The sequence below is a fragment of the Zootoca vivipara genome, chromosome 10 (genome assembly GCF_963506605.1).
Source record: "Zootoca vivipara chromosome 10, rZooViv1.1, whole genome shotgun sequence".
NCBI classification, from domain to species: domain Eukaryota; kingdom Metazoa; phylum Chordata; class Lepidosauria; order Squamata; family Lacertidae; genus Zootoca; species Zootoca vivipara.
Window position 1 is genome coordinate 22728397 of NC_083285.1, and position 137560 is coordinate 22865956.

Sequence of the window (137560 nt, forward strand, 5' to 3'; positions counted from 1 at the left end):
TAAAAGACAAAAGATGTACACAACAGAGTAATCACCAAGATTATTCACTGCGTTCTTCAAGGATGCAATGGTTATGAATTCCATCCATAAGTCATTCTCATGTCCCTGTTGGAAACAACACTGAAATCTTGAAATGTCATTGCATTGTTTTATTTGCCTTCTGGCTTTTAAAACTTAGGGCCAATTAGCATGAACAACAAGTGCAGGAACAGGTAGCCTACTTGTGTGAGTCGCATGATATGGAAGAAGATTTCATGTGGAAAACGTAATGGCAGCAGGAATATCTGCATACCCAGGGCCAGGGGATCAGGGAGGAAGTTTGCTAGCTGGACACCATTTCAGATTGAGCAAGCATGGAGGTCATTATCTGCCATGATTAGGAAGTGCCAGTGAATGTAGGGGCCGCTTTAGTCAGCATCACACAAGCAATACCTTGCTGGATCATTCCATAACAAGTGATCCATTTTTTTTTACCTCATGCCATCAAATTCTCTTAATATTTTGTATACTTACTGAATGAGCAAAACGAAGTTTAAATCTAAAATTGTAATTTATTTGTCCCATCCTGTTTTTTAGTTATGCGGGTTTGAAATTTCAAAAAAGACAATTTGGGCCTTAAAACCTAATCTTTTTCTTTGTCTGCATAGACCTGGCTTGATGTGGAGTAGCATTTTCTGCACATTTGTGGAAATCTTTGCCCGCAGCCAACTATTCGTAGCTTGCAGAACTATTCAAACCCCTGTCATTTCCCATCTTCAAATCGGTGCTTTCCCCTGTTAGATTTGTGAACTCTTTGCTAACCGTTAACAAGACTTCCACATTTTGTGTGTGTCTTAATTAGAGTGTGTATTTCCACATGCCTCCCCCCCTACCCTTCTATGAATAGCTTCTCAAGACCCCAAAACACTTGTTCACACAGATGCCTGGATGCCTACTGTCATTTCCTTGCTCCTTCTCTGCTTGGGGGGCACTTCCTTCCAGCAACAGCTCCAGCAGCAGCAGCAGCAAAGAGCATTGCTATGTTTCAGGGATAAAAGCGAGCAGACGTTTGTGAAGCGCAAATTGAAAATAGCAGCTCACACCGGAGCCGTATCGCTAATTGTTGCTCTGTTGCAAAATACAGTGCATGGAAATGGCAGAGAGACCCTGAAAGGACATTTCTGCAAACTAGGGAAACTAGGGTGCGGGTGGAGATGTGTGAGATCCTCTTTAATGCACAGATGTTAAGAGAAAACAAAAGCAGGAGAGGGCAAGGTGCCCAGGCTGTGTCAGAAATCTTCTATCTGAACTTCCCCTTGACCTTACAGGGAAAGCGTGGTGATAAGGTGCCAAATATCTTCTTTTAATCATACGCGTTATTGTGGGGAATTACCTACAGTGCAAAGGTGTAGAAAGAAGCAAACAGCAAAGGCATAATTCTGTAAAGAAAATAACAGTCTTTTAAATAAAAGGAAACGCATATTTTGCAGGCTGGAAAAGAGAAAGGTCAATTCATAATAAGACTACAGCAGAGAGGGGTCAGATGCCTCAAAGGCATTGAAACTGCACAAAGGGACCAAAAGCATGTAAAATTGGGGCCTGCAATTTCAGTCATATTCACACTGCTAAACAAGAGAGGATAAGAGTGAGGAAGAAATTCAGTTTGGTCTGTGCTGTAATGTAAACACATTTCATCTGCACTTCCTGAAGCAGAATGAAGCCATCCTTCAAAAATCTGCACTGCCCCCAATTTTGCAAGTTATCCAAGGAAAAAATATATATATTTAAAAATGCATATATTGGCGGGAAGTGTTCATTAGAATGCACTTATTGGTAAAACAATTTACCAAAACACACTGTATTATGGAAGCTTAACCTGCATTCAAAAATGGGCGTATCGGGCAAAATTACACACACACAATGTGTCTGTTAGAAGAAATGTCCAGTAAAATGCTGATAAAATTTCAGAACTTTTTAAAAACGTAAAATAGTGAACTGACAAGGACATAAGTTAAACTGAACATAAGCCTTAGAAATATTAGAAACTGGGAGAATCCAAAATTGACACATTCACCCATCCCTAATAGAAAATGAGGCAAGGATATCTCATCATAAAGGTTTGGGGGGGACGACAAATCTTGGGTCCTTCTGCTAATACTGTATCAACCTTAATTGAAGCTCAAGGCTTTGCTTCTAAGTCGATATATCTGGGGCTTCCAGGAACAATAAATTCTGATGTTAACCACAGTGGAGGTCAATCTCTGTCTAATATATTCTTTGTAATACATTTAAAATAGAGATATAGCATGTAGATGGTGAATTATTCATGCAAACAAACTATTAACAACTAAGTCAATAAAGCTTCTTCTTGAGAGAACAATGCTAATTTTTTCGGGCTCAATTTGGTGCTCTGCATTAATGAAAAATAGACACTATCCCTGCACAAAAGAAAGTGTAGCTATAATACTCTAATTCTAATAGGGTGACTGTCCCATTATTTATCTGCTTGCTAAATGATTGAACCCACTTCCAAGTAGACACTTTAACTGTTTATTCAAACTCTTTGCACATGAGAGAGGAAAACAGCCATTTTTTATGTCAGGACAATATATTTCCCTAAAGTTATATTCTCTGGTAAATGCAATCGAGTAACAACCATTTAAAATATGTGACACTGGATAGCATTTACCAGAAATGGATAGTCACATCTTTGAAATGTCTGTCCAATAAAAAAAATTGAAAGCTGTGAGTTAGGAACGCACCACACAGAAAGGAAGGAAGAAAATCTAATGGAAAGCTGTCCTTCCAAAACTTTTCAATACAGTCCATCAGTCCAGGCCTCTGGAGAGAGCTCTGGCCTATCAATAATAGCCAGAGCCAAAAACCATATATGTTTAACCTTAAGACTTCCAATTCAAGTAAATGTTCTTTTTGTACGTGATTACTGTATTCACAGTTTGTCATCTATATACTGATGTTTATACCATGTATGTGGCAGAGATGTGCCAGGGAGTTATAAATGCCTGTGGGTGGAATTCTATGCTTGGCAAGAACATTTTGGAATTTTCCCTTTCTCTCCTGCTCCCACATCCACCACTGCATATGCTCCAGAGGGTATCCCAACCCTCTGGAGCAGACTTTGGGGGGGACACAAAGGCAAGAAGAGGAAGCTGAAATCACATTGCACACACAGAAGTCCATTCTGTTTGTACAGGGACACTGGTTGGATTTCACCCTGTAAATCCCATAGGAGACAAGCAGGGCAGTGGCATAGTGTGGGTTGCAGGGGCGGAGCAGGTGGGGGCGGGGGGGTGGTCTGCCCCGGGCACCGCCCTGGAGGGGGTGTCACACGGGGCCGCGCCCCCGCCCCTCGCCTCTGCACAACAGCCTCGGGGGGGGGACAAGAAAAAACTGCAGGCGCGCCGGCTGAGCAATTAATTGGGCACCGCGCGGGTGCCTACTGGAGGGGGGTGGCACGCGCGGGCCGCACCCCCACCCTGCGATCGGCGCCTGAGCCTGGATGCTCCGTTTAGAAGTCACGGGGGCGCGATCCCCCTCTACCTAGCACGCATGTGCAGCGGGATGCTGCGCATACGTACAACGTAGAGGGAATCTCACAACCCCCCCCCCCCGCGCGCGACTAAACGGCTCCAGGCAGATAGCCCACTCCATGGCAATTTGCCTCCCCGGGTGTCGCGGCGCCTCACTACACCCCTGCTGGGTTGCCAGCACTCAGGGCTGTGCGGAAGCGGGGTGGGTGGGAAACAGACAGTATTCATGCACATTCAACTGCCTAATAGCATTCGTCTCACCCAGGAGATCGCAGCCACCGAGATAAGAAGAGAAGAGTCGTTCTGCTGTCTGGAGAGGAGAAGCGAAACGGAGCCCAGCGACAGAAGCTCACAGCTGTATTGAGACAGAACCAGATGTTGACATTTTGCACCCCTGTTTTCTGCCCCGGAGCAGCCACCCCTGTGGCTCCCGCATGCTACGCCACTGAAGCAGTGCACTTATGGTGTGTATGTTCAAGATACGACTGGCATAACCGCTCTCACAGAACTGTTATGGTAACCAGAGTGTGATAAGAAAAGGGGACTCATTAACTTTCATTAACGAGAGAACCTTTAGCACAGCAGAAGCCCACAAATAGAAGTGTGGGGAGGCGGGAAGCAAGTTTCACCAATTTCGCCCTTACTGCTTTGGCACCCCTCTATGACCCCCCCCAAATGTTTGCAGCAGATTTTCAGGAGTTGTAGGGTGTCACAGTGGCAGCATTTCCATTGAAAAAGGCTTTTTCCCCCCCTATTCTTTGTAGAGGCTTCACTGAGCTGAAGGTCTATGCAGAAAATGGAAGTGGGCCATGGGATGCACCTCAATATCTGTAAGCAGATTAATGGCAACAGCCAAATGTACTCCGCCAGCACAAGTGCCTTGCAGGGTGGACAGCAAATATCTATAATATCTCTTCAGATATTCTGAAATCACACATTTATATTAAAATGCCAGTTCCTCTCTTCTTTTTTGTCCTTAGTAACAACATTTCTTTCCTCAAAATCAAGGCTGGCTTACTCCATGAAGGCCCTATCAATAATCCTTGACAAATTCGTCCTTTCTATCAGTCAAGTGAATTTCTTTGAGCTCTTTGCCTAGGGCTGCTTTTTACAAACCTACCACTAACCATGCTAATGACTGGTTTCAAGGTTAACATCATTACTGAAATGGAAACCTATATTTTAAGCTGTTTCCTCAGGTTAATCTTATAAGCTATGGATTTTGAAAAATTAGACAGAACACAGCATTGTGTGCGTTGTTATTCAAGTGAGGCTCTGAACTACGTACTATTCATTTATGATAGCCTTCTCAGCCTGGTACCCTTCATACGTTTTGGGTTAAAGCTCCCATAATTTCGGACCATTTGCCATTCTGGCCGAGGCTGATGGGAATTGGAGTTCAATAGCATCCAACGAATGCTTGGATATTGATTCTCTCGATATAGTCAATTGTTTTGTTTTAAAATTGTTGTTGTTGAGCATTGTATCAATGGAATACTGCAATGGAATTGCTAATCTGTTGTCCCTTCATTAAAGAAATTTGTACCCCACTCTTTTCCCCCAAGCTCTTGAGGCTATTCTATCAAGTAAATAAATTATCAGACTTTAAGCAGATTGATGGGTTTCTAATGGCCTTTAATTGTCATGGCTATTAGATACTAGAGGTGGAAACGAGGTGCAAAGAAAGGGGCATGCATTACATCAGATACCAAAGGAAATGTCTGTGGGAAAAAGACAGTTGGGAACAGAAAATAAGAGGGAGATGTGCAGTCATCAACCCATTCAGCTATAGCCCATGGACTTTTTGAGCATCTTTCTAGTGGGTAACTCCATACTTAAAGGAGAAATAAACTGTCTTTAAATAGTGCTCCTGAACTTAACATGCTCAAGAGAGGGATTTGAGGGTAGATATTTTGATGTTGTGAACTCTTACAAAATCCATACAGGATAGTCCTTTGAAATAGTGTCTGTTCCTATTTCATTTTGATGCTTGTAAGAAAATGTAAAGCTGTAGAATCGTTTCTGATTGTACAGATGGACAGCTAAGGATTGTGAAGAAGAAGACTATATCTCTCCTACGAGTTATAAGCCACATTTTATATTATAGTGGTGGTTGCCTCATACCCAGTGTTTCTTGGGAATTCTCAGAACCCCCCCCCCAAAAAAAATCAATGCAGTTTGGAGTCAGTCTGCCACTTTGATTCAAAATGGCGCCCAACTGTTCCAACCGTAGATGAAAATCTGCTCCTTGATCTCAGGAACCATCGTGAAAAATTGGGTCACAATATCAGGGTTCTTGGTTCTTATCTGTCTAATAGCTCCATACTGTAGCACTAGGGAAATGAAGGGTAATAAACTAGCACTGATGGATGGTCCTTGATTGGGGGGGGGTGCAGCGCTACCCTAACCCCTAAGCAGAGTGGGGGGACTGCCTCAGACAGGTGATTTCAGGGTTTGAAAGCACAGCTAGTTATTCATTATTTAATTATTCACTATTGTTGCCCTTTTAGTATGAGGGAGGGCAAGAGGCACTTGTGGATTTTCTGCCACAGGTGCCCAAATAATTGTCTGGTCTTGATTACTATGCTTCTTCAGTGTCTGGCCCTAAGATATCTCTTCTCCTTACAGTCATTACCCACAAAACATATGTACTTTTTAAAGATTTTTAGAAGACATCTGAAGGCAGCCCTGTTTAGGGAGGCTTCTAATGTTTAATAGATTATTGTTTTATTTTATTTTTCTGTTGGAAGCCGCCCAGAGTGACTGGGGAAACCCAGCCAGATGGGCGGGTATAAATAATATATCCAGTATACCTGAAGGAGCGTCTCCACCTCCATCATTCTGCCCGGACACTGAGGTCCAGCACCGAGGGCCTTCTGGTGGCTCCCTCGTTGCGAGAAGCCAAGTTGCAGGGAACTAGGCAGAGGGCCTTCTCTGTGGTGGCGCCTGCCCTGTGGAACGCCCTCCCAACAGATGTCAAAGAGGAAAACAACTACCAGACTTTTAGAAGACATCTGAAGGGAGGCTTTTAATGTTTAAAAGATTACTGTGTTTTATTTTTCTGTTGGAAGCCGCCCAGAGTGACTGGGGAAACCCAGCCAGATGGGCAGGGTATAAATAATATATTATTATTATTATTATTATTATTATTATTATTATTATTATTATTTTGTTCACCATCTACTCCCCTTCAAACTCCCCCTTAGCTCACGTTTCCTCCATCCCCTATCTTTTAAAAAATGTCTGCTAAAAGAATCTTAAGATCTCTTCTTTTGCTGTAACACAAAGAGATTCCCCACTGCATATACATTACAGGGCAGAGGTGGCAGGATGCTCCCAAGATGGAGGGAGCCTGCCACGCAGAGGAGGAGGCAGAGCCGGACACTGAAGCTGCGACATGCAATGCATGATGAGCACAATACACACCGGGGCCCCTCCACATCGAGGAGGCCGGGCCCCCTTCAAATAAATATCAAGGAGGCCAAAGACACCTCGGCCCCCTAGAGTTGGCGAGCCTGTTCAGGGGGGTGCAAGTTGAGTGGTTCATGTGCCTAGGAACCAACCATTGCAAATTCACCTGGTCACATTGAGAATGTGCTCATTAATCCATCCACAGAGAGGAAAGGTGCACATTTCCCAGTCAATAGACATCATCCCCTTGATGAATGTGAATATTCTTAAACCAAATCTTGCCTTATTATTTGTACGATCCTGCGTCTTTGGAAAGGGTCATATCCAGTGCTATTTTTCTAGAAAAAGAGGTGCCGGAACTCACTATGAACTCTTGTTCTCTTATAGCCAGTGTGGTGTAGTGGTTAAGAGCGGTAGACTTGTAATCTGGGGAACCAGGTTCGCGTCTCCGCTCCTCCACATGCAGCTGCTGGGTGACCTTGGGCTAGTCACACTTCTTTGAAGTCTCTCAGCCCCACCCACCTCACAGGGTGTCTGTTGTGTGGGAGGAGGGGAAAGGAGATTGTTAGCCGCTTTGAGACTCCTTAGGGTAGTGATAAAGTGGGATATCAAATCCAAACTACTCTTCTTCTTCTTATAATGGCAATGGTGCCCACCTAAGAGGTGCTGCAATGGAGTTCTGGTGAGTTCCAGCTGGGGGGTCGGATTCCTGGTCATAGCTCAGGGGTAGAGTATCTGTTTTGCATGCAAGAGTCCAAGATGGGAGTGTCTGAGGGACACAAGGTCTGAGGGACAGTGGACCAGCCCCCTGCTGAAAAAGTTTGCTGACCCCTGTCTTAAATCCAAAAGAGCTTCAGTCCATCCGTGTCAACAGTATTGAGCTAGATTTATCAATGGACTTATTTGGCATAAGCAGATTCCTATGGCAGTACATTTCCGAGCACAATTCAAAGTGTTGGTGCTGACTTTTAAAGCCCTAAACAGCCCCAGCCCAGTATATCTGAAGGAGCATATCCACCCCCATCTTTCAGCCCAAACACTGAGTTCCAGCTCCAAGGGCCTTCTGGCAGTTCCCTCCCTGTGAGAAGTGAGGTTAGTGAGGGCCTTCTTGGTAGTGGCACCTGCCCTGTGGAATGCCTTACCATCAGATGTCAAAGAAATAAACAGCTATCTGACTTTTAGAAGACATCTGAAAGCAGCCCTGTATAGGGAAGTTTTTAATGTTTGATGTTTTATCGTGTTTTTAATATTTTGTTGGGAGCTGTCCAGAGTGCCTGCGGAAACCTAGCCAGATGGGCAGGGTATAAATATCACTACTGCTACTACTCCTCTATGTTCTTGCTAGGGTGATGATACATTGATGGGAATGTTCAGTTGCTTGTTACCATGACCCCTTGTTCAATCTGTTATACCAGAAAGAGCCTCAGTAATGGAGAATGCCGGTGAATTCTGGGAGCTGTGATTGGCCTGATTGCCTTAGGTGAAGCTTTCAGATGCCAGAACTTTTGCTATTTCTCTGGGGCATGTTTTACTTTATTTCGAGAAACAGAGTTATCGTGCTTGCAAGGCTATTGTAAAGCTCTCATAATCATCAGCCATTATGTCAATAAACTATGGCTGACGTTGTAATGGCTCACATTACCATATCATTACAGATGGGAAAGTCAGGCCCATATACTTTCTCCAGCAGCGGTCCTGTTACTGCACCCATTAAGATGTCAGTGGCAGTACAAAGAATCTCCATTACCAACATTGTCAAGATCATAAAATGCGAGGAAAAGGAGATTTTGAACCATGCTCGGCAGCTGTTTCCAAATATAAACCACTCAGCAGTTTAAAAGATATATTTCAATTTAGCTAAATGCACTTAATGTGCATAAAAACCCAACAGTTAATGACAAGAGGGATTCATCTATCCCTTCAATTATTTTAAAAGATCCAAAGTAAACACTGGTAACCTCACAAAGATGAAATTCTAAACAGAATGGCCTGTTCAAAAATTAAATTGAATTTCAATGATTTTCAAACTTAGTGACAAATTCTTTTCTTAGGATGTTCCAGGAGCTCGTTTTCAATTTTGCAGACCAGAGATACCAGAGCTTGCCTCAGATTATCCTGGCCCTTCAGGCTGACAGGGAACTGTCAACAAGCCAGTAGAGAAATGTTCAGTCTGCAGGCCTTGTAACAAGGGGATCCTGGGAAGAAAAATGTATGCTTTTTCCTCGGACACCCATGTATAAGAAGGAGGTGTCAGCATGCTTGGGATAACAGCAAGCTATGCAAAAATAGGAAATATATTTAGAAAATAAACCTCTCCAAAACAGCCCAGTTAGGATTGTGCATGCTTAGGTGGTATGGAATGATGACTGAGTAGCAGCGCTGCTGGAGCGCTGCTGGAGAAGCTGTTGTGGCTTCCAGCAAGCTCTTGTAAGAGCTTTGTGAGATCTCACTGAAAGCCAGCGCTGGGGTGGGCACTGCCCGCCCCTGGCCCCCACTACCACCAACAAAGTGAGAAGCAGCTGGTTCCAACAAGGCTGTTGCAAGAATGTTGCATATGTACCACAAGGGGTGAGACATGAAGACAGTCATTAGCTCAATGCAACGCAAGAAAGAATGGTTCATAAACTTGGGCCATTAAGAGTGCAATTCTAGACCCATTTACTTAGGTATAAGACCTGTTGGTCTCAGTGGGTCTTATTTCTGAAGAGCTTGGATTTGATATCCCACTTTATCACTACCGAAGGAGTCTCAAAGTGGCTAACATTCTCCTTTCCCTTCCTCACCCACAACAAACACTCTGTGAGGTGAGTGGGGCTGAGAGACTTCAGAGAAGTGTGACTAGCCCAAGGTCACCCAGCAGCTGCATGTGGAGGAGCGGAAAAGTGAACCCAATTCCCCAGATTACGAGTCTACTGGTCTTAACCACTACACCACACTGGCTCTTATGTTGTTGTTGTTGTTGTTTAGTCGTTTAGTCGTGTCCAACTCTTCGTGACCCCATGGACCATAGCACGCCAGGCACTCCTGTCTTCCACTGCCTCCCGCAGTTTGGTCAAACTCATGTTCATAGCTTCGAGAACACTGTCCAACTGTATATAACAGCCATATAAGACTCATATAAGAGTCTTATATGAGTATGCTGCAAGGCTGTCAACCTATGCAAACTTATCAGGGAGCATTTCCCATTGATATATGTGGGACATCATTCCAAGAAGATATGCAGAGTTATGTTGTAAAACTTCAGTTCTGTCTCCAAGCATTTATGCGGTAATGTCTCAGAGGCGCAAGCACTCGCTCTGCAGAGTCAGTGATCTGATTGGTCTAGCCAAAGTCTCTCTCACTTGTTCTCCTTGTCCTTAATACACTTTTCAGATTCATCTTTTGCATCAAAGCTGTGAAAGCCATGGAACACCTCAGAGACTCATAAAGATCAGTTAATAGAGTTGCTGGCAAGGGAAGGATTTGCTTTAATTTGAAAAAAATACAGGGGGTTTGACACCACCTTTCACAAATGGAAGCTTCTCAGGAAGCTATAATACACACAGCACCCAAAGTACCCTAAAATAAAACCTCTGGCTGCAATAATATAGTCTATATTTATGGGCACAACACTCAGGACCATTTCTGAAAGTACATGGGGCAACTGTAATTGCACCGCACATCAAGGTTAGATTTTTGACATGGAACAAAAGGTGATATATGGTGTATTTTCAACTAAGCATAACTCCCCTCTATGAAACACAGATCTGCATCATAGCTGCCAAGTTTTCCCTTTTCTCGCGAGGAAGCCTATTCAGCATAAGGGAAAATCCCTTAAAAAAAGGGATAACTTGGCAGCTATGATCTGCATCCCTGATGGAAATTGCACTGTTCATAATATCTCTGATCAATTAAGTCTTTCTTACTTCTTTGGATTTACGCTGCAAATTCCATGTGTGCTCTGATACATGAACATAGGTCCTGTAAGAATAAATACATACATGCCTCATTTATATTCGTGTGCTGCCTTTCCATAGTTGAAACCATGTCCGAGGCGGCTTGCAACATGGGGGGGGGGAGGGGGGACATAACAAAAACAGTCATAAACAATACATAAAACGTCAAACATGTGAAAAGGATCTAGGAGTCTTGGTAGACCACAAACTTGACATGAGTCAACAGTGTGATGCAGCAGCTAAAAAAGCCAATGCAATTCTGGGCTGCATCAACAGGAGTATAGCATCTAGATCAAGGGAAGTAATAGTACCACTGTATTCTGCTCTGGTCAGACCTCACCTGGAGTACTGTGTCCAGTTCTGGGCACCACAGTTCAAGAAGGATACTGACAAGCTGGAACGTGTCCAGAGGAGGGCAACCAAAATGGTCAAAGGCCTGGAAACAATGCCTTATGAGGAACGGCTTAGGGAGCTGGGTATGTTTAGCCTGCAGGAAAGAAGGTTAAGGGGTGATATGATAGCCATGTTCAAATATATAAAAGGATGTCATATAGAGGAGGGAGAAAGGTTGTTTTCTGCTGCTCCAGAGGAGCGGACACGGAGCAATGGATTCAAGCTACAAGAAAGAAGATTCCACCTAAACATTAGGAAGAACTTCCTGACAGTAAGAGCTGTTCGACAGTGGGATTTGCTGCCAAGAAGTGTGTTGGAGTCTCCTCCTTTGGATGTCTTTAAGCAGAGGCTTGACAGCCATATGTCAAGAATGTTTTGATGGTGTTTCCTGCTTGGCAGGGGGTTGGACTGGATGGCCCTTGTGGTCTCTTCCAACTCTATGATTCTATGATTCTATGAAACAGCATATAACCAAATGGAACCATTTCCACATACAGAGCCATCTTTCCTATTGGGTTTACTGGCACATTGCGCCAGGGCGCTGACCTCTTGGGGGGCACCCCAGCGAGTGGGGGAGGTGCGCGGCTTTGCCAGCGGCCTCCCCTTTCCCTGCACGCCTTCCAGCTTTGCCCTGTCAACCATATGGCTGGTGGGCGTGCAGCTTGCCTCCCAAGCCTCTGTGGGGATCGCTCTCCTCCTGCGGAGGCTTAGGATGGAAGCTGTGCCCTGCCAACTATATCGCTGGCAGGCATGCAGCTTCCTTCCCAAGCCTCCGCAGGAGGAGAGTGATCCCCGCAAAGGCTTAGGAAAAGGTCAACAACTCTGAGAAACCGGGGGTGGGGGGAGGCACCGGAGGGATCTTTGCACAGTGGCGCCCGATATGCATAAGACAGCACTGTCCACATACATCATAAGATCTAAAATATTCAAAAATAATAATACCAATAGTAGCAACACCCTTCCCCCCCACAACCCCCTAAACAGCACCCCAGCCCAAGAGTTTGCTCAGCCTCCTCAGAGAGATTAAAGGGGGTGTCCCCAACTTTGGTCCCAGCCCTGCCTACTTTTGGTTCCAATGCTTCCCACTTTTTCTTTCAGCCTGTCACTACTGACAGATTACTCCTGAGAAAACGTGGTCCTGCCAAGATGAAAGGAAGTCATACATACATACATACATACATACATACATACATACATACATTGAAAGAAAATGTTATAAGTCTGACCAACTCTGTTATTCCACCAATGACCAACCTGTATAACAATTGTCTCACATAATTGTCATAGCCATATCTACGGTAGTACATAACAGATTAAGCAGTCAGCAAGACTTATATATACCGTAAGTGCCTGCTTAAAGCAGTGGTTCCCAACAGGTGGTCCGCGGACCCCCAGGGGTCCGCGAGCTATGCCAGAGGGGTCCGCAAGATGCTATTAGAATAAAAAATATAAAAATAGAATAAAAAATATATTAAATATATTTCGTATGGTAACAGATTTTTTGTTTTGGCTGCTTCCTGCATGAGCAGAGTCTAGCGCAAAACTAGAATTAGATAGAGGCAGTAGTTCTGCTGTATGCCGTTAGGTGGCGCTTTACAAACACTACTGTTTTGCAAAGAGGCAGCGCACGCATTCTACTAAGGATTAGGAATTAATGGGGGTCCTTGTCACAATAGCGGCTCGATAAGGGGTCCTCGAGAAAATTTTGTTGGGAACCCCTGGCTTAAAGTATCTGAAGAAGTGTGCATGCACACGAAAGCTCATACCTATGACAAACTTAGTTGGTCTCTAAGGTGCTACTGGAAGGAATTTTTTTATTTTTTGTTTTGCCTGCTTAAAGGTTGGCCATTGGTTGATTTAAATTTATTACGCAAGTAGCATATAGTAACAGGTCTTTATGTGGGCACTGAAAACATGGTTTGCTGCCTCTTTTTCATAATTTCAAGGGTTTTAATTGGGCTGTTATTGTGTTGCTGTTTTATTGGGCTGAGTGCAAATTCAATGTTTTGATGGTATTGCTGCCACCTGCCATGGTTCACTTTTATCACGGCTGCGTGTTTTTAGTTTTTATCTGTATATCTTTATAAATTGGTTTCAGCTATATATTATTGGAAGCTGCCTTATAAGAACGTTCCCTCCACCACCACCACCACCACCATAAAAGGTGCCAACAAGGTAGGGTGATAGCAAGGTTGGGACGGTACAGGCACACCACCAGGAGTGCTCTATTGGGACCACTGGGGCGCAGCTCTGACTGCACTCCTGCCCTGCCCCACTCAATCCAGGTAAGCAACAGTGACACCAGTGTTGGGGGTGATGAGGAACTCTGCGGTAACCATGCCAGCCACTTCCAACTGCTAACTACAAACAGAGATAAACTTCACTTTGTTTTTCAGTTTCCCAATAATGATAAAAATAACCCTTTAGAATTTAAACACCCCAGTCTGAGTAAACCCCAAGACTTATAGAGCCACTGTCTCTGGACCAATCTGTTTGTGGTATCTTGTTCTGCTAGAATGGAGGATGATGTATTTTTTATTTCTTCTTTCCAGGCTGCCATGCCCTGATGAAAGCAGAGGTACAGCAGACAGCAAAGGGTATGGTGTCGCAGGGCAAGCAAACTCATACCCTCCAACATTTCTCTGATGAAAATACGGATGTTGTTGTTGTTGTTGTTGTTGTTGTTGTTGTTGTTAGAATCATAGAGTTGGAAGAGACCACAAGGGCCATCCAGTCCAACCCCCTGCCAAGCAAGAAACACCATCAAAGCATTCTTGGCATATGGCTGTCAAACCTCTGCTTAAAGCCCTCCAAAGAAGGAGACTCCACCACACTTCTTGGCAGCAAATTCCACTGTCGAACAGCTCTTACTGTCAGGAAGTTCTTCCTAATGTTTAGGTGGAATCTTCTTTCTTGTAGTTTGAATCCATTGCTCCGTGTCCGCTTCTCTGGATGTTGTTGTTGTTGTTGTTGTTGTTGTTGTTATTCCCTTCCATCTGACTCAGTGGCCCCAGCCACTCTTGGTGGCTTCCAACATACATAGAAACATAATAAAATCTTAAACCTTTTTTTAAAAAATCCCTATATAGGGCGGCCTTCAGATGTCCTCTAAAGGTTGTATAGTTACTTATCTCCTTGGCTCAGGGGTTGCATAACTCCATACCCTCCAACATTTGTCCGATGGAAATAGGGACATCCTAAGGAAAAGCGGGACATTCCGAGATCAAATCAGAAACCGGGACTACTTATATATTTCCGGTACTGTCCCTGGAAAATAGGGACATTTGGAGGGCCTGCAACTCTAAGAGTTGGCTGGATATGAGCAATATTGATTGGAGTCCTTGTGATAGTTCTTGTTACATCACAGCTTTCTGCTTGGCTTCTACCCCTCTATATTAGTCATTCCCTCCTATTTCCCCGACATAACTTGCCTGCCTCCATCAGAATTAAATAAATTACATTTTCAGCCAGTGCCATCATTTGCATAGTCAGATTTCTTCATTTAGAGAAGCCACGTTACAACCCGCTTGCTGCTTAATAAAGCTCTTCATTTCTTAGGCTAAGCACATGCGTGCACCAGCTCTCCTCTCTGAATAAAAAGCTTCATGTGTGACTAAGAGGTCTGAAATTTTATTATTCAATGTTCTAACTTTTGGGCTGAATCAATGGAAGGTCAGTAATCTTCTTGACAGTAGATTAAAAAAATAAGAAGCTTAGCAAGATAGTCTAGAAATTTAACCTCTAATTTCCCATTAATATGCTTTGCATTTAAAAAGGTGATCAGAATGGACTAACCTCTCTTTTATTACAAACACTTTTATTCTCTCTCTTTCGCTTTTTTTTGGGGGGGGGTAAAATAATGAATAGTGCTTTGTGCCAGGCAGTGAGACCTTGTCCTGGTCTTTAAAGGATAATAGGAAATTTCAACGGTACCATTTGCTTAAGTACAATTTCAGCCAGTTACCAAATAAAACTAAACAGAATTAATCTCTTATGCAATGAAGTGTATTACAAAAATAAATAGGAAATGACTGCATTGTGACTCTCACAGTTTCACAAAGGAAGAAACAGATATGTTTCATAAACTGTTAAAGGCATGTACATAAAGTTTGTTGTAATATATATACATTTTTAGCACTATGTGCAAAGTGGGACAATGTGTGTGGAAAGAGTAATAGCCATCTGAACCCTTCTACAAAGATCAAGCAGCAGCAGCACAGCCAATGAGTTTGAAGACTTGCAAACACTGTACAGTATTAGACAATAATATGTAGATTTATTACCACCTTCCTGTTTGTGATATTTTTCTAAGCTACTCTTTGAACTGAGCAGTTTAACCAGTCTGGATGTTTCCAATACATCAGTGAGTTCAATAGCAAAGAGGAAAAAAAATTAATGTCACAACATTTCATTTAAAAAAAAACTTCATAGCATATTGTGGTGAGCATTTATTTCTAAAATATCCTAGTGTCTTCTTCAAGAGAAAAGCCTTTTATTTAAGAAAATTGATGGATTCCTATGGCTCTGTCTAATCTGACAGGGGTGCCAGTGAACCCATGAATGCAGCCTGGACCCCCTCAAACCAACTGAGAAATGTGGAAAGCATTTTTCAATGCAAGTAATTAACCACCGGAAAAAGTCCGGAGGGGATTCTCAATGCAGGGCCTTGAACTTTTCAGCTCAAAATTAGATAGCTTTGTTCTGTAAGCATTAGTCAATTAGGATGCACATTGTGTAATGAATGGAAGAAACTCTGGAGAAGCAAATAGGGAACCTGCACAGATCTTCCATTCCTTCCAATGTCTCCTTATGCTCCTGTGTACATGGCTATACACTCCTGTCAGCACAGACTATATGGGACTCTGCACTCTCACTGACTAGCTCAAGCCCAACATATGCAATGTCCATTTAAGAGTTTCAAAGAGGATCAAAGAAAAAGCATACAATTCTGATCGGCACTGAAAAGGATATTTAATATGAGCTCTGTATATAGGCAGCCTTCAAAACACTGCTGGTTAAGTTATTCTCCTGCTCAGCAGGTTATTCCTCTTCTGCAGGCATGCCTTTGATATATCTTCTATAGATCATGGCTGACACATACCATTTTCTACTGACCCTTAGCCTGGTGGGAATTTGGCGCACATCAAGAGAAATGTGGATTACAGGTGTTTTCTTCACTGAGGGAGATGAAAACATCAAGGTAGCTTAACATCAAGACTGTTCACTTTGGGTATCTTTCCATTAGACTTCCATTTCCCATGAAGGAAGGTTAGACTAAACCTTAACCCATTCTCCTTTGGAAAAGACTGAAGCAGTCATGTCTGAATGTTTCTGCCATCAGCACAATGGCCAATGGAAGGTTGCATTTGTGCCTTTTAGGCCTCCTAAATTCAACCAGTTGTCGCAGCAGGAGTTTTTGCCTTTCTTGAAATATATCTGAATTCCAACATGCAAGCAAACAGTTGAATGGACATGTCTGGCCTTCTGCCTTCAGCTCAGTGTTGTGATCAAGAAAAACCACAATCATTAAATCAACAGGCCCTGCAATGAATGCCCATCTATAAGGGGAACCTATGGGACAGGCTGGAATAAATGCAAAATCAAGGACTACATATACCCCGGGGATGTAAGACTCAAACCAGGAAGTGGTGGGGATAGGGGGAAGAGGGTAGTCACAAAATATACACCGGATGTGAAATCAAGTGCATTTTTGGTGTTGTGGGCACCCATGGAACATTGTTCCCCCAAGAAATTGAAAGATTGCCCCATCCCTTTTATACACAACTAACCTTGGATTTTGCAACTCATGGTTGCTACTAGTGAAAGGTTACACATTTTGACAGACTCCCACCACTACCTGTGAGATTCTATATTCCCTGGTGCCCAGCAGGTAAGTGGCAATTTCCAGCAAGATGGCTGCTTTGCTAGAAAACATAGGATAATTTTGCAGCCATCCTCCACTGCATTTTTCAACCCTTTTTGGGGGTTAACTTTCTTTTGTCACCCTCCTCCCCATTTTGTGACTGAGGACGTGCTTTTTGTTTTTGTTTTTAATGAATTTCTTCAACTCTGCCATGGCATTTTTCACTCTGCAGCAGTCTTAGAGTTGTTTTACAAATACTGTGCCTTGTTTTCTGACTGTAAACATTTTTTAGCCTCGGGTTGCAATTCTAAATTGCAAACTACTGAAGCTTTGAGCATGCTTGGTAGCAACAGAGCATTCGTCTCAGGTGTTTAGTTTGGGCTTGGATGGCACAGGTTTGTTTAGCCTGCAGAAGAGAAGGTTAAGGAGCTCCTTTCTAATGACTGTAGTTGTCCTCTTTCTACTGAGGGAGAGAAGAGTTGTGGTCCTTCCATTTGGATGGCGGCCAATATGACAAAGGGTCTGGAAAACAAGACTTCTGAGGAATGCTTGAAGGAGCATGTTTAGCCTGGAGAAGACTGAGAGGTAATATGATAGCCATCTTCAAATATCTGAAGGGCTTTGACATGGAAGATAATGCAAGTACGTTTTCTTCTGCTCCAGATGTTAGGACCCAAACTTCTCCAGGCTCAAACACACCCAACTCCCTCACATGTTCTTCGTAAAGTGTAGTATGCTTAAGGGTGCTCACGTTGTGCCCTAATATCAGGAAGCAGCAGAAGTCAGGAAAACCTCAATAGCTTTATTAATTTGTGGACAACAGATCAACAACTCAACACAGTAGCTAGAGCTTTCCGTAGGTAAGAACAAGGTTCCAGCTAGTTCTCATTGAACCGTAGAGGGAGCCACACCCAAGAAGAGGAGGAGAGCATTTCTATTACAGACCAGGCACATCTCATAAAAAGACAAGCCGTATTTACTACACTGCAAGGCAGCCATAACCTCCATCCTCAGCTGAAGGGAAGGGGCTATGTGTTTCCACATGTAAAAGGATGGAGGCAAGGTGGTTACATCTGCCACAGGCAAGCAGCTTCTGCAGGGTAAATGCAGTCCTTGGGCCAAAAAAAAAGAGGTTGGCCACCTCTGCTTGAAATTAATTTGGCCTGCAATTATTTATTATTAACTGCAGCTCAACTTTCTTTTTAGTTCCAGGGTTTCTCCCCCCCCCCAATTTTTGTACAGTTATATACCATTAAGATGAAACACAAGTTTCTAAAATAAAATAAAAGCCCTCTGCAGATTATCCGTGCTGAAGTAGTGTTATCCTATTTGAAATTCAACAATATATTTCCTCCCAACAGCTTTATGGTACAATTAAATTTCATTCTTTCTTTTCAGCATATTCTGAATATGCATTAGAAGATCAACCATCATAATTCTAAGCCAATTGGCTTGATTTGCTTGCTTAAATTCAAATCTAGCTTCTTTCATCCTTGCCCTGGAGACTCCATGGCAGTAGCAGTCATGTGGAAAAGGACATCATTTTTAGGCTGCTGTGGATGTTTTACAAGCAGGTTTGATTTACTAAAGCACTAACTTTCGAGTTGTACTTCACACCAAAATTAGTTCTTACAACTTGATTTTGAGACAGTTGTTGGGGAAGAGGGAGGCAGTAAATTTGTCCCAGGCACTCAGAATATGCCTTGAAATAAGCAACTTTTCTTTGGTAGGGTTAGTCTGTATGTTCACCACTTAATAATATTAATAAAAGTATCTGAGCAGTTTGCATAATAGCAGAAAGTATTCATTACTTTAAAAGATAAATATACATAATAAAATTACATGCCTGGGTATTCATCCTCAGGGATCCCCAGAGAATAGGTGCTGCCACACTAAGAGATCTATTGTAACAGTGCCTGTATCACAGGTTCAACTGCTGAAATGTGCACATATAGGGCAAGAGAACCTGTTTAAAATGGTGCTGTAAGCCGAGCTTTGGCTAAAAAGTGATCTACGATTGATACAACTGAAACCAAAATACTCCTTGCTGGAATTTTGCATTTAAATCAGTTTTATACCAGTTAGTATTCACTTCAGCACTTGCTAATCTATGTTAATTTGTATTTTTATATACACTTTTTTTGTAATCAGACAAGGTTTGATTATACCTTAAATATTTTAATTGCCATGCCATTGCCAAATTAATATTTACTGTATTGCATTTGTGGCGGTGAAGCCTTAGATACTGATTGCCTGAGCAGGTGTGGTGGCTTAGAACGTTTCGTTCCTCTGAGGTTGGGGGGGGGAACATAGATGTGCCCATCACTGGGGCATACATTAGCAAACCGTACGAACATCTATGCCAGAGAGTTGCTTGAGGTTGCAATCAAGTCAGCAAAGTGAGCCTTCTTTTCTGCTCTCACCACTACACATGAGGCATGGTATTATTTAAAATGTTAGGGACGCGGGTGGTGCTGTGGTCTAAACCACTGAGCCTCTTGGGCTTGCTGATTGGAAGGTCAGTGGTTCAAATCCCCATGACGGGGTGAGCTCCCATTGCTCTGTCCCAGCTCCTGCCAACCTAGCAGTTCGAAAGCACGTCAAAGTGCAAGCAGATAAATAGGTACCGCTGCGGTGGGAAGGTAAACGGCATTTCCATGTGCTCTGGCACTCATCACGGTCCTCCGTGTGCCAGTAGTGGTTTAGTCATGCTGGCCACATGACCCAGAAAACTGTCTGTGGACAAACGCCAGCTCCCTCAGCCTGAAAGCGAGATGAGCACTGCAACCCCATAGTTGCCTTTGACTGCACTTAACCTTCCAGGCAGACCTTTTAACATCACGGTAATCCAAGTTTATGCACCAACTACCGGTGCTGAAGAAAGTGAAATTGACCAATTCTATGAAGACCTACAACACCTTCTAGAAATGACACCAAAGAAGGATGTTCTTCTCATTACAGGGGATTGGAATGCTAAAGTAGGGAATCAAGAGATAAAAGGAACAACTGGCAAGTTTGGCCTTGGAGTTCAAAATGAAGCAGGGCAAAGGCTAATAGAGTTCTGTCAAGAGAACAAGCTGGTCATCACAAACACTCTCTTCCAACAACACAAGAGACGACTCTACACATGGATATCGCCAAATGAGCAGCATCGAAATCAGATTGATTATATTCTCTGCAGCCAAAGATGGAGAAGCTCTATACAGTCAGCAAAAACAAGACCTGGAGCTGACTGTAACTCAGATCATCAGCTTCTTATAGCAAAATTCCAGCTTAAACTGAAGAAAGTAGGAAAAACCACTGGGCCAGTAAGATACAATCTGAATCAAATCCCTTATGAATACACAGTGGAAGTGAGGAACAGGTTTAAGGATTTAGATTTGGTGGACAGAGTGCCTGAAGAACTATGGATGGAGGCTCGTAACATTATACAGGGGGCAGCAACGAAAACCATCCCAAGGAAAAGGAAATGCAAGAAAGCAAAATGGCTGTCCAACGAGGCCTTACAAATAGCGGAGGAGAGGAGGCAAGCAAAATGCAAGGGAGATAGGGAAAGATACAGGAAACTGAATGCAGATTTCCAAAAAACAGCAAGGAGAGACAAGAGGGTCTTCTTAAATGAGCAATGCAAAGAAATAGAGGAAAAGAATAGAAGGGGGAAAACCAGAGATCTGTTCAAGAAAATTGGAGATATGAAAGGAACATTTCATACAAAGATTACCATAATCAAGGACAAAAGTGGTAAGGACCTAACAGAAGCAGAAGACATCAAGAAGAGGTGGCAGGAATACACAGAGGAATTATACCAGAAAGATATGGAGGTCTCATACACCCCAGGTAGTGTGGTTGCTGACCTTGAGCCAGACATCTTGGAGAGTGAAGTCAAATGGGCCTTAGAAAGCACTGCTAATAACAAGGCCAGTGGAAGTGATGATATTCCAGCTGAACTATTTAAAATTTTAAAAGATGATGCTGTTAAGGTGCTACACCCAATATGCCAGCAAGTTTGGAAAACTCAGCAATGGCCAGAGGATTGGAGAAGATCAGTCTACATCCCAATTCCAAAGAAGGGAAGTGCCAAAGAATGCTCCAACTACCGCACAATTGCGCTCATTTCACACGCTAGCAAGGTTATGCTTAAAATTCTACAAGGCAGGCTTAGGCAGTATGTGGACCGAGAACTCCCAGAAGTGCAAGCTGGATTTCGAAAGGGCAGAGGAACCAGAGACCAAATAGCAAACATGCGCTGGATTATGGAGAAAGCTAGAGAGTTCCAGAAAAACGTCTACTTCTGCTTCATTGACTATGCAAAAGCCTTTGACTGTGTCGACCACAGCAAACTTTGGCAAGTTCTTAAAGAAATGGGAGTGCCTGATCACCTCATCTGTCTCCTGAGAAATCTCTATGTGGGACAAGAAGCTACAGTTAGAACTGGATATGGAACAACTGATTGGTTCAAAATTGGGAAAGGAGTACAACAAGGTTATATATTGTCTCCCTGCTTATTTAACTTATATGCAGAATTCATCATGCGAAAGGCTGGACTAGATGAATCCCAAGCCGGAATTAAGATTGCCGGAAGAAATATCAACAACCTCAGATATGCAGATGACACAACCTTGATGGCAGAAAGCGAGGAGGAATTAAAGAACCTTTTAATGAGGGTGAAAGAGGAGAGCGCAAAATATGGTCTGAAGCTCAACATCAAAAAAACCAAGATCATGGCCACTGGTCCCATCACCTCCTGGCAAATAGAAGGGGAAGAAATGGAGGCAGTGAGAGATTTTACTTTCTTGGGCTCCTTGATCACTGTAGATGGTGACAGCAGTCACGAAATTAAAAGACGCCTGCTTCTTGGGAAAATAAAAAAATTCCTTCAGTAGCACCTTAAAGACCAACTAAATTTATATTTTGGTATGAGCTTTCGTGTGCATGCACACTTCCTCAGATACACTAGAAACACTTCTGTTTCTAGTGTATCTGAGGAAGTGTGCATGCACACGAAAGCTCATACCAAAATATAAACTTAGTTGGTCTTTAAGGTGCTACTGAAGGAATTTTTTTATTTTGCTTCGACTCAGACCAACACGGCTACCTACCTGTAACTGCTTCTTGGGAGAAAAGCAATGACAAACCTAGACAGCATCTTAAAAAGCAGAGACATCACCTTGCCGACAAAGGTCCGTATAGTTAAAGCTATGGTTTTCCCAGTAGTGATGTATGGAAGTGAGAGCTGGACCATAAAGAAGGCTGATCGCCGAAGAATTGATGCTTTTGAATTATGGTGCTGGAGGAGACTCTTGAGAGTCCCATGGACTGCAAGAAGATCAAACCTATCCATTCTTAAGGAAATCAGCCCTGAGTGCTCCCTGGAAGGACAGATCGTGAAGCTGAGGCTCCAATACTTTGGCCACCTCATGAGAAGAGAAGAATCCTTGGAAAAGACCCTGATGTTGGGAAAGATGGAGGGCACTAGGAGAAGGGGACGACAGAGGACAAGATGGTTGGACAGTGTTCTCGAAGCTACGAACATGAGTTTGACCAAACTGCGGGAGGCAGTGCAAGACAGGAGTGCCTGGCGTGCTATGGTCCATGGGGTCACGAAGAGTCGGACACGACTAAACGACTAAACAACAACAACAACCTTCCAGGGGTCCTTTACCTTTTACCTTATTAGAAATGTATACAGTGGTACCATGGTTTCAAAAACGTTTGAAAACCAATGTGTGGCCTCCAATTGGCTGCAGGAGTTTCCAATGTTTGGCTTCTGAAAAACGTTGGCAAACCAGAACACTTAATTCTGGGTTTGCAGCATTTGGGAGATGATTTGTTCAACAACTAAGCCATTTGAGAACCAAGGTACCACTGTATTTGGTCAGGTTCATGATAAACTTCCATAGGTGCTCTGGTCACCTGCCCAGACTGTTTCATTGCCCCTACTTCCCCTGAATACCAGGGGACATCCTGAGGTCTACAACACTGGTGAGGACACTCAGAAGGGGTGGTGTCAATGACTTTCAAAACCATCTAAGCTAGTGATCCTTGCCACATGACTGTGATTCATTCATTCCATTTGTGCAAACTTTTCTTTGACTCTTTTCTTCAGTCATTAATTGACCTTTCTGATATGGTCAGAGGTGGCTGTCAAGACTTGGAAATATCTTTCAAGTGATTAAATTGTTTCCAATTAGTGTCATGACTTGTGTTCTTAAACAGACCTTAGCAGGTTATTCTTCTAATTTTTTACTGTTGACTGCTGTTCTTATAATCAATATGTCTAACCAATACCTACATTTCACATGTCGGATTCCCTCCAGGGCAATTATTTCTCAACACATATAAAACAAAAGACGGTATGCCCAAGCATGCCAAATAGATAGCCCTTTATATCCTTCCAGGAGATAAGCACTTTCTTTGCTTAATTTATACTTCAAAGTTCAACTTTATTTCATTTCTTTTATCATGTTTTGAGAATTGAAATCGTAAATTCCTCCTGTCAACTCTGTACAGATAGCTTTTAAAGGGCTCATAATTCAGATCTCTTTTAAGAAACAGACAAAATCTTTTAGCTTCGATGACCTTGGGCTTCATCAAGCGGTGTGAAGATAGAAGTCTAATTGTGAGACACATTACAGAGATAACCTTGCAGCACCCATGTTCTGATTTCAACCCGATCTGTTCCTGTGACAAGTCTTAGCTGGGCAAGAGTCAACTGCTGCATGATAAACTGATTTGATTTGGATCTAAGTGATCCAAGTTCAAATCCCAGCTCAATCTGCAACACTCTGGTAAGTCACTGTCCCTCATCTGCAAAATGTAAAGTTCTGAAGCAGAGATGAAACTAGGACATAAATGGTAATGTGTGTGAAACCTGCTCTATTTAAGTTATAATGCATGAGATCTTACCCTTTTAAGAATTATATTAATTCTGAGTGCTATTTTCCCCTCCTGTGTTTTGAACATTAGATTTAGAACCTAAGATTTGGTGACTAAAACCCAATAAGAGTATTTTAAAAAGAGTATTTTAAAAAAAACCTGGTCATTAAGGATCAAATTCTGATTTCCCCGCTTCATTCAGCAGGGGGAAATCCTGCAGGCTGAGTTTAGGTTCAGCCAGATCTTAATCAATCAGCCAATATTACGGTAAGCCAGTTTCTGGTAAACTACATGTGTTTTCTATTTACAGATCCAATTCATGTATCTGGAAGAAAGAGGGAGCGTGGTTTCATATCCCCTGCAAGCCATTCATGACCTACTTGCCCATTCAGATTCTTGTTGTAGTTGTGTACAAGGTGTATGTACCAGTATATGCAAACTTATTGTCTAGTTATTTGCCTCTGTTGGTCATTAGCTATGGTTCCAGTTGGGATCACTGTGAATATTTATATCCAAATGCTAAAAAATTTACAGACACATTCTAGTATTACCGGATGATATTTCCCTGCATTATTCCTTGCGGTGGCTGTTTGGAAGAGAAGGTTTCGAGTGTACAACATTATGCTTCTTTTATCTACATAATATTGAATGCCTGAGGGAGTTGAAAAAGACCAGTACATTTTTTCTATGGCAATTAACCTTTTGTATGTGGGAATATTACCCGTTTTTATTATTCCTCATTGTTATTACACCTCCGTCTTCATTGGTTCTTATCCTTCAGGGCTTGCTTTAAGGATTATTTATTCCAAAGACATTTGCTTTATTTACTTTCCATTTGCTTTCATGAAAGCATTAACGACATATGCAGAAGAACAAAACAAGGGTTTTTCATTCCTTTGATGCACCATGGGGAAGCAACCCAGAATGCGCAGGACCATTCACGCAATTGCACACACATCCCCATACTGGTTCACAACAGATTAAAGCGTCTCCCATAATAGCTGCTTGGTACTTACAATGCTACTTACTTTCTTGTAATTATGTTATTCAGAAATAATTGGATTTCTGGATTTAATTGGGCTCTAAATTAGCCATAGCTTTCATAAAAGCTATTACAGTGATTTCTAATAGCCCTTTCCCCTGCTCTCTAAGTACAGAGTATTTCAAAGAGAGTGATTCGCCAGTATGAAAAAGTCTTGGCTGCCTTGAACTCTTAAGAGAGGTTCATGTTAATAAGGACAATTTAGGCCCCATCCCATTGTAATTAAACATTTGCAGGAAACATTGCCCATTGCAGAATTGTTTCTGACAACTAGCTGCCTCCTGCTTGGAAAGGTGGGATACAGTTTTCTACCTCCTTGAAAGATCAAGAAGCTTTGCAGCATGGATGTTTGTTGTTGCTGTTCACTTAGCCAGCAAAGATTGTGGCTCCGTGTTTCTCACCACCTCTTGATCCTAATTGGATTCAGGTGTGCCACATACAAAGCATGCAGAGTAATTCCATTATGGTCCTTAGTTTGTCCTAAGCTATCTCTTCCACGTCCTATTCAATTCTTACAGGTCACCTTGTAACTTGGATCACTTGTGACAGATAAAATGAGGTGGGAGAGAATGCGCTTGGACTCCGAGGGGTAAAAAGGAAAGAAAGCCATAACACAAATTTGATTGATGGGGCCTTAGAGAATTTACGTTGTTTATGCTCTTGTATAATCTGAAGAGCATTAAGGTTGCTTTCACAAACTTGATTATTTTTGGATAACAAGAAAATGATTATTGAAAATAACTGTAATTTCTTTCAAATTTCTAGACCATCCTTCCCCCATCCCCATAGTACAGTATAGCATTAAATTCATATTCAAAACCAAGGGAACTGAATCTCTCCAAAAGGGAGGTTTTATAGCCTACATCTTTGCTAACCCAAAGACTGCATGTTCCTTTTTGTAAAGAAACAAAGTAATTTTCTTTTTAAGTAATTTGGAACCTTTTTTTCCTTCTTTGTTTTACTGTCAGTGGATGGAGACTTGATTGCTGTAACATCTGTCAAAACTGTGAGTAAAATATTCACTTATTTGCAAAGCTAAGTATCTGTGATTTATTCTAGCCTAAGTATTTTCAAGGGGAATGTTTGTTTAAGGTGGGTGAGGGTAGGTGTAAATCTAACCAAGTTTAAATGTGCTTGGAGCAATCTCCTTTGTGATAACTTTGCTAAGAGAGAGTAAGAATCTCTCTTCCAAACATCTCTCTCCAATAGTTACCCGTTCCTCAGAATTACTCCAACCATTCATCACACTATGGACTCAGAGCATAGCTTTGACTGGAAATGGAAAGGATGGTTGGAATTTTTAGTACACTATGTTAATTCTGCTGACCATACCAGTAAGTCAGATATAACAACAGGACTTTTAGAACCATGACTTTCTGTTCACTTGCCATATTCCAGAAAGTCTTGAAAGAGTACTTCATTGAAATGGTAGTCCAAACCATGCTGCCATGTGAGTGTGAATAGGATTTCAGCCAGACAGTGTTATCAATCAAGTTAGCATGTTTACTCAAAACAAGCCCCTACTGTGTTCAGTTGGGCATGCTTCCATGTATGTTTTATTAAAATCACAGCCTAGGGGCTTTAGGAAAACCACTGTCTTTCAGACCACCCTCTGCAATGCAGACACACTTTACAATGTGTTACCATAATGATTACTGATTTATTATAATGATGCATTGTACTAAATTGTATGTGAAATTATCTGAGCACTAAAAAACTCTCTGTGGGTGTGGTGATGATTCCCTAGCTGAAATGGCTACCCAGCGACCATAGGTAAATTTGAAAGTTATAGTTTTAAACCATGTTTAAAACATTCTGAGCTGAATATACTTACGTTACCATGACACCATTCCAAACCTATGCTCTTTTCTTGACTAGTCTCTTCTTCAGAAAAGATTATGGCTAATTTATTCGCTTTTGTAAATAAATTCCTACAAAATATGTGTGGCTATTCCCAGGGAGAAACTTTAAAATCGTGTTCCAGTTCAACTCCCAATCCCATCCTTAGAGACCCAACTCAAGCAGATGATTGCAAACTTACATTTCTCTTCTCCTGTTAATCAGGACATTCATGGATACCCTTTGAGGAGTGTTTTTCCCCCTAGGATGGCTCAAAGTGCCTTGATCTTTAAAGAGATATCTATAATGAAACATTCTGATATATTCTAAAATGACAATAAATAAAGCGTAGTGTTTTCCAGCTGATTTATAAAATACTTAAATACTTTAAGATCAGTCTACATCCCAATCCCAAAGAAGGGCAGTGCCAAAGAATGCTCCAACTATCGCACAACTGCACTCATTTCACATGCTAGCAAGGTTATGCTTAAAATTCTACAAGGCAGGCTTAAGCAGTATGTAGACCGAGAACTCCCAGAAGTGCAAGCTGGTTTTCAAAGGGGCAGAGGAACCAGAGACCAAATTGCAAACATGCACTGGATTATGGAGAAAGCTAGAGAGTTCCAGAAAAAGATCTACTTCTGCTTCATTGGCTATGCAAAAGCATTTGACTATGTCAACCACAGCAAACTATGGCAAGTTCTTAAAGAAATGGGAGTGCCTGATCACCTCAACTGTCTCCTGAGAAATCTCTATGTGGGACAAGAAGCTACAGTTAGAACTGGATATGGAATAACTGATTGGTTCAAAATTGGGAAAGGAGTACGACAAGGCTGTATATTGTCTCCCTGCTTATTTAACTTATATGCATAATTCATCATGCGAAAGGCTGGACTGGATGAATCCCAAGTTGGAATTAAGATTGCCGGAAGAAATAAAAACAACCTCAGAGATGCTGATGACACAACCTTGATGGCAGAAAGTGAGGAGGAATTAAAGAACCTTTTAATGAGGGTGAAAGAGGAGAGCGCAAAATATGGTCTGAAGCTCAACATCAAAAAAACTAAGATCATGGCCACTGGTCCCATCACCTCCTGGCAAATAGAAGGGGAAGAAATGGAGGCAGTGAGAGATTTTACTTTCTTGGGTTCCATGATCACTGTAGATGGTGACATTAGTCGCAAAATTAAAAGACACCTGCTTCTTGGGAGAAAAGCAATGACAAACCTAGACAGCATCTTAAAAAGCAGAGACATTGCCTTGCTGACAAAGATTCGTATAAAGCTATGGTTTCCCCAGTAGTCTTGTATGGAAGTGAGAGCTGGACCATAAAGAAGGCTGATCGCCGAAGAATTGGTGCTTTTGAGTTACGGTGCTGGAGGAGACTCTTGAGAGTCCCATGGACTGCAAAAAGATCAAACCTCTCCATTTTGAAGAAAATCAGCCCTGAGTGCTCACTGGAAGGACAGATCCTGAAGCTGAGGCTCCAATACTTTGGCCACCTCATGAGAAGAGATGACTCCCTGGAAAAGACCCTGATGTTGGGAAAGATGGAGAGCACAAGGAGAAGGGGACGACAGAGGATGAGATGGTTGGGCAGTGTTCTCGAAGCTATGAACATGAGTTTGACCAAACTGTGGGAGGCAGTGGAAGACAGGAGTGCCTGGCATGCTATGGTCCATGGGGTCACGAAGAGTTGAACACGACTAAACGACTAACAACAACAACACCTCTGCTTTACAAGAACATTTCTTCTCCCTGTTGCAAATTTCCAGTTTGTGATTTCTGATTACAGATCGCACTAACAAAGAGAATATTGGGGTGGGGAGTGGTCAACATCCGACAAGAGTAGGGGTAGGAGAGAAATTTGATTCAGTTGGTATTTAAAGTCGAATCGAATACAAGAACCTAAAAATAGCCATCCTTTGAAATTCAGACTTCTCTGAACTTTGTGATGCAGTTCTCCAACCAATATCTGCAAAATACATATATTAGGGGAAGTGTATATAAAAAATTAATAGTGAAAATAACCAGGGCTTTTTTTTTCAGCCAGAACTCACCAGAACTCAGTTTCCGGCACCTATCAGGTAGGCACCATTGCAATTATAAGAGAACAAGGAAGGCATTAATGGTGTGTCCTGGCACCTCTTTTTCTAGAAAAATGGCTGTGAAAATAAGCTATTAAAATGCATTGAATTTGGGGAAATTGCTTGAAAAAGGTGTGTATTAGCCAAAACTGCATGCCAAAAAAAGTTTTTATAAGGAGAAATTTGAAGTAAAATGCTGGTGGATTTTCATGAGGTTTCTTATTAATGATAGTTACAACATGGTGTGGAGGCTGCTGTTCAAGAAACTCAAACCCCAAATCACCTAGGTACATGGGTCTTGTTGCAGAGTCATTTGGCTCCTGACTATAGTGCTTGCAGTGATACAATATTCAAAAGTGTTTTTAAAATTCTACCTATCCTAGTTCATTCACACATTCAGGTCATCACTTGATTCTGCAGTGATCTGAAGAAGAGGCATTGTCAGCTCGGTAAGCGCATCGTTCCCATTTCCCACATTGTGAAATCTGAGAAATAGTGATCTTTCTTTCAAAATGATTGGTCAGATGACCAGACGAAATGCTGCAAATCTCTCATCACATTGTTTAGCTGTGCTTCAGACATTTTCAGTATGTGTAAAGTGACTGGGAGGGGGGAAAGTACATTGGGCAATAGCCTTTAAAGAACTGCATCTTTCTGGTGCTGGTGGAGACTGCTGGTGGAGACTGCATCTTTATGGTGCTGGAGGAGACTCTTGAGAGTCCCATGGACTGCAAGAAGATCAAACCTATCCATTCTGAAGAAAATCAGCCCTGAGTGCTCACTGGAAGGACAGATCGTGAAGCTGAGGCTCCAATACTTTGGCCATCTCATGAGAAGAGAAGACTACCTGGAAAAGACCCTGATTTGGTAAAGATGGAGGGCACTAGGAGAAGGGGACGACAGAGGACGAGATGGTTGGACAGTGTTCTCGAAGCTACAAACACGAGTTTGACCAAACTGCGGGAGGCAGTGCAAGACAGGAGTGCCTGGCGTGCTATGGTCCATGGGGTCACGAAGAGTCGGACACGACTAAACGACTAAACAACAAAGCATCCAACGAATGCTTGGATATTGATGCTATCGATATAGTCATTTGTTTTGTTTTAAAACAACAACAACAATCTTTCTGGTGCTTTCCCAACAAAGGATTTTGAAGTGAGGTTTTTTTTTCATATTGATTGCCTTTGTGTTCATTGACATTGCTCTTAGTGCACTTATTTTCCAAATATTTTTGTACTCGATTACATTAATGGTTCTCTATATAACATTTGAATATCTGTACTCCGTATATATAAAGTATAATGGTTTTCATCCAATGCTTGTCATGCTCAAAAGCAGACCCGCTGAAATAAATGTACATGAGTAACTTAAGTCCATTGATTTCAATGGGTGGTACTCAGAAATTACCCCCATCATTTTCTTTTTAAGTCTACGGAGAGTAAATTCTTTTGGCATTCACTTTTAACAGCAAAAGACGTAATCAGTGTATCAGCCACTGCATAGGGGGGAAATGAAAAACAGCACGACCAATACTCCCTGAAACCCTAGATAATCCTCTGTGAGCGTTGTCGTAATAGTGTTCATCTGAACTTTTCTCAATGAAGTAATAGAATATACCAGTGCTGTTTCCCATTTTGACATTTCAGATTGCACCAGGACATATTAATCAGTCAACGATGGGTTTGTCATCTGGAGGCGGTCAGTTATTTCCCAGAAATCAGTGACAGTTTTCTACCATGTCATCCAAGTGCAGACACTGGTTTGACAGGTACATTTTTTGTTTGCCAGTTTTCCTCTTTAGGTCCTAAGCTGTTGTTAAGGAGCATTTAAAAATGAATTAAAGGGAGATCTGATATTTTAAAACTCCAATTTTGTTTTTGTTTTTTTTAAACTTTCCAAAGCAAAGCATTAGCTGGGATGTATTGACAATAAGCTATGAAAAATAGGCAGAATACACTTTCTTCTGTCTAACAATCACCAACAAGGGGGGGAAATGAGTATTTTGATTGCAAAATTGCTATTATAGCTCTTTGCGTTAATGAAGTCATAAGCCAGTTAAGCTTTTTCCCCCTGGTTTATTACATCATAAGATCAGACAGTTAAAATTCTAATTGCATAAACCATGGGTATGAATAATATTGAAGGAAGATGTAATAACAATACCATTTCCTAGTTGAATCAAAATTTACACCCCATCATGATTATTGTTGCTGCCAATAGAGACTATATTCTTCATGGGCTTTGTGGAGAAGTTAAAAACATTCAGAGGAGGTAAACACTCTGTAACTGAACAGCAGCACTCACTTCAAAATGTTAGGGAGTAACCACAACTCCTGTGAGAAGAGATTAACTGCCCACTGCCTGGTGGCAAATCCCACGTTTGCATGCAGAAGTCCCTGGTTAAAAGAACCAGGCAGCAGAGTTACCCCTGGAGAGCCATGGCTACTTGGTGTATATACCATGGGTTGAGAACCTCAAGTCTTCCAGAAGTTGTTCAGCTACTCCCATCATCTCCAGCTAGCCTTGTCAATGGACAGTGATTACAGAAACGGCAGTCTAGGAATATCCGAAAGGTCCCACTCAAAAATGTCCAGCTAACATGTGAAAATAAAGTGGAAACAACAACCGCAAATAATTTTACCCAGGCTAAGCAAAGTACATTTTACACACTGTGGAAAATGCTCCCAAACTGTTTTAGGGCTTCGGTTCACATTACACACAAATGCAGGTAAGTAAACAGTCCTCTTTTTTCCACTAAGAAAAGTTGATTTTGGAGAGAGCAATTTTAAGCGAAGACAGGACTAAAGGAGGTGTAAATACACTAAATAGGAGTCACTGTGACAAGAAGATGTGCTCTGGTGTAAGGGTCATTCTGGGTATCTGAGGGCTCCCCTTGGAGTAGAGATTTTGACATTTTCTAATATATTTCTACTGTATTTCAGTTTTCATCAGACTGCACATTCTCCCACTCAAGTAAAATTTGAAGCCATTGCTGCAAATAGTTGCTGACAGGTAAAATTGTAATGTTTGTCACATCAGACAGGGGTCTGATTAGCAATTTTTACAGAGTAGCATAATAATTTATAAGAAAACAGAGAGACTGACAAGATACAGTATTGGCAACAGTATATTTCATATCGTATTATCACTACCAGAAGAGTAAAAAAGTGATAGAAGGATTCTACCGAGTTTAACTTATTAGAATGACATTCTTGGCATGTTTTCCCTCACTGCTCATAATTCTGACATTCAATGAATACGCATATTCATTCACACCTAAGATTAGATTCGCTATAGTCAGGCTTACTTTTTTAATGGGAGTTTTCCCCCAGTGTTACATTTTTCTGCTCAGACTTTGAAAATTCGTATAGGCAGAAAACCCGTCTTACAATACCAGTTGAGGCATCTATGGGCATATTGTACTGCTTAGAAGGAGAATATGATGAAAATGATGTAGATGGGATTTAATACCGGTAAAATTAGCAAAAATGTATCATACATCTGATATTAAGTGTTGGAAATGCAAAGAGAAAGAAGGGACCTTTTTCCATATGTGGTGGATGTGCCCCAAAGCAAAAGACTTCTGGGGAAAGATTTATAATGAGCTGAAAAAAAGAGTTGAAAAACACTTTCATTAAAAAACCAGAAGCCTTTCTACTTGGAATAGTAGGGGAGGAAATCCCCAAAAAGGATATAACATTCTTTCTGTATGCCACAACAGCTGCAAGACTTGCCAATAATTAGAAGACAGAAGAAATACCAACTATAGATGAATGGCAAATGAAAATGGTGGACTTTATGGAACTTGCTGAACTGACAGGGAGACTCTGCAACCAAGAAGAAGAGACAGTGGAAAAAGAATGGAAGAAATTTAAAGTATATCTGAAAAAATACAATATTTTATAAACTTAAGGAAGTTGATATAGGTTTTCAGGTTAGAATTAGGAGTTATATTTTGTGTTTTAGATTATGTATATAAGTAAGGGTGATTTTTTTAAATATAGATATTCTTTTGATTCTGATTAATTTTTAAACATGCAAAACTACTAAGGATGATTAAAATTGAAATTCAGATGGGGGGGGGACTCGGGGAAGTCACCAAAAAGAGTTTATGAAAAATTATGAAATGTAAGAATCATTATGTCTTGTTTATTGTCTTTTTTGTTTTGTTTGTTTGTATTCTTATAAAATGAATAAAAAATATATTTTTAAATAAGAAAGAAAACCCGCCTTAAACTACCAGTTGAGGCATCTATGGGCATATTGGGGCCTATGGCCCTAGCCAGGTTTTCAAACCCAAGGATAGGGAAATGTAATAACCAAAGGAGTCCACAGTACATCCAGTAGTTTCTGATTTTGCTTACATCATCAACTCTAGCTATGAGAAGGTGCCAGCCAATCTGGAATGCAGGCAATGAAACACAGCAGTCAGTCAGCTCAGGTTTATAAAAAGATAATGGTTAAAATACACAAGAGTGGTTGTATGTAGCCAGCGAGGCAGCACATATGGGGACAGTGATGCTTATTGAGAAGCGGTCCTCAGCACTTGTTTCAGGGGACCCTGCCTGATGCTTAAGGTTTGCCACATGTGGGGTGTCTGGTTCATCCCCTTGCAGCTGCGTAGTGAGCTGCCACGACACCTGGGGCAGCAAGTTGCCATGCACCCGGGGGGTGCGGCGTCACTACGTAATGATGCATGTGTGTTACGTAGAGGGGGATCACACCCCCTGCGACTTCTAAAAGGAGCCTAAACAGAGTGCCCAGGCTCCAGGTAGTTAGCCCATGCCGAGCAGGCTTTTTACCGGGAGGCTGGAGGGGCTCGCCTTGGGAGTCTCTGGGTGGGGCGCTGACTGTCAACCCCCCCCCATAGTGGAACACAGGGCGGCCCGCCCCCTATGCCCCCTAGCCCCGCCCCTGTCCCCTGGTACCTGTTCAGAGGTAGGCATGACATATATCTGCTGAATGTCACAGGGCAAACTGTGCTGACATAAAGAAGCACCACAATCATGGAAAGTTTTAAAGTGAATTTGAAAAGTACAAGCTTGCTAAATTTCCTAACCCCAGTTTTGATACAGGGGTCTGTGTCTGTTTACCATGTTATCATTTCATATTAGGGAAATCAACTTTGCTGGTGCAGAATAAAACCATTGGTACGAACAAAAAATCCTATTATCAAGTCATCCCCTAATCATATTAGTATCGTTTGTATCCTATTACCAACCCTCTCACAAAATACAATTTTCTAATGACAGGGGTTTTGCTAATACAGTGTGAATGCTGCAGATATAATTTAAAAGTTGCTATCAAGCATGTGTGTTCCTAGATTACAAAACCATCCCTTTTATGCTTATGATAAGGGAAGGGAACGCTTGCTTGCGCTTTGATTTCCAAAATGAACATTCATTCTGACATTGTGCGGGGGAAACTCCCAAATCAGTAGAAAGGGGAGAAACCTGGGGATGGAGCTGACAGGAAGAGCAATGATGCTAAGGCCAAGCAGCAGGGGGTTGGGGACACTTTGCAGCTCAAGAGCCCCCTACCCCCATGGGCAGCCTGCCGGCAGTGGACAAGGCCAAAGGCAAAAGTAGGCAGGGTAATGGGTGTAACCCTTACCTTTGTAGTTGCATTCTAGCCATGCAAAAGTCAGAGCCTTTTACAGACACATTCTAATCAGGTAAAGGTGCTTGAGGAGAGCATGGAGAATGGCTGGTGAGGATCATAGCCAACAAAACATTGTGAGGCTTTAGGAGGTGTGACCTTGGGAAAGTTCCAAGGTCCAGCTAGAGAGGGCTGGAGGGTTGCTACCGGAATAATTCCCATTAGTCTTCCTTCCAGTCTCCTATATTCTGCTGGCGTTCTCTTTGCAACTTTATCGGTCCCTGGCTCCAGTATCTATTGCCTCCTCTTTGTTATTGGCTCCCTCCTGCCTGCTTTATATGTTTTGTTAAATGACATCTGTTGCTTGAAATACAATGAATTCAGCAAGAAAGTCTGTTTCAGAATATTCCGTTGCCTTCAGAACCATGTCTTCGCAATATAAAAGGCCGTGCCTCCTCTTCGTATAAGTGAATTCAAAAAGAGCTGGACTGTGCTTTTGATTCCATAGATTCCACTTCATTATTTTATTTTTTAGATGTTTTATGCCTTGCTGATAATGGAATATGAATTTTTGGAAAGCTCACACTGTTTACAAATACCACATCCTTCTTCCCCTGCAGCCCCAATTCACTAGAAAAGCTGTACCATGGGGCTGTTATTGGCTGCTTAGGTTTATTGGCTTAGCAAATTATTCTTAGGTTTGTTAATCAAAAGTAAGAATTGGCGAGCTTTCGTCATGCGTGAAGTGACAAGTTCCAACACAATATTTGACCTTATTCACTGTTTACAATTAATGAATCTAATGAATATTAATAAATAATTGGCAACTTAGCTTGATGTTGTAGATCAAAGGGATTATAATGGATGGTGATATTATGTAGTTCTTGCTTCTTTACTTATTTATTTTTTCCTGGGAAATATTCACAAGATGTGTATTACATATGCATGTAACGTATTATATATTTATGTATGCTATTTTGTAGCTTTGTGTATTAATTTTAAAAAATGGTGAAGATCTTCAGAAATGCCGTGCTACCTTCTCACTTTCTTATCTAAGTCAGAAAACCAAAAAGAGGATTCCAGACACTCCGTGACCAAGAAAATTATGGTAAGACCTGCTGTCATCAAAAACTTTAGGCAGACATCTATAAAAAAAACTTTTGACTGTACACGTTTCATTTCGCAACACTATTGGCACTCAGTACAAAGAAATCATGAAGCACCACTTATATCTGTGAAAATTCTATTGTTTATAAAATGTATACTGATTTGTTATCCCAGTATGGAGACACTCTTAGAAGATGAACACAAGTTAGCCCAATTTCGGTGTGCGTCATACCTGTTTATAATTTGAAGGGAGATGTAAGGTTTTCCTTGTCATTCTGTGAAGTTTTTCTGTTTAAACCTATTGTTCTGAAAGTGTATGTCTTCTTCTTTTTAAAGCGAATTTGCAAATGAGGGGTGCTTTTGAATCGGTTTGCATACCCCTTGTCATGAACCACAACCTGGAGAGGGTGCATGATGGAGGAATCCAAGGGGAATGAGAGCCAAGGTACTTTCTTGTGGGGAGAACTGCTAGTGTCTTTTATGGGGCCCTTCCAGACAGAGGACTCAGCTCCATCACCATCCTCTGACTCAGAGGACCTGCCAGCCACACAGGAGCAGAGCACTGCAAAATAAAATGAGGGCCTTTCACTACACATTCAGCTTCTCCAGAAGGGTGACATCTACTACACACTAAGTCTGGCCAGCCTACATAACGTTGCAATTGGGTCTAGCTTCCTGCAGAGAAGACATTTTTTTGAAGCTGCCTTCAGAGGAGATGGCTTTAGCCAGCAGAGCCTCCTTGGAGCTGTCCTTTGTCCCCTTCTTTTCTACTCTCTTATGTTGACTTGGACTGGAGCCTCAGGCTCCCGCAGAACTGGACTCCTTTAATGTCATAGTGGGGACAAATGGAGATAGAATGTCTTGGTACTGACCTTTAAAGCACTAAACGGCCTCGGCCCAGAATACCTGAAGGAGCGTCTCCACCCCCATCATTCAGCCCGGACACTGAGGGCCTTCTGGCAGTTCCCTGCCTGTGAGAAGTGAGATTACAGGGAACCAGGCAGAGTCCCTTCTCAGTAGTGGTGCCCGCCCTATGTTCCGCCCTCCCACCACATGTCAAGGAAATAAACAACTATCTGACTTTTAGAAGACATTTGAAGGCAGCCCTGTTTAGGGAAATTTTAAATGTTTGATGTTTTATCGCGTTTTTAATAATCTGTTGGGAGCCGCCCAGAGTGGCTGGGGAAACCCAGCCAGATGGGTGGGGTATAAATTATTATTATTCATTCAGCTGCCCTTCATTGCTAGGTCATCCGATTGTAGACACAATTTTTAAAAAATGAAGAGCACTTCAGACAGCAGGAATAAAACATACAGCTAATAATCAAGACAATCCTGCAATAGCTATATCCAAACCAGGCACTAATAACAAGCAAAGATCTGGGCAAGGACGTGAAGGCAGGCACCACAAACCTGTAAGAATCAGCACTTGCCACAACTTACGTCACACCCCACATATTCAGTGGCAGCTGTGTGGTAGATGTAACTGAGTTTGTTGGTGGAATGGCATTAATCTGATAAAAAGAGGCTGCCCAGTAGAGCAAGGATGCAATGCACAGTGAAACAGAAATGCAGCGACAGGCAGCAGATGCAGGAATCCCAGTGCTCACCCTGTTTCTAGCACTCTCCTCGAAGTCTACCCCTACTCCCTTCATCCAAAAACTGGTCATTATACCAATTAGTTGTGGGTTTTATCTTTTCATTCAATCCAGTTCCTAACTGCTGTATTCCCTGAATTATTATTCATTCTGCCGCCTCAGTGTTTCACAATTTCTTGCCCCTTCGCCAATCTCAAAGAAGCAACTCCATCATGTTGATACAGCCGCTTAATATTGGAGTCACTGAATTGCAATGAGGGGGTCGCATCTGCACTGCTCTTGCATTCTTTCCTCCAATGAGCAAGCCATGCCACTGCAGGCAAGTTTTATTAAAGAAATATGTGCAAAATATTAAGAGCCAACCCAAACCAATTTGGAATCTGAGACAAAGGATAAGATGATGTCCACGCCATTTTCATATCCTGAAGTCAACAGGACTGACAGATGAATTTTACAACAATAACAATAGTATTTAATGGGTGTGCATCCCCCGCTGCATCTGGGAACAGGAAGCTAGATTGGAGGGTAGTTGTATTATTATTATTATTATTATTATTATTATTATTATTATTATTATTATTATTTTATAGCATCTACAGACTTCCTGTTACAATTAATTACAAATCAGTGGGCATGTTAAAATAGTAAAGCAATGAAACCACAGTAATATGAATAAGATGCAGCTGCTAACCCATTCATTCCTGCTATTAAATGCCAGAAAAGACACACACAGCTCTCTCCTCCAGTACTTTCCTGCCACTCCCTGACCTGGATCATCTGCCGCCTGAGGCAGCTGCCTCTCTCTGCTTAATAGTAGGAACTTCACTGTCACCCTCATCTTGCAGAAGAAAATGGAGGCTGGAAGTCCAAGGCAAAATTGGATATACAAAGCCGAAGGTTGTAAGTGAGCACAGCATAAGGGTGTTTTCACATTGCTGGCTTAAAATGCAGCTAGGTCATTCTTTTTCTCAATTCAGATGGAAACTAGCTTAGGGGAAAACACATCAAAATGCAGAATTTCACAAGAAATAACAGAATAGATACAGGATTGTGCCTAATGTCCCAAACCAGTGTGCAGGAGCGGGAGCGCACTGGATGCAAAACAAACAGGGGTGTGTGCATAGCCTTAGAGAGTGTACAGACACCTTTGCTCATAATGGTATGCAGGCTATGGCTGGAACATTACTGCACAATTTCTACATTTGGAGTACAGGAGAATATGTAACATCCTTGACTCTACTCTTAAACCAAAGGTGGTTGTTACATCCCAGAATTATTACCGAAACTACAGGAGTAAATTTGTAAATCCATAAAATCAAATATTCAATTGATGGGAGATTCTGGCTGCATTGAAAAAGTCACCTTCATTTGCAGAAGGATTGTGCAGATTTTATGTCCCATAAAGCAAACGAGAACAGTTAACAAAGTATTATTCCAAATGTGTGACTTCAATTGTTCCACTAGCTTAGGAAGCACTATTGAAAGGTCTGTAGTGTTGGTTTGAAAAGCTCTGCTAATACAATATGGATTTATTCTCAGCCCTGAAGGACAGGGAGGAATGGTGCCACCTGCTGCCCATGTTCAGCAAGTGACGTGGAAAGTGCACGGTACATTTATGGTGGGATGAAGGAATCTCTATTGTGCTGTTGGCTGTACAGAACTAACTGCATAAATTTCATTTTGATATGGAAGCAAGCCAATTGATGCATACAGTGAGGTTTCCGTGCCAGCATGTAGCAGCAAATACCAAAAGCCAAGTTTCTAATCCGTTTGGAATCAGGGCGTCAATTTTTATATGGTTCAAGAAATAGAGACCATTTCGGGACATCAAATTGCATATTACATTATTGGTCAGCCATTTTCAAGAAGACTGCATCATAATTGCACTGTGCTTCACCGCCTTTCTCTAATTTAGAAGCATTTTGATGCATGTTTCTGCAGTAGTTATGTGGTCCCCAAAAACAATAGCTGAAGTATCGACGAAGCTTTGTTGCATCCTATGCTCCCATGTGGTTTGGGCACTAACAGTAGCTTCTAATTAAAGGGCAATCAATGGTGCAGGTGATTTCAGGGAATCTATCACAGGCGATCTTAAAACTTCACAAAATGAAAGCAGCTGAGATCATTTACACTTATGACACAGTAGAAATTGGCAATTGCTTCAATTTGCAAAGGGGGGGGATAAACAAAGAAAAACAACGGTGGTACAAGGTACATATATTATGCCCTCCCTGTGAGCTATCATGGTCAAGGGCCACCCACACATATGATATAAATTAGGAGTAAAGTGAGTTGGGTGGCCAGCTCTACCATTAGGAAGCTATCTCAGGCATATGAGAGTCATGAAAAGGCAGAAAATTGTTAGATTATCTATATTTTTACTACCAGGAAGTGAGAAAAGTGCTTGGGGTTTGTTTGTTTGTTGCCGCCTCAGGTGTCAAAGTATCTTAGCCTTGAGTACTAAGCAGGGTGGGGTGAGAGAGACTCCTTCTTTCCAGACATAGGTGTTTTCACAGTGTGTTTTTTCTGACACGGGGATGTCCAATCATTTCCAACAATACTGAAGACGCAACCTTATTGCATCATAGCTGCCCCGAAAACAACAGTTAGAGAATATCTAATTCTCTGCCTCTCCGAGTTTCTGCAAAGTTCACAAACATAGCCTATTGATTTTCAGTCCTGAGTGTTTTGCTTTCCAGCCCAAAGTATGCAGAGCGCAAGGGGAACAATAACTGTGTATATACAAAATATTGATTGAGAGCCATTGATTCAAATCCCCAGGCTATCAAAACATTAGTTACTTTAAAGGAAAATACTTTCTTTTCTCTTCTTTTCTTTCTGACAAACACAGACAAGATAAATCTGTTTTTAATCTTTCTTTCAAGCTGAATAATGATCAATACGAACTATTGTGCAGAGAGGAAGGAAATATTTATTTACGTACCTGCTGCTGCTGTTGTGAGTATCGGAAGGAAGGCTGCTCCCTGATGCAAGGCCCAATTGCACCTGGCCTTGGGGGCGGGGCCCAGACTCACCCGGAACAGCTGAAAGAGGCTCCTTGGAGGCCGGAGGGACATTGCTGGAACAACTCTTGGGTTGGGGCAACTGGCTAAAATATTTTACAATGTTTTAAACGGTTCTAATTTTGTTTCCTCTGTTTTGTTTTTCTTGAGTTGGGGTTGGTTAAATGTTTAGTTGGGGTTGGCGGTTATTTTAATTTGGGTATAACTGTAAACTGATTCTGATTCTCATAGTTTTCTATTGGTTTATTTATTGTCTGTATGAGATATTGTTTTTTGATGTTTGATTATGTTTTATATATGCTTCAAGCTGCCCAGGGTGGCTGGGGAAACCCAGTCGGATGGGTGATATATAAATAATAATATTTTATTTTATTAAGGGACCCAGGAGTATTAAGTACCAACTGTGTTTTTTTTTTATTTCTAAAAGAACTCCACTCCACTCACACAGTTGAACCGACGAATTGGATGAGAAGAGATCCTTCTGCTCAATATCCTAAGAGCCTGTCTGTCCCTTAAGAGAAAGCTGTCATATTAAGAGACATCAGCTATGCATTTTTATCACTTTGACAGTCATCGTTTCCCCACAAAGAATCCTGGGAACTGTAGTTTGTTAAGGGTTCTGGGAGATGCCTGTTTCCCTTGCTGAACTACAATTCCCAGGGTTCCCTAAGAAGAGAGACTGCTTTAACCAGTAAAAGTCTGTGGTGTGGATGTTTTGATAGTAGTGGTTGTTAGTAAGGAAGACAGGAGTGTTATGGAACGCCATTTTGAATGTGAAGTCAGGGGTTCAATTACTTGTTCGAGTCAGATCAAAACTCCTGAAATGATGGGCTGATGGGACAGGATATCCATTCAAAAAGACCAAATGCTGATCAGAGTCTAAGATAGTAGATCTAGCACATAGCAAGCATGATTCAATGTAGACATTCCTAAGCACACAGATGAAATTGGAACACAGGGAAGTGAGCTTCGAAGCAAATGTGCCTAGGGTTGAGCTGTATCTTTTTAGTCAGAAAAGGGAAAGAAATGTTTTTATCGTTAAACAGTAACTCATCGTTATATAAAGCTGCTTTGTTTTGATCTACAGGCTCAGTGGATGAGTTGAAGAACTACATCGATATATCGGGATTTTCTTTATGACAAGCTATCATATATGCCACGCTGTACAGGGATTTTATGAGGTGTGTGCATATATCTAGTAGGGGTCTTTCTGTGTGTGTAACTTCGCATTTGCTGAAACCTATAAAGTATATATTTTTAAAAAATAAATTACAAGCAGACCTGCAATCATAAACAGAAGTGTTTGCACCTGTTGATCTATGACACCATCATATTCTTGGGATGGGGTGAAAATCTAACCTGTCCTTCAATCAGCTGCGATTCAGAGCCCAAACTTGCAGTTAAGACCCCTGTCCATCCTGCCTGACCCTGACCTGGTGGCAGACATCAGGTCATTAGTGGATGAACCAGATATGCCACAGGTCGAGGACCTTGGAGATCGGGCAGGCTCTCATGGAACTAGGGCTGAAGATCTTGTGGGAGACCTGCTGAGGAACCCATGGAACTGTTGAAGGGGGAAAGTGGAACCACCAGTCCTGGAAAAGGCTGGTACCGAAAAGGTCCAGGTGAAGGCTGAAGAGAGGTGACATAGCATGTGTCTACAGATCCATAGTTGTAGGTGGCTCTTGAGTAAGCAATACCTGAAAGTCCTTTACTAGCAGTGGCTGTGATTAGAGTGTGTTCCAGGGGCTGCAGAGTATATAAGGACCCCCACTTGCACCTTCCAATTGGCTGGAAACAACGCAGGTCTCCTTGTAGCTTCACACCCGAGTCTTACGTCCTGCTCCTTGCTGTACCTTGCCTGAACTCCCTGTGATATTGGCCTTGGACTGTTCCCAACCTGGGCCTCTGGATCATGCTTTGGGCCTAAACTGGTTCTCCCTGCTCTCCTTGGTGACTGTTTTGTTAAGAAACTTGGAGGAAAGGCAGGATACTGTTAAAATGGGAAATAAGGCAAAAGTGCCAATGCCATTTTAGAAACTTTGTGAGCTCCCAAGAATGTGAAGCAGCTGTCATCTCCGTTTCATTTTGGCAATCCTTTTGATATGTTACCGGTAGCCCACAGAGGCTATCCTCTAAATCTTTTAAAGGATCCTTGTTAAACAAAAACGTGTGATCCTTGGTCATTTTATTTCCTCCCCAAACAGGTTTCTACCCCTAGGAAAATGACATATTGAAGTTACTGTGTTTAATTTAAAGTTGTGTGTATGCATTGCTCAGTAAACCTAATATCTTGCTTCGTGTGGCTTTTTTCTTCCCACTCTTGGGGGGAAAGCGAAGGAATAGAGGGAGGGACTTTCCTTTGACTCCAAAGAGCTGGATTTCTTTGGAGTACTTTGTAAGCATTTCTTACCTGGGCTATTAATTCCCACTCTGAAAGCTTGCTTGTTTGATGGCAACTGTAGTATTTCTAGCTTTAAAAAAAGAAAGAAAACAGGATGACACAGAAGCTTAAAGACAAAAAGGATTTGCTTGGCAGTTGTTTAGTGCAACTGCTTTCTCTGAAATTGGTAGATATAAATCCATGCTATGTGAGAGCCACACAACTGCATTCAAATCTGCACCGTTTGATGTGAATATATAAGCCACAATTTATCACATCTACAGTCCAATAATATGCATGATGACACTGCTTTCCATACCTGGGCTTACTCCCAGTTCCTCACAGCACCATCTGGGACCATGTTTTGAAGCCCTATTACCCAATGCTTTCCAAAGCCCAGGGCCAGCCCAACCAGGAGGTTGACTGAAGCAGCTCCCTTGGGCGGTATAATGCCACCAGCCCTCACTTTAGTAGTTTTGAGGAAAGGAAAGAATCAGTGGAAAGGGTTGGCTGCTGCTGGGGGAGAATGGGGAAAGAGCCAGTACAACACTACTAAAGTGCCCTTCCTTACTTACACTATTAATGGAATCGTCAGGAAAACAGCAGGGTCAATTCAAATTTCAGCTTGAATTGCCAGCAGATGCCTTCCAGATCTCCCCTATTTAAAGGTAAAGGTAAAGGTACCCCTGACCATTAGGTCCAGTCGCGGACAACTCTGGGGTTGCGGCGCTCGTCTCGCTTTACTGGCCAAGGGAGCCAGCGTACAGCTTCTGGGTCATGTGGCCAGCATGACTAAGCCGCTTCTGGCAAACCAGAGCAGCGCACGGAAACGCCGTTTACCTTCCCTATTTATCTACTTACACTTTGACGTGCTTTCGAACTACTAGGTGGGCAGGAGCGGGGACCGAGCAACGGGAGCTCACCCTGTCGCAGGGATTCGAACCGCTGACCTGCTGATCGGCAAGCCCTAGACTCTGTGGTTTAGACCACCGCGTCACCCACGTCCCTAATTTAAATGTAAGGTAAAGGTAAAGGGACCCCTGACCATTAGGTCCAGTCGTGACCGACTCTGGGGTTGCGCGCTCATCTCGCATTATTGGCCGAGGGAGCCGGCGTATAGCTTCCAGGTCATGTGGCCAGCATGACAAAGCCGCTTCTGGCAGACCAGAGCAGCACATGGAAACGCCGTTTACCTTCCCGCTGTAGCGGTTCCTATTTATCTACTTGCATTTTGACGTGCTTTCGAACTGCTAGGTTGGCAGGAGCTGGGACCAAGCAACGGGAGCTCACCCCGTCACAGGGATTCGAACCACTGACCTTCTGATCAGCAAGCCCTAGGCTCAGTGGTTTAACCACAGCGCCACCTGGGTCCCATTTAAATGTATTCCATCCTAAATCAGAGGTGACCTACACAGAGCCACCAGTTTTCAGAAACAACACATTTTCAGGAGTGATGTTCTGAGGAGCATCCTCACATTGGGGCTATGACTCGGCTAGTCATTGAAACTTTTTAAGGTCTCTACCAACATATTGTTACAAAAGTTGGGTGCCATCCACACACTTTGCTGTGTAGTATCAGGTGGTTCCAGGCACTCAGCCAGGGTCTGTGTTCCTTTGGAGAATTGAGACACAGCAGAGACTGTTGTAGATTTAAGAAAATGGCTTACTCATCTATTTACGGCTTCAGTCTGCAGGGAGGGAGTCTCGAACTTGCAGCATAGTCATTTCAAGGGTGTCTTGTTGTCCCCCACAGCACTGCAACCAGCTTTCAGCCAGTCTGCCTAAAACAGATCTTCTTCCTCCTCCTTCCCAGAAGCCTCTATTTTCCTGTCGCCTCACACTCGGTTACCCTGGCAACCTTCCAAACCCCCAACTTCTGTTCACACCTCAGGTCAGGAGCAAAGGACAGTTCTGACCTGTGCTTCAATCAGCAAAGGACAGCTCTCTTACATTGCCAATGGCTCTCAATGGCCCTGTATTGTTTCTTAAGGGGCCTAACTTGGCCAGGTCATTTTGTATAGGCTTGTTCAGGAATTCCTCCGCAGCTTGTCCATCCCAAATAATCAAAATCCCACCATTTATTAATTTCCAGTGTGCAGGGGATCCCCTCCAAATCTATAACACCATGTAGAAAGGGCAGGCTAGGAAACTAAGCGCTGTTTGGTTTGGATGCACAAAAAGTTTTAAAAAAACAACACAACCCATATATTTGATTTAACTAGTTCCATCATTAATACGGAAATATTTCCACCTCTTCAAAACATTCTACCTTGCAATATCTCTAGCTAATGATATATATCCTTGTGAAAAAGCTCTCATGCCCCAAGCTGTGATGTAATTTTTAAAGTCATTCCCCATGTTAGTATGTTGAGAGCAGATATGCAATTCTACAGTACTTTTTCCCAGCTAAATGCATTATTCATTGACGAAGAAACTTTGCTTAATGCATGCTAAGGTTGAAAGTATTCACAGGCTCTTTTATCAGACAGCAACAAGAATAAATTATCCAGTTAGAAGCTATCCTAAGCTACCTGTCCGGCAGTCACAGATTTATGGCTGCTTTCACAAACAGCGTAACTATGTAGCATAAATCTTATCATCAAAGCCACAAATACATACATGAGCAAATGCTAGCCTAAAGCCCTGGAAGTTGTCAAGCAGATCATGTATCCTACAGATCATGCACCATTCCCTCCTAGAGATGGGGGGAAAATCTCTCAGTTTCCATTCTCCAAGTTTCTGATTTCCCTAATTTTAAATGCAGTTTTCCATATTTATGCAACAATTTGCAATTTCGAAAAAAGAGCCTCATGAAAATTCATCAGGATATTAGTGCAAATTTATCCTAATAAACATTTTTTTATTTCCCTTTTGACTAATGCACATATTATTGCAAGCAGTTTCCCCTAGGATAATGCATTATTGTATGTTATTTTCACTAATATGTGCATTTGTTTGTTTATTATTTTGCTAACCTTACCTCAGTATGCATTTTTGTAGGTACTACTTGCTGGAGAACTGCACTGCAAAATTCTGAGACGTGTGAATTTCAATGGTTGGCTGTTCCTTAGATTGTGAATTGTTTCAGAAAGTGCAGGATTTGTGTGTGTTCACCTTTAAATGTAAACTTAATCACATTTCTTGCCCCCTCCCTATTCCCTCTTGATGCCTGCAGACCTTTCCACACAGTCTTTCTTATGACTGGGTGCACATTTTGTTTCTTTAGGATTATAGAGTGTTCCCAAGACTTTTCTCCAGACTATACATATTTTAAAATACCGTAGGTTTCCCTAACATTTGCAAAGCTGAGTGACTAAAGCAAACTAATGTATTAAATGCATTAAAAAACACATTTAGTAATGCTTGTGGGATTCCTAGTTCAGTAACTTTTGTGTGTTGTGACACATTGTCTGAAAAAGAATAATGCGGGCACATGTATCAAGTGGTACCTTAAGTTATAGTCAGCGTTTACCCAAAATACTTTAGATACTTCTAGTAAATCATTTGGCCTGCTAGTAATGGTCTCAAGCTTGTTCAATGATTGTTTCAGGTAAGCGCCACTGTGTCATAATAGATGTTATGGTTTTCTATAACTCTACCACATTCAGAAATGTGCTGCATAAGGATTATTGCATCTTCGGTGTATTGTGGGGACAGTATAATGGGCCTCACACAAATTCTCTATAAAGGGCACCAACAGTTAAGAAAGGAATCACCTACTAATGTGCAATTACTGAAAATCGTGCCAGATGAATCAGTAGTAACCAGGTTTGGATTTTATTCCATTTCAGTTTTTCATAATGTACATAAAGATCAGGATAATAAAGAAGAGACACGGCAAAATCTCCCCCCCCCCATGCGTCCTCTAGCCATTTGCACCATTCCTGTCAGCTGCAACAAAAGGACATGGAACAGAATGTCAATGTTAAGTGAAATACTTAGTCCCACTTTGTTTCTTGCAGTGTTCCACTTGAGAAACCTCAAAAGAGTGAATAACTGATGTCCAGTAAAGGTAAAGGGACCCCTGACCATTAGGTCCAGTGGTGACCGACTCTGGGGTTGCGGCGCTCATCTCGCATTAATGGCCGAGGGAGCCGGCGTATAGCTTCCAGGTCATGTGGCCAGCATGACAAAGCCGCTTCTGGTGAACCAGAGCAGCACACGGAAACGCCGTTTACCTTCCCGCTGGAGCGGTACCTATTTATCTACTTGTACTTTGACATGCTTTCAAACTGCTAGGTTGGCAGGAGCTGGGACCGAGCAACGGGAGCTCACCCCATCGTGGGGATTCGAACCGCCGACCTTCTGATCGGCAAGCCCTAGGCTCAGTGGTTTAACCCACAGTGCCACCCGCATCCCGGTGCTGTCCAGTAGATGTTTGCAAAAAAAAAAGAAGCAGCCCGAAATAAAAGGAAGGGGATAACTATTTTCCAATGCATTATCAGGGTGGCCTGTCCCATTTTGCCACGTAGGGTGAAACGGGAATTGCCACCTCCTGTCTCCCTCCCACTGCCATGCTCCGGACCCCACCACTTCCACACCCCAGCTCTTGCCAAACTCAGTGAGAGCTAGGCATTACAAAGCCACTCGCCTTCTCTGTCTGGGGTGGGGATGCTGAGCAGCAACATAGCACACACGAACCCCGTGGTTCTCACTGGTTGGATGGAGGCAATCTGGTGTTGGCAGCAGCGGAGGGGGGTGGAGCACCACCTCTTGCACTTCCACTGCCTGAGGTGGGTGCTTCACCCTACCTCATGAGTGGGCTGGCTCAGCTAATATTATCATTTATGTGTTGCCGATTATTTCATTGGAATATTCATCAGCCATTATCTCATCAAGCGGCATCTTCAATGTGTGAGTAAACTATTATAGACAATGCGCTATAGCAAAATAAGCAGGGCTTTTACTGATTAGACCAGGCTTCCTCAAACTCGTCCCTCCAGATGTTTTTTGGCCTACAACTCCCATGATCCCTAGCTAGCAGGACCAGTGGTCAGGGATGATGGGAATTGTAGTCTCAAAACATCTGGATGGCCGAACACATCTGGATTAAACTGTGTCCTTAAATTTAAGAGAGAAAAGTAGGAACTGGTTTGTTTATTGATTTGTTTATATTGTGTCCTTAGACCAGTGTTTCCCAAACATGCACCTCCAACTGTTTTTTAGACTACAGTTCCCGTAATGCCTGCTAACGGTGGATGATGGGAGTTGTAGTCCAAAAACAGCTGGAGATCCAAGTTTGGGGAACGCTGCATTAGACGCATCACAAAACAAAAGTTTAGCACTGTGAAAGCCACAAGGTAACACCAACAGATGTTCACTCAGAGTACAACATAAACAAACTGAAAAGTCTGAATAATCCTGACAAGACACAACATTCTCTCTTCAGAATGTTCTTCTTTTATCTGCTTTCATTTAGTTCTCTGCTCATCAGTCAATGTTGGTCCATCATGTCCAATCTGAAAGGTAGCATCTCTCCAGAGACCTGGGTAGATATTTCGCACCAACTGCTACGTGATCCTTCCATCTGGAGATGTCAGGGGTTCAACTTGTAACTGCTTCTGCTCTGTTACAAAGTTCCGACACCCTTTCTTTTTCTCTTTAGAAAAATAGCACTGCAAATAGTAAGTGTGATTCTTCTGAAGCCACACAAACTGTGCTTTCTAATTTCAGAATTATTGCCTTCCTTGGAAATGCCTAATTAAAATTTTGACACATACCTTGCCATACCCAAAAGCCGACTGAACTCTTTATGCAAGAATACCACCAAGTTCTGCTTTCTGCTCTATGTGCAATCTGCTCTCATTCAACATACCGCTAACCTTGGCAGGGGGGATGGGGGGACTCAGATGGGAAATATTTTAAATATGCAAAAGAAATATGAAGACAAGGGAGCAGCTCTGGTGTCTTTTACACAGTAGTTCTAAAGTTTTTCAAGATTACAACATTCAAGCAGCATGGGTCTCTAGACACAGCAGCTCAGTGAAGCATAGTAGGATAGCAATATAAAGATAAAACATCCAGCTTAATTAATTTTTAATTTCCTACATTCCCAAATTAGGAGTAAAAACTGATTAAATATCTTCCATTTTCTTGAAAGCTTTTTTTTAAAAAGTGCTCTAAAGACCTACGAATTCAACCGCGTTTTTTGTAATTTAGGGGAACTTCTACATCCACGTTCCTTTTTTCTTACAAAAAAATTAACAGGAGTAAAATAAATGGATTTAACATGAATTGCTCTGTTAAGATGTGTACACGAATGGCTGACTGAACATTAAGATTCATAAGAGATGAACGTAAACGCAAAAATGAATCCTTTGTCGCCAAGTCTGTAATTATGTGAATGGGGATGATGTTAATGAAGCAAAGGAAAAAATGAGACACAAATTGACCTTTCCAGAACGTAAGGGAGGGAAAATGCAATAGGTCTCCTTCATAAACTGCATGTTTCTGCTGGTTTTATAATTTCACTAATATGAGTAAAATCTCTCTCTCTCTCTCTCTCTCTCTGAACCACTATATGGGGGGTGGAAGTAGTTGATCTTTTTATTTTCTACTGTAGGGTTGCCATATTTCAAAAAGTAAAACCAGGACACCCCCAAAATGCCAAAAAACTGAGATTTTTTTATTGACTTATCTAAGATCCAAGACAATTTGCCACATTTCGGAAATTCTCCCTGGACATCAATTCTGCCTTTGAAATCCCATTAACGCCTGGGATTCTCCAGACGTATGGCAGCCCTCCTCTACTGTAATGGCAGAATGACCTAGTAGTAATCCTTTGCTGGCAGAGGAAAGCTGAACTACAATTATGGAAAAGATAAGACTATTGATCCAAGCTGTAACTAAGTTCTAATCATTGTGGACCAGATGTTCCTTATTCCTCACCCAGAAATTAACCTAGTATACATAGCACCTGGCCAATCTGTGTGTACATCACACATGAACGCACACACTGGCTGTCATATATTACAACATCCTTCCAAAACCTGGTCCCCTCCGGTTGTTTTGAACTACATTCCCATTTGTCCCAGGCAGCATGGCCAACGGACAGGGATGACGTGAGCTCCCACCGAGTATTTCCAGGGGACATGTCCATTACAATACTTTCTTCCATATTGGGCCCCAAGTAAGTGCCCACCCTTCTCTAACTGTAAGTAATTGGCCATGATGGGCAAGGAACGAGCCCGCTAGTGCTTTGTAACCCCTTTCTAGTCATCCTGTCCACATTTTGCATCTCTCCTTGCCTTAATTACTTATGGGGTTTCCATTTGGGAGGGGGTTTCCATTGCCCAAACGGAAATCCCTGCGCTATTTTGCTGTCCCTGGCCTCTCTCATCAGCTTAATACTCAACAGAGGGCATGGGGCAAATGACCTAATGGAAGTAGCAGAAACTGAATGATGGCAACATGTATTACATCTGTGGTTGTCTAAGACTACAATTCCCATCATCCCTGACCACTGCTCCTGCTAGCTAGGGATCATGGGAGTTGTAGGCCAAAAACATCTGGAGGCCCAAGGTTGAGGACCACTGGTCTAACATACAGAACTAGCGGGAATATTTTGGCACGAGGGTGAGGCTGGTTAGACATTTAGACCCAGAGGAATGCAAGATACCCACCCCGTTTGACACCCTAATGTTATAGTCTGAGCGTCAAGATATACCACCCACTGGCAACTTCCCAAAAGAAAAAACAAGAAGCAGAGTAATACAAAACGCAGTTTATGTAAAAATAATTGTTGCAATGCTTTGCATAGGAGCCAACTGGCCTCCAGTTGTGTCCATTTTCTAAGAGAACATGTACACTATTAAAGTAAAATTACAGCATGACTTCATAGAACTTAATTCTTATCTATAGCCATGTTTCAGTATTAAAGCGAGCTTTTTCACCATTTAGAAATTTGAACAACTGAGTAGTCTATAAATGTACATAAATAAATTTAGCAAGACATCAAAACACCTTAATACTCGAGCTATAGTTATGAACAGTGAGACACAAAAAAGGATAAGGTGATTCCTTTCAATGAGCCAAATGCTAGTTTCCAAAATATGAAAGTGTGGCATTCACTGAGACAAACATGCTAACAGCATTCCAAAAGACTGGATAAGAAAGGTGACCCATTGCCAAATTATTTTTTGAAATAATTCTCCCTTGCTTTTTCTGCAAACTGAAGTAAACTTGGGGTACACCAGCTTTTGTCAACTGAAATTAACAACTAAAAATGAGATGTGGCATTAATTTTCACCAGTCAATTATCTTCCCTCTAACAGTGAACTCAGCTGGTGAGTGCTAACAGGTCTGAAGCTGAAACAGAGCCACTGGGAAACAAAAGGAGGCACCAGCATGCTCAGGAAAGTGGGGGAAATCCCAAGGTTTGCAGAGGTACAAAAAATGTTTTTAAAACCTAAGGGTCAAATCCCTACCCCGCCACAAAAAAGAAGACTCATCAGTCCATAGATGACTTAGCATGCCCAGTAGGCATGGAATATTCTGTGTCTATTGGAAAGGGAAAGTGGTAAAGGGGAGAGTCAAATTATCATGGCTGGCTGGCACCGAGAACTGTTAGAGAAAATCCACTGCAAGATTTTGCTGCAGGTCCCACCTGTCATTTAATAACAGCAGAGGTTATTAATGCACTGCTTCTGCCCCTTTCTCTGTGCTATATAGTAGGAGCTGCAGTGAGGAGAGTGAAAGGATGCATTACATTTTTAGAGTTCACTCTTTTAGCAGCTGTGGATGCTAAGTTCTGAGATGTCAGCCTATGCCAAAACAGAAGGGGAGGGATGAGGAAACCGGGGCCCTCTAGATGTTATTGAACTCCAGCTCTGATCTGCTCCAGACATGAGGGTTGTTGGGTGTTGTACTCCAGTAAAATCTGAAAGGTCCCAGGTGTCTCAGCCCTGCAAGAAAGCTAGATCCAGTTAGACAAGGAGGGATAACTTCCGTGTTCCGATATGACCAACTTCATCCTCTCTATATGTATAATATTATAATAATTAAGTACTGTAATGAAAATAGCATTTTACGCAGTAAAATATTTTGCAGTCATTAATTACTATTGTTATAGCAAACATATTAATTCCAAACCAACATTATAACGAGAGCGCCATATTATGGTTCCACTGAAATCAGACATTTGTAACAGCACAGATTCTGGCCGATCATTTTAAAGCTTTGTTGCAAAATACACAGTAACTATTTGGTAAGCAAACAACTGTCAAATCAGGACGTCATCATTATTTCATGACTAAGTCTACTGTACGTGGAGCTGAGTGAATAAAATAGCTTCATAATAAACTATAATATATTTCACAACATGGTTTTTTCCTCCTTCCAGAAGGGCCAGTAGGATTATATAAAAAATACTATTCAAATGTAATAAAAACTATATAAAATCTATATCATATTTTGCCTTAGTAAATCTAGTCATATTATTTTAGCGTTTAGTTCAACCATGTTAAAATGTTGGTCGGGACCCAAAGAATCACACTAGTTCTGGACTTGTAAAGGGCCTCTGGGAATGGACTTCTCAACCCACAGCCTTCATGCCATGTTGCAAATTGCGTCTGATGCTGTTAAGGCTTCCCAAACTGGTTTGGGATATGGAAACGAGGTCCACTGTTCAAGGGGTTGAGGAGAAAGAAGTATGACTGGGCCAAAGCTCTTTAGCATGCCTATGTAGATCTTTGGATCCCAGCTTTTGTTTATAGCAGGAGTGGGGAACCTGTTGCCTTCCAGATTTTGCTGGATCCCAGTTGTCATTAGCCCCAGCCAGCATAGCCAATGCCCATGGACAGTGGTCACAGATTCCCCAATCCTGGTTTACGCCAATATATTATTAACTACATATGATACTAGCTTTGCTTCCACTAGGTATTTATTTCTAGAGTGGAAGTCCTGTTATTAGGTGCAGCTTACATCTAAAAAAAAGTAAAACATGATTGTCAAAAAAATTGTAAAATACAAGAGATGAAGACAAAGGCACATACAGATTGTCATCAGTCACAACACATTCCTCTGAAAACGGAATAACTTCTGAGATTTGTAAACAATTTGTTCTCACACTTTTAAAGTGAGGTTAGTGCTGACTCCGTTACCGCAATGTTCACAGTTTTATCAGAATTTGAGATTAGGAATGACAAAGCGTACAGTCATTTATACAGTATAGAGACCTTCATTTGTATCTGACGCATTTGAGGTTATAAAGAAACTGAATTATATTATATAGAAGAAAAAAACCTGAATACAAAACTCTGCAACACTTGACTCAGTTGCAATTCAGCGCTGTGAAAATGCGTACTAACTGAACTTCAAACAGTTCTCTGCAGTATGCTTTTCTTCCTGCAGAGAATTCTTCAAGAAGAACAGCATCTTCATTTTGTCCACACTGGGAGATAGTTCCTGGCATACTTCTCGACATAACAACTGATTAGAGCAATGTGCTGTTTCTTTCATGAATATCCTTCAGGCATCATATATTCTCTCTCATCTGTGTTGTTTAATTCAAAAGTTTGGGGAGCCTATGATGATCACCTTCCTTTAGATCTTTTATCGCAAATGTCCCTTATGCTTTTGGTTAGCTGCTTTGTGAATACTTTGTATATTCTTCCGCAGTAAGTGTGCTGTGTCTTTTGTAGCTCCAGTTCAAGGGGAAGCAACAAGGCATGTACCAAGTCGTCGCCAAATGAATACTGGGGAAGAGGAAATTAGAAATGCTGTATTAACAAGTCACAGTTAGCAACCCAACCCAAACAGTACTGCTTTGGCCAAAACAATTCTGAAACTGCTTTTCATTGTTGCACTAAATATTCAGTTTTACAAAAGTCTCCCTAAATACAAGTCATACTTAAGACAAGAACTAGTGAAAAGGTGGCAATATTCTTAACACAGTGTAATACGTAAAGACCTCTGGCAAGTTCGCAATATATTTTGATTACTCAAAACATCCAATTACTGTCAGCTTAAATGAATGCAAAATGGTTTTTGCACAGGAAACAAGCCTAAAAAAAAAAAAATCAACGTAACTATTCAGGCAAACAAATCTGAAAATGAATGTCAGGCACCTAAATTAATGGGTTAATTTACATGATCACATGCCTGCCACGTTGTAGCTTTGGCCTGAAATGTGTATAATTATCTCAGTATGACATTCTTTAAAATAATATATGGCTCTTATTGAGTTGAAACAGTAGAAAAAGAGTAATCTATAGTACCATTAAAGATGGGGCAGCTTCATTAAACTGAATTATGTACAAGCATACACAGTATTTAATGGAAACCTGAAGTAAAAACAGTCATTAATCCAGAGTTACAGGTTATTTTACTACATTAGAAACCAAGTAATATGCTAACTTAACATTTCAAAATAAAATAATTTTGCTAATCTTGCTGGCATCAGGTCAGTATTGATCTACATCTTTTCTATGTGTTATGCATAAACAAAAACTGATCATAAATAAAGCTGAGACATTTTCTTTTCTTAATATTTTTCTGGCAATACTCAAAGGAACAAAGAAATTGTATTTTTATGAGACCACATTTTCTTTCGGTGTAGTGCATTCTAAGGCCCCCAATAGTACTTTTCTTCATTTTTATACCTATATGACAACACGCAGCAAAGCACCATTAAAATATACTATTGATCTTTGAAGGTTATATGCAAGATAGGATGAACATTAAAATAAGCAACATTGCTACATTTTACAGCTCTTCAGTGAGTATGCTGATATACTGATAAATAGTTTATTAGAAACCTTATTTGCAGAACAAGGAAGCTGAACAGTTATGCCAAGCATGAAAGACTTGCACGTGCATTTATATATTACAAACTGCACAAATTAAAGTAACTAAATTATACAGATATGAGACAGGAATAAGAGTTTGGAGAGAGAATAAAATGGAGCTTTCCAGTATCGAAGCACCGCTTACTAATTTCAACAATAAAATGGGAACAGAAGAATTGTCTAAGGCACTTCTGGTAACGCTTCCATTGTGGTTTGTCAGTGAACTTCTGGTAACTACCAGCATTTACTAAAGCAACATACCACACTGAACTTCTGTTTATTTTTTAATGCAGTTAACAACATTTACATATCGCTTGACTGAGGTAAAACCTCTAAGCGGTTTACAAGAAATACTAAAATTATCAATAAAGAACATTTGAGAACAATTAGAAACATTCTTTTTTTAAAAAAAATAACATATCTGTCTAGACAGGCTTGCCTTAGCAAAAATGGTTTAACCAGGCACCAAACAAAGTACAGTCGTACCTTGGAAGTTGAATGGAATCCGTTTCAGAAGTCCATTTGACTTCCAAAACGTTCGGAAACCAAAGCGCGGCTTCTGGTTGGCTGCAGGAGCCAAGCGGAATCCCTGCCGGACATTCCAAAAGTAGTTCGCAAACCGGAACAGTCACTTCCGGGTTTGCGGCGTTCAGGAGCCAAAATGTTCAAGAACTAAACTGTTCGAAAACCAAGGTACGGCTGTACAGCAAAGAGGCCTGTGTGTGATGTTACTGGACAGAGACTTCCAAATCATAGGTGACACCACACTAAAAGACTGATTTCTTATAACCGCAGAATGAGAATTATGAGCCACCTGAAGCAGCGCAAGTCCCTTAGATCAAAGTGGTCAAGCAGGCATATATGGGGAAAGGAGACGCTGCCAAGTTCTAGAGCCCAATGTTGTGCTTCATCATGCTGAAGTTTAAATTTAAGCTTAGCACCATTCAGGATTGCAGCCAAAGGTTGCAACCAACCTTTAAGACCACAGGGGGTCTCTATCCTCTTTTGCAGAAACTGGAAGCCCATACGTTCAAAACCTAAATCAATAGACTCCGAACTTCAAGAAGCCCACAATACCGTGTTTCCCCCTTTTTAAGACGTAGTCATAATATAAGCCATGGCAGGATTTGAAAGCTTTTGTAAAATTTAAGCCATACCCTGAAAATAAGCCATGCCGCCGCCTGCCAGCGCTGGGCATGGGAGAGAGCAGGAGACTGATCAGCCACTGCGGCATCGCGCTGCCAGAGACTCGCAGCCACTGAGGAGCTCGCGGCACTGGGGCTTGAGGGCGGCTCTCGCCTTGCCGCCCTTTCTCCCGCTCCCGGGGGAGACGCGGCTTCCATCCCCCGTTGCCAAGGAAATGGCCCAGGGGAGAGACGCCAGAGCGGAGGTGCCGCCCGGCTGTTGCCACCGCCGAAAACGGCAATGCTTAGGGCCGCCTCCTCCTCGCGCGAGATGAAGTAAGGCCCCTCGAGCGGTCCAGGGCTCGCTTCCGAATGCGCAGGGATAGGGCTGCGCCATTAAACTGCTTGCAAACTCCTTGGAAAAAAGAAACGTGTCCTGCAGAGCCCAGATCAAGGAGGTGGCCTGCGGGGTTGTCGCCGCTCAGCACCGCGCAGAGCGCCGGATTAAGGAGCCGGTCTGCAGAGTCGGCGCCCAGCAGCGCGGCGCTGGATTGGGGAGGCGGTGCTTCGTGCGGAGCTGCTGGGCACCGACCCTGCAGACCGGCTCCTCGATCCGGTGCTCTGGGCGGTGCTTCTGGGCGCCGACCCGGCAGGCCACCGGATCGAGGAGCCGGTCTGCAGGGTCGGCGCTCAGCAGCTCCGCACGAAGCACCGCCTCCCCAATCCAGCGCCGCGCTGCTGGGCACCGACTCTGCAGACCAGCTCCTTAATCCGGCGCTCTGCGCGGTGCTGAGCGGCGACAACCCCGCAGGCCACCTCCTTGATCTGGGCTCTGCAGGACACGTTTCTTTTTTCCAAGGAGTTTGCAAGCAGTTTAATGGCGCAGCCCTATCCCTGCGCATTCGGAAGCGAGCCCTGGACCGCTCGAGGGGCCTTACTTCATCTCGCGCGAGGAGGAGGCGGCCCTAAGCATTGCCGTTTTCGGCGGTGGCAACAGCCGGGCGGCCCCTCCGCTCTGGCGTCTCTCCCCTGGGCCATTTCCTTGGCAACGGGGGATGGAAGCCGTGTCTCCCCCTGGAGCGGGAGAAAGGGCGGCAAGGCGAGAGCCGCCCTCAAGCCCCAGTGCCGCGAGCTCCTCAGTGGCTGCGAGTCTCTGGCAGCGCGATGCCGCAGTGGCTGATCAGTCTCCTGCTCTCTCCGATGCCCAGTGCCAGCGCAGCTGGGCGCCAACCCGGCAGGCCGCCTCCAGCAGCAGCAACGTGGCAGAAGGAGAAGGAGGCTTGCTGCACGTCCTGAGCCCTGAGTCCGTGGGACCCAGCAGCAGCAACGTGTACAGTATTTTTTTTTTAAAAAAAAAGACACCCCCCGAAAATAAGCCATAGGCTTGTTTTCTTGGGTAAAATAAATATAAGACGGTGTCTTAAAATGTGGGAAACACGGTATCTCTTTCTTTAAAAACTTAGATCTAACGTTATGTACTTATGCTACTCTTAGATATTAAGATCTTTTACAGAAAGCGTTCCTGTAACTTCAGTATAAAGTTCTCAAAATGTGCACTTCGCAGGTTAATTAATAATTATTGGTCAAATGCAGTTTGAGGACCCGGTTGCGTTCATATCAACTGGAAAGTTTAAAAGGGAGATGCATAAAAAAGGACAGAGTCAGATTTCAAACGATTTTTCTTAATTCTAGAAGTTAACAATAGTAGAGATGTCAATTCATATACCAGATTGGAGATTTAAAAAGCTTACATTTCTTATTGCATCGTACACAGCTCGAAAAGCTGGCTGTTTATCGTCATGGTAAACCCCTCTGTTTCCGTGGAGGATGAATATTCCTTCTTGATCAACCTGCTGACAGTTGCTTCCATAAATACAGTGGTCAGGCCGATAGTTCCATTGGCAAGGAAAAACAAAAAGGCTTTCTGTGCAAAAACGACAACATTGCAGTGATTACAGGTAAACCATTAATTAGTTTCAAGTTCTTTTTTTTAACTCTTGGTGGCTTATACAACAGAAGACAATACTAATCATACAATGATGTCTACCTGCTTGCACAATGGAAATCTGTTTGTGCAATGAAACGTCTGGTTTCTTTTCTCCCTTCCCCTCCCCTTCCAACCCTCAACACTCCAGAAATTGGGGTATATGGGGGGCTGTGAGGGTGGAAGAGAGGAGAGGCCCACTCATACTATGATGGATCTCTCCCAATATTTTAATTAAATATACAATGGTACCTCGACTTACGAATGCCTTGACTTCCGAAGGTTTCGACTTCCAAAGTCCGCAAACCTGGAAGTATTTTCACCGCGCACGCGTTCTGCACATGCACAGAAGCGGCGTGCCGGTCTTGGATGCTTCGACTTCCGAAGGATTCGACTTCCGAAGAGCTCCGTGGAACAGATCGCCTTCGTAAATTGAGGTACCACTGTATGCTATAAAACACTAAGAAACCAGCATGCATACAGTCACTTTACCCTTATTAATCTGATTTCTACTAGCCAATTGTAATTACACTAAAGGTATTCAGTCTTATTCAAAAGATGGGAGATCTTACTTTAGAGATCAAGCCATCCCAACTATTCATGTACTGCATCTGTACGTCACCTTTCTGCCAAGACACCAAATTTCAATACACTGGTATAAAATACTCTCAGACCTACTTCAGAAGCTGATGCCAGGGTCCACAGCTCTTACACAACCCCAGGAAAAGTGGGGCTGCCCCAACAGTCACCTCAGGCTGTTGATGTTCATTTTCAGAAGGTGTTGGTTATGTGTTCTTTTGGCCTGGATTTCTTGGCTTCTGACTTCCCTTGGGGCACATAGGTCTTAAGTAGCCCCAGGGAAGATGTGATTTTAACACATCTTTAGGTAGTGGGCAAGTCAACAAAAAATGGCAGAGTTGCTATTACATCCATGTCACTGGAGTCCCAAAATGAAATTGTCTGTACAATGTTTCAAGAACTACCATATTAACCAAAGCCTAACCCATGTTGAAAGCTCTTTGGAGCTCAACAAGCGCTATTTATCAAATAGTTTCCCAGCCCTTTTTTCACTCAGTCACATGAAAGAAAGCGAATTAGAATTAAGTGAAATCCTGGTTTATATCATGAACCAGAAACGATCGGGATTCCAATTAGCCCCACTCCAATTCAAATGAGATCTCAAACACACAAGCAAAACCACACCAAATCAGTTTCTTGGGTAGAATTTGATCAGCCATTCTACAGCAGCTGTAGTACAAAGTCAAACTGAAACTTGATTAGTGTGGAAGTGCTCTTACAGAAAAATCTCATAGGAGATTAATTTCAAATAAAGATGTTCTGTGATAGAGATGTGAAGGCATAGGGAAAATAACCAGACACATTTTGGGGAGGGAACCATACCCATCTCTATTGCGTGTTAGCAGTAGCATGTGGACAGGCAAGATTCGAATGGCATTCTCAAAAAAGCAGCTTACCTGGATTATGAAAAAACATAATGTTCAGAAGATCCTGATCGCCCCATGTTATGTTCAACTTATATTTTTTCAGCAACGGCATCAGAATTTCTTCCCACCGTAACCGTGCTGTGGTCATGTCATTCTTCAACATCAAACACAAATGACCAATATTAGAGCCAGGACTGGAATATATTAGGTTTTGACATCTATCTTTTGGAACTCTGTTTTAATTAAGAGCCACTTTACCCAATCTCTCCAATCCGTTTTAGGATTGAACTTATGGTTTGAAGGCAAAGCAGGCTGCCACCTTGCTAAAGCTAAGCAGATCTGGGTCTGGTCGGTGCCTGGATGAGTGACAGCCTGGGAACCGTGTATATAGTGCCTTGGGTTCCGGGATGAAATAAATAAGGAAATAAATAAGGAAATAAATAAGGAAATAAATTTAGGCAGACTTTGAGGCTTGGGTTGATCACTCACCTGCCTTTGTGTGTTTCATTTCACTATACATGATGATGATGATAATAATAATAATAATAATAATAATAACAATAATAATAATAGATTCAGCTTTACAACGTGTTCCTGGACTATTGCAATGCACTTTATATGTTCTGCCCCAGAAGAAGTTGCAACCAGTGCAGAATGTGGCAGCCACAGTACTGACAGGTGCCACAGACCAGATGCACATTACATCAGTCTAAAAAAGGGTAGATACAGCGCTTGCCAATTTGCTCCTGGGTCCAATTCAAGGTGCTCTTATTAATGTATAAAAATCTGAGCTGGTGTTGGCCCCAAATATCTGAAGGAATGCCTCCACCAATATTGACTTGATGGAGTGTTAAGATAGGCTCGGAAAGCCCTGCTTTCAGCACCAGCACCAGTTGTGGTTGAAGGGAAGGGCCTTTTCAGCATGGAAGGGCCTTTTCAGCAGTAGCCACTAGATTCCCTCCAAGGTGCATCCTGCCCTGGCTTATAGCTTTAATCAGCAGGTCAAGATGCACCTTTTTGTCCAGGTTTTTGGAAGTGTGGGGCGAGGTGGCATTTTAGTTTACTCCATGCCTACTATTATGCACTGCTGCTGATTTTACTGTGATTTTGAAGTTCTGTTTTTTTAATAATACTAATAATAATACATCACACAAATCGCGCTAGGACCTTTGGTTCAAGGGCAGGTAATAAGCACACTAAATACATGAGTAAATGAATAAATGTGACATGCATACCATGACTAGCTAAATTCAATTTTAAAACTGTGATATATATTTTTTTAAGTCAATAAGCCTCAGCTACTACAGTACATATTTGTGGCTAATCATACAAAACAGGAACAAATTCATTCAGCTGCTGCAAGAAGCCCAAAGATTACTAGAGTTAATGAATAATAATAATAATAATTTTTAATTTATACCCCGCCCTCCCCCATCAAACCGGGCTCAGGGCGGCTGACACCAGTAAAATTACAGCAAGACGTAAAAGAAAGAGAAACAATTAATTAAAATACGGGTTAAAATACAATTTAAATTTAAAATTTTAAAATGCAGCCTCATTTTAAAGTAACCCAAAAGAAAAACATAAGGGAGGAAAACATAGGGTTCAGACTGAATCCAGCCCAAAGGCCAGGCGGGACAGCTCCGTCTTGCAGGCCCTGCGGATTGAAGTCAAATCCCGCAGGGCCCTGGTCTCCTGTGAGAGAGCGTTCCACCAAGTCGGAGCCCGTACTGAAAAAGCCCTGGCCCTAGTTGAGACCAGTCTAACCACCTTATGGCTCGGGATCTCCAAAATGTTGTTATTTGTGGACCTTAAGGTCCTCCGCGGGGCATACCAGGAGAGGCGGTCCCGTAGGTACGAGGGTCCTAAGCTGCATAGGGCTTTAAAGGTGAAAACCAGCACCTTAAATCCCATCCTGTACTCCACTGGGAGCCAGTGCAGCTGGTAGAGCACTGGATGAATGTGGTCCCGCTGCAGGGACCCTGTAAGGAACCTTGCCGCAGCATTCTGCACCCGCTGGAGTTTCTAGGTCAGCTTCAAGGGCAGCCCTGTGTAAAGTGAGTTACAATAATCAAGCCTGGAGGTGACCGTCGCATGGATCACTGGCCAGATCAGGGCGAGAAAGGTAAGGGGCCAACTGCTTAATACGGCGGAACAGAAAGACAAGAAGGGTAAGGAATATAAATAGTGAAATAGCAAGAAATAAGAATGTAGTACTCTCTCTTGTGGCATTCAAAAATTTTTTTAGTAAAGACTATTCTTCAAATAAAAGTGAATACCATTTGTGGTTGTTAGTCACTAACAGACCTCTTTGCTTTGGGTATGATGTGTAAACAAAATAGTGCTTAGTTTCTATTCTGATAAAATAAAATATTTTTAGGTGAAATATTCAGAATTAATGTCTCCTTTCAGTTCTCACAGGTATTCCCTGTGCTTCTTAATCAGGCAGGTGTAAAGGAGCAGATGACAGCACATAGTTGGAAAGCATATTTTTCTCCCCTCCAGGAACCCTTCTCTGGCAACATATGAAATGTGTCTGAACACGCTGAGCCGTGTTTTTCTTGTTTTAAAATCAAGGAATTCTTGTTTGGGGTTTCCTTTTTCAAACGAGCCAACTCTAAGCCCAGCAGGAAAACACAGCCTCTCCCTGGAAGGAAGAGTGAAACTAAATGTAACTGCATTTAGTTTCACACCCAATTACATGGGTGGGTTTTTAGAGGTAAATGCCTAGTGTAGAAGGCCAGATCAGACCTTGGCTTGTAGGGTAAGAAGTTCTTGGCTCTTTGTACCCACAATACAGACTGTGACCTCACACTTGCTGTTTGTATTGGAAGAAAAGTTTCAAATGGTGTGAATGGGAGTTCTGCCCCTGATCTTGACTGGGGTGCGAAGGGAGCAAATTAGGCGTCTTCTTACCCTATTTACCAGGGTCACGACCCACAATGGGTCACCTGTGCCTGCTATTTCCTTTTTTAAATGGTTCCACATCTAGTTCAGCCATATTTGGTTCTCCTCTAGGGCTACATAACTAGCACTTCCTATTTGAGACAGTTCTCCTGCGCACTAATAAAATGAAGCCAAATCTTAGGGTGGGATTCAACGAAGCTTTACTCAGCGTAGGCCCATTGAAATTAACAAACATGACTAAGTTAGGTGCGTTAACTTCAGTGGATCTACTCTGAGTGAAACATAGTTGAATACCATCCTTAAAGTTTTAAAGCTTGCACTGTGAACACCAAAGCAGCTCTGAGCAAACCACAAAAGCATTTTAAGAGCACTTTTCAAGCACACCAAACGAGCAAATACAATGGCTATCAATTCGCCATGGTTGAAAACAATGGAAAGGCAAAACCCATGACATTTTCAAGGGTGACCATTTCAGTCAGAGCTTCCCGAACTTGGGGGTCTCCAGCTGTTTTGGGACTGTAATTCCCACCATCCCTGACTAGCTAGGGATGATGGGAGTTGTAGTGCAAAAAGCAGCTGGAGACACAAGTTTGGGAAACCCTGAGTGGAGTGGAGTGATAATGATGAGGCTGGGGGGCTATGCTAAATTTTCTGCAAATGTGGCAACCCATTTCAGAAAAAGTCTGTCAAATAAGAACAGAGTGCCCCATAACAGCCATTTACCATCAGTGCATTGCATCCCATAAGCAAAAAATCCCTGCAAAACTGTTAGGTACACCACCAATTTTAATACTTATCCAAGCTTCTCTGAGTATTCTTTTAATAATGTCAAGAGCTGCAGTAGAGCAGCAGTTAATATAATTTTTCTAATTTAAACATCTGCTTGTGTGCAGGTTATATGAACTGATCAAGCAAGAGGCTTTGAGAACAAAATGCACTAAAGCAAGCAGTGTTTTTACAGAAGTGGGAAGGTTGTAGTAAGCAGTGTAGCAGCGCCACCTTCTGGTTAGGTCAGCATCTACACTATAACCGGCTGTTCCCATTATTTCTTTAGCAGGATAGTAATTCACAGTAAGAAGACAGATACCATATTCTATTTGAGTGGCATGTGAAGAAATGCCATAAGGAAGAAGCTGCAGGAAAGATCCTATCTTGAAAACCAGGAATAAACCAAAAGGCTTCCATTAGGAAAAATTAAGCAGGATGATCTTCCTTGCAGGATGGGGGGGGGGGGACATATGGGAAAATTGGGAGGTCAGTGAAACTGCATACATTCAGTGGAGAGAGTAAGCTTACCCTGGAAATGAGAGGACCAAAAGACGTACCTTGAAATGTTTTCTTCTTATGCGGGTCATATTCATTAGCATTACTCCAGAATTGATTCCAGTCTTTCCATAATACGGGTGCCTGGCAAAACGGTTATACCACCCGATGCGAGGTTCCTCGTGTTCAGGCGCCATTGCAGCAATTTGAGTGGAATTGAATTTTTTCAAGAAGGACCAAATGTCATCAACAGGTCTTAGGAACAAGATGTCCGTGTCAACATAGAGCAGAGAGTCCACATCTTTGAGGATTAACTGTGAAGGGAAAGTTTTTAGAAAGAGGGTTTAAGTCAAACCCTAAGCATGCTACTTAGGAACCCAGGTGGCGCTGTGGGTTAAACCACAGAGTCTAGGGCTTGCTGATCAGGTCGGCGGTTCAAATCCCTGCAACGGGGTGAGCTCCCGTTGCTCAGTCCCAGCTCCTGCCCACCTAGCAGTTCGAAAGCACATCAAAGTGCAAGTAGATAAATAGGGACCGCTCCGGCGGGAAGGTAAACGGCGTTTCCGTGTGCTGCTCTGGTTCGCCAGAAGCAGCTTTGTCATGCTGGCCACATGACCCGGAAGCTGTCTGTGGACAAACGCCGGCTCCCTCGGCCTATAGAGCGAGATGAGCGCCGCAACCCCAGAGTCGGACACGACTGGACCTGATGGTCAGGGGCCCCTTTACCTTTAAGCATGCTACTACTCATCTTGACCAATAAGCGACTGAGGAAGTTCAGTATCAATATCAGTATCGATTCCTCACCAATAGATAGCTTCTCTCTAGGCTGCAGCTAGACTGTTGGTGGGGACATTTTATCACCCACATAACTCTAGTGCTCAAAAGCTTGAACTGGCTGTTCATACACTACAAGGCCAGGTATTAATTTATAAGGCCCTTGACAATTTGCATCCAGGATACCTGAAGAACTACTCGATCCCTTATATTCCTGCCTCATCGCTGAGGTCTTTGGGGGAGTCACTGTTGTGGCTCCCCATGACACCGAGGCATGTCTTCTGGAGATGTGCAATCAGGATTATAGACCAGTTTTAAGGAATTCCCTTCCACCTGAGGTCAGACAGGACCCCTTCCCTGCTGAATTATTTTATTCTGAAGTCTATTTTATTCCAGCAGGCATTTTAATTGAATTCCGATTTAACAGTTTCAACTGGTTTTTATTTTCCTTGTGTTGAATCCCTTGTACGCCACTTGGAGAGACAATAGTAATTAAATGACACGTTGGGTTTTAATTTATATCCCACCCAAGGCTTTTCTTCAGCTGGAACTCCACGGAACTCAGTACCTGCACCTCTCAGGTGGGCGCCATTGCTATTCTAAGAGAATGGTGAGTTACGGCAACTCTTTTTTCTAGAAAACTAGCACTGATCCTGCCCAGAGAAGCAGGCACAGCAATAATAAAACATTATAAGTCATCTACAACTAAAAACAGCTTTAAAACATTCTTTTAAAAAAGTTTAAAACTTTCTAATAAACATTCTAAAAAATCAGATCCCAGGGCTTCCAGGAACAGTATCTTTCAGCATTAAATGCAACTTCGGCAGCCAAGGCTACTTGGGTGCCAAAAATAGACTGAAATTAATCTAGATCAGGGCGGTCCAACTTTCCCTACCAATTGGGATGCAAGAGTAATTCAACATGGAATCTGCCGACCACATAATGCCTTATCACATGAAGCGGGGGACAAGGCCAAAATTTGATGCCTGGCCCTCACATCACCTTCCCAAAGCTGGATAAGCAAAGTGCTGGGCTTTGGGAAGGAAGCATAAGGGCCAGGATGAAGACATCAAATGTTGCCGAGCGACCACCCTGTTCTAATCTAGACCATCTACTTCCTCTAGTTGTGGCTGTAGCTGGCTTGGCCACAACCTTCTCCACCACCTTGCCCAGGAAAGGAAGAGACCGGATGGTAATTTCTAAAACCTCTGTACTCAGGGAGCAGCTATTTCAAGTCACTGGGGGATACCTCCCTCCCCATGTGAGGTACTGACCACTCCCTGAACCCATCCAGTCAATCCCCTTCTATTAAGATTTTAGGTAAAGGTAAAGGACCTTTAGGTTAAGTCCAGTCAAAGGTGACTATGGGGTTGCGGCACTCATCTTGCTTTCAGGCCGAGGGAGCCGGGTTTTGTCCGCAGACAGCTTTCTGGGTCATGTGGGCAGGGGGATGCGGGTGGCGCTGTGGTCTAAGCCACTGAGCCTCTTGGACTTGCTGATCGGAAGGTCGGCAGTTCAAATCCCCGCGACGGAGTGAGCTCCTGTTCCTCTGTCCCAGCTCCTGCCAACCTAGCAGTCCAAAAGCAAGCCAGTGCAAGTAGACAAATGGCGGTCCCGCTGTGGTGGGAAGGTAAATGGCGTTTCTGTGCACTCTGGCTTCCATCATGGTGTTCTGTTGCGCCAGAAGTGGTTTAGTCATGCTGGCCACATGACCCGGAAAGCTGTCTGTGGACAAATACTGGCTCCCTCGGCCTGAAAGCGAGATGAGTGCCATATCCCATAGTTGCCTTTGACCGGACTTAACTGTCCAGGGGTCCTTTACCTTTACCTCTTTTTTATTAAGATTTTATTAGCTATGATGTATAGTGTAAATAAATACATACAAACAAACAGCCTATAATTATTTTTTCACATCTGTGAATTGACTACACAACAGAAAATAAGAGTATAATAATGTAAGCCGGTTCAGCTGGTGATTCACCACAGGCTAAAATTTAGTGCTACCCATGGGCTAAAAACATGGATTTTTTTTTAATATGTTGTTAAATTAAATGGCGACGTTTTAATGATATTTTCTCATTTTAGGGTATTTTATACTGCTAGAGATTTTAGAGATTTTTTGTGTTTTATTGCTTTTAATTTTGGAAGCTGCTAGGAGCTCCTAGCATAAATAGAGAATTGCACTTTTCTGAAGTCCTATTCAGGCTTTCTAAAGTGCTGTCAGTGGAGGGGCTGCATACGTTAGTCCCAAGGGAATTGCAAGCATGTACAGCCAAATGCATTTACAGCAGCCCAAGCAAAACTGAACAATGGCAATAGGAATCGCCGAGAGGGATTAGCAATATGTAATTAAAGTCTCCGTCCCCCAAGGTGGCTTGAAAAGGAATAAAATGTTTTCATAGCTTGGGGTGTCAATGTAGATGTATAAAAGAGTTAAAATGTTTAGTGGGTATGTACCACACATGCTACCCACCCCCATAACGCCTGGACCATATGTTCGGTTACTATTTCAGAGATACAGGGAAGAGCCTTGAGGCAGGGTACAAGCTTATATGGAGATACAAAGCACACCCGCCTTGCCTATGGAGAAAAACACCATGTGTTCTAACCTAGTGAGAGAGCAAGAAGTAGGCGGGATTGGGGGAATACTAAAGATACAGTTGAAAACACTGGGGTTAGAGAAATGAACAGCTGAATTTCCATTACAGCATGGGCTACACGGTCACCAGTGGGTTCTGGGTCTCCAGCAGCGCTGGGATCATTGATCTGGGTGCAGAGAAAATTTAAGACAAACAGAACCAGATCAATCTGCTTCCTGCTGCAGACAGGGAATCTGCAGCAGATTCCAATCAGGCTCCATGTTCCCTCTGCTCTGATAAAGTTCAGGTTCAGCTATATCCAGGGATGCTAGGAGTCCTCCAATACAGTTTTTAAAAGGCATGCAGGAAAACCTTCCCTCTTGTGAGGATGCCTGAAAATATTAAACATGGCATGCAGGCTAGGGAACCGGACAGGTGGTAAGCAAAGGAGAAGCTAGGGACCCACAGCCATCTGAGAGGTTGGTGCATTTTGGAAAAGAGCAGCGTTCTGGAGGCGTCTCCGAAAGCTGAAAAACTCAAGGGCTCAACATGCATCCAGTTATAAGGAAAGCTTATCCAGAGTCACCTAAATTGTTATGTAATGATACACGAGTGTCATTGCATAACACAATGTCACAGGTAATGAATTTTCACGTGCAGTAATTGAGTCCTATTACTTAACCTCTGGGCATAGCTGTCAAGTTTTCCCTTTTCTCGCGAGGAAGCCTATTCAGCATAAGGGAATTTCCCTTAAAAAAGGGAGAACTTGACAGCTATGCCTCTGGGGTAGGTTCGTGGGAATGGCAGAAGGAGATAGGATCTGCCCATGTGATGCACACCTGGTGGAAACTCTAGCTCACATGGTCCTCATTTGTAAAATGTATGATGATCTCCGCCAACAATTTCTAGACCAACTACGTAATATGGAAACCGGAGACAGAGGTTATACGCTTCCTATTACAGGGGAGAAATCAGGAGCTCACCAAGACAGTAGCGAAATTCCTCTACTTGATCTTTTGCTGCCAAAGTACATTACAGGACCCTGCCCTTGTTGGAGACCCACAGAGGTGAAATAGATTGTTGGCCCCTCATCCCTTTGGCAAATGACTGTACTGATGATATGGCGACGACATCGTACTGGCCTATTTACTTTGAATGTTTGTAAGTGATGCCAATAAAGGTTTTGATACTGATACTTAAGGTCTCTGCCACTTGGTTTTAACCTAATAGTGATTGGGCCAATCAGATCCAGTTCTTAATAGGACAACTTCCTGACAGAGAATGCTTAGATTTCTCAAGCAATGCAAAAGAGTGGATGTGTTTTTTTACTATAGGAGGATAGTCTGCTGAAAGGGATTCATTGGCTCATAAGGGACTATAAATGGTTGACTAATAGATGTATTAGTCAATACATCTATTGCTTTAGATGTAGTACCAGGTTCAAGGAATTTATTTAGACACATGCACCTGATTGTGGTACCATGTACTGGTATCAGCACTGGCTTCCATACCAGGACTCTCCTCCTCTCCGTTTACTCCAATGGCTATGCTCTGGCTATGCCATGTCACTCATACACCATCTTGGGACGCATACAGAATTCCAGTTGAACTGAGCTTCTCAGTGACATTACACGCAGCCGAATGAGCTCAGAGTTTTCCCTTCAGACCTTCCCACTCAACATGAAGATGTTGGGGTGGAGCTGGCACATGTGGATATAATTTCGGAACACCTAACTATCGTTTTTTAAAAAATCTGTAATAAACATTTGTTTTTGATTTTATACGGAACATTTATACAATGTTTGGTTTCTTGCAGAATGTAATGAGGAAGGATAAATACGAAGTGGGAAACACATAATCCTGTTTCCCTGTCAGTGTTCCTGTTTGTTCAGCTCCCTGTATCTGCTCCTTCAGCCTATAAAATAAGTAACATTTGCTTGTGCAGTAAAGGTAAAGGACTCCTGGACTGGTTAAGTCCAGTCAAAGGCAACTATGGCATTGTGGCACTCATCTCACTTTCAGGCCGAGGGAGCCGGTGTTTGTCCCCAGACAGCTTTCCAGGTCATGTGGCCAGCATGACTAAACCGTTTCTGGCACAACGGAACACCGTGACATAAACCAGAGTACACAGAAACACCATTTACCTTTCCGCCGCAGCAGTACCTATTTATCTACTTTCACTGTGTGCCTTTGAACTGCTAGGTTGGCAGGAGCTGGGACAGAGCAATGGGAGCTCACCCCATCGTAGGGATTTGAACCACTGACCTTCGAATTGGCAAGCCCAAGAGGCTCAGTGGTTTAGACCACAGCACCACCTGCAGTGTGTGTGTGTGTGTGTGTGTGTGTGTGAGAGAGAGAGAGAGAGAGAGAGAGAGAGAGAGAGAGAGAGAGAGAGAGACAGAGTGCACACATATATTCTCTGCTTCTAGCATTCAAATTGCCTTCTCTTCCTCAAAAGGCTCTCATACAAGCTCAACCTATCCCTTCCAAATGGCATAAAGAGAAGGGGCAGCATTCTGCTTAAGACCCAGATTGATCAGGCTTCCTCAAACTCGGCCCTCCAGATGTTTTTGGCCTACAACTCCCACGATCCCTAGCTAGCAGGAGCAGTAGTCAGGGATGAGGGGAATTGTATTATCAAAACATCTGGAGGACCGAGTTTGAGGAAGCCTGCACTAGACGCTCCTTTGTGACAGATTTAGACAAGCAGCAAAATATATCCCTGCACTCCAAATCTGAGAGACCCAAATAAGCCAGATTACTGTGTTTGGAAGATCATCTGCATTTGATAAAGTAAGCTAATTTTTAAAAGATACATATTTTGCCTTGGCCACCATCACTTACTGGCAAGAAAAGCCTCTGAGATGCACAGGGCTTGAACAGTTTCTTCCATTCAGCTGCATTCCCAGCTGGAAACGAGATGGGGTATAAAGTATAATTAAATTTTCCTTGATATGCCAAACCATCAAGCTGGGGAAAAGAAATTACAAAATTTTATTAAAGGCATACAACAAGAATATTTTTGTTTTTTAAAAAAACACAAGCAACTCTCCAGCTTGAGAGGCACCCTAAGTTTCAGAGTGGTCTCAGCACAGAGTAAAGTAAATCAAATCGTTGGATAAAGCAAGGATGGGCCTTCCTTATACAGTGGTACCTCTACTTACAAATAACTCTACTTACGAATGTTTCTACTTACGAATGGAGCTCCGTCCGCCACCTTGGATGCGGTTTAGATAGGATTTTTTCTACTTACGAATTTTTTCTCCCAATGCATTCCTATGGGATTCGACTTACAATTTTTTCCGACTTACGAATGTGCGTTCGGAACACATTAAATTCGTAAGTAGAGGTACCACTGTATTATTAGATTCCCAGGAGACATAGCAGCCTCTCCCTCTACGCAGGTGGACAGAGAGGTCCTCCCTTGCATTCCATCCCACATAGGACCACCACCATTGCCCAACCTCTATCTGTGCTCAGATGGCAGATGGCAGAAAGGCAGTCCCTACATCCAACAGAGACAAAACCTTTCCCTTCTCCCAACATAGGGGGCAGGGATATGCCTGTCAGTTTGCATTTCTTAGTACAGAAAGTATTGATCATTCTGATGTGTAGAGATCTTTCCTATTCTAATTAATTCAAGAGGGTTCTGGAAGCTTCTCTGCGTGAAAGAAACAAACAGAAGGTTCGTGATGCTTGGGTTATTCCTTCAGAGAAGCTAAGTACAGCTGGCTTAAACTGGTCCTGTTATTTCTTTCTGTTAAGGTCATGCTAATTATAATAAGAGGACAGAAGGAGCCTGGGTTTCACTTTTCTCTTTCTATCTTTTTTCCTTCTAGTGTTGTGTTCTGTACATACCATACTTTTCCGTGTATAACACGCCCCCATGTATAAGACGCCCCTATTTTGGGGGGCTCAAATTTAAGAAAATGGGGGGAGATGGCACAAACTTGCTGAGCTTTTTTTGCGGAGGATTGCCCAGAGTTGTTGAGCTTCTTTTGTGGGGGAATGCCGACAATCATTGGCGATATATCCGCCTCTCATCTGTCACATCACCGGCAGAAGCTGCCAATCGCCCACCCAATTGCCACAGCATCAGCCAATCAACACCACCCATTGACACAGCAACCAATAGCACGCACAATAGCTGCTGATAGCCACAGCAACAACCAATCAAACGTCCACCCTATGCACTACAACCCACTTTTTAGCATGAATTTTTAATTTAATTTAATTAATTTAATTTAATTAGTATGCTTAGTGTTAAGGTTTAGATTTATTATAAGTCATTGTAAGTTTAAGTTAAGTCTGCTGCAACTGGATTTCTTATGGACAGTGTCAATCCTGAATGTATTGGCTTTGTGACCATTATGCTCCTTTGCCTTCAGTAGCAGTAAAGCTCTGCTGGGTGAAATCCAATTGCCTCTGGTCTATTTTTTGGGAATCCTACAACGTGTTTAAGTTTTTGCTCTGCTAATTATACGTTGGGAGTTCTACTCTGGATCAGTATTGAGTAGAATTTCATGACAATGCCTGCCCTTGAAGTGGCATACATTTCTTTCTTCTCCAGCTGCCCCAGATTCTCCCACTCCTGCCCTCACTTGAACTGTTGCAAGGTATAGCAACAGTACGATGCCCAATCAAAACCCTGGAAATGGGTGGTAAGGAATACTTACTATTTCTCTGAACTCAGTGTGTAATGGGTCCTCTGCAAAAATATGAAAGTGCAGGGGTTTGATGCTGAAAATAATGGCTGATTTCAACATGGTAACTGTCTCTTCCAACCTTTCGCCACAGGCTACTACGGCCAGGTGCATCTTCTCCAAAGGTTGCTTTTTCACAAAATCATATCTAAGGAAAAACGACAAGAAGAATAAATAGTTGCCGGAGAAACCAATGTAAACATGTTTACACTGTAGCATTTTAATGGGAAGATTTATGTGTGCAGGTGGCACACGTTTTATGTTGCACATGCTTAAAAATCTAATATATTGTTTATTATCTGAGTGGAATATATCTCCAGGGATAGGGTTGTATACAAATTCAATGAATAAATAATAAAATAAAAATTGGGGGAATTGGAATCATGACCATGGAGGCAAATGGTACAGAGAAATGAGATGTTTCCAACTTTCAAACCAGTTCTTGTAAGATATTATATAATATATATAATCATAATATATTTTAATTCCTGGATTACATGCTTTTATACTATTTATAGAAGGGTACTTTTCATTTTCCTTAAAGGACCTGAACTTTTGGATAATCTTGTTTTGCTTAGAATACAGCCCATTTTTACACTGCCACGTTACAACAACTCCTATCCTCTGACCCCAAATTATACTTCAGCAGACCTTATTGGTAAGCAGCTAGGCACTCTTTTGTTGTAAGGTTAATACCACTGGCCACTGACTCTGGTTCAATAAAATGGTGCTGCAACAGTAATATGGACAGGTGGCCTATATAAAATGAGCATTAACACTAGGTCAGGTTACTGGGTGCAAACAGAATCCAGGTGTGGCAGCTTCTTTGAAATTTCAGAGACAGTGTCAACTGCTAGGCCCATACGATGTAAATGAAATGAAGTTATATTATATTAACAGAGGGTAAAATGCATTTATCTGTCCCAAGGTTAGTCAGACTCCAGACCTATCAACTCACTAATATTTGAGCACTAGACGTTAGTACAGAACTCAGTGCAAGAGTTTCGGTAGCAGATATCGCTCAATCACAAAATGAAGAAAGTCACCCTTCAGACTTTCGTTACTGTTTTGCCGCATATTTTATTTTGTGAATTTTTGAGTCCTTTTCCTTCTGTTAATCAGTCCCCCTTCCAAACATCGTATCCTCTACCAATGGCAGATGGTAGATCACTTGGACCCATTACAGTTGTGTTGGAGCCCATCCAAACACAAATGATGATCTCGCATAGCAAAAAAAAAAAAGTTGTGCTAGTTTTTGCTCTATTGTTCAAACTTTTGTTATCTTCCCTGTTTAGATAACGGAAGTCTTAGGAATGGCTGAACAGTGGAAATCCTGCAGGTAAAGGATGTAACGCACTGGCAACAAAAAGATCACACGTGAACAGGAGCGAGTGCAGTTTGCTCTCATTTTACACATAAAAGAGCAGTTAAGATAAGTAGTGCCTTGATCCGGTCCATTTCCTTGCTACTCACATCCCAACCCTGCTTGCGTTGCATGCCAGACTCCTTCCTGTTTAAGATGCTACTGCCCAAAATAAAAAGGAAACCTGTTAAGTTCACTGGAGTGGCAAGGACAGGACTAACAGGATATCTTAGGCTGGATCTAGACACATCAGAGAAGCAATTCAGCTAAATGTGTTGCAAACTCATACAGGGAAATCCGGCAGGGAAAGACTAGACTTCACAGCGCCATCTGGTGTCACAGTGTTATATCACATATACAACGCTTATAAAAAGCGCTTTTTCTTTACCAATTTAGCTGAGTTCCAAGATGCAACATAGAATAAAAATTATATGGTTTTGTCTTCTGATCCACTCCTTTTGCGGTATCTGCTACACTCCAGTTAAGTCAAATATATGACATACAACAAAGGCTTGGTCTATTTCATCTTGCAGCACCACCTGCACTTTGAAGGAAACAGTATCCATAGGAAGCCATAATTCTCAAAGCTGCCTTTCAAAAAGCTATTCTACTTATTCCCTACCCCTGCATACTGCTACTTCCAGGGAGAAGCATATTTTAACCTTTAAAACAGAGTAAACAACTGAAATCAATGAAACAGTTCATAATATAACACAATGAGACAGCAGGACCAAACAACAGTGTTTTATAGATTAGAGTTGTATTCACGGGTTGCCCCCCCCCCAATGTTCATCTGCAAATAAGCAGGTATAACAACACCCCTATGGTGATATCCAACCCAGTCATACTAAGAATAGACCCACTGCAAGTTAATGGGCTTACACTTGATCTTAGCCAAAAGGCCAAGAAGAATATTCTAAATGAAGTAATTCATGAAAACCAAGCAGGTTTTCTTCCAGGCAGACAGATGAAGGACAATATAAGAAATGTCGTAAATATAATTGAATATCTGACAGCCAGGAATGAAAAGCATGCAGCATTGATTTTTGTGGATGCAGAAAAGGCCTTTGATAACATATCTTGGGAATTTATGATTAAAAATTTGGAGTTAATGGACTTAGGACAATGGTTTATAAGAAGTATAAAAGTGATATACTCTGATAAAATGGTGAAACTTATAGTGAATAACGTTTTAACTGAAAATATTGAAATTACCAAAGGTACAAGACAAGGGTTCCATTGTCACCACTACTATTCATATCAGTACTCGAAGTCCTCCTGATGACGATAAGGAAAACAGAAGAAGTTAAAGGAATTGCAGTCGGAAGAAAGGAACATAAAGTTAAAGTCTTTGCCGATGACTTGGTACTAACAATAGAAGAATCGTTAGTGCTAAGAAAGCATTAGAGGAAATTGAAGAATTTAGACAAGTAGCAGGTTTTAAATTAAATAGAAAAAAGACAAAAATGTTAATTAAAAATATGGATAAAGAAATGGTAAATAAGATGCAACAACAAACGAGCATAGAAGTGGTTAAAACAAATTAATATTTGAGAATTTGGTTAACCTCAAAGAATATAAACTTGTTTCAAGACAATTATACATTGGTGAAATAAGGAGAGACTTGGAAGTGTGGGGAAGAATGAAACTATCACTCCTTGGAAGGATATTGGTAATTAAAATGAATGTGCTACCAAAGATGTTGTTTTTGTTTCAATCAATTCCAATAATCAAGGGGGCAGGTATATTCAAAGATTGGCAAAAAATAATTTCAAGATATATCTGGCAGAGGAAGAAACCCTGCCAGACTTGAAGTTATATTATCGTATGAAGCAGCCTGCCTCTGTTGGTTAAAGGAATGGATGTTACTGGGGGGGAAACAGATTTATTAGATATAGAAGGTCATGATAACAGATTTGGGTGGCACACGTATTTATGGTATGATAAAACGAAGGTACATAAAGGATTTGGAAACCACATATTCCGAAAGTCTCTCTATGAAGTATGGGATAGGTACCGGTATAAAAACCTATTAGAAAGGAAAACACCTTGGTGGTTATCACCTTTAGAAGCTATGAGTGTTAAGAAAATAAATATGAGCAAAAACTGGGTAACATATGAAAAGATACTCAAAAATGATGGTAACAAATGGAAATTAAAACCATATGATGAGGTGAAAGGATTTGTTTATGACTGGCTGCATTACTACCAAATTAATGAGATGCTTAAGGATGATCTGAAGAAAAATGGATTTGGAAATATCAAATCAAAATTTGAAAATGAAATATTGAATAAGTATAAAATATTGTCAAAAATGTATAAAATATTGTTGGAATGGCATTTGAAGGATGAAGAGGTAAAGTCGTAATGATTCATTGGGCTAAAGATTTTGGTTATTATATACAGTTAGAAGATTGGGGGAAATTATGGAAAGAAGGAATAAAATTTACAGCATGTAATGCTTTAAGAGAAAATGTCATGAAAATGATGTATAGATGGTATATTACACCGGTGAAGCTAGCCAAACTTTATAAGGTAAATAATAAATGTTGGAAATGCAAAGAAAAAGAAGGTACCATTTATCATATGTGGTGGGAATGCAAGAAAGTGAAAGGCTTCTGGGATATGATATATATTGAGATTAAGAAAATGTTGAAATATACATATGTTAAAAAACCAGAAGCATTTTTACTGGGAATTATAGGTACAGAAATTAACAGACAAGATATTAAGCTTTTCCTATACACAACAACGCCAGCAAGAATTTTATTAGCGCAGAAGTGGAAACGAGGAATTACCGACAAAGGAAGAATGGCAATTGAAGCTAAAGGAGTATGCGGAACTGGCCAAAATGACGGGAAGAATCTGAGGACAGCGGGATCAAAAGTTCATCAAGGACTGGACCAAATTAGTGAATTATTTGAAAGACAATTGTATTGAATCAAATACATTGGTAGGACTGCAAGAAGCTTCGTAAGGAAAGGTACAAAAACCACTGCAGGTAACAATAAGAATGTATGATGTTTTAATGTTTTTTATTTTAAAGCAATGGTAAAATAGTGAAAAGGCAGAATTTTGAAATGAAAGATAGAAAATCATAAGGAAGGTTTGACGGAAGTCAGGGCCCTAAAAAGCCAAAATGTGTAATATAAGAGGAGACATTGCAATGGAAAGTATTACAGTACATTGTAAAACTTAATAAAAATGATATGAAAAAGGAAGTTAATGGGCTTAAGTTACTTAAGCCTATGATATCAGTGATTTTGCTCTAAGTATGGATAGTAGGCTATCCCTAAGTCTGAAGTGTGCACTTCTCACAAGGAAACAAGCACTGTAGTGGGCTGCCTTTGAAATTTCCAACCATTTGGGGAAGTCATTGAGACTCAGCTATTTCTTGTGTGTGTGTGTGTGTGTGTGTGTGTGTGTGTGTGTAAATACACATACAAACTTATGTATTATTTATGTACACCTCAATTAAGAGTCCCTGTGCACATCAGGTTTACCTTCTGCCGTAAAAGAAAACACTCATAAAACACGCAACTCTTCATTGAATGGGCCATGTATTCCTTTCTTTAAAAACAGATAGAATTCTATCTCAAAAGTGACTAGCACATACTTCAGTATATTGAAGACAGAATTATTGTTTTATACAGTTAAAAATCAATTTTTGTATTAAAAAAACACAATTAAAAAAGAAAGACTACCTGAGCTGTAAACTATAGATCTTAACTATGATTTACCGAAACAGCAGAAGAGAGGTGGGAATGAAAAAGCAAGCACAAAGCTCAGGTACACCGAATAACAGTTTAGTGCTGTGTGTCCAAACAGGCCTATTAGTCAAGAATTGTATTTATTACTCCAATGCATTATATGTAGGGCTGCCTCTGAAGATGGTTGGGAAACTTCAGCTGGTGCAGAATTCAGCAGCCAGGTTGCTCACTGGAGCAAGACGGTTTGAGCATATTACACTGATCCTGGTCCAACTGCACTGGCTACCAATTGGTTTCTGGGCCCAATTCAAAGTGCTGGCTTTGACCTATACATCCTTAAACAGCTCAGGACCACAATACCTCAAGGACCACTTCTTTCCATATGAACCTACCCCGACCCTGAGATCATCTTCTGAGGCCCTCCTTCATGTGCCCCCTTCCTCAAGAGGTCTGGAGGGTGGCAATATGAGAATGGGCCTTCTCTGCAGTGGCACCCTGTCTGTGGAATGCTCTCCCCAGGGAAGTTTGCCTGGCGCCTTCATTATACACCTTTAGGCACCAGACAAAAACATTCCTCTTTAACCAAGCATTTGGTTGATCTGATTTACATCCTATGCCCTTGAAAAAAATATTTTTTTGGAGGGCGGGTATTGGGCTGCTGTTTTTATTTTTATTAGGTATTTTGTGGTTTTACATTAAGTGGTTGTTTATGTAAAGTTCTGGACATTTACAGTATATTCCAATCTTGTGTGTGTTCCCTTGCAAGTAAATCCCCCTTTGTTCAATGAAGCATGCACACAGGATTACAACCTTTGAACCAGACTGCACACTACACATAGTTTTGTGAATCTTCCTTCACCTGACCCACAATTCTGTTTAGGCAAGGTTACAAGACTGCATGAATGTAGGGTTCACAAACAGCAACTTAGCTTACTTGCCAAGACTTTTAAATTCCTCCCTACCAATTCTTCAGGCCCACTAGCACACAGAGGGCTTCAGATACATAGGATATTGCCTTGTGTGGAAATATCAGGGGAACAGATGTTTGCTTGCTCAAAGTCACTCCTCTCCCACTGGGGACGGGGGAAGAGTTCTTGTACCCTTTTCTCACAAACAGACCCTTCTCCACAAGATTTCCCACAGCGTCACCTACAGCACCTTTCCATTTAAAAAAAGTTAGGGAAAGCAAACATCAAAGTAAAGGCAAGCTTCAGTTTGACTCTTCACTCTCAAGTCATCTTGCTTAGTATTCATGGGTGTAGCTAGGATTTATGTTACGTTAGGTGGGAAGAAAACCCACATGTCATCAACCTCTGTCTGGCTCTGTCTATCGCTGAGTCGGGTTGCCAGTTGCATCACTAGAATGGGCCACAACATCATCCAAGTGACCTCAGTGAGTATTTCAATTTCAAATACAGTGGTACCTTGGTTGTCGAATTTAATCAGTTCCGGGAGTCCATTCAACACCTGGAATAGTTCAAAAACCAAGGCTTGGCTTCTGACTGGCTGCAAGAGCTTCCTGCACTCAATCGGAAGCTGGAGAAGCAGTGTCAGACGTTCAGCTTCCAAAAAACGTTCACAAACTGGAACACTCACTTCCGGGTTTGTGGCGTTTGAGAGCCAAAACGTGCGAGTGCCAAGCCATTCGACAACCAAGGTATGACTGTATTCTGATTATTTCTACTTTTGCTAAGTATTTTTATTTATTTACTTGATTTGATGGGGGAGGTAGCTGCCTCCCTCGGCTACAACCTGGTTAGTATCTCTGTACAGTTGCACCTTGGTTGTCAAACACCTTTGGACTTGGACATTTTGGTTCCTGAACGCCGCAAACCTGGAAGTGAGTGTTCCGGTTTGCGAATGTTTTTCAGAAGCCAAACATCCAACGTGGCTTCTGTGGCTTCTGATTGAGTGCAGGAAGCTCCTGCAGCCAATTGGAAACCATGCCTTGCTTTTTGAACCATTTTGAGAGTCGAATTGATTAAATTTGACAACCAAGGTACGACTCTACATGTAAAGAGAAGACCAGCAGAAATCTACCTCTATGACTCTGGTGCAAGACCAAAAGGTTTGGGATCATAATCCTAGGTTGCATAAAGGTTCAATTTAGTTGCAAACCAACATGTTTCAACGTCCATGCTTGTTCAAGAAGTGTTTATGAATTTCAAAACGAGAAACATGTTTTATTTAATGAGTTATTAGATCATGATTGAAATCTAGTAAGACTAATGTATAGAGAGTGCCAGAAAGTGAGGGGGGGAACCAAACTTTTTATAACGGCTACAACACTTTTTAATATATTCAAATATGTATGATTATACCTAAAATTAGCTAATTGAGCAATCAAATCTCCGCCAAAGCCTACCTACGAGCAGCTTCCCAAAAGCAGTTCCTTCCACAAACATCAGAGGGCAGCATCCAATAGGAATTCCAATAGGATACAGACACATTCTTACACCTAACAGGATAAGACAGAAACAATCCTGTATGAATGTTACTTGTTTTATTTAGCAGTTGCAATGGAGCATTCCTGCTTGCGCATTTAAACCAAAAAAACAACAACAACAGCTACTAATTACAGATAAACGGCTGAATGTAGAGCTTCATGTGTTGTGAGTGATATTAGTTTATATCATATAAGGATATATGTAGCCAGGATCCTGAGCATAAAGCCCAAGAGCAATTCTACTGACAATGTAAAGTAATCTTTTGTAGGAAGCAAATACCACCCTGTTCAATGGGTTGTGCTGGCATTATTACATTTCTGAAACACACCTGGTGACATTCCTGAAACACATCTGATGATTTCATGGTACCAAAGGCATATTTTAAAACAATTTAATGTTTATTTGCACAAGGCAGGCACTTCTGGGCTACAAGTAAACATGTGAAAGCATTGGCGGGGGGGGGGGAGTGGGCCAGTTTCCTTCCTTTTCCCTCCATTTTATGCTGAAACAAAAATAGTAAAAAGAGGGTGGATGCAAAAATCCGAGTTTCGGTCAGGGATTCAAATTTCTAGCTAGAAATTTCTACTAACGATTGTTTTCTGCTTGCTCTACTGCATGTTTCCCTGTTATAAACCATTAGATCTATTCACAAAGCGGAGTACGGTTCCTTGTTTAGCAAAGGTGGGGCAATCGACACACAAGGCGGAGGTCTTCTACAGGCTGATGTGAAGCCCAAGTTTGCAGAAGCAGAACAATTATTTGCAGGGTGAACCTTAAGTGGCTGCATAATTGCTGGATGACCATTGGTGAAAAAGATGGGGAACAGTGAGAAGAGCCATGGAATGGAATATCATGAGCGTAGCCAGGGGGGCACCTGCCCCCCATCAAGTAAATAAATAAAATTACAGTCATACCTTGGAAGTCAAACGGAATCCATTCCAGAAGTCCGTTCGACTTGCAAAAACCAACCCAAGCGTGGCTTCCGATTGGCTGCAGGAAGCTCTTGCAGCCAATTGGAAGCCACGCAAGCCCGGTCGGACGTTCGGATTCCAAAAGAACGTTCGAAAACCAGAACACTCATTTCTGGGTTTCGATCGTTCAGGAGCCAATTTGTTCAGGAGCCAAGGCGTTTGAGATCCAAGGTACGACTGTACTTAACTAACTGACCAATTGTGTCACAGATAAATGGGTTCTGCCCCCCTGCCCACGGGGGGGGGGGGGGAGGAATCCTGGCTACGCCCATGAAAGGTATAGCTAACTGTCTGGAACACTGAAGAACAGCAGTGCACAGTGTTACAGGCCTGCAGACAATATATTTTAAATGAAGCAGAAACTTGTATGCACAACTTACTAAAAAATACAGTGATGAATATTCTAATACTTAATTTGAAACAGGAAAATATGCAATGAGGAGTGTGAAGATGCTCAGCAAAAGCTAACTAATAATCTGCTTTAGCCCCAATGACGCTGGCCCTTGCGAACGCAATCCATCAGGCATGATAAGTTCCTATGTTCCCTGGCAGCTGGTTACCATATTGGCTTGCTGAAGTCCACTTTAGTCGCTTAGCATTTTCAAGTGAAGATGCTGTCACAATGGTTCAGAATATCAAGTCTCAGAAGTGACACAGAATGCCAATGTGAACCCAGGCAACAAAAGAGAAAGATAAAACTAAGATCCATATTGTGACGGTATTGTTAACCAGCTTTTAAGATTCAGCCCTACAAATTGAAAGCTGCAGCAATATAGTTGATCTGATACAGCAGCATCACTAATGCTGAACTGCGTGCTTTCACAAGCTAGCTAATTTCAAAGCTGCGATCTCCACACAAAATACTGCTGAGAGGTCAAAAAAGGATCTAATCCCTTCTCCTCCCTTCTGCAATTTAACTACACTAATATAAAGAGACCAGACAGCATTTGCACATATCATCCAATTAAGATGTGTGTGTCATAAGACAATTAATGTATATTAAACTGAAACTCCCTTTAATAATAAAAATAGCTGCTGCAACACTTGCACTAGAGCCAGGGAACCACCTGTGCCACTGTATCGGAGTTGAGACTTCATATCCAGTCTTAGGAGCTGCCATGCCCAAGGAGCATCTCCTGAAATCAAGCTGTTGGTTTAAAAGCAACAACAGCTTTCCTATTTAGAGCAAACTCTCCATCCCTTTTTAATTACACAGCTCCAACAAGTCAATACGAGGCTGGTTTAAAATAGACAACTGTGGAGGCGGTGCAACTGCAGAAGTGTGTTTTATATCTTTTGCACAGCACACCATGTAGCGTCCCAACCACCTCGGGCAAGAATCCTACTCTCATTTGAATGTTTCTGGTTTACTCCTTTCCGCTAAAAGAACTGGAACAGCAATTAGATAGTTCATTGCATCATAGCTTTCATCTAGTAAGAAGCAACTAGATGGATATGTACAGGCATGACCAGTGACCTTAGAAAGTAAGTCAAATTATCAATCCTTGCTTTACATATGGATATTTAAACGATCAATTATTTTAAAGATACGGATTCACTTTGATGTACTGGGTGATTCGCTCTTTAAAGTGCATCAACAGGTAAGCACAACCTGATTCATGACCAGCAGTACTGGAAAGAAGTGGTTCCTCCTTTACATAATTAACCACCACCCGCTCCCACATGTTCAGCTTTGATGTAGCAGTTAAGTACAAAAGCAGGGGAGTACCCAGGGGTTGGCTAGGTTGGCCCCCGCCAAAGATGCAGGTGCAGGCGGGAGAGAGAAGTGCAAAAACCACACCTTTCTATTCTGGCTTAAGAGTGGCTAGGAGCCAGTTGCTACCTAGTGTGGGCCATCGCAGCAGCCCTGCGGGGTCCCCCTTCCCCAGTTGGCGCTATTAGAAGTTTGACTTGAATGCCCCATAAGGTTCAGAGAGAAAAAAGACAGAGAAACCTGGGGAGAGTTGCAGGAGGAGGAAAAGGGAAGGGATGGAGAAAGGAGGCAGAAGGGAAAGCGGTGAGCAGAGGCGGGAGAGAAAGGCAGGAAAGCAGGTAGATGGACCAACTGAGGAGGAGAAGGAGGAGGAGGAGAGGGAGTGGAGCGGAGTGGAGCAGACTCAACCTTGATGGCCCCAGAGAGGCAGAGTGTAAAAGCCAACGAAAAGCAAACTTTTTGAGTTTTTTTTGGTCCATAGTCTTCCCGACTTTGGAGGCACTGATACAGCTCCTTGCCATGGGCACAAAGAAATCTAGGTACGCCTCTGTACATATGTCTTTGATTTTGATCTTTTTTATAACAAGGAATCAATAGGGATACCTCCAGACTGGTTTGTATCACGGACCCAATGATATTCCGTTAGCGGCAGGTTTATACTGGACTGTTACCACATCATTCCACTTCTGTGATATGAAAAGTTAAGAGAATTTCAGCAGGAAGCTACAGGACACACACATGGCAATTGGAAATGAAGTACGGCCACCCTAAAATGTCTGCAGGCATAAACAATGCTGAAACCAGCATCACGTATAACCACCCCAATACCATCACAAGCACATTAATATCCTTTAGGAGAAAACATTCCTCTTTACCCAGGCATTTTGATGGTGGAAAGATACTGTTCCTGGTAGCACTGATAATATTTGTTGTGGGAGTACATATGTGATTGTTTCACATATTTTTAGAAGCTTTAATTGTTTTTACATACGGTATGTTCTTTTGTTTTTAATTGTATTGTTTTGTTACAGTTGTGCTTGCCACCCTCAGCTACTTTGGGAAGAAGGGCAGGATATAAATGTGACGAAGAAGTAAAATCATCATGAATGCACAATTGGAGGAGTCCTAAGCATCTGAAATCATAGTGCTTAGTTAGTACATCACAGTGCTAAGTCTAGCATGAACTGGAAAAGCACTACATTCAAATTGGTATTTACAAATGCATTGGCTTTTACCCACTAGCACAACTATTTAGACGTTTGTGAAATTTAACAGCTTGCCACTGAACTAATCTCAATAGGAATTCTCAAAGTCTCAATAAAATACAAGGGCGAGAAGCCAGACTGGCACAAACTATAAGCAGTGTCTTCCAAGAACCTCTAAAAGTCCAAGGCTACCAACCATTCCACATTCTCACTCCCAGAATGGAAGAGCAGATGGAGGGGAAACTGGTATCCCAGAGTTATTTATTTAACAAGCACAGGAAAGCTGTCTGGCATACCACTGGGTGAAGTATTGACAGTATTAGCAGGCCATGGTGCTTACTTCGGCTGCTGGTCTAAGATGGGGAGAGATCCAAACAGCAGCTTATCACCTTTATTCCTGGTCAATATCAATTGCAACCTACGTGTGAAAACCCGACAAGGTAAGCCTCCCATATCCTGAAGCTGAGAGAGCTGTCTGTCTATAAGAAAAGGTGCCTGAAGAATACAAACCATGAAGCTGCCCAAATCATTTCAAGAACAAATAACTTCTCCATTCTGCTTTCCTGTACTCCTGCTACAGGAAATGGGAAGAGAATGTAACAATACCAGGGAGACCTAGACTCTTTTTCCGGGAGCCAATGCCTTCCATACTAACCACTGTCCTCCATGCAAGCCCTAGACACAGAGGTAGGGAAAGGAAAACTGAATAATGCACAGAAATGGGGGCAAATGATCACTGCCCTGATAACGCAGCTATCTCCTACTCTCCAAGCCACAAATTCCTACTTGGAGGGGCTCAAAATAACCTTGTTTCTGAAGAGCAGCAAAGTGACGTTTATCAGATGCATATAATGTTAGATTGATAAATATTTTAAGTCAGGAATAATATGAAACACATTTTTTTAAAGGTCCCGGATTCCATTTTTATGACAGAATTCATCCAGGCAAAAACAGAATCATTTCTTGGGCAGAGACAGTGTATTAGCTGTCAGGAAAAAAATATCAAGGGACAGTTTACAAAACAACTAATAACACAATTTTACATGTGCATGCATTTGTCTGTAGTGGTTCCCAAAAAATATAACCCTAACCAATCATCTGAGAGAGCCTGAATGAAATGCCTGCAGAGGCTTTTCTGTTCTGCCAGGTCATTACGGTAGTTTCATTGTTAGGATACAAAGGGATGTGAAAATTGCATTTGATTAAATTCTCTCCCCCCCCCCCAACTTTTCCAAATAAATAATTTTTAGATAAAGCCTATTATATAATTCTGGTCCAACCCCCTACAATGCAGGAACATGCAGCTGTCCCATATGGGCATCAAACTTGCAACCTTGACATTATCAGCACCAAGCTCTAACCAACTGAGGTATCCTTCCCCATCGTTCTGCCCGGACACTGAGGTCCAGTGCCGAGGGCCTTCTGGCGGTTCCCTCGCTACGAGAAGCTAAGTTACAGGGAACCAGGCAGAGGACCTTCTCGGTAGTGGCACCCACCCTGTGGAATGCCCTCCCACCAGAGGTCAAAGAGAACAACAATTATCAGACCTTTAGAAGGCATCTTAAGGCAGCCCTGTTTAGGGAAGCTTTTAATGTTTGATGGATTTCTGTATTTTAATGTTTTGTTGGAAGCCGCCCAGAGTGGCTGGGGGAACCCGGCCAGATGGGCGGGGTATAAATAATAAATTATTATTATTATATTATATAAATACTTCTCTTGTAACACATGGTCCTCTATTCACGTCTTCTTCTTCTTCTTTGGTGATCACTCATAGCTCAGTAAGATTATCTTCCATGAACACGGTCTTAACAGTGAGTCCGTAAGTGACTGTGGAGGCCAATTCTGGATCCACACGTCCTTCCACAGTGAGGACATAGGTTTCCAGGCGGGAGTTGAGCAGGGTGAAGGTTTGCCAAAAGTGCCTTCCTCTTAGCACGTTTCTCCCTTTCGTCCTGAGTTTAAGCGTCTTCAAAGTCCATGACACCTTTGGTAAAGGCTGTTCTCCAATTGGAGTGCTCACAGTCCAGTGTTTCCCAGTTGTCAGTGTTTATACTATATATTTTTTAGATTTGCCTTGAGAGAGTGTTTAAACCTCTTTTGCTGACCCCCAGCATTGCGCTTTCCATTTTTAAGTTCAGAATAGAGTACCATAGTTGCTTTGCAAGATGACAATCAGGCATCTGAACATGACCAGTCCTATGAAGTTGATGTTGAAGAATCATTGCTTCAACACTGGTGAACTTTGCTTATTCCAGCATTAGTTCGCCTGTTTTCCCAAGTGATATGTCTATTCACTATGATATGCCAAAGGAAGTGTCTTAGCTGTGCGTGTGCACCCAAACAATTCAGATGAAGATTCTTTGTTTAGAAACAATGTTATCAATAGTACAGTAATGTGTGATCAGTTTTTTGTGATCAGTTTTTTAAAATGTTCAATAAAAGAATCACTGGAGAGTACACCAATTTCTCAGCAGTTTATAGAGAAATTTGTCACCTCTCATTTGCACTGCCAAAATTAAAAAGGTAAAGGTAAAGGACCCCTGACAGTTAAGTCCAGTTGCTAACCACTCTGGGGTTGTGGCGCTCATCTCGCTTTACTGGCCAAGGGAGCTGACATTTGTCCGCCGACAGTTTATCTGGGTCATGTGACCAGCATGACTAAGCTGCTTCTGGCGAAACCAGAGCAGCGCACGGAAATGCTGTTTACCCAAAATTACATTCAGGCAAATTCATGCATAACCTAGTCAGGTTCTGCATTACTGTAACAGCATGTGCAAGAACTCGTTTATGGCATTGCCTCAGTCCAAATATGTTATTAAAATGAGGTTCTCAATCTGTGGCTGCTCCTACATCTCACAAGAGGCGAAAGTAGCCTCTGTGGCATAAGGTGATTTCAGTTGTTGCTGGTGCTCCAACTGCAGCATCTGGACAGATATAGCCCAGCCACTGTATTCTATCCTCTGATAAGCATTCACAACTGTTATGTGCAATGGCCAAAGGCTCTTTCCTGAATTCCCCCTGCCCTCTACCCTCATGGAAAGCAAGGTCTGAGTAATCGTACCCCATTTGTGTCATTCCTTTGCTTGGCCTTGATATCCTTCTGATCTGGAGCAAAAATGTTTTGTTCTCCCAGGCTTCTTAAATTTTTACTATAATCTGCTATTTTAATCACTGGTCTTATTGCTTTTTGTGTATGTTTCATACTGATTTTATTATGGCAGGCACCCCCAAACTTGGCCCTCCAGCTGTTTTGGGACTACAATTCCCATCATCCCTGACCACTGGTCCTGTTAGCTAGGGATGATGGGAGTTGTAGTCCCAAAACAGCTGGAGGGCCAAGTTTGGGGATGCCTGTATTACAGTATTTTCTTTTCTTATAAACCCACTGTAGAACAGTTTGGCTGAAGGTCAACAAATAAATAACAACAACAATAATAAACAATATAAGCAATAAAATAAAAAGCCCAATTATGGTCACGCTTTTACCAAATGTGAATTTGCTTCCAGACCAGTCCTACCGTGTTTCTCACATTTTAAGGCGTCCCTATAAAATAAGACATGGCACGATTTTCTGGAGGCAATAAAATATAAGGCATCCCCCAAAAATAAGACATGCTGAGTGGGAGCAGTGGTGGGAGCAGGTCTGCATGGCGCTTTTGCAACGTGCGCCTCGCCGAGCGCTGCTGTTTCTCCCGGGTCCCGCTCAGTCGGGACTCTGCGCGGTGCGCGCTACTGTCCTTGCCGGCTCCCGCTGAGTCGGGGCTCGGCACAGCGCACGCAGCTGTCTTTGCCGGCTCTTTCTTGAATGAATCCCCCACCCCGAATTCAACCAAGCCCAGAACAGCCTGCCAATCACACCGACGAGCAACCGACGTCGCTTGCTCCCAGCGGCCGTGAAGGGGCGGGGCTCCGCTCGTGAGCAGGCCGGGGGGAGGGTGAGAGCAGAAGCGGCCATTGGGTGAGAGGCGTTTCGCGCCTGAAATGGCTGCCGCCGCCGAACAATGGACGAGCCTATGGCGGAAGCAGGGCCCACTGCGGCCGGTCCTGTCGCCATGGGTGGGGAAAACGAGGCTGAAAGCCGGCAAGGCCCCGCGGACCGGGCCGACGGAGAGTCGCGGCTCAACCTGTTGGACACTTGCGGGGTGTGCGGCCAGAACATCCAGAGCCGGCGGCCCAAGCTGCTGCCGTGCCTCCACTCATTCTGTGTGCGCTGCCTACCCCCTCCGCATCGCTACCTCATGCTGCCGCCTTCCGCTGCACCTTCGCCGGGCGCTGGTGGCCCCAAAGACCCGCCGCTGCCTCCGCCGTCGCCTTTGCTTCAGCCTTCCCCGGCCCCCTCGTCGCCCGTCGCCACGCCGCCCTCGCCGCTGCACTGCAACCCGGGTAAGGAAGCCCGCGCGGTGGCCGTGTAACGACTGGGGGGTGAGGAGGAGAAGAGCTCGTAGTTGTCTCAGAGAGGGAAAGCCCCGACCCAGTGGGAGCCGGCAAGGGCAGCAGCGCGCGCCGCACCAAGCCCGACCCAGCAAAACTCTGAAAGCTTAATACCGGTAAAAAATTAAAAAGCCTAACAAAAAAAAATAAGACATCCCCTGAAAATAAGCCATGGCGGGTTTTTTTGGAGTAAAAATAAATATAAGACATGACTTAAAATGTGAGAAACACGGGTATGCTTTTCCTATGTTTGCGCTACTGCTTGCACGGCACTTCTGCTTGTAGGCTACGTTCCAATCTTGCTATCCTGTTCTACACTTGGTGTGTGTTCCTTTTGCACCATTATTGTGATAGGGGCAATTCTGGGAACAGGAAAAAGTAGTGGCATTCTAGGACCCAAACATACTGTACTAGCATCACATGACAATAGCCCGGCAATTGCCCTGCCCTGTTAATCTCTGCCAGGCAGCAGCCCAAGTTTGGATTAAGTCATAAATTTCTTACACAGATAAGGGAAGGAGGAACTTCTGTTTGCACAAGTGGAAATCTGCCTTGCACTAGGGAATAAGGTCAAAACCACTGTATCGGTTAATCCTTTTAATAAAATAAACAAACTGGATATTGAGTGTACAGATGCACAGGATGCAGCCAGGAAGAAGCAGGATTTGCTTCTACTTAATAAGAGTAATTCCCCCTTGCAGAAACTTTCACCCAAGCCATGGAAATATGGCTGTGCTGTTGACCATCACCTACTGCCAGGAAACCTTGACAGTATATAAATCAATATGCAGGCACAAGCATTCAAGTGTCACTACTGACTAGCCTGAATATTTTTTTTTTTACAGTCTGAAAGCAGAGGACGGGGAAAGGATGGGAAGAAATTTTTAGAGGAAATGTCTCAAGCCCAGTCTCCCCAATTTGGTTCCTTTAAGCTAAGAATACAACTGCCTGTCATGGCTTATGAGCAGGTAGGAAAAGGGGCAACTGCCCCATTTGTGTTGCCAAAATCCCATTTCTCCACTTTAGGCTCCTGTAATATATATATACATATATATGTATACAAATACTGGTTTTCAACAGCAACACCAAAAGCGTAACATAAAAAGAAAAAGAACACAGGAAGTACATATTATTGGGCAGCCAGTTACAAAAAAGTAACAGTAATAGGTTCTCTGGTTAATTACCAGTAGTTCTTTCCATAGAGATACAGTACATGGATTATAGGGGGTTGCAATAACTGCACAGGCTTATTTATGTGATCAATAAACAAAGAAGCACGTGCCTAAAATTCTCCCTCCCCACCTGTCCATTCTTAACTCCCCTGTGTTGGGCCAAGCGTACAGAAAGCGCTATTTTTCCCATACACGCGCATACCAGGAATGGATGACCGCAAAGTTAAGATTGATCTCCTGTTTCCCACCTGGAGAGAAAAGCGACCAGCTAGAGGTCCTTTTAAGCTGCACGGTGGCAGCCCTCCTCACAGCTTTAAGGAACAGGGGAAGCGGGGTGACCGGCGGGGGCACCAAAAACGCAGTGAGGATTACGCATGCTTCGTAGCCACGGAATGCTTGACCGGCAGGATGGGGAGGGCGGAAATCTGGGGAAAAGATCTGGAGTAAACTCAGTCTGAACACCCGGCCCTCTGCACTGGAAGTGCCTCTTTGCAAATCCAACTTTGTCACAATATATCTCTTGCGATTGTGAGCCTAGAACTACCTGAGGTGCGGACGCTCCTGGCTTCCCTCACCCTCGCGCTTGGAGCAAAGGCACGGGCACCCCACCCCACCCCCACCCGCCGCCCCTTGCGCTACTAATACTCAGGCGCTCCTTCCTCGCAGGAAACGCAGGCCCCGGCGTCCCCAGACGGTACCTTTCCGGCGGCTCTCGCTGGCTGCAGCCTGCGCTTCCCGCCGCGGCCCTCCAGGCGCCGCCGCCGCCGCCACCCCTGAGCTGCCTGCGCACGGGCAAGGCAGAGTCCCCCTGGCGCCGGGCCGCCTCCTGCTCCAGCGACAGAGCCAGTTGGCTGAAGGCGTAGAGCAAGGAGCACAAGCCGCAGCCCAGGCACAGCAAGACCACCTGCACCAGCCGGCGGCTCATCCTCCGGCGGCCCCGGCTGCACCGCGCAGCAGCCGGGGCCTAACCGGGAGCGGGAGCGCCAGCAACAAAAGCAACGCGCGCTCGGCGCCGGCGACCGCAAGGAGCAAGTCCGCCACGGCGGCAACGACGCCGCTGAGGTAGTTAGCAGGAGAGCTGCCTCGAGAGCAGGAGGAGGAGGAAGAAGGCGGAGGCGACGAGGCCCGGGCTCTCAGGGCGGAGCCAGGAGGCGGGGAGGGGTGGGGTGAGTGGCGCATTGTGAGCGCTTGGCGTTGGTGGAGGGACAGCAGCGGCTGGAGGCCTGTCCTGGCGGCGGCTGGGAGCGCTGCACCGTCGAGCGAGGGAGGCGAAGGCGGGCGGCTGAAGTCGGTTGCCGGTCCTGGCCCCCGTTCCACCTTTGCTAGGACAGAGCTCTCCAGACGGTGTATCTCCACACGTTAGTGTGTCGGCTGCAGTTTGTAGGTGTTTCGTGTGAACGCTTCACCACGGGTTGGAAATAATACAACAACAACAACAAACAACAACAACAACATGTTATTTATACCCCGCCCACCTGGCTGTATGAATGCATGCATGCATGCATGCATGAATAATAACATTAAGAAGAAGACTTGTGCTGACCCAAGTCATGTTGTGGAGTGGCCAACCCCCAGTTACTTGCCTTCTATGGTCTTTATAGTGTCAGCAAGTACTGTATAATAATTTTGGTTAACACTACAGTATTCTAGAGCTCAAGAGTGGGAGTCTCCTGATCATAGCAGTAGATGGTATGGGGTATTTGCCAAAGCTTATTTGGGAGTTCAGGATATATCAACTTTATTTTGGTGTCCGGGGACATTAAAACTTTCCTCCTATTTTTGTTGTTCTGAACTTTAAAAGCAAATAAGGTACAGGGAACTAGTAACAAACTTTTGCACTGGGGTGAATATGTACTGGTGGTATGTAACAGCCACAATTCTTGGGACCCTTAACAGACTACAATTCCCAGAATTCTTGGTTGGGGAAGGAGATGGGCTTTTAATATGTAAACTCTGTATGCAGCTGAGTAATGTAATAAGATTATAGCAATGATATCCAGTAACATGGAAGTTGTTTGCTCTAAACACAAAGTGGCAAGGTTTGTTTTTGTGTGTGTGTGTGTGTGTGTGTGTGTGTGTGTGTGTGTGTGTGTGTGTGTGAAGCACCTCTTCTATTGGCATGAAAAGTATCTGAAAGATGGAGCTTGTTTTAACATTACACGAAATTGTACCCACAGTATCTTTTGTTATGGCACCCAGGTCACTTACCTCGGCTAGTCTTTGCTGTTCCAGAGATTGTGTCATCACAAGCTACTTCCCTGGGATTAGTAGCATTGATCACAAATAATAAGATAAACCTTTTTTTGTATAGTATTCAAGAAACTTTCAAGGGGAGGAATGCAAATACTATATCTTTTGGGGGGGTGTCTTACCTGGTGGGGGCAATCTGTAAAGCAGTGGTTCCCAACCATTTTGTACGGTGATCGACAAGTCCAAATTTACTTGGTAGGGTGACACAATTTATAATCACATGAGTTTTGGACTCATTTTAGGTCTTCAACAGCTGTCAGTTTTGTGCATTTTAACTGCACATTTGCCTATTTTATAACCATTACTTAAAAGCATCCGAGCAAAAATTTACTTAATGCATAACTTCAGTTGAAATATTTAGAGTACTTACAAAGCTATTCAGAGTTTTTTTTATGGGAATGTCAGAACACCAACCATCAAGGATATAAGCTATAAAATATATATTCTAAAAACATAGAATTTACAACCAGTGTTCGATATAATGAAACTTAGAAATACTCACATTTTAACGATAAAGCCCACTTTGGAAAGACTCGGGCGGGTGGCTGAACTTGTAGTTTGCCAACAAGTTAGTCAATGTGGGGTTTGAAGATTATAGTCTCAGACAATTATTGATACATAACCTGCTTCTGTATTTCATCTTCATGGCAATCATTGCTGAAAATCCCAACTACCCTTACTGGCAGATGGTCATACAGGGAGTTGCTTTGAGTGACTATTACAGATTGCTTCTGAAGTGCAGGCACTGCCTTTGATGTCTATGATTAAGAGTCAAGCTCTTTAAAAGCCCACAGTTCATTTGTGAGTTGCAAGCCACAGGCTGGAAAAACAGTGCTCTAAGGTACCTCCAGCCCAAGTTCCTAGGGAGCAAAATGATGCTACAAATGGAGCAGGCATACTATTACCGAACACTGATAGTTATTTAAATAAACCTATTTGCTGGAATATATGGATCACATAGCAATTACCTCTTGGAATGTGCCACAAAATAGTTTTGTTCCGGAAATATTTCTAAATCTGACCAGAGTTTTGCTTATTAAAAGGAAACACAGTTCAGTGGGTGAAATCGTTCCCTTTCCAGTAAATCCAGAATTGCATCATCACACCAGACTTTCATGGTGCAGCAATTAGTCAGAGGTATAATTATTGAGGAATTGCAAAACCACTCTTTTCCCCATGTCCTTACTCCACAGAAAATTAAATTGCTCACAAAGACAGTTCTCTTTATATACTATACCATATGCTAGGTGAACAGTGTTTCTTGTATCATCCATCAGAGCAGATATATTCTACAGTTTTCCTTCCATTTCCCCAACATTGCAATTGTTTCTTCGAAAATAAGGGATTCACCATGGATGCACAATCTGCTGCTGTCAGAGGTAGCAAGGATATGTTTGTGGGCTGTAATGGACTGCTGCTGAAGGATTTCCTACCTGGTTAACTTGTAGAAGGGTCATCTCAAACAAGCAAGCCTTTTTCTCTGATATATTCAGAATTAATGTTCCAAGTTTCCCAAGGAAGGACAATCTTTCTATGGTGAAATAATGCCCCCCTCACCAAAATGAATACACATATTCCCTTCGTCTTGTAGAAGCAAAATTTTTCAGATATTGTCCAGTGCCCAACTATCATTCTGGACGACAAATTCATCAACTAATGAGCCTCTTTGAACACACATGGATTATTTATTTCATTCATTTAGAGGATTGCTTTCTGTCACAGGTGATTTTACTTGTAAAATATTGAAGGAGGCCATACTATTCTCTTGGTTACCAAACGTTTCAACAGTGAAAAACACAAGAAGTTAAAATGAGCATACTGTATATATAAGTCACTAAACAACTATGCAATTAATGAACCTTACATGTTGTTTCCAATTGATGGGTGGAGTATTTGGCTTATATTGGTGGTGTTGGCATCCTTCTGTCATAGGAGACAATGCAGTGTGCCTCCTGGGGTGAAGTCAGACAGCTGGAGAATCACAGCACCTGGTGCGGCTACAGAGTCCCATAACTCGTAACTGCTGCCTCCTGGATTGTTTTTGCTGTGTTAGCAGCACCCAAGTGACCTCTTCGCCTCTTCAAGCACTAGCCACTGGATGCAGGTTTTCCCCCAGTTTTATAATATTTGCTTGCAAACTGCTTAAAAGTGACACCTTAACCATGCAATTAATGGAGGTTTATTTAGAATGTATTCTATAACATTTCAACTTGGTTGGTAACAGTATTTTGTATGCATCAGCATATCTAAGCAGCATGTTATTGAACCACACTCCTCCAAATTTCTCAGAATAATAGTGGGTTCCACCTGATTTCATATTATTTTAACTGTTGTGCTTCTTTAAAACATCCTTGCCAACGTTAGCTCCACAGTCTGTAAAAAGGATAAAACAATACTGCAAAGGTCTCTTAAATGTAATTATTTTTAAGAATTATGGCATTACTCACATTTTATTACTCTTCCGAAATGTTAACTATGAAATGTCTTTTTTTAAAGAGTATTTTTCTCTTCTTGCTTAAAACATGAATTACAATCTCATTACTGCTTCTATTTCATCATAATTTGTCTTTTAAGGCTGACAACTGGATGATATCCCACAGCATGATTTAAGCAAATGTGTTATACAAATACTAATTGGCTCTAATAGAAGGGGCCCTGAGGAAATAATGTGTTTACGGTCACTTTCAAATGTTGTAACACCCATGAAGTTGCTCAGGTAAGATTCATGATTAAGGAGTGGCAGTCAACTGCAAAGGGGATTTGGATATTTAATTTGGCACATTTCACTAGAGAATCTTCTGCTATTCTATTTTATGCAACAATCTTAGTAGTTGTGACCGTGGTTTATATTGTATGTGTGGTGCCTGATGGTTTTTGTGGTTATTGCTGTTTTTCCTTTTGTTATTTTTCTCGATGATGCCATGGCCTATGGCTAGCGCAATAAAAGTCGATGATGATGATGATTGATTGATTTAGGAGTGGGGTGGAAAAGGAAATTTCTGAAATTATGGAATACCTACAATAGAGGGTATGATTATATCAAAAGGCCCTAGGCTCAATCCCCAGCAACTCCAGATAGGGCTGATATACCTGAAACCCTGGAGAACCACTGCTAGCCATTGTTGACAATTGTTGGCATTGTTGAGCTAGCAGGACTAAGGCAGCTTCCTACGTCTGTGTGCCTATAGAAAATGTAATCGTAATAACTGGATATGCCAATTACTGTTTCACCAGCAAAGCATGTATATTTTGTTTTAACTAGATTTTTTTCAAACATTTAGGTAGCTACCATACTACTTATTTTACCTTTTACCATGAACATTATCTAACACAATTTATTTATATATACACAGTCGTTCCTTGGACGGATTCCGTTCAACTTCCAAAACGTTCAAAAACCAAACTGCAGCTTCTGATTGGCAGTAGGAAGCTCCTGCAGCCAATCAGAAGCTGTAGAAACGCCATTGGACATTCGGGTTCCAAAAGAATGTTCACTAACCGGAACAATCACTTCCGGGTTTGTGGCGTTTGGGAGCAAAAACGTTTGAGTTCCAGGGTGTTCGAAAACCAAGGTACGACTGTATTAAAAAAAACCTTTGCCAATATTTAGGAGGAAATGAATTGTTTACATTGCTCCCATTATTAGTTTTTTTTAATAAAAAAACCCCTATTTTTTTACCTGTACTTTAAAGCCATTAAAACCCAAGCAGAGAATGCCTATTTCATAGCATAGTATTTTAACCAACAGTCCATGTCAGCAGTAGTCCATTTGAAAACAACACCCAGTTATTAAAATTAGATTTTAAACAGAAACACCAAGAAATGAGTTATGCAAGTTTTAGATATCACATCAGACTTTCATTTTATGCAACTAACTATATTTCACAACTAACATTGTACAAAATAGATAGTACCATTGTGCCTGTAGAAGTACTGCAGTTAAAAACAGAAAAAAATACAATACTACAAGAAACCAGCAAACATCACAATTGTCAGGGGCTACAAAATTCCATTGTTCTAGCTGAAATGATATTAAGCATACGTATTTAATATTTTGGGGATAGATTTACTACCAAAGACCCCATCTAATTTTCCACATTGGTTCACAAAAGAAATATTTTCAATTAATGATGGTTTCCCCTGTAACAATACTCCAATGGATTTTGTACCAAATCTGATCCAACAACAATAAAAACGCTAATAACCTAATCCTGTGTATATCTTCTCAGAAGTAACTTCCACTGAGCTGAAATGGGCTTACTCCCAGCTAAGTGTGCACAGGATTACATCTTAAAATATGGTGCCAGACATCCTCTTGTAACTTTGCTCTTCCAGGACACTTACTGCTGTAAGCCCCAAAGTAAAGCAATATATGGGGTGGGAGCTTTTGCTGTTGAATTAGTCTATTAAGCTTTTGCAGATGCAGAGTGTGTGGCAGAGCCCTGAGCACAACACATGTTTGGAGAGGTACAAGCTAGGATGTTTTCACAACTGACGCTAAAACACCTTCACCTTTGTAAAGTGCAATTCTAAGTATGTTTACTCCAAAGTAAATTCCACTCAATATAATGGTCCTTACTCCTTAATAAGTGTGTTTAGGACTACAGTCTCAGAGGAGTATAAATGCTATAGATTGTGCTCTTGGGCTTTAATCCTATAAATACTTACCTGGGAGTAAGTCCCATTGAATTCAGTGGGACATGTCTAAGTTGACATGCACAGGATCCCACTGTCAATTTATAATGCATCACTTCCAAATAGTTAGTACGCCATACAAGTGGGAAAGAATCATTTTTAGATAGAATGTACATTGTCATCAGTGGATGTCCATTTGATGGGCAAAGTCATGAATAAAAACACCCTTAGAATTACAAACCATGTCCCCTCCCATTCTACAGTTCTAATGCAAGAATTATTAATTAATTTGTGCACCAAAACACTTAACTGATTGTAAACAAAATGGCAAAACCTATACTCATAAAAATATTTTATTGGAAAGTTTACATAATACCGACTGGGACTGTAAATCTTGTTCTGTATCTATATATTGCTAAATGCATAAATGTTCACAACTATGTCAAAAACAAAGAACTGCATTTTTCCTATGATTTGCTCTATAATATTTAATAAAGGATTTTTGTTTTTCAAAGCAAAAGGCTGATATAGGAACAAATGTTATATATACACACTACCTGCTTATTTATTCACTCTGGTGCAACATTTAATATCACTGGCTTGGATCCAAAAGGCTGCACAGGGAGTATCCACACACACACACACACACACACACACACACACACACACACACACACACACAACAATGGCTTCCAAGGCTTACCACCTTTCATCTACAGTCCCCTGCACCACCCACTCCCAAGGCTCCAAAGAACTTTGGGAAAGGGATCGTTGCAGTGCAATGAGCTATGGCTGGAGAAGAAAATGGAAACTGCAAGCCTGCATTAAAACACTTCTATAAACTTAAGGCTGCAATCTTATATGCACTATCTGGAAGTAAGTCTCACTGAACTCACTGGGATTTACTTCTGAGTAGACATGTACAGGATTGCAATGTAAGAGCCTCTTTGGATCCCAGCCTCTAGCTGAAATGATATATCACTATAACACTGAGCAAGTCTGGGAGAAGGAAAGAATAAGCCAAATGAGAACATTATCACGTTTTGGATGTATCAACAGCAGTTAGATATTAAAATCTAGATTTAAAAAGAAAAGAAAACAGAAAATGCCTAATAATTTGAGAACAAATTTCTGTTCAATAACATAGAATACCAGTGTATAAGGACAAGGTAGTACTATACTTGAGTTATAAAGCTAAACAATTAATGCTTGTAACAGATTTACTTATTTTTCCCTTGTAAACATTACAATAAATGTTCTAAATGTGTGAGGAAAATATTGGAGAAGCCAGCAACGCAATTCAGTAACAGTAATCTATTAAAATGTGTCAGACATTGGCAAAAATTCATACAAATGTTTTTTTTTTATTTAATAACATTTTTCCTATTCAACCACACCAAGTACCAGCAGGTGTTTTAAAGATAATCATTACGAAAAGTCTTTTGCAGCAATAGTTGATTAAGTTGATCTTTGACTTGCATACATATAACTATGTTTCACAATTCTCAAATAATACATATTTAGGCAGCTTGAACTATGTTATAAAAAAATTCAATTCAGTACATGCCAATAGTATAGAATCCAAGAGTTGTGTTAGAATTCACTAAACTAAAGGTGAAAATGGACTTACCAGTAACACTGCATCAAGAACATTCAAACCACATTTTCATGGCACCTTTTTATATGAAGATTAAAAAGTCATCTGAAAAGGTTTTGTAGATTGCAATGAAATTTAATTTCACTGCTGCACTTGTTTTGTATAAAACTGCATAAATCATATTTGAGTAAACATACAAATCGTGCACTGTGGATAACAAGTCATGAAAATGTGGTAACTGTTGGCAGAAGTTGTGTACATTTTGCAAGTTTGGAAAGACTAAAGAAACTGGAGTAAATAAACTTTAATGAGATTCTCCATTCAGTGATGAGGCTTCTCCTCTTGGTGAAGACGACCTGGACATTCCTCTCTCTGTATTGTCAGAACTAGAACCGCTCTGGCTGTGCTGATCTGCAGAAGCTGCACTGGAAGCAGGTGGTGACTTTGTTTTTTCCTTAAAGTCTGTAATAATGACTGTCAGATCACCAACAGTAACTTCCAAGTGTTGGGCGCTACTTCGATCCACATTTTTCAACCTGGGCCTAGAGTAATAAAAATAATCAAAGCGGTAATTCAGAAATCATCTGAATTAAGGTTATATTTGAAGCCCAAACATATGTAAGAAGCTGCCATATTCTGAATCGTATCATTGGTCTAGGATGACATTTTTTAAACTTAATCTGACAGCAGTTCTCCAAGATAAAAGATGGTTTCCCCCTACCCAGGTCCCAGAGACCTTGGATTGTATCCAACACTGAACAAGTGGCATTCCACTTGCTCAGTGGGACTTCCCATTCCTCTCCTCGTATTCCCCCAAAGTCTATTCCAGAGGGTCCCCCAAAGTCCTCTATGGATTTAAAGGGCAACACCAGCACTTCAAATAGATGCTGTATGTTCCCTTTGGCAAGCTCCAGAGAAGAGTTAGGCCACTGCATTCTGGACCAGCTGAGGTTCCATTGAACTCATCAAAGTCAGCTTACATAGTAAGCACCATAGTGGCAAACTCCTCATTTCCTAGGAAATTCTGAAGCCAGTACATTAGGTCTAGCTGGAAAAGAATGCTCCTCTCTACTATCACAACCTGCAATTCAAGCTACAGCAACAGATCAAGGATCAATGGCGAGCTGAAAACTTGCTCTTTATTGAGGAGTGGAATCCTGTTTCCAACAAACTGCACACCTATTCTCAGATCAATGTCTCATCTGGATGGAGTTTCATTCCCTTCATATGAGCTCTCTCAGGTAGACAGAGAAGGGGTGATAAGATGGGCTAATTTCAAATTGTAATTGAATAATAATGGTGTCTACCGTAATGGTTACTTTTATTGAAGATAATGCGAGCAGCAGAAATTTACACCCCACCGCATGGGGGTGGGGTGGTTTCATAGTTACTCCCAATTGTTCAACCATGTTTAATCAACTGGCAAAGCTGCCTTATATTATAAGACAATAGACCCTGATTACATTACCTTTATAACAACCATCTGACTGTATTAGCATATGCTAATAAATATAGTTTAGATTCTGTAAAAATATACAGGTTTCTGCTGCCAGTGCAAATTCATCCCACCATCTGAACCTTTCTAAAGTACACAAGTAAGTGCAGTGTGCATATACTTTGTCCAATTTTCAGACACTTTATTGACTGACTGCAAATCTCCTTTTCTCAATCTGCGACCAATTAAAATTTGGAAAAGGTGAAATCTCCGAATTTTTTCCCCTTTGTGTCTTACTTCCAAATTTTGCTGAAATGCTTCTCACTATTAAAAGACAGACTTTCATGACCAGAATTTTAAGAGGTAAAAATGCTGGCACCAGATTTTTCTAGAAATCAGGGTATATAATTATTATTATTATTTATTAAATTTATATCCCACTCTTCATCTGAAGATCTCAGGTGCCATTTTTAAAAAATATAGATACATGACGATGTGTTCAGCAACATGTGAACATAGATACAGCTATATATCAGGCCCTTTCTAAAGATACACACTTTCCCGTGGTGTGATCCAATCTAACAGCGGAGTGCGTAAACATTGCAACTATGTGGGTAGGGATCATTGTGTGACTCTTTACCATTTTCTAAGAATTTCGCAGAGATTATCTCATTTTGTTCTCCAAATAATAGAAAAAGTACCAAAGTTTACCTTGTTTTTTTGTGACTGTTCTTTTTGCTAGTCGTTTCCTTTTCACTTTTTTCTTTTTCTACTTTGTCTTTTTTCTCTTTCTTTGATTGTGTAGGGGGCACAAATTGCTGCGTAACCTGTTGTGCAACCAGTTGAGAGACAGGTCGAGGTTTCCTGTGTGTAAATGTATGAGAGAAATTAAACTCCCTAGCATCAGTAAATTTCTGCACGAAAATTATTTTTTGTTAAATTGATCACAGTTAACAATACACCCATTCCACACAAAACCCTATTTAGATTTGTGAATGTAGGCTTCATTTTCTAAGAAACAACTAAATACATCTTTGAAGTTCTTGAAACAGTAAAGCCTCTCCTCCCCCCGACAACTTCCACGGGCACAAAAGTGTGTAGCACAAAAGTATTTTTAGTCTAACTAGACTAAAACATAATGTACATAGGAAGAAAGGAAGGTGTGTTGTATCAAGTCACACCATTATTTAGCTCTGCATTGTCAAGACTGGATACAGCTCTCCAGAGTTTCAGACATGAGATACTCCCAGCCCTATCAAAAAAAACACACACCAAAAAACCCCCCAATAACAACCAGGAATTGAACCAGGGACACTTTGCATTGGAAGTATGTACTCTACCCACTGAGCTATGGCCCTTCTCCAAGTCCCAAGAAAATTCCTAAGAAGAAAATATTATCCCATCAATGACATTAGATTTCTATTGAAGGGTATCCAGTTTGCGAAACTCTAGGCTAGCCTTTTTTTATAAAACCTCTGTGCACTACAGTGGGTGCAGTCACTTCACAATCTCATGCACACACATGGGATACATGCACACACAGCCCCCTTCTACAGCTGATCCATGCAAATTAGCTAAGGAGGGGTTTTCCATCAAATGGCTGATTGGTGACTGGGTAGGGGATAGTCTGAATCCCTGCTGGGCAGAAAGATCTTAGACTTCTCTACCCACTTCTGTGGTGGTGTCTACTGTGTCTACTACTACTAGATTTACCAGGAAATTATTTTTATTGCAATATGTAAAAATACAGGTACAGGAAGCTGTTAACATACTAATTTTAAAATTCCTAAGGAACCATGTTTGACATATATACATCCTAGGAACAATCACCTGAAAATTGTTAATGACAACTTTTAACTGCTTAAATTGACTGGTATTTTATCCATTCATTATATCAGTTGTACTTATTTATTAACTGTGATTATAACAGATGTTCTTTGGGCAGCTCACAAACAAACAAATAATATAAAACTATAGGGTTGTATCAACTGAGTGCTAGTCAGAATAGCTGAACTGAAACCAGTGGTCTATATCCAATAGTGTTAACTCAACTGACAGTAATGTTTTCATGGAGGGATGAGGATGAAAAGCATTTTCAGCAACTCCACTTCCCACTGCACTCCCCTTTTGCCCTAGCCTTCTCTAAATCTGTTTCAGAAAGTTAGGAGACCCTTCAGAGCAGAGTAAGAAAAGACAGAAGGCTGCAGAGAGAATTTCTGAAAATTGCTTGCTTATCTGTTGCATTGCTAAGTTTTACTGCCAGCTGACAACACCTTTTATACAACTCAAAAGGATTTTAGTTTGTCCTATCCACTGATTTCAATACAACCTATCACAGGTTAATTTAAAAAAACAACTCAAATGACACGTTTAACATATTCTTTGGAAATTCAATTTTTTACATAAAATTTCACCGAATTAAAAAAGCAAGCTACAAAAAGTTGCCAAAGTATTTCTTAGAAACTAGTCATTTAAGCTTACTTAACACGGGTAGCGCTGTGGTCTAAACCACTGAGCCTCTTGGGCTTGCCGATCAGAAGGTCGGCGGTTCGAATCCCCGCAACGGAGTGAGCTCCCGTTGCTCTGTCCCAGCTCCTGCCAACCTAGCAGTTCGAAAGCACGCCAGTGCAAGTAGATAAAATAGGTACTGCTGTGGCAGAAAGGTAAACGGTGTTTCCGTGCGCTCTGGTTTCTGTCACGGTGTTCCGTTGCGCCAGAAGCGGTTTAGTCATGTTGGCCACATGACCTGGAAAGCTGTCAGCAGAAAAACACTGGCTCCCTCGGGCTGAAAGCAAGATGAGCACCACAACCCCATAGTCGCCTTTGACTGGACTTAACCATTCAGGGGTCCTTTACCCTTTACATTTTACTTAACATAGATTCTCTAACCAACAAAACTGAAGTAAAGAGTATTCTAACTTGTAGGTTCACACTTTTAGGCATACAGTGATTGGTGACTGGGTAGGGGATAGTCTGCATCCCTGCTGGGCAGAAAGATCTTAGACTTCTCCACCCACTTCTGTGGCGGTGTCATGCCCTGGACAAGATAAAGCAATTGACAAATTTAAAAAATAAAATAAAATAATCATTGAGGCAGTTAAGAGTGCCCCAATCCTAAACAAGCAAACTCGCATGTTTGCTTGGAAAACCAGAGGAACATTGTTGCAATCCCATAAAATATCATTTTTCTCAACAATAGTACAAACTCTTGGTTCATCCTATCTAAATAATGTATGTATTGCCACAGCATGTTGCAAGATTGGGCTATGGCTTTCCTGTAAAGGAGAAATAAAAGAATAAAACATTATCTAGCAAATTAGAAGACTTCAAACAATATGCATATGTAAAAGAAATACTTATCACAAATATACAATTGTAATGTATTCTAAATAGCAACATAAAAAACTGTATGTGCTCAAATGTTTTCTTAAATATCTAAAAGGGTGATGGGATTAATTACTAATAACTGAATGCTAGCAAAATAGTCCTTGTGAACAATATTTGTATTATACCTCTCTTTACCAATCTTACTAAAAAAAAAAGAAGCAAAATTTTGGCAAAATTGCTGTTTTACTTCAGTAGTGTTAATGTGGGGCATGGAATGCAGTTCTTAGGGTTAAGATCTATATGTATATATAATTATTTTTTCCACAGTTAAACATTATCATCACACAAATATAAAAAGAGAAAATAAACCAAAAAAGGAAGATAATAAAGAAGATAGGAAAAAAGGAAAGTAAAACATTTTCACACCATAATAAATTCATATTTTGGGATTACTTAGATACCTCAACTTTCCCCCACTCCCTCCCCTGGTTCTTTTGTATTATCTTAATTTATACATGTCAATAATTTCCTCATCTTTAATTGTTTCTGAATTTAAACATGCTCCTTAATATTACAAGTGGTTTTTTATAAAAAAAAACCTGCTACTGTATTAACTTCCTTACAATGCTTTTGTAAATATGCAATACTGTAAACATTTTCCATTCTTTTTTATATTTGTTGTCATCTTGATTTCTAAGTCTTCTAGTTAATTCAGCCATTTTGGCATATTCCATTAATTTAAGTTGCCAATCTTCTTTATTAGGGACTTGGTCTTGTTTCCAGTGTTGGGCTAACAATATCTGTCGGGCCGTTGTTGCATACATAAACAAATTATTGTATTCTTTCGGTATATTGATTCCTGTGATACCTTTTAAAAATGCTTCTGGTTTTTTAACAAAGGTTATTTTAAACTTTTTTTCAATTCATTGTAAATCATCAATATAAAAAAGTTTTGGGAAATTATTTACAGGGTTAAGATCAATTTAAAGCGAAAATTGAATACAAGTTTAATTTTCTAAATAATGAAATACAAACTCAATCAATTAATAGAGCATAAGATGTTACTGCTAAGTGACCCTTGCAACAACAAAAAAAGGCCTTCCACCCTCAAATTGATTCACATGAAGAAACACAATCATCCACTAATCTTCTGCAAGCTCCAATAATTAATAATTAATAACTAAAGCCAAATCTTATATTTGGAAAATTATCTGAGGCTAGAAAATCCATATGCGATCAAAAGAGATTGTCAGTTCATTAAATACACTAGGCATAAACGAATAATGGTACAGTGGCACCTCGACTTACGAATTTAATCCGTTCCGAACGGACCTTCGTAAGTCGAAAAATTCATAAGTCAAAGCCAATGGGGGATTTTAAAAATTTGTAAGTCAAAAAAATCCTATCTAAACCACATCCAAAATGGCGGACGGAACTCTGTTTGTAACTCAAAACATTCGTTAGTCTAGTCATTTATAAGTCGAGGTACCACTGTAATATTATGGAGGTAACAGGTCACATGTCATCCCTGTGCAAGATGCTGAAGTGAATAGGATAGGGCTTATATGAAGTACTCCTTGCTAGACTACACCTTGTATCTACTGACATTTAAGTTAAGTTGATTATGTATATGATTGTAATTAATAAAAATCAGACTTCCTCACCCATGAGACTGGACTGATTTTTTTTTCTAAATTTGGTTTTATTGATACTGATTTTTATGTTGTATCTATTTTTATTATACTGCTTTATTGCTTTATGTTCTATTTTTGTAATCTTTTTATGAGATTTTGAAATATTAAATGGTTTAGAGATGCTTTTACATAAGGCTATAAACCTGTAGTTTGAAGGCTTAAACTCACATATCTAAACAGGGCTAAATATATGTAACTGTCTATTGGATCACAGCCTAAAATTACTTGCAAGTATGGTATGGACTGTATCCCTAGGTGATGGCAAGGATTCCATCAGCAGAATGTAGAAGGGTGCAATTCTCAGCAATCCCCCTTACCACTCTCTGCTCTGTCCTGGAAGGTCTCCCACCCTCTGCAGAAGACTTATCGAGGCCTGCAAGCTGCCAGTGAAATAGCTGAAAATTGCTTCTCTCTCTATTAAACTGATTGAAACCTTGCCATCAGCTGAGTGACAGCATAAGGTAAAACATTTTATTTCAATTTCTATGGATAGGCCAGTTCTTATTTCTGAAAGCCGCTTTGTCATTCATTCATTCATTCATTCATTCATTCATTCATGGCACTATGTAGACTACTTTCTTATATTTTTATTGGCATGCTAAAAATTTCTATATGTCAGTTCTTAGCTAAACGTGTGGGACTAAGTTCACATCATTAGTCTTAAGGAAACTTAATTATATTTAAAGATTATAAGAATCATTATTATTGAAATTAGCTACCTTGCACAAGTTGCTGTGAAGATGTGTGGAAATATGTATGGACTGTTTTATGCAATTTCCACCACTGAAAACCAACCAGAGGAGAAATGGTCTGGGTTATTAGCAGATATTTGCAGGCACCTATGGTGGGAAAAAGAGAAGGCTGGACAGAGCTAGTGTTTCCACACTGCATCTGCTGAAAAGCTATTGACAACCAGTGCAAACTGATTACAGTTCACATTCATTGCCAATCCCTACTGCACTGAACTACTGCACTGCACTATAGCAGGATGTATACGGCTTTCTGTACTGCTGCTCACTGGTGCTTGCCAGTGGAGATTCTAGAATACTGCTTATTGCTTTGCATGCACAACCACTCGATTTTATTTTTAAAATCATTTTATTAATCAGATTTATATCTACAGACATTTTTCTTGTAATTGTAAAAGTGAGCTTAAGCACCTGGATAACCAGATTTGAAGTTGGCTAAAAAGCAAATGGCATACATGTTACCTTTGATCCCTGGCCCAGAGAGTCCCTTGTTTAAAGCCCCACTTTAAAACAGCTTGAAAAACAAGCAATGTCTTTTATTTACTCTATTTCCCAGAAAATCAGTTAGGATACATTCTCATTATTACATGTTTATTGTAGTTATCACTAGCAAGAGCTGCAGCTTGCGAAGTTTTAATAATGTGTTTTATTTCTCACTCTAATGTTCAGTAAGTTTGTCTAAATGAACCCACATTATAAAATGAGGCACTATCTTGTACTCCATTACCTTGTAAAAGTACAGCAGCATGACCTTGGTCAAAAACAAGAGTGGTGATATGTATAGGAAGCACACCAGTGGAAATGAGATTCAGTTACTTCCTCTGCCTCACTCAGGGAACATTGCCCTAGGACAGACTGACAGACACACACATACACACAGAATATGCCTGGTCAGTTTAATTGCTAACAGTCATTTTTGCTGTTCTTAGCATAAATTAAAAGAATGGGGAAAAAATACTAAGCTGCTGGGAAAACAGAGAATAGCAAAAGACAATTAAAGAAAACAAAACCTAGTAAGAGCTAGCAAGAGGTTTGTATATGTGATGTGAATTACTTAGGGTAAGTGTTAGGTAACAACTGATTACAGCTCTAGGGTGTTAAAATAAAATAACAAATTTGGAGGCTAGTGTACAGGATTATTTCTTGGCAATTTGCACAGAAGACTCAAGTTCTATTTAGCTTCTAATAGAACTTTGTTCCTATATCTTCTAAGTCCTAAGACATAATCCACTTTTTACTGCTGAACACTTTGAAAATGTAGAGCAATTTCTTTTTTATATTCCTCAAGTCTTAAATTACGAGTATCTTCCTGGAAGCCTCATTGCAGAATAACACAAATAATATAGACTTTAACAGCAATATTCTGGAAATCTGTAACTAACTCTTTATTTTTCAAAACAATGAATACTAGCTGGCTATATGCATTCAGCAGCTGAGTTGTTTAGTAGCCTATAATCCCTATGGGGCATAAAAACACAGCAAAACCTAGTTAATGCCATGCTATTACACAATCTAAGAGACTATCAGCAGAGATCCTGTAGAGAAGACTAATTCAGCACAGGGCCACTAAAAGGATACTCAAGAATAGCACATCTGAAAGAGGGCTATAAAGTGCAGCACTGTCCTATTTTCTTGCCTTCTGAGGGGAGAGCACAGGAGCCTCCCAATTTACATGATATAAGTGGGTTAGAAACTCAAGAAGCACACCCTTCAACTAGTACCATGCCTATGATCCCTTCATATTATTATAGTGGTGTGATTGAGAATGTGGTTCATCAGTTTAGTTAGTGCTGTTTTAACTCCTATCCGGAAGGAAGGCAGCAGGTAGACTCAGGTTATCAGTTATCCAGATTGTGATATAACTAGTTTCATCACATGGTTACTCACTCACCATATGGTCCTGAAAGAAAACTGATACATGATTATGGCTTCTTAACAAGCCAGCTGAAACCACCTGGTCAACATGAGAATCAATAGAGCAATGCCAGAACACTAGGGAGAAGCACAGAACCAACTCAGGATCTTGCATCTACTGGCTGGTGTTACAGTTCCTTTCAGTGTAGTTTTGTGTATACAAAGTCTGAACTAGAATGATTATATTGAGGACATAAAACATAAAACAATTGACCAAACGGTATCTTACAGTATACACGAGATAGCAGAAACAGCTAAAACCTATACCCTAAACTTGAATTGCCAGTTTAGGTTTAAAACCTACTTGTTACTTTGGCTGTCTCTTGCTAGTAAAAACAGCAAACAAGGCTCTGGTAAGACACACAGCTCTTTCCGTTGTTTGGACAGCAGCCAAAAGCAAATTACATGAGCAGTAACTCCTGTTAGTGTTAAAAGCAAGCAGTGTGAAAGTACAGCATCAAACATCCTTTTATTGTCTTCTAAATGGTACCCAGAAACTAGTTTTTAGCTCCTTATTCACAGCTCCCTAGCTCCATTTTACTTTTCTTTCAAATAAAATAAACTGTCTTTCTAAAGTGTGAGACAAAAAAGATACTTTCTTTTATATTTCCAAAATTTAGCTGCATTAAATATCTAACATCAAAACTGTAAGATGAAAACATCTGTAGCATATGTAATATACCATATTTAGTTATTATTTGAATATTCCAGAAAATAATTTCACCAATGATTAACTAAAAGAAAAAGATTGACATTTAACAGTGCATTAGAATCCTAAAGTTGAGTAATCTGGGGTGACCAATGTAACATTGGTAAGCTTCTTTACCTATTTTGTATTTTAGCTAATATTATTTAACTCCAATTAACATTCAACTTTTTGTTAACTGCATTGATCATCCGTACAAAAATAATCAAGAAGTATGCCACAGATAGTTTAAATGCTTTATTTTTATTGTGTTTTAAAAGCTGTGACCAATGTAAGTTTTGCAACCTGAAGAATTTATAACTTAGACAGGTGTTTTCTCTAAAAGTGGGAATCAGGATTTTTCCATTTGTATCAATATACATAAAGAGCAAATATTTTATGGGCAAGTGTCAAACTTATGGTAATGCTTATTGGAAACTGTCGAAAAAATGTTTTCTGGAAAATGAACTGTGTTCGGTTTTAAGATCACCAATGTAAGATGTGAAAATTCATTGATAGCCCAGCCATCTACAAACAAATGCCTCCAAAGCAAGATTCTGTGCATCTCACACTTTACTAGGCATTTATAAGTTGCATGTCAGCATCAAGTCCATGTGGGAAGTCAAAATGCCCACAGCAACTTGCGCTTGTTATTTGTTTCTGTTCAACCTAACCTCTGTCATTTGCAAGGAAGACAAATGCCACAGAAGCCACATTTTTAAAGATATTTAAAAAGATGGTTTCATACGAATGAATAGCATATTCTATCACTTGGCTAACAAATTGCCTTTTCAATTTACCAGTCTCAAACTCAACAATAACAACTTTCCCAGATGACTCCAGCACATCAGTGGCAACTTCTGCGCTTTATTTCAGCATAATCACATTTCCTATAGGGACATTATTCCCTGATTATTAAATAGTGTTGTGAGTTGCGGGGGGGGGGGGGGAATAGGCTGCATGCTGAGACCCTTTTAATTCCTGGGCCCAGCAAGTGTTAAAATCTAAGCTAGGATTCAAATTCCTGGGATAGCCAGGCTAACTTCCTTTGTTACCCATTAAGGTAACAAAGGAAGCGGCTCAGTGCCAGACAATAAATGGGATGGCCCTTCTCCTCCAACTCAAAGACAAAGGGTAAAATTGAAAGCTGAGTTATGTGAGATAGAAGCTAGAAGCAATAGGCTGGGAGAGAGAGAGAGAGAGAGAGAGAGAGAGAGAGAGAGAGAGAGATGCTTGATTTCTGCTTGAACTCAGGCTGCATCTGTGAAAGAAGCAAGACTCCCTTGGGGTCTTAATGCTGTGAACTTCTCCATTGTAGGCTCAGGTTGTATATATGTGTAAATTAACCATATACAGTGGTACCTCGGTTTAAGTACACAATTGGTTCCGGAGGTCTGTACTTAACCTGAAGCGTACTTAATCTGGAGCAAACTTTCCCATTGAAAGTAATGGAAAGTGGATTAATCTGTTCCAGACGGGTCCGCGGAGTACTCAACCTGAAGCGTACTTAACCCGAAGTATGAGTGTAATTGGTTCTGGAAGTCCGTACTTAACCTGAAGTGTACTTAACCTGAAGCGAACTTTCCCACTGAAAGTAATGGAAAGTGGATTCATTCGTTCCAGATGGGTCCGCAGAGTACTTAAACTGAAAGTACTCAAACCGAAGCGTACTTAAACCAAGGTATGACTGTATCATAAAGACACCGCAGTCTCCGCTGTACCTCATTCTGAAGGTAACACAACCCCTGGGTAAGTGCCTGGAACCCCTGGAATCTTGCAACGCTCAGAGATTGGGGTGGCATGTAACAATATATTGACACATAATTATATTATCTTCTAAAAGCAGTAACATATGTTCATTCCGCCCTTGCCAGATTTGTCTTTCAGACAGTAAGCTTTTTGAGGGCAGGCACCTTTTTTGTTTAAAACTCTGTAAGATGCTCTACATTGCTTTGGGGGCAATCCTATGACAAAAGCCACTGGAATGAGCAACTTTGGATGCAGCAGATCTCCAATGGTATTAAGCTGCCAACATTAGTTCAGCCAAACATACACTTGCTTAACTTGCTCATCCTGACTCAGCTGAGGCTCAAGCCTGCTCAGCTCAACCACATGCCCTGGCTACTGGTGTACAAGACTGTTTTAAAGGCTTGTTTTCCCTGTGGCAGACCTAGGGAGAGCAGCAGCAGCAGCAGCCCCGCCGCTGAACAAAGTCTGGATCTGGTGTAACTGTACTTCAGCTTAATTTACACCAGCTTGCTTTGGGCCAGTTTCTTCTGCATAGGAATGCTCTCCTAATAATTACTACCATTTCAGAGAATAAAAGATGACAGTCCTAAAAGGAGGTTTAAATGACACACATGTCAACACATTTATGCTACGGTAGGTAAATTGCACCATTGCGGTGTTACATCACAAAAAAATGTTGTACATAAAACACATTTCAGTTAATATCACATTTTCTTAATACCAAGAACATCGAAGTGGAGAAAAAAGTTAAAACAGTTTTTCCTTTTCAATTGTTGGTGAAGAATATATGTGCTGTGCGACTAATCCAACACACTCGACCAATGTTAAGTTTTATTGGCCTTAGCTAGTATGATTTTGTTTGAAACACAAAATTTATTGTCATTACACCAATGAGAAAGCAAAATTATCAATACTATCGTTATTAACCTTTTTCTCTGTTGTCTTGGGAGAGGTCTTTCACTGAACTTTAGGGAGGGGAAATAGATATTTTGAGTCGTACATGGCGCTGCTGTTGTTTTACTCACAGGTAAAATGTTGTTTTGAAAAACTGTTGCCAGATAATGAAACTTTCTGAAATGATGTTTAAAATGATATAGAACACATTAACTATACACGAAAATGAAAAATGAGTCTGTAGGTTGCCATTATCATGGAACTTCGCAGTTGTATTTCGACTTGCATTATTGTAAAATGGAGCTGTAATGCAGTAATGGTTAAGGAGTTTTTTCTTAATCATTTTGGTTTTTAATGGATATAAAAGTCATGGCTAGCAGCCCTCATCTTTGACCATGTTAGCCATAACAGTCACTGTTATTTCTATTGATGCCTAGAAGAGAATATGCTAAAACTAAATAACAGTATAAAAATAATCCACCAGTTTCTGTCAATACGTCTGTGGTTTATATGCATAATAGACTGCACATGGGAAGTTATGCTGACATAAACCACATTCCTATGATTGCTTGGCCCATTCAAGATATCTGAATGACTCTGGCCAGAAAAAAATAATTATCTTGATAAAGAAAGTATAAAGAATTTCATCATTCTTTACAAAATTGTGGAGCCTTGTCAAAGTGTAGTGACACCTTATTTCTCCAAAGCATTGGTATGCTGTTGGCCAGTAGAACTATTTTGGTTGCTGGGGTTGAAAGAAGTTATCGTTCAGTAACAGCTATCTATATTTGAGCTAGGACATTGTTGGGTCCTGTTATGGACACTTTTCAGCTTATGAAGTCTGGAATTCCTTTTTGCACTGTGACCACACACTTTTGGTGTATAGTATAAACACATATGCATAGGACTATTGCAACCATTGTATTCTTTTATTTTCCCCACCTCTGTGTCAGACTGAGAAATGGCGCAGGCAGACTAACTTCAATCTCCTGATGGTCCCTTCATAGAAGAAGATTCAAGTGCTGTACTTCCTCTTCAGTGAGTAACTTATCTTTTAAAGAATTTCTTACAAATTGGTGTAGAGAATTCAAGTTCTAAAATCTAAAGATTATTGCACCTGCCCATGATAAGCAAGCAAGCCCAAATGATGGACACATGCTACCTCATGCTATTTTACTTGGGTCTCTAGGTGTGCAAGCACACACATACATGATCAATGCAAAATGGGGAATCTTCTATTTAGTGTAAAATAGTATCTTGGAAAGTTCAGTTTTTTAATTATTACTTTAAAACAAGTATCTAGCTATATTGGTTCTGAGAAACAACTTGCAAACCATCCAATGGAAAAGAGACAGATAAGCAAAATGTATGTGGTTAAGCATTGGAATTTCAACACTCTTTCAAATTGCTCTTTCTCCTTTGCTCAGGTATCTATAAACTAGCGGTAGTTAACCTGTGGTCCTAAATGTTATTTGACTGCGGCTCCTATCAACTATGTCAGTTGGTCACATTGGCTGGGGCTGTAGGCAGTTGGGAGTCCAACATCTGGAGGGCCACAGATTAGCCATTCTTCTAAAATCCATCCTTTTTCTTTCCTCCTGCCCACCACAAATACCGTATCTAAAGTGTGACTTTCACTCACATACAATGGGACTTCCCCTTCCTCTCTTCTAGACTTTGGGTGTGCATGTGGAACTTTACGGGTGTGGGGAGAATTCATTCTGCCAATGGTGTCTGTTCCACTGGTGGGTGGGCACCATTTAATTTCACCCAATTTAAAACTGTAAGCTTAGTAGCAGAATAAATTAAACTGCCTTAACTCTTCAGCCAATAATGTATATCTTTGGAAGCACAGAAAACTCAAATCAACTGTCAAAATATACACCAATATTTTTTAAAATTGAGTATAAATAATGCTAAACCATAATATTCCTGGTTTTCTTGCAGGCATTGATTTGATGTTAAAACAAAAGAAAAGTACCACCAGCTGAAATAATTTTTTGCAAAAATGAGTATTTTATTGTAGATGTATCACATCTCACAGTCTAACAAAATAAAATTGCCTGAAATATAGTGTTAACGAAATATATTCCAGTGTTCCAATCTACAGATGTGCAAGCCCAAATGGCTTCTGGCTGCAGATCTTCTTCAGTGATTCTGAACTATGGGCATAAATTAGATGAGCATCAAATACTGGATGCACTGCATTGCTTTCAATAGAATGCACATCCAGATATACATCCTGTCAACATTCTGGAGGAAGTACAGCTGATGAAGGCATACCGGTAAATGTTTTATGAAAATTAAAAATCACCTAATTAGATTTTTCAAAACTCCCATGTTTTCATAGAACATGAGGAGAACTCTGCTGGCTTGTATCAATAGTCTTACCAAATCCAGTGTTCTGCTCTTAACAGATGGCTTTATGAAGACAACAAGCAGTGAAATCTAAAAAGGCCCCAACATGATTATCACTGTTATTTCTGCACCTTAGATTTATTTTGTGAAAACATGAAATTACTTTATTTATCTTCATCGATCAGTATTATTGAATGTTTTTCCTTTCAAAGTGTACAGGGACTTTCACAATTACTGTAATCTTTATTTTATAATATTATGCAGTAAATTTCATAGTATTCATATCTGTCATATAATCTAGAACAGAGTAAATGAACACTCATAATCAGTAAGCACATATATATTAATAAATACATAATAAACTGAAACTGCAAATTTCTGAGGACTTAATTACTAACATTTCTCACCACTGAACATTTAACAGATTGCCGTGTAGCCTAGTGCAATATTTGGCAGTGGTTTTACAATGCAAAGCAATGCCCTTTGGGAACCATCTGAGGCTATCACTTCCACACAGAAGGCACTTATCCTCAAAAGCATAATAGAAAGGGAATTTGTTCACTGTATCACCTGGCAGTTATGACACCATACGTTTTACAGAATACCGATCTTCTCAAATCTGAACACCAAATATGGTTTCAGACCTGCAAAACCTATTTGCATTTCATTTCATTTGAATGGATAGTATGTAATGTCTTTCAAGTACAATTTAGAAAACGGTGTCAACATAGCTGCTAGAAACCTGATATTACATCTGTATACAGATTCACCCTAAAGCAATGCATGGCTGCAGAATAACTGCCTATGTATGAATGCGAAAAGACTGTTACAGTATATATAGTTCCATGACTGACATGGATAAAAACTGGTCTTTTTGTATACAATAGCAGCACAAGTTCTAAATGTTTTGCTTGCTTCTGAATTTACCCCTTAACATTTTATGCAAAAATCATCAATATATCTGACCATTTCTATGATTACTAAGCTAATTCCCTCCAAGTTAATGAGTTTACTGAAACTCTGGGTATCACAAGTTGATATCAAATTCTATCTATATCAAAATGTATGTATCAAATTGAAATCTCTGATATTCTAAGGACTCTGGTGACTACATAATAGTTTATCACACCTGGAATCAGTCTCACAACTCTAATGCTGCTAAATTAGTGTTTTAAAAGAAAATTACCGGTATTATTGGTATCTGTCAATAATTTAAAGATGTTGCTTTTTGCATCTCTTTTCCAGGGAAGGATAAAGCCAGACACATATTCCTGATGCAGACAAAATTCCTGAAATCTACGGATGAAGAGCAGTATACAAATTAAATAAATAATATTTGTAAAATACTCTAAACCTAGGTGAGGCATAAAATAGATCACACCCACCAATTTTCAGAGTCCCACCATCCCCTACCAACTAGATGACTAGCAGTACAAGGACTGTTTCCACTGAATCCTCCTTTTTGAAAAAGAAAGTTAATGGGATTTCATGATCTCTATACCTGGACTATTTAACAAATGTGTAACCAGAACATTCAGGTTTCCATGCCAGATTGGTGCCAACAGCCCTTCTTGGATAAAGTTTGGTGCGTAAGGAAGCATCAAATCATTTCCATACAGTATAAGTACAGTGGAACCTCGGTTTATGAACACCTCAGTTTATGAATTTTCGGTTTATGAACGCTGTGGACCCATCTGGAACGGATTGATTCATTTTCCATTACTTTCAATGGGAAAGTTTGCTTCAGTTTATGAACAGACTTCCGGAACCAATTACACCCATGCTTCAGTTTATGAACGCTTCAGTTTAAGTACTCCGCAGACCCGTCTGGAACGGATTAATCCACTTTCCATTACTTTCAATGGGAAAGTTCGCTTAAGTTTATGAACGCCTCAGTTTAAGTACTCCACAGGCTGTCTGGAAAAGATTAATCCACTTTCCATTACTTTCAATGGGAAAGTTCGCTTCAGTTTATGAACGCTTCAGTTTATGATCAGACTTCCGGAACCAATTGTGTTCATAAACCGAGGTACCACTGTAAATGCTAGAGGCAGCCAATGCTCATTTTATCTCTTTCTAGATCCCTGACCTCTCATACTCTTTCCACCCACGAAACCACATTTTCCCTACCTCTTCCACTATGGCCATTGCAGCAAGAGCTATACTCCTGTGCCCACCAATCTGAGAGCAAATATGCATGATCTTACTATACTGTATCTGCAGTTTACGAAAATATTTTTCATGCCTTGCTTAGTTTAATGTGTAATTTACTATTACAAGTTAAGATGATGGCCATGAACTCAGCTAGAGCATAAGAGGGAATAGAAAAATTGGTCTGTTAATTTGCCATGATAAATAAATGGAACATTCATATTCAGTGGCAGTATATCTCCGCTTATCAGACACTTGAGACAAAACTAAAAGAAATGATTGTAACTTAATACCTTGCTTGTAAGCTTTCAGAGGCATCTGGCTAGCTGCTGTTGGAAACAACATGCTGAACTAGATGAATCTTGATCTAATCCAGCAAGGCAGTTCTTCAAAATTGGTCACTTATTTAAATATTTTAATATCTCCAAGGACATAATGGGAGGAAAAGAATAACCACTTGTGATGCAGCTAAATAGAAGTAAAGGCAAGGAGGAAGCACTGTAGAACACCAGGCAGGTTTCCAGTAACCAGAAAAAAATAGTCCTTGGTGCCAAAACTGCTTTATTTATGTATTTATTTTACACAGTGAGCTGCCAGCTATGATAATGGTGGAAAACATAAAGCATAGGGAAGCCAAGAGTATACAGGTTAGAAAGATCAGGGTAGCTGATGTTTTACTGAAAATTCATAATGTGGTATCCAACTAAGTCATAATCAGATTAGACCCACTGAAATGAATGGACTTAAATTAGTCATGGCTGAGCTAAGTCCACCGATTTCATTGTTCTACTCCAAGTATGGCTAGAACAGTGTTGGCCAAACTTGGGTATCCAGCTGTTTTTGGACTACAACTCCCATCATCCTTAGCTAACAGGACCAGTGGCCAGGGATGATGGGAATTGTAGTCCCAAAACATCTGGAGACCCAAGTTTGGCCAACACTGGGCTAGAACCACTGAAATTAGTGAATACTAATTATGCCTAAACAAGGTACAAAAAATAGTAAGGGAAGCCATTTAATATAAACAATATTGGCAAGGATATTATGAAAACATCAACCTGAGTAATTTTTTTGCTAAATCTCCACTCATGAATTTAATACACTTTGGCACAAATATTCAATATAACTATGTATAAATGAAGACATAGCTTTTATTATAAAACCACATCCTGTAAGCCTTGATTAGTGGATGCAATCCTATGCCTCCTTACTTGAAATTAAAACCCATTAAACTCCACACAATTTGTACAGGATCAAGATGCAGAACTGCAAGCCTGCACAGACATGTATATCCCCCCATAACCTCTTTTGTCCCAAGGACTTTAACTCTTAGGAAGCCCTGTGGCATCTGCATGCCAGTGATGGGTGTGGCCATCCCATTCACACAAATACAGACACAGGATGCAGACCCTCCTATTGATCCATGCTGACCAGCTGTTCAGAAGGGGTTATCACCCCCTGTCTGCTTATCAACTGATCAATCTGGTGGCTGATGAGAGGCTGGGTAGAGAGGTTTAAAACTTGCTGTCTGCCCTAGTGCTGTATCTTTTTTCTTTTTTGGTCATTGCCAAAATTGGCAGGTCTTGGGGGAGATAAAAAATTCCTGTGCCAGGAAATAGACACCCCTGATCTAGAGTTTTGGGGTTGAGTGTTATCAATGTACACATCCAGAAGGTGCTCTTATATAAGTGTATGGAGGGCAAGGTCAAATGGATGGTATTAAAAAGGGTAAGCAGACTTGAGATAAGACAAGAGGAATCACCAGGCTTTGGAAGGGGTTAGTATGCCTGTGATAGATGGAGTTGAAACATCCCTATCTCCTCTCTTTTGGATAAACTAGTACTGTAATAGCAGTAGCCAGGAAGCCTTATTTTATCGTCTTCCTAGGCCTAGTCAGTCTCTTCTTGGAGAACTGAGACCTGGTTATGCTGATGCATTCTCTTGTTATGTCCAGGATTGACTACCTGTAATGTATGTTACATTGGGACTACAATGTAGACTATTTTGCAGCTGATGCAGAATGCCACCACCTGCCTCTTACTGAACATTGGAAGGTGTGAACCTATTCAGCCAGTGTTACAGTAACTGTACCACTGGTAGCACATTCCTGGCTGATCTTTGTGGCCTAACATCCAGAGAGACTGTCTTCCCCTATATCAGCCAATGTTGCACGTACACTTAAGGGATCAGACCTTGTATACTTTCACTTCAATAACAGCAACTACCAAGAGGGGGCCGTTAGCACAATTGCCCGGAGGTCCCCCCCCCCTGTTGATAGCAGCAGGTGTTATTCTATCTCTGCCCTGCATAAGGTTTTGAAGATATATTGTCTCTTATTATGTCTAGGTGTGTTGTTTTACATTGGTTATAAATATTGTTGCTTTAAAATTATGTTTTATTTGCTCTGTGAGCCTCGGCAGGCAAAAGTAAAGCAGCATATAAATATTCAATTAGTAAATATGTAATCATTCATGCATATGCTTCAGTGCATTAAATCTCAGTCACTGAGGTTTAATAAACCTGTGACTGACTGGACTCATAAGTACAATACTTCCACATTTTTCCTGTAATGCTGCTGCACAAAAGACTTGTTTTGGATTGTACAGAATTTTCCAAGCAATGGAATACATAAGGGGTATGTAATAACAAAAAAGGGTATATAATTAATTGTAAATGGGCAAAGAATATTGCAGAGAGTAAAATAAACATTTCTACATAAATAAGCCATCTCCTAACTGTTTGTCACAATTTAGTGTGACCGAGAAAGAGAAATCATGACACAGTTGTGCAGATAGGACCAATCTTCATTATTAATGGCCAGGAATCACCATGAATGGGGAAGGGATTTACCTTTTCCCCCAGGAGTATCTCTGACTATAACCTTTTACATCCATTTAATCTATGTAAATGGGTTTTATTTTCCTCCAGAAAAATAAGTGTTGTATGGAGAGAAAAACCTGACATCTGCCTATGTGTAGCCCAGTCCCAGAAACAGCTGCTGGGGTGGCCCTCTGACAGGAAGCATCTGCCACCATTGGAGGAAGATGAAGAGCATAGGAAAATGCGTAACTTTACCAGTATCTGTTGGAAGGTAAAGGCAGAATGTGGGAGGTCAGGATGAGAAGTAGAAAATATGTATGCTTTAAGTTCCTAGACCTCACATGTAAACCAATGGAAGGCCAGCGTGGAAGCAAGTTATCTTCTTAGTCAGCACTGTAGAAATGTCCAGTTGTTGACTTGCAAGTAGCTCCTGTAGTCATCAACAGCCTATATGCCAGGAACTGCTGCGCAGATAGCAACTTTATGCTTTCAAGGTGCTGACTGAAACAACTCCTGCCTCAGCCACTGCCTCCCAAAAATTATCAGTAAAGGCCTGTTTCCCCCACCATGGTAACCCCAAAACAGTAGTTGGCAACTAATCACCTCAGCAGCTGCCATTCTCCACTCCTCATTGGCAGGTACCTCCCAGCAATTCTTCCTCTCTCCTCACACATATCCCACCCAACATTAGGAAGGGCATTTTGCTATTAAGGCAAGACATGACAATGGCCCTCACTTCAGCAAAATATCAGCAAGTATAATATAGATTCGAACAACCAAGAGACTGTTTGTTGACACCCCCCTCTTGAAGTATTCTAATCCACCATGGAAAATAATTACAAAAGTCATCTTTTAAATGAGCTAACAGGACTACACAGTAGACTATAAGCAGGCCTCAAAAAGAAAATCCAAGCCCTTATCCATTTCTGTCCTCCCTTCAACAGAAGACGACTTATTTTTGCACAATGTGTACAACAGACAGCATTCACATTTAGTCAATTTAAGGGGTGTGTTTTTTATGTACATAGGGAATGCTATATCACCATGAGCAGGATTAAAAACAAACAGCAAACACTCCAGACATCTGCACTGTTTGTGTGATCACAGCAAAGCAAAAAAGAAGAAGCAGCAGCTGAGGAAGGAAAGGAGCTTATTTTCTATCCCATTCCAGACTGCATGACTGGCAAATCGAACCATTGAGGGTGGTGCGAGAGAACGTGTGGCTTTAAGTTCATAGAAAAGAAATTATCTCTAAGCTTGGGGGGGGGTTGAAAAAGAGACCATGTTTACTGGGCAAGGGCGGGGAGAGGAGAGGAGAGGAGAGGAGAGGAGAGGAGAGGAGAGGAGAGGAGAGGAGAGGGAAGGAAAGCAGACGGAGGAGGAGAGCGGAACGGAGGAGAGAGCTGGTGCCTGCAGCGCATCCACTCCCTCTCCTGTCACCCTCTCCTGTGGAAGGAGGAGGGAGGGAGAGCAATAAATAATAAAAAGCCTGCCCTGGTGGCTATGATGGTGGTGGCGGCAGCAGCCTCCGGGCTCTGCTCTTCTTCCCAGCCGGCGGCCCCGGACGCCTCTCCTCGGCCAGCCCCGCTCCCTCCCTCCCTCCAACCTTGGGGATGCGGGTGTCACCAGCGCAGGCCTCTCTGGGCCGCTCACTCACCGGGTGGAGGTGCCCTTCCTTACATCGCACATCATGCACTTGAAGGCCTCGGCGCTGTTCCGGAAAGTGCACACGCTGCAGTCCCAATAGCCCTCGTCGGAGGACGGCTTCGGCTGCCGCTTCGGCCTAAACACCCCCCAAAAAAGAGGGGGGTGGCGATAAGGAGGAGGAGGAAGAGGAGGAGGGGAGAGAAAAGGAGGTTTAAGGCACAAAACAAGACATCGCTCCCTTCCCTCCCTCCCACTCGCTCAGGGCCTCGCTTCGCCCCGCCGCTTGCCAGCTACCTCTTAGCCGCCCCCAGCGCCCGCTCACCGCCATTCGCTGCGCTGAGGGGCCGCCGCCGAAGGCTTTGGCAGCAGATGGGAGGGGGGAAGAAGCGGCGGCGAACGGCAACGGCAGCCCCCCTCACAGCGCCGCCGCCGCTTCTCCCCCTCAGCAGCAGCAGCGGCCTGTTGCGAGTCGGCGCCCGCTTCCCCTCCTCCCTGGCTCCTCACCTTGTGGGGCTCTTCTTGTCTCCCATGCCGGCTCCACAGACGCGTCTCCAGCCCGGCGCGGCCCTTTGTGTATTTGTCAATAAGGAGGAGCGAGCCGAGGAAGCGGGGGGTTGGCTCTCGAGCCGAGGCAACCAAGCGAGGAGGAGGAGGAGCCGCCGCCGCGCACAGCGCGCGCCGCCGCCAACAACGACGACCGTTCCCTGCTTTACTGCGGCCGACACCGCCAACTACCGCAGCCTCCAGCTGTCGGGGGAACTCCTGCCGCCGCTTCTCCTCTCCTCTCTCTTTCGCCCCCACCCCCGCCCTAACCTCACGCCTCTTTCTTCTCCCTCACGTGTCCCCCCGTCGCCAACCAGCGGCAGCCCGCAAGCCAGGCCAAGGCCGAGGCGCCCCAGACGGCGGCGGTGACAACCCTGAAGTCTCTGGGACTGCGGCGGGATAAGGGGGGAGGCGAGCGAGAGGAGGCTCCGCTGCTTTGACAAGAAGACTCCGCTGGTTTTTTCGCGGCCGGGCGGCCGCCTTCTCTCTCGCGCGCGCGCACACAGATAACGCCTGAGGAGTATTCCGTGGCACAAGCACAACCAGAGAAATCATAACCCTGTGTGCCGCATTCATTAGCACCGAAGGAACGGCTGCGTCCCACTTCCAACCTCATCCGCAGTCGCTGAGGTTGGAATTCGGATTGGAATTCCCACACTTCGCTCACCATGTAAACCCAAGGTGCCCCTCATACCTTTGGATTCCGTGTTTTTACACTCCCCACTCCCCGCCCGTGGAAACTGCAGTCTTCCAGCGAGAGTTTAGTGGGGGAGCCAATGGAAGTTTCTTTATTTCAAATGTTTCCAAGGCCATTGCCTCCCCCCAGGTGGCTTACATTGGATAAACACAGAATTCCATTAAGAGGAAGCATTAAAATGTACAATTTAAACCAAGGAAGCATTAAAACGTACAATTTAAACCAAGGAAGCATTAAAACGTACAATTTAAACCAAGGAAGCATTAAAACGTACAATTTAAAGCCGCAGTTTAAGCTAAGTAATAGCATTCGTTTAATAACGACCAAAGACTCCCGACGCTAAAACATTTTGGTTGAAACCCAAGGAAAACTCTTTAAAAGCTAGCATATCCATCCATATCTCACAGATAATAACTATACAGGGTAGAAGCTCACAAATAATAACTAAAGTCACTACTAGGCCTACTGATCTTAAAGGTGGGCACAGGAGTAGCACCTGTATTTTAAACAGGGCTGCTTCTTATATGTGTAGGTGGCCCAAATAAAGTCAAAGCCCCTCTTAACACCCATGTTAGCGTTTCAATCCAGATCAGGCGCCCTGCACTGGCAATGGGGAGTGAGGCCTTGAATTCAAAAGACAAGCTACAAAGTATAAATGTGTAGTTTGCCCCAATGCCACCTTCCCATGCCAACAGTGAGGATTAGAGAATCCTTACTTCCTTAGGCACCGAAACAGTTGAAAATACCCCCCCCACTCCATTTGGTATATGGCTGTGGCTATTATGTAATGATTAACGGATGACCCATCTATACACGTTTACTCAAAAGTGAATCCCAGTACTGTACTGCAAGTTCAGTACCCAGCCGAAGGACTGCAGGCCTTAATGATGTCTTCAGTATACATGTACACCCAGCATTAAGGGATGAAAATCACCCTGAATGTGATTGCAAAAATACGTAGTGCTGAAGAAACTGCACTGTTATTAATATGTAAGAACACCATGTACTGCTTGCTCGCCCAGCTTTATTACCCTGGAAGAACGCCTGGAATGTTAGAGCTAATACTGGCTGATACCCATCATTGCAAAGAACCTCGTATTTTGAGCACTTTAATTTGCAAACGATTTGCACTGTTTTTGCATTTTCTTGGGAGTAACTTCAGTTGGGTTAAAATATGCTAATAGCCCAAGCACAGTGCCTGACACTGCATGCCAACAAAGATTTTTTTATAAAAAAAAACCCAAATCTATTACCGGTAGTGTAAGTCACGTCTCTAGTCCATCCATCTAACATACATACATCCTGACATTTTTAAACTCCAGCAGCACAGTGCCACAGCGAAGCACATTTTAATCCTATCATTCTTCCATTAATATCAATGGAATGAAAAGTCCTTCCTTTGGCTGAAGCATGCCCTAGGAATGCCTCACCCTGGCAGCAGCCCTTATGCCACCTATGCACTCTGAGAGGTCTGTTCCCTCAAAATCCAAGGGATATGCCACCCCTTTGGGCCAGCATACAGCAAGGGGTGCGATGGACTCTCTACTTGTGGGAGAGTGGCCTCGGAGACCAGAGAGAGGCATAGAGAATTATGAGGAGTAACTAGCAGCTAGAGCCCCAGATGCACAGTGTTTGTGAGGGAACAAGAGAGGTGAGCAGATGGGGTCTTCTGAGTGCTCTGTCCTGGCCTCTCTCATCTCATCGAGAGGAGGGAAGGGCTGCAGGGACTGGGAGTTTATTTCCTTCTTGAGTGTTGAAATAAAAGGAGTGGGGTGACATTTTCTCCATGCATCCCAAATTCCCTTATTTGGTGACTTCCTGCAATCAGAAAGGATTTGTGCTGGCCCTGTTGTTCACTGGCACTCACTGTCCATGCAGTCAACACAATGCCCAATTGGCGGGCTCTGCCAGCTGTTTGCAGAGGATGTACAGGGGCACCTTAAACTGGATGACAATACGGTTAAAGTGGGAGAGCTGCTGAGGTTTTGGAAATTATCTACATAAAGCCTACCTGCCTGCAGACTGTCTTGCCGGAGTGGTGCATGCTCTAGTTATCTCTCGCTTGGACTACTGCAATGTGCTCTACATGGGGCTACCTTTGAAGGTGACCCGGAAACTACAACTAAACCAGAATGCGGCAGCTAGACTGGTGACTGGGAGCGACCGCCGAGACCACATAACACCAGTCTTGAAAGATCTACATTGGCTCCCAGTATGTTTCTGAGCACAGTTCAAAGGGATGGTGCTGACCTTTAAAGCCCTAAATGGCCTCGGCCCAGTATACCTGAAAGGAGCGTCTCCACCCCCATCGTTCTGACTGAGGTCCAGTACCGAGGGCCTTTTGGCGGTTCCCTCGTTGCGTGAAGCCAAGTTGCAGGGAACCAGGCAGAGGGCATTCTCGGTGGTGGCGCCTGTCCTGTGGAACGCCCTCCCATCAGATGTCAAAGAGAAAAACAGCTACCAGATTTTTAGAAGACATCTGAATGTTTAATTGTTTTATTTCATTTTTCTGTTGTAAGCCGCCCAGAGTGGCTGGGGAAACCAGCATTGTAAGTAATATTTCTTATGCTGGTCTAGGACCATAATAAAGTTTTGATTATGATGATATAATACTTCTATTCATGTCTAATTAAATGAAAATAGAAAGATTTATTTATTTATTTATTTATTTATTACAAATTAAACATGTAGGGGTGTATCCATACATACGGACACACAACATTCATGGGTTCATTAACAGTATCTCCCTAAATTTCCTAGGGCAATTTTTGTCCTTGATAAAGTGGACATTTATAACCATATAGAAGTGATCAGAATGTGGCCTATGTGGATTGTCTTGAAAATCTTTCTATGTAGAGATGTTAGGGATATAAAGGGTAAAATATGCTAACATCACTGTTTTTTAATTAATTTGATTAATTGGCTGTGGGGAGGGGTCTGTGGACAATTAAAAATGAGCATAAATTGCTACATTAGTCTTGTCACACATCATATCATGGCCAATTCTTAGAGAAACTCCCCCATACTTTCTCTTCTCATCATTGATAAAACAAAGCGGAAGTAGAAAAATCTGTATGCAAATTCATTATACAGAGAACAGAAAACCTAGGTTCCTGGCTACAATCTTATCCATATGTATTTGGGAGTGAGGCCCATTGAATACAGTGGGATTTACTTCAGAGTAAATATGCATAGGATTGCATGCATTGAAGATAATATACAGTTCCTTATTTCTCATGTGACCAGTATTTTTTTAATAAATACATATTTTCTGCCTCACTGTAGCTTTACACTTTTTTTTTACTTAAACAGAGAAAACAAGAATATAGAAAATAATAGTTGCATACAATGAGTGTATGCAACTATTCCACAGTAGGAAGTCTAAATTTGACTGCTGTCAGTAGAGGAACTTGGATTTGAACTGGATATAACCCAGTTAACATACTTCTGGTAGAGACAGATGATGATGAATAAATTTATAAACCACTTAATATATTAAAAAATATCTCTAAGCAGTGTACCAAAAACTGAAGATATCTATCCTCTATCTATCTCAGTTCATTTTTCTTCTGACATGCCCTCCCTCTCGGCCTCCGGGTTCTCATCCAGGGTCCAAACAAACTCTCAGCTCACCCGCAAAAGTCTCACAACGAGAAGACGTCCCTGGATAACGCAGACATCGCCCTAGTCTCTCGCTTGAGACCTGCTTTTCATGGACAGGCCAAAGGTGAGTGGTATTTCCGCAGGCTGCCCACAGCTGTGTCCCATTTAACTTTCCTCTCCACACCCAGTTCCAAGTTTTGTTGAATTTCCCAGGGGGTCTAAAGGACAGGAAAAGGGTTCCCCTCCATTCATAGCTCTTTCTTCACACCCCTGTCTTCTCCTCCTCCTCCAGCTGATTTCAGAATAAATCAAAATAATCTGAATTTCTTTCACACATCCAGATGCCAATTTTGTCCCCTGTCTACTCTGATCTAACAATGTCATCCACAACATTCATTCACCTGCTCATCTTGCAATGTGATATATGCCATCATTTGCCAGCAGTACCCTTCCACATTCTACCCAGGGCAAGCAGACCAGTCTCTGCTCCAAAGAAAAAATGGACACAAATCTGACATCAGAAATGGCAATATTCATAAGCCAGTTCTAGGCACTCTGTAAGCGATCTTAAGAGAGGCAGCCTTTGAGCAAGGGGTTTGATGCTATCACTTATGGACTGAAGTGAAGCCAAATATTTTTAGCACATTATATGAGTTGATTGATTACCAATGCGAGAGTTCCTGAGTCATCAACAGCAGTTTTGTGAATTACCGTTATTAATAATGATTTTTTTTTGTTTACATAATTAGCAATGGTAATTTTATTTCCCTCAGACCTCAGTGTTTACAAATCCATCCCCAAACTATATATGTATTCCTGTACTTCAGAATAACACTTCAATATTCTGAAGAGGACTGTAGTCCACGAAAATTCATGCCATAATTAAATATGTTAGGCTTAAAGAGCCACACGACTTTGATCTTTTTTCTGCACAAGGCTACCGCAGCTGCTCCTATGGAAAGTGCTGTAATGGTACGCAGTGGTGAGTAATTTGAAACGTTGCAGCGGGGAGTAAGATCTGCCACCACAATAATGCTGTTTTTGGCCGCATCCCTGTGGCAAAAGTGACATGTTTGTGTGAACCTGTATTTCCATGTGGGTTGTGTATTTGTGTAACCACAAATATTTACACGGTGGCATCAGCACTTCCCCATGGAAATTGTGATAGCCACATAATGAACTGCCCCCATGGTACCCCCAGTTTAAACGAAGAACTGACATCCTTGCAAGCGTGATCTGTTGTGTTCTGAGGGAGGGGGCAATTGTGTGGGAGAACCTGGTTTGCGTGTATTGGCCCGAACACAAACCATCTGAGGTTGAACAGATCTCCAGTTGAGTGTTATTGACATAAAACTTCAAGCATGCGTCATGCATCTTCCAGGCTGCTCCCAAAAATGGCTGAATGAATGTATTCCATCTGCAAAGGAAATACTGTTTCGAGGGGGGTCATGGAATGCAAAGCAGAGTGGACACAATAGATAGGACAACTGCAGAAAACATGATTAAGGACTATATTGCAGGGCAAAAGCCACATGACTTAATGACATAGGGAAACCCAAGAAAATAATGAAAGGTAAATCTAAAACAGGGGGGGGCTATAATTTTATTTTACTCTGCTCTAGTACACCTTCTATCTCTGAAAACGACAGGATAACATTTAAATGGAAATTTACCCAACAGAATATTGCTTTTGTATTCTGTTTATGAATATTAGCTTTCAGAACTAGCTATGTACTCAGTTTGTTCCTCCACAGATTTATTATAACAAACAGTAAGGACTGTGTGGCCTCATGCTTAAGAAAGTGGGCTTTTTTCAGATATTATAAATGGCACCCCCTAAGCTGTTGTCTAACAACCCGAAATATTCTTACATGAGTTTGGGGCTGATGAATTACAGTACTGCAAATTCCTGTCCCTTATTGGTAGGTAGGATTGGAAACATTTCAAGTGTCATGTTGCCCAAGGTTGAAAAAGTTTAATCCTGGTGCTAATAAACTTGAAATATTTCTATTCCTTTGTAGGTCAGGGTCTAAATACTTGATTCTGTCAACAATTATATGGAAGATGAATTAACAGTATATCCTCAATAAATAGTAACAAGGTGAAGTACAGCCAGAAATGTTGCCATGATGGGTTGCCATGTGTCCTCTTTTACCTGGACATGCCCTCCTTTTCATGGGTAGAGTTGTCATAGCGATCTATAGTTAAAAATAGAAGTCGGCAAATGTGTCCTTTTTGCTCTTTAAAATATGGCAACCCAAATTTTTGTGCTCACATCTGCCAGAAAGTGGGTCCAGATTCTAATAGCTGAAGATATTTTCAATTGATATATTTTTCTCAAAATCTCTCTGGAATGACTGCCAAAGGAGTCTTGCAACAGCAACCTGCTTGCGGATGAAGAGCCTATGTTATGTTGGTTCATTTTGACCTGTGACAGTTTGTTCTGACATATTCAACAACCCGATCTTCTTTACAAAACTCATGCTTGACACCTGCATGAACAGGCAGGTGCTTTTAGAATACTTTTGTTTTTGTTTTTCTTCCAGCAACAGCTGCCAAAGCAGGAACACTTTTTAACTCAGGGAACATTTAAAGTGTAGACTCAGGTCAAGAGTTTGAAATCACTATTTCAGCTCATTCCATAACATTATCATGAATGGTACTGCTCTGGGGAAGCAACCTTGAAAAGTTTTGTTTTTGATTATTTCAGAGAAAGGGAGAATTGCGAAATGAAATGTGCTTCCAGTGAATAGCTGATGGACATCACAAGTGCAGCAATTATGGGAACAAGCTTTATCTCTGTCAGCACATCGGAAATGTCAAGTTGTTTTAAGGACGAAACTGGTACTTTCTGAATGGGAAGGCAGTGCTGCTGTTTCATTGTTCCCTTTTTAGCTGGGTGGGAACAATAGAAAAGCAGTCACAGTTGTGATGCAAAGACTCAAGAGGTTGTCTGTAAATACATAAGGAGAGCCCTGGTGGGTCAGAATAAGCTCATCTAGTTTGGCATTCCGTTAACACAGCGGTCACCCTAGTGACTATGGGAAGCCCTCAAGCAGACATTCGTTCAGTATCATTCTCCAGCTCTTGTCCCTCAGGAACTGATGTTTAGAGGCAATAATTATAGCCATCATGACTAGTAGCCATGATTACATCTTTCTCTGAGAATCACAGACATAACTCTACTGCTGCATGTATAATGGTTGAAATAGAAGACTTCTTCAATAACCAAAAAGTTCTTCCATTCACAGAACTGAGCCTTTGGAAACAACCCAGGTGCGACGTAAGAAGTCCCCACCTTACGCCTTTTGTTTTCAAACCTCTCAAATTATAAAAAAGCACTAATAGGGATTTCTGAGGTAACACTAAACCTCTCTACTCTTCCCTATAGCCTTATTGTAACCCCCCTATCCCTTATGGGTTTTACAAATAAAATGAGAGAACTTTTCTAGCCCAAACTTGGCCCGGTATCTTTTTAAGCTCTGGGGTGAATATGAGACTATTCTTAGTGTACACACCAGTAAGGGGTTCTCCTCACTTGAGCTTTCCCCACTGTGAAGCTTTCCTCCCTCCCGAGGAAACTTTGTGTCACCCTTGAACCAGTCTCCCTCTTCCGCCCCCTCTCAGTGCACTCAAGGGACAACAAACTATCCTTTTTGCTTTAGATAGGGGTTTTGTCCTTTTAATGAGTATCCCCACCAGATGAGCAATAGATACCTCTGCTGGAAAGATCACATCGACGATAGTTTAAATGGCACTTTCACTTAACATTTAATGTCTTAAAATCTTAACGGTTGCGTTCAAGTTTCATGTGTACAAGCTCATGGTTTCAATAGAACTGTTCTTGTTAATCATATAATTACAAACCTAAACAATTCCTCATCTACACCTACTCTAGTAACCTACTCCACAACCTCCCACACGCTCCCGCTCCCAAAACCTTCTCTCCCCCCGAATTAACGGCTACCCATCCTCTTTAAACCCGTTGCTGTCCCGCCCCTCATGGAATGGAATGCCATCAATCAACTAGGAGGCGGGGTTTAACACTTAACACCCTGGAGTTCTACTCAAGCCAGCCCAATCCGTCACATTAGGACTATCATAAGCGACTCTTATAAGTAAGAGACCATGGGCCACATTCAGCCAAACAGAGCTTTCCCTTCCATTCTCTTCCCCCCCCTCCGGTACCCCCCCCCCCAATCGACTGAGCTGGGGTTTGGGAGCACTCCCAGAACAGTGCTGGGGGAAGGAGATGGGAGATCGTTCTGACAAGAGCAGAAATGTTTGGGAAGCCTTAGTGTGACACTGAATTCCTACAACCATTATGATGTTACAGCAATGCTGTGGAAGCCATTTCCTGCAGCCTCACCCCATAGTGCTCTATCACATTTAAAGGACCAGCACCAGGTCTCCACTAGGTGATGACTGCTTAGACAGGGCCAGTGTGAGTGGACCCACCCGCATGGCGTTCGGACTTAAGTATTATTGCAGTGGTGTGGGGTTAGACCAGCGTTTCTCAACCGCTGTTCCGCGGCACACTAGTGTGCCGCGAGACGCTGGCTGGTGTGCCGCGACGTGCGGCGACGAGAAGGGCGATTTGCATTGTCACGTGCCTGGCGGCCGCCAATTAACAGCGCTAACCCGCCGGAAAGCAATATTTCTCCTCCTCTTTCCCAAAGCTCAATGCAAACGAGCCTGGCGGCCGCCAATACAACACACTGACCCGCTGGAAAGCAATATTTGGCAAGTGTTTCTTACAGTCATAATTATAATATAGGGCGGCACAGAGTTAAATTTTTTAACTTTTTTAATGGTGGTGTGCCTCGTGATTTTTTTCATGGAACAAGTGTGCCGTGGCCCAAAAAAGGTTGAGAAACACTGGGTTAGACCACAAAAAGTGGCTCCTGTTTTAACCTGCAAAATACGCCTAAATGTGGGAGATATTCAGAATTCAGTACAAGTATATATTGACCCAGTTCTCACATCACATCACGCCAATCTTAAACCATGGATTTATTGAACGAACAATGCTTAAGCCAACGATGATCAAAGTAACTATGGTTTCTTTCATCCTACTCTGCACTCCTTCCACTTTGCATTCTTTCTGCCTAAGCTGTTTCTCTGCCTCACATCCCAGTTGCTGGCATTTCCTTGCAGTATCACCATTTCCCTTTCTGCTGGTCAGCGGCAAAAGAGCAAGGATGTGGACCTCTTCTCTGCGACTTTTAGGGTTGCCAGACTCAATAGAGGACAGGCCTTCTGTGCCTTTAATTGCCCTGCATTCTTTTGAGTCTGGAAACCTTAAAGAGAAACCAGCAGACCCTTTGCTTGGAAATTAAACAAAGGGTCTGCAAACAATTGCTCTTCCCTTCCATGGCAGCCATTTTGCGTCATTCCACACCCCTATGGCTGCCTTGTTGTGACTCCTGTTTTATTGCAATGCAATGTACTTTGTAGGTTTTTGCCCTGAAACCCCACACCCACCTGTCAATGCTCGTGGATTATATTGTAGGGATTTTTCCTCTCTCTTTCATTCCTGGCTTTCTTGCAAATAGGTTCAAGCATAAAACATAGAACGGTATTCTAAGCATGCACACTATAGCTCCACAATGAGAATAATCAAAGGGCACATTGCAATGCGGTATGTTTTATATGTTTCCTGAACCCGTTGAAAATGAACATAGGTGTCAAGCTAGGGTTTGAGCTTAAAACATAGGATGGTCCCATTACTGTGTGTGTGCATGCCTCCTTCAAAGAAGATGCCACATTATTTACAGCACCTTTGAAAATGGGCATAGCAACATCTCATGATAACACTTCATGCGGCTAATGAAGTCCACAAAACCTTATGCCATAATAAATATGTTTAGTCTTTAAGGCGCACGAGACTCTTTGTTGATTTTGCTTGTTATTACTTTGGTTTTAGCCATTATAACAATGGCTTGGCTGGTCCACACATCATGTTAAGCCACAATATGGCTTAACGCAGGGGTCTCCAAACTACGGCCCGGGGGCCACATACGGCCCCCGAGGCTCTTTTATGTGGCCCCCGGGGACCCCCGAGTCCCGCTGCCGCCACCCGCTCTTACCGGTGCGGTGCGGCTGCCGAATTCCGACCCGGAAAAGCAACGAAAATAGCTTGTGTACACGCGCAAGCGTCATTTCTGGTGTACTTCCGGGTCGGAGGAGGCTTCTGCACATGTGCACAAGCTATTTCCGGTGCTTTCCAGATCGGGAGTGTGCCAGAAATAGCGTTTGCGCATGTGCATGGGCGCACACAGCTGCGTGCGCTCCTCCACAATCCAACCCACCACGCAATTGGTGCGGCGGGCATCCAGCCCAAAGCCGGGTAAATCTGGGGACCCCTGGCTTAACGTGATTGTGCTTGCACCAATTTTGTTTCTTCCTGGGCTTTCAAGGTCAATGCAGGATGGTAGCTATGCCAAAGTTTGATTTGGCGTCTTGTGTGAACCCAAAATCATGGTTAAGGTCTTTCCTATTTAACCATGGCCTGTAACCGTAGGGCAAAGCTTGGCTATAGTGTGTGATTAAGGAGTAGAGACTTTAACCACAATCCAAAGTTCGGACAACATGCTAAGCCAAATTTTGGCTTTGTTGCCATGCAATCTCCTGGGAAGCTAGCATGTTTGAAAAAAGCCAAAATTTGGCTTAGTGTGAAGGAGGAACGCATCCAATGAATGAAACAGTGAATGAGGATACAGACAGAATAAAATGCAGGTATCTCCTGATAATATAACTTAATATTGTGCCGTTCTGTTTTGCAAATATTATCAAATGAATTCTCCTTAAACATTTTACAGAAGTAGCACCCCCTGCACAGGCAAAATAATGAATTGGCTCTACTATAAAAGCAGGCAAGTATATCTGTATTATTAAATTCAAAAAAAGAATGCACTTATCATTTTTTATAATAAAAGTGTCATAGCTTTTAAGTTCTCTGGTAAAATCATTTGTAAAAGCAACAAGATGTATTATGGGATCTTAATGTTTGAGACAAATGTCGGCTCATTCTCATTCTTGCCGTATCTTTGTATGCTTTTGGAAAGCAGTCTGGGTTTGCTATTATTTCAGCATTTCATTTCTGCCTTGTGAAGATACCAAAGCCTGCATACCATGCCACCAAGAAAAGTCAGCCTCATCAAAGCTATCACATTAGCTTCCCCACACAACTGAGGTTTCCTTCTGGACAGGTCTGAGAGACAAACGTTTCTTACTGCACATATGGGGCCTTACAGTTCCATGGCCAGCTTTGAAAATCTCATCCAGTCTGAAATATAGTATTTGGATCTCATTGTCAGGAAACAATACACTCTACAAGTCCATTATTTCTGCCATTGTCATATAGACAAAAGATAGTTTCAAGCACTTTCCCCCCCTGCTAAAATTTAAGTTGTCGCCACTTCCTTTGATGACAATAATTAGCCCAGACTATCCTGCACTTACATAAACCCAAGAGAGCAAAGGGAATCAAGGAAGCCTCTTTTAAGTTCCTTCCTGTCTTATCTATTGTGGCAGGTTGATATTCTACAGAATGATAGGCAGTCTATGAATGAGTTGGTGATTGTGGGATTGCTTGCGCCGGTTTTCCATCTTCAAAAGGATATATAGAGAGACTTGCATTTTGGTGGAAATATGGGATTGCATAATTTACACTAAAGTGGAAGATGCTGCATTTTTTTTATCCACAAAACTGATGTGGAAAACATAAAATTGTATTTAGCATAAATGAAATTTATTTTTTTATCTATTATTTAGTTGAAATGATCTGTTTACCAATTAAGTACATCAGCAGGGAGACATCGTCTTTGCATCTCACACATCCATTCATCCTCTGATGTAGCCTGAAGCGATGATGATCAATTATTCAGCAAGGCATTTTAAGCTGCATCCATCCTTTCATAGCATGTCATCAGCTAAATTGCAAGCCACAGCAAAAGAAAGAAAACAAATATGATATTTCCCAAGCCTCTCTGAAACTTCAGTTCCTAGAGGAGGGTTTCAACGGAGTCATCAGCGTTGCTAGAAGAGAATGCATTCCCAGTTTTTACGTGCTATTCTCAGAATGAAACGCTGTTTCCAGTTGTCCAAACATGCAGCCTTATTAATTAAAAGAAACAAAACACCCATCAGTCACACCGCATTATCTCATATCTTTGCCTCCAGACAGAATTGATGGCATACCAATAGGACTAGAAGGAATGGATTTGAGAATGACTGCTGGTCTTATTTGAACAAGGAACAGTAATAATCCGTCCACCTTCTAATGTTACAGACCTTGACCTTGTAGGGAAAACTGTGGTCTGATTGTACAAAAGGCAACATCTTTAAGTCAAGTAAGCTGCATTGATGTTTTTTTTATTAATCTGCACCTCCTTCAACAATTACATATTGCGCTAGACTTGATTTAGTTTCTGTTTGAATCAATAAATAAATTGTATGCAATATTAAAATTAGCCAGCATATAAATGGAAATTGACAGCTACAGATAGGTAAAAGGTAAAGGACCCCTGGATGGTTAAGTTTAGACAAAGGCGGCTATGGGGTTGCAGTGCTATCTTGCTTTCAGGCCGAGGGAGCCTGTTTTTGTCCACAGACAGCTTTCTGGGTCATGTGGCCAGCATGACTAAACCGCTTCTGGCACAATGGGTGGGACAGTGACAGAACAGAAACGCTGTTTACCTTCCCCTGCCGCAACGGTACCTATTTATCTACTTGCACTTTGACGTGTTTTCGAACTGCTAGGTTGGCAGGAGCTGGGACAGAGCAACGGGGGCTCACCCCGTCGCGGAGATTCGAATCGCCGACCTCCTGATCGGCAAGCCCAAGGGGCCCAGTGGTTTAGACCCCAGCGCCACCTCATCCTTACCTCCAACCCAGGGTGGGGCCAGAAAACCATCACCCCTAAGCATTGGCTGTGCTGCCTACATTGATGGAACGCCAACAGCATCTGGGGTTCTTACACGTTCTTTGTCTCTGCCACTAACACCCTGCCTAAAAAAATAGTAATTTTCCCTATTCCCCTGGAAGATGCTCAGGATAGAACTACTGTATAAGGAGCTAGGGAGTTGCCACAACAAATGCCTCTTTAAGAACTCTGACCATTTGTTTCTCTCTGCTTGTATATGATGCTCTACTTCAGTGTTTCTCAACCTTTTTTGGGCCACGGCACACTTGTTCCGTGAAAAAAATCACGAGGCACACCACCATTAAAAGAGTTAAAAAATTTAACTCTGTGCCGCCCTATATTATAATTATGACTGTAAGAAACACTTGCCAAATATTGCTTTCCGGCGGGTTAGCGTTGTGTATTGGCGGCCGCCAGGCTCGTTTGCACTGAGCTTTGGGAAAGAGGAGGAGAAATATTGCTTTCCGGCGGGTCAGCGCTGCTTATTGGCGGCCGCCAGGCACGTGACAATGCAAATCGCCCTTCTCGTCGCCGCACGTCGCGGCACACCAGCCAGCGTCTCGCGGCACACTCCGGCCCTCCAGATGTTTTGGACTACAATTCCCATCTTCCCCGACCACTGGTCCTGTTAGCTAGGGATCATAGGAGTTGTAGGCCAAAACATCTGGAGGGCTGGAGTTTGTGGATGCCTGCTTTAGAGTAAGGGGTGGCTAGCATGCAGCCTCCCAGATGTTGTTGAACTCCATCTCCCATCAGCCCCAACCAGCATGGCCCATGGTCAGGGAGTTGGAGTCTGCAGTAGCATCTGGAGAGACACGGGTTAGCCATCTCTACTTTAGGGTGAAAAATCTTATCGACCCTTAATGGAACGAATACTGCCACAGGTTCATTTTCAGGAAGTCAGCTGTGAATTACATCTTGGAAATACTGATGAGAATAAGATTGCTCTGTGCAAAACCCTGTGAGGAAGCCAGATGTTAGGAGAGCTCTCTATATGTCACGAGCAGCTCCAAGGCCAATGCAAGCATTTCCAATCAAGCATGCCTCCTCTTGAATGAATAACCTGGGATAAGGAAAGTGATAAAGGTGTCCAACCCACAGAGTTTGGTTAGCCAGGACTTGGTGGCTGGCCAGGGCTGGCCAAAACACACAGCTAGAAACAATATGGTGACTAGAGCATTAAACTAGGCTCACATCCACAACAGGTATTTTAAACCCAGTTATATCACTTCAGCACTTGTGGCAGGGCAGATAGTCAAAGCTGGGGGGAAATATGGGAGAATCGTACATTGAAAATGCTGTCTATAAGAATAAAAGAATAAGTACCTCCTTACTTATTCTGGGCTGTGTTTCCCCTGCTGAATCATCTGCTCCATATTCTTCAGCTTGGGCATTGTTTTCTTTTTTGGAGAAGACTGAGGCATTGAAGGCATTGAGGAGTTCTGCCCTCTCTCTATCCTGTTAGCATTTCACCATCTTCTCCTCTAAGTGACCCCACTGTTTCCTTGTTCTTCCTTTTGCTATGGACATACCCATGAAAGCCCTTTTTGTTGCTTTTAACCTCTCTAGCAAGCCTGAGTTCATTCTGTGCTTTAGCTTTTCTGACTTTGTCTCTACACATGCTGGCTATATGTTTGAATTCCTCTCTGGTGATTTCCCCCTTTTTCCATTTTTTGTATGTATCCCTTTTAAATCTTAACTCCGTTAAAAGTTCTTTAGATAGCCACCCTGGATTCTTTAGGCACCTTCCATGTTTCCGTCTCATTGGTATTGCCTGAAGTTGTGCTTTTAATATCTCCCTTTTAACAAACTCACAACCATCATGAACTCCCTTCCCTTTTAGTATTTCTGTCCATGGGACCTCACCCAGCGTTTCCCTAAGTTTTCTGAAGTCAGCTTTCTTAAAGTCTAGGATTTGAGTCTTAGTATGCTTGGTTGCTCCTTTCCGCTGAATAATAAACTCCAGAAGAGCATGATCACTCCCACCTAATGATCCTGCCACTTCTACCCCACTAACCAGGTTATCACTATTGGTTAGGACCAGATCTAAAATGGCTGATCCTCTTGCTGCTTCTCTCACTTTTTGGACAATGAAATTGTCTGCAAGGCCAAATAGCTGCCTATTTAGCAGAAACCGGGCTTCCACTTAGCATAAGGAGTGGCAATGTAGTAGCCTAGAAAGCTGGCCTAAAAGGGTTTTCTGGAATAGCTTCAGCACCTCTGGCAAACTAATCCTATATAATAAAGTCCCTGTGTCCCTGCGTCCAGATTCCGTGTGTCCCTGGGTTACTGCGCATGTGCCCCAGGGACACAGGGATTGGAGGCAGAAACAACCGCCAACCGCCGCTCCGAAGCCCCGTCTCATGCTGGAGGTGTGCTGCGAGGCGGCGGGGGAGAGAAGCGCTCCTCCCCCCTGCCACCTTGCCACGCACCGCCGGCATGGGACAGCGCTTCCTCGGTGAAGGCAAGCAGGCGAGCTGTCTGCCTGCTTGCCGTAGCCGAGGAAGTCAAAGCGGCAGCAGGCAATTTGGCTGGGGGACTGGCTTGGCGGCGGCGGGAAAAAGGGGAGGAATTCCTCCCCTTATTCCTGCCACCGCCAAGCCAGTCCCGGAGCCGAAGTATGGCGCGGCAGGGTTTTTCGCCGTTTGCCTCCCCCCACCGCCGACAGAAAGCACAGATCCCGGGGTTGCCGGCTCTGTCGGGTGGAGGGGGGGAGGGAGAAGCAGAAGATCCGATCGGTCTTCGGCTTCTCCCTCCCCTCGCCTAACAGAGCCGGCATTTGGCTCTGTCAGGCAGGGGGAGGGAGAAGCAGAGGATCGGATTGCTTCTCCCTCCCCCACCCGACAGAGCCGGCAACCCCGGGATCTGTGCTTTCTGTCGGCGGTGGGGGGGGGAGAGGAAGGAAGGAGGAGAAAGCAGCCCTTTCTCCTCCTTCGTTCCTGTCCCCCTGCCGCCGACAGCAAGGACAGGTCCCAGGGTTCGGAGAAGCGCTGTGCAAGCGCTTCTCCGAACCCTGGGATGTTCTAGCGCCCGTTATTGAACGGGCTGAAATACACTAGTATTGGTATATTTTTGGATGGTGCACAATATGCCCAGTGCTCTTGGCATCCCTAGTGGCAACACAGGAGAAGAGTTATAAAAAACCACACATTTACATACATACATACATACATACATACATACATACATACATACATACATACATACAGTACATACACACACAGGGGTGACTTGTAGTTCTCCAGCATTCATTAGGACTCCAACTCCCATCAGTCCCAGCCAGTACGGCCAATGGTCAGGGATGGTGTGAGATGGATTTCAACAACATCTGGAAGTTCCCCATCCCTGCCTTAAAAAATTGGCCCTAATCATTTGCTTACATAAGCAGTACAGGGCTTATGCATTTATTTAGCCCCCGATGGATTATTCCAAAGTGCAGCAGCTTGCAGAACTGAATCTTTTATCTGCTGCCTTGTGAATTATAATAAACGCAGTTAGTTCCAGGAAGTCATGTGACCGCTTGCCAACGTATCACTGTTGCTATGATGTCTAAACTTGGATGTCCTCTAACTTCCCTTAGCTGCATACTGATAAGAAAGGGCTACAGGGGATTGGTTCACTGTGGTGCAGGATTCTTTCCCCACTCCCCACTTCCAAACAGTTGCCTTTGATGGTCTTATAACCTTGGTGATACATTTGATCTGAAACTCTCCCGAGGAACCATCATATTAATCAGACAGGAAGATTCCTACATTGATGTCTCAGGAATTGCTTCAAGCTAGTATGACCTCTATGTCTCACCAGGGACTAAGCCTTTCATATATGCTTTTATCTCATCCTGTTGACCTAATTGCTATAACTCGTTGCTTGCTGGTTTACTGACTTCATCTATCTCTCTCTTTTTTGGGGGGGGGGGGGACAGGAGAAATACACCTGTGCAAAAACACAGCTGCTAAGAATACATCAGAGAGCCAGAGTATGTAACAATTTGCCATAGTAGAATATTAGTTTTCAAGCTACTATAATTTTATGAAGCAGGAGCCACTCTTGGTACCACTGCTGATACCTACAGAGGAGAATATGGGAAACCCAATAGAATGTGGTCATTTTACAGTTGTGCAAGTTATCTAGATATCAGTCCTGAGCCTTCTTTTTCTTGTTTTCTGTTGCCTTCTATTAGGAGTATGGAATCTGGGGCCATCCAGGTGTAAATGGGGGTTTATGGAGCAGTAAATTCGAGGGCATCAGGCTGAAGCCTTTTTGGCTTACAACTCACATACTTAGTCACAGCACAACAGAAGTTTGACTTGGGCCCTTTGATCTCTTTTATTTCCCATTACAGTTGATCTAGGATCAACTCGAAACACCTCCTTCACTTTGGCTGGGATCCAAACAATGCACAAGTATGGCAAACTACTCAGTATGTGAATTAATGTCCACCTCCTTTTCAGTTCTCTTCCTATCCCTGTCTCCTTACGCTACCGAAGGCCACTTCCAACCCCTTCCCCATTTAGGAGAAGCTTGCCAAAGTGACAGGGGTCAACTTCCACAAGAGAGGGGTTTGTATGCCGAGCAACCCCAACAACAACAACAAAACTGTAAGGGGTAAACAAAGATAAAAATCAGCAAAAGCAAATATACACAACTAAATGCCTGGATAGACTTGCTAGAACAAAAAAGTTTTCAGCAGGCATTTAAGACAGTATTGTTAATAGGCAGGAAGTTCCAATGCATAGGTACTGCCACTTCTAAATGTTGGCTTCTCACAGATGGGGGACAAGTATTATGCAACATCTACAAAAGTACAAGCTTTGCTGATCACAGAAGTAGAGTACTGAATTGGAATTAATTTGATAATCATTTAAAATTTTTGAAAAGCAATAAAAAAATTGGCTAAGATATAAAAATAATAATTTGGATCTTATTTTAAATGCCCCGATTCAGAAGCACTGTCTCCTACTAAATCTTCATATTTCAAGCTATATGCGCAAGGGGTATAAATCTCATCAGCAGAAAAATTTGCACGCTGCAAAGAGCTTCCTGGCTAACAGCTTGCTTGGGTAAGGACCCATGTCTCTGCACATTTATTTTAAATCAAGGGTGCACACAAGCCAAATCAATCTGAGGACCACTTTCACAGTGTCAACTTCTATTGACCTCTTTTCTCTCTGCAGTTCACTCTTCCCTTTATACGAAAGATCTCCCAAATTCCTCCCTTAATCCTCTTGCCTTTTCTCTCATCCCATCCCCAGTGCTCTTGTACTTCTTAGCTTGCATTCTTTATTCTATAATGCCAAGTTCCTGTTTCCCCCCTTTCATTTCACCACCAGATATCCTTTGCCTCTGCACCCCGTTACCTTCTTATGCATCTCCATTGCCTACTTTTTCTTCCTTCAGTGTATTTTTACTCTGTCTCCACCAACCATATCTCCTCACTGATTTCAGGGGCAACTGCTTTCAGAGCGGCTTTCACTCTCACACCACAAGGAGCCTGCATACTGTTTGCAGAATTATACTGTACATTCTGCTTTAAAAACAGGATTTAGAAAAAATGTGAAATTCTGACTCTGCTTCTTTAAAACAATGCCCAGCTCGCTTGAAGATTTCTATATCATTCACCACA

General features: G+C 42.0%; 2 protein-coding genes across 4 annotated transcripts; both read right to left on the minus strand.

Annotated features, from left to right (window-relative positions):
• Window positions 1-47476: 47476 nt before the first annotated feature.
• GXYLT1 (glucoside xylosyltransferase 1) lies at window positions 47477-89369 on the minus strand. 2 transcript variants are annotated; one of them, XM_035127646.2, is made up of 8 exons: window positions 88962-89369; window positions 78689-78781; window positions 71224-71398; window positions 69392-69517; window positions 63257-63508; window positions 59055-59178; window positions 57347-57519; window positions 47477-53379 (listed from the first exon to the last, which is right to left on the minus strand). In XM_035127646.2, the coding sequence occupies exons 1-8, from the start codon at window positions 89186-89188 to the stop codon at window positions 53218-53220; spliced, it is 1332 nt and encodes a 443-aa protein (XP_034983537.1). In that variant the 5' UTR covers window positions 89189-89369; the 3' UTR covers window positions 47477-53217. The 2 variants fall into 2 exon arrangements, with proteins under 2 accessions (XP_034983537.1, XP_034983538.1); XM_035127647.2 differs by lacking the exon at window positions 78689-78781 and having other exon boundaries at window positions 47478-53379; window positions 88962-89368.
• A 7123-nt stretch (window positions 89370-96492) lies between these two features.
• Window positions 96493-118964, minus strand: YAF2 (YY1 associated factor 2). 2 transcript variants are annotated; one of them, XM_060279602.1, is made up of 4 exons: window positions 118673-118964; window positions 118179-118304; window positions 98892-99044; window positions 96493-97287 (listed from the first exon to the last, which is right to left on the minus strand). In XM_060279602.1, the coding sequence occupies exons 1-4, from the start codon at window positions 118696-118698 to the stop codon at window positions 97050-97052; spliced, it is 543 nt and encodes a 180-aa protein (XP_060135585.1). In that variant the 5' UTR covers window positions 118699-118964; the 3' UTR covers window positions 96493-97049. The 2 variants fall into 2 exon arrangements, with proteins under 2 accessions (XP_060135585.1, XP_034983370.2); XM_035127479.2 differs by lacking the exon at window positions 118673-118964 and adding an exon at window positions 101126-101217 and having other exon boundaries at window positions 118179-118298.
• Between the last annotated feature and the right edge of the window lie 18596 nt (window positions 118965-137560).

Excerpts from the sequence above, each read along its gene's own strand:
- GXYLT1 (XM_035127646.2), bottom strand. The coding sequence starts at position 89,188 with ATGAGCCGCCGGCTGGTGCAGGTGGTCTTGCTGTGCCTGGGCTGCGGC. Across the intron at positions 69,518-71,223 it reads ACACTGAGTTCAGAGAAATA|CTTGATGGTTTGGCATATCA; the intron begins GTAAGTATTCCT and ends TCTTTTCCCCAG. Across the intron at positions 53,380-57,346 it reads TGTACGATGCAATAAGAAAT|TATTCATTTGGCGACGACTT; the intron begins GTAAGCTTTTTA and ends CCTCTTCCCCAG.
- YAF2 (XM_060279602.1), bottom strand. The coding sequence starts at position 118,698 with ATGGGAGACAAGAAGAGCCCCACAAG. Across the intron at positions 118,305-118,672 it reads GACAAGAAGAGCCCCACAAG|GCCGAAGCGGCAGCCGAAGC; the intron begins GTGAGGAGCCAG and ends GGGGGTGTTTAG. Across the intron at positions 97,288-98,891 it reads AACAGTCACAAAAAAACAAG|GCCCAGGTTGAAAAATGTGG; the intron begins GTAAACTTTGGT and ends TTATTACTCTAG.